We start from the raw sequence: 130,559 nt of genomic DNA, 5'->3' as shown, positions 1-130,559 counted from the left end.
CCCTGCAGTCAGGCCTCCAGGAAGCCACCTTCAATGTCGCCCTCAAGGAGGGATGACTGGGGGCTGTGCGGGTGGGAGCGGGGCCCTGGGCTGGAGAAGCTTGCCCAGGCTGGCTTCTGCCCGGCAACCTTGGGACCCACAGTAGCTCAGGATGGATATTCAAGGGAGCAGCTCCTTGGCCTCCCAGGGTGGCCAAATTCCTCCTTTCTTTTAAGGTTCTCATCTTTTTAAAAACTGGAACCAGCATCACCCCCACCCCATCCCGGGAAGACTCATGGAGCCCAGCTCCCGAGTCCTGGGGCTAGCTCTATGCCTGTGCCAACTCTAGATTTTGGAGAATCGTCCCCAGTCCTGCCCTCTGTTTGGCCTTGGTCTTGGGGGGTAGGGGGAAGGGTATGAAAAGCCACAATCAAATGTCTCCACTTAGAGAGTGCCTCCCCATCCTCAAGCCCAGCTCAGTTTTCTCTGCCCATCACACCAGACCGACTCAGAGGCCCCTCACTCCTCACCCCAACCCTGTCTTGATGGCCTTGCACTCTGTCCTGCCCTTGCCAGACTGGACCCCTGCAAAGAAGGGCAGAGCTGGGCATAGAGCAGGTGGCAGAGGCTTGCTGAATGAGTGAATGGCTGAATGAATGATTATCACACAGGAGGTGTGACGGAGCAGCTTTGTCTCTTCAGCAGCTCCTCTCTGAGCCCCAGCTAGGTGCTAGGCACAGTTCTAGGCCCTGGGGTACAGCAGTGAACAAGACGAAGTCCTTACCCTCACAGAGCTTATACTGTAGTGGGCAAGTCAGAAAATACACAAAATGAATACATGAAATACATAGTACATCAGATATGATCAGCCTCTAGAGAAAAATAAAGCAGTGGAGACAGATGGACACTGAGGATGGTGGGGTCACTTTAAGTGAGGTAGTCAGGGACATGATGTGACTCAGACCCTAAAAGATCACCCTGGCTGTTGTGTAGTGACTAGACCGGGAGGGAGCATTGCTCATCCGTCTCCACACGCTCTAGGGCCAGAGGACTGATGCTTTCTCAGCAGATCCCTTAGTCCCTGATGCAAATGGCCCCTGACATCTGGGCCCCCTACCCAGCTGAGGGCCGAGACACTTCTCCCTCTGGTGAAGTGGAGCAGAGCCTGGGGCTCAAGCTGCCCCACTTTATCTCAGTCCCTCCCATCTATCTCTCATCTTCCACTCTCCCACACCATCCCCAGGGCACACATGGTCCCTTTCGTAAAATCTTTCTAGGAATCCCTCCATTGAGGGCAAAGACACGGACCATGATGCAGGTGTGAGAGGGGCCACAGAGGGATGGGGGATGCAGAGGCACATCTTCAGCAGAGACCCAGGAGACTTCCTGCAGAGAGCGGCTTTCAGGATACGCCTTAAAGGTGAGAATGGCCACCCACAAATTAAGATAGGGGGACACTTCCAGTGGGGGGGATCCAGCCTCCAATTCTGGTTGAACATCAAATTATAAATACATAGTTATGGAAGCAGAATGAGCCAGCCCACTGAGGCAGAAAAGCATACACCTGAAGGAAAGTTCTCCAGTGTTCCGGTGACCAGCGTATCCTCACCACCTCTACACCCATGAATTCCCTTGCTGCTCACCTCTAGCCTTGCAAGGTGGGCAGTGTCATCATGTTCCTCTGGCAGATGCAGAAGCAAGGACCAGAGAGGCTAACAGACTGGCCCAAGGTCACACAGCAGAAAGGAATAGAGCCCAAAAGCCAAGCCTGTGTCCATTCTCTAGATAGTCTGGAGCCTATGGCCACCCTGCTCCCAGTCTTTAGGGGCCTGGCAGTTCCCCTACACTCCAAACCTCTGGGTAAAACTAGGGAAGGGTTCTCCACTGCTTTCACTTCCAGGGCATAGAGCTGCACCCCCAAAGAAGAAAAAACACACAGACACTGACACACAATCACACACTCCTGTGTGTACACACTCAGACCCACAAACACCACAGACAGCCTCACACGTACACCCAAATAGAATTTTTATTAAACACACCTCACAGCAAGACACAAACTCACACAGATTCACACTCCCTCTCAAGTATACACAGCCACTTGAGTGTTATTAGGTTCACAGAAACACAAACACAAAAGCAAAAATACCCTCTCTCAAATGCACTCAAAAGGGAGAAAGACATAGTCAAGTCAAAGACAAGTCAAGAGGAAAAGGAACAAGAAAGAGGAGAAGGAAGATGGGAAAATCTAGGGGGAGAGAGAGAGGAAAGGGGCAGATCAGGGAGAGAGAGGGTTTAGAGCATCCAAGAGGAGAGAGATTTAGGGAGAAAGATAGGAGAGGAGAAGAGAAAGATGGGGAGAAAAGATAAGGAGACAAGAAGGCAGTAAGGGGACAGAGAATGAAGAAGGAAAGAGAGAGGGGGGGAGACTGTGATTGGAGCCTAACTTTAGCTGCAGCAGCGCAGATGACTCACGCTCGGGGGGAGCGTTGGGTTGGCTCCAGGTTTCTGTTTATATACCTCGATGAGCTAAATATACAGGCTAAGGGGTTCTTCTGTTCTGGTCCAGCAGCTCCTCTGCGTTCTTCCTCCGCCCTCGCCTCCCCTCCCCAGCACACACACACAGATACACACGCTCAGAGCCCCTGCCTCACACTCCTGCAGCCACCAGCACACATCCTGCCCTTGCTCTGGCTCTCCTTACCAGGATACTGGCTGTCAGGAGCTGACCATGGGGCTTGGCTCCAAGCTCAGAAATAACATAGTCCAAACCACCCCTTTCTGATGCCAGGAGGTCAGGTGGGAGGGGGTGACACTTGCCCAAGGTCACACAACATGCATACAGATGAGCCACACTAGAGCCTCCTGTGACTGCCAGGCCAGAAACTCCTGCATGAGACAGGAGTGAGGGCCTGAGTGGTGGCACTGAGTGCCCAGGGGCAGGCAGGCTGGGGACTGGAGAAGGGAAAGTGGAAGGTGTAGGGATAAAGAGCATGAACCAAGACCTGCCGAGCAAGGAAGAAATGAAACGGGCAGGTGAGGGTAGGGGGCAGTGACTGAGGGTCTTGGGAACAAAAGGAGAAAGAAAGTTCCATTGGCAAAATCACCTCTGGACTCATGGGGAGCTCCTCTGACATCATCAGCCCCTAACCCAGCTCCCTGCGCCCAGACCTCCTGAGCTGGCATTCAAGGCAACCCAAGCAGCAGTCATGAGCCTGCAGAATCATCTCCTATAGTTCCTGGCTTGTGTCTCTGTCCGTGGTGCTGAACCTCTCCATCGCCTCTCCCCAACCTGGACAGTGTCCATTCCCACCCAGACATCTCCCAGCAGTTCACTAGGGTTGAGGGAAGAGGTCATGGAGGGAAGGAAGGGGGAGAAGGAGACAGAGGACAGAGATTGTGAGAGAGGTGTCCCCAGCCAAAGATTTCCAGGGAGAGAGAGAGCAATTTCTCCCTTGACATCATTTTCAAATATCCACAGTGACCAAGAACACCACAGTGAATATGGCTGACAAGTCGAGGAACCAAAGCAGAGTGAGATGTCTGCAAATCTGGGCAACCGTTGACATGCATAAACGAATCCAGGCCGGAGGGCGGAAACTGGGCAGGCTGGGAGTAACGTCCTCAGCAGACTTGAACAAAAATGCTTCTAGTTTTCCTGTGTTTTTATTACCCATCTTGATGAAAAGGTTGTGAGTTTTCACACTGTCACAGAACAAACAGAGTCGCGACTTCCGTTTCCCAGGGTACGTGGCTGTTTCATGTACTTTTGACAGTTCTATCATATATCTGACAGTTTCGAAAATTTTTGTTTTCCTCTGAGAATGCAGAAGAGTGCTAACCTCCCCCCCCTTTCCCCATCACACACCAGGCCCAGGAGCCTCGTTCCCTGGCACACACCTGCCCCCCTCCATGCTCCAGTTACACTTGCCCCATCCCTACACTGTCTCATGCCGCCAGGCCTTTGCACATGCTGTGCCCCCCACCTGGAGTGCCTTCCTTCCCCCTTTTTCTCCTTCCAGGCCCAGCTTCTCTGTCTCCCCCACTGGACACTGCAGGGTAAGAAGTGTCACACTCATCTCAGTATCCCCAGCAGCCAGCACAGAACCTGTCATACCCATTCACTGAGTTTCCCTTCCTTTTAGATGAGTGAACTGAGCCAAAGAAATGCTTGACTAAATTCCCTAGGATTGGGGGGGGGGGTGGTGCAAAATGACTCCTCCAGCAAGGAGAGTGTTGCAGGTGTTCAAAGGGAAAGATCTCCAAGTTCTTAGATAAAAACTTACTTCCTAAAGCAACCTTAAAAGCTGTTTAATACAGTCCTCCCTCCTTGCTTTGCCTCATTTTGCAGATGAGAAATCAGGCTGAGAGAGAAAGGGCTTTGGTGCAAGCTTGTCCAAGGAGATAGTGGGCATCCCGACTATCTTGAGGCTGTAGGGAGGCCTTTCTGAGTGGGAGCAGATGGGGAGGGGGCCGGCTCTCTTTCCCAGGTCCCTGGGCCCCAGATTGGCCAAACACATGCCTCTCCCCCGGCAGAATGATGGCCCCGCCCCCTCTCCTCCACCACCCCACCTGCCAAAGAATCCCAGCCTTCGAATAATGAATGATACCTAATTTAATTACATCTTTAATTCATTCAGGTCTCTGCGGAGCTTTGAACTGGAGTCAGAGGAAATGCTCAGTAGTTCCCGAGAGGGAGGGAGGATTTCCTCTCCTATTTCAGGGAAAGGAGAGAGGCCATAGTTCCATTTTCCTTTGGGACTGTGTGTGCCCCCTACTTTCCCTGCAGGGAACCCCTCCACCAGACTTGAACTGTGGAAAAAGCAGGGTGCTGGCAGAGCGTGGGGAGGCAGCTGGGAGAGTAAGCAAGGGACATTAGGAACAGCCCCCCTCCCTGGTATTTTAAAAGACACAGCACTCACACACACGGCCAGGAAATTGTTGTGGATAACCTGCCCTGTGCCGGGCATCAGAATCACTGCGATCATTTCTTGAGGGTCTTCTCTTGCCAGGCATTGTATCTGACCTAACTTATACTTCACAATATTACCAGCAAAAGGTGAAACAGGCTCAAAAGAGAGGAGATGACTTGCCCAAGGCCATGAAGTAGGTAAGAGGAACGACCAGGACTCAAAAGTGTTCTTTCTGGTTTGAAGCCCCCACCCACAAGCTCCACCTCCACAGGGGTCTCTAACACACCCCCGCCACATCTCTGACAAGGAATCCCAGGGGATGTCTAATCCAAGGATGCTGACTCTCCAGAGATGAACCTCTTGGAAGTATATGGGAAATCTTGTGCCTATGTGTAAATGTTATCAACTAATAATAATGACAGACACTGATACAGTCTTTATTATGTGTTAGGCACTGTTCTAAGCACTTCCACACATTGCTTCATTTAACCTTCACATCAGCTCTAGGAGGTAGATGCTAAGATTGTCACTCCCATTTTATGGATGAGGAAACTGAGGCACTGAGAGGTGAGTAACCTAGCTAAAAGTCATGCAGCTGGAAAAGGAGTGGGTTTGTAAGAGTCCTGCAAAGTAAGGCTTATAATCCTCACTCTAAAGTTCAGGAAACAGGCTCAGACGGGAGAGGGCATCTCCCAAAGACACACAGGAAATGACCTAACTTAATCTCACACCCAGGTCTGACCCCCACTCCCGGTCCCAGCCTCTCCACTGCACTGAGTAGGTGGGAACCTCAATTTCCACGTTTGTCAAATAGTTCTGGCACTTATACCACAGATTAAGCATGACACCTATGTCACACAACATTAACTGGGAAAGTGCTCTGTAAATGGGTGGGCACCAAAAACACGATAGCTACGTCCATAAGGCACTTAGAACGTTTTCATTTCATCCTCACAACAAGCTACAGGATTGACAGTACTGTTAGGCACAATTTATGATGAGGAAACCAAAGCACAGAGACTGAGTTATCTGCCCAAGGTCACAAAGCCCATAGATGGTGGAGCTAGGATTTGAACCAGGCAGCCAGCTCCAGAGTCATGCCAGAGACAGTGACTCCCCTCATGTGGGGTGAAGGAAAAGGGGAGAGTGGCACCCGGATTTCTGTCTAGAGAGAGACAAAGGAGAGAAGAAGGTGTGGGTGAGTAAAGTAAGCTCCGTTTTGGGCAAGTTGAGGCTGGAGGTTTGTGCCACATCCAAGACTGAGGCCACGCCCAGGAGGCCACGGAGATGTGAGTCTGGGGCCCTGGAGAGAGGTCTGAGCTCGCGATGAACTGCGTGGCTTGGGGTGGCTCAGCCAAGGGCTGGTGGACTCACCAGCCTCCTTGTACCCGTTTCTCAGGAGAGGGGTTGAGTCGAGCTGCCAGGACCCTCTGGGGACCTCTCCTGCCAGTGTCCACCAAGTCAGGGCCTCAGCAAGGGGTGGTCATCCAGAACTCCCTCCTAGAGAGGGGTTACCAAGGTGCACCATCCTCAGACAGGGCTTTGCCTCCCCCTGGGCAATTCCAGAGACATGATCTCCAGCACAGAAGCTGACAGACACTGTGGACACCTGGGGCTGACTTTACCCCAGGTTCAGGGAGAACTTCCCAAGACTGAAGGCCATCCTGCCAGGGAATAGGCTGCCCACTAAGGGGTGAGCTCCCCATGACAGGTTACATCCACACAACTAACAAATGCTCCCTCCTCCCGACCAAGCCTTCCCCTGTATGTCCCCATCCTGGAGTCAGTGGACACCATCTGCATCCCACACACCCCTCCAGGCTTTACCATCTCACAGTCACACTGTCACCCTGCTCCCATCCTGCACTTCCTGCCTCAACCTCCCTCACACTGAATCCTCAGACAGCCCCTGGCACATAGTAGGTGCTCAGTACATATGTTTTACCTAATAAATGGCTTGACACTCATTAATTCATTCAACAAACATCTGCCAGGCACCATTCGGGGCTCTGCAGCTACAGCTAAGAACAAGATACAAAGCATTTCCCAGGCAAGCAAAAGCTGAAGGAGGTCATCACTACTAAGCCGACCTGACAAGAAATGTTAAAGGGATTCCTTTAAACAGAAAAGCCCATAACAAGAAATACAAAAATTATGAAAGAAAAAATCTCACAGTAAGGCATAGTAAAGGTAGTGAAGCAACTACCTACATAGTTTGTATGAAGGTTAAAAGAAAAAGCAGCGAAATTGTCTATATCTACAATAATGAGTTAAAGGATACACAAAATAAAAAGATGTAAAATATATGACGTCAAAAACATAAAATGGGGGGTGGTAAAAACGTAGCGCTCTTAGAACACACTCAAACTTGAGCGACCATCTCCTTAAAATAGACCATTATATACATAGGATGTCATATAAAAACCTCATGGCAACCACAAACCAAAACCTGATAACAGATACACAAAAAAATATAAAGAGAAAGGAAGACAAACAGAACACGAAAGTCATCAGATCACAAGGGAAGAGAGCAAGAGAAGGGGAAAAGGACCGAGAACAACAAAAACAACCAGAAACAATTAACAAAATGGCAGTAAGTGCACACCTATCAATAGTTAATTTAAATGTAAATAGACTAAAAGCTCCAATCAAAAGACACGGGGGAAAGAAGATAGATAGAAACCCTGCGGTCCTCAGGTCATGATGGAGAAGACAGACAACCAACAAGGATAAGAAGTGGAAGGAAAACACAAGGTGGTCAGAAAGCAGTTAAGTGCTGTGGTGTGAACAGCAGGCCGGGGCGCAGGCCGGGGAGCGGGGATGGCGGTCTTGTCATTTGGAGGCCCCAGGGTGGTCCACCTGCGGATCTTTACTGCCCCATCCCAAGGCTTCACAAGCTTTTGCTTCACAACCCTTGGAGGTGGGTGTTATTCTTTTTATTTTGCAGGTGAGTCAACCTAGGCACCGGCAGGGTGAGTCTCTGGCCCCTGGTTCCAGCCAGGACCTTAAGCAGGCGTCTGGTTTCTGTGCTGGGGTGAGGTGAGGTGTGGAGGGTGATGCCTTAGAAAAAGCCCAAGCTGAAAACCCTTCCAGGCAACCGGTGCCCTTGGACAGGGCAACGGCCCTGGGGTGCGACATGTGCAGTCACACAGGGCTTCCCTCCCCCACCACCTCACCCCCCCCCCGTCCCCGTGTTCACAAGGGCCTCATACTTGGTTTAATGCTCTGCTCTCAGCTCACCATCTCAACAGTTTTGGAACAAGGGGCCTTGAATTTTTATTTTGCACTGGGATCCAGATAGGTAGCCAGTCCTGCCCTCAGGGTAACAAGGCCTTGGACAGATGCTCCCTCCCTCCTGTCCCCTCCTCCTCAGTCAAGGGGCACTGCCACCCATCTTCCCCCCAAGACTCCTTGATGGTGGTGGGGACAGAGATTCTTCTCTGTGTCTCCAAAGCCTAGCACAGGGCGGGCAAAGGCAGACCCCTGGGGAGTTTTGGCTGGGTTGGACCTGTTGGGGTGGGATGGAATGGACTGTCCCCTTTTGGGGGTCCTGGGTGGAGTTATTGGTGCAAATCTCTAACTCCACTCCCTCCTGGGAGATCCTGCGATTCCCTTCCAGCCACATCCTGACTCTTGGTTCCAGGCTTCTCACTGGGAGGCAGCCTCTCCGGACACATCTAGTTAAGGATTCTGGGGTCCAGAGAAGTCCCTACCACCCGCCCAGCCCCTGTCCCCTGCACCCTCAGCTCCACCTGTGTGGGGTGAAGAGATTCAGACATTTCACACTTTCTCTTTTCACAGGTTGGCAAAGGAGGCCCAAGGGGGGCTGACTGTCCTGGGCTGCCAGCAAGGACGTGAGCAGGATGAGAACGCCAGCCTCTGACCCTTGTTCCTCTCTAAGTGCCCCCTCTAAGCCATCTCAGGGGTTTCCTTTTCTGTGGCTGAGAAAGCCCCTGGGGCCTGGCCGAAGTCTCAGTCCACCCATACCCCTCAAGTCCCAGCTCCAGGCTTCTTGGTCCTCTGCTTTCTTGAAGCTTGAGCCCTCAGGGGACCAGGGTTTACCACCGAGCAGACTCAGGACCCTGAAGCCATGACAAAGCCTGCTCTTCCTCGTTCTGCCTCTGTGCACAAACTTCACGTGACACAGGTCATCCCAGCCTGACCTCCTGGGGGACTGTCAGGAGGGTAACAGGGAGGTATATTAGTATAGGTATATTAGTCAGGAGGTGATAGACTATGCTGGGGCAACAAATATATCCTGCAATCTCAGAGCTATAAAAAATATAACAACAATATTTTATTGCTTAAATGCATCACAGTCCGACTGGACAGTCCTCTGCCATCCACAATATATTGTACCAAGGTCATGGTAGCAAGGAAAATGAGCTGGAGATTGCAAGGGATGCTTTCAAGAGCCAGGCCAGGCCCAGAGTGGCACCATCCGGTCCACCAACACTCCATCAGCCAGAACTCATTTTCTGACCCCGCCCAATTGCAAAGGAAGCAGCGGTAGAGGTAGGGAAGGTGGTGTAAACACCAACACTGTCTCGTCATGGTTGGTAAGGGAGTTAATGCACCTTCTCTGGCCTCTTCTAAGAACTGAGCTCCCGTCTTGTTCAATATCTGGCCCCTTCAAGACCAGCCCCTTGAGCCTCACTTGCGGGGATACAATCTTACTAGCTTAGCATTAGGAACTTAAAATCAATCATCAGACGCATTTACAGCCATCACTCCCCACAACTCCACCCTCCCTACCCCTCACCCTCCACCCTCCATCCCCCCACCCCATCCCCACCCCCGTCTTCCCCTTCTACCACTTAGCATAAGGCCACAATCACCAGGAAGTTTAGAGTCTGAAAGGTTGGCACAGAACAGTCCAAGCTCATTCTTTTTCTCTCTGTCATAATTGTTAATTTATAATTTATACTCTTAGCTATTTCTAAAGAGGATTTCTTAAAAAGTGAAATAAAAGATTAGAAGTCATTTAGGGAAAAGGAGTGAGCTAGATATACTTGAAAGCTGAAAGGGACACTTACTACAGTTGAATAATATAGTCATGTAATATAATAATGTAATCAGTTACAGTTATCACTGTAATACAATAATAATGCTATTCAATCTGAGCTTCCTAGAAGCAGAGGCAAAAAGGGAAACAACTTCTTCCTCCATATATTCATCCCTTCCTGCTCCTTTTGTCAGCTCTTTTCCTTATCGAAGTTCTTTCTCTTTATCCTCCCTGTTTTCAGATCACCTGGGGGCAAAAAGACCCCCCCCACCATTTTTTAGACATCCATATCCCCCTTGCAAGGAAAGAAGACCATAAAGTCAAATGGCTACAGTGTTAGTGTAAGGGAAGATTCAACCTGCAGGACTGAGACTACAAAGGATTTGAAGGTCCCTCTCATACCACCTTTTGGCTCTTAGCCCAGGGATGGAGCAGAGGCTAGAACTCCAAGGCAAGAGACACCTTGATTCCACATGGGGAGGGGTCCAGGCCATGGCTTCATCAAATACCTTGAAACTGCACCTGGAGGGCAGATCCCCCTTCCCTGATGTCCTGCACATTAATTCACTGAATCTCCAGGATAAACCTGCAAGAGAGGCCTATAAAAATTTTCCCCAATTCGCAGATGGAGAAATTGAGGCCAAGAAGGAAAATGATTTCAGCAAAGTTACCCAGCTGTCTTCCCCTGAAGACCCAGCCTCAGGGCAGGGGACCCCCAAGCTGTTGATGAGATGCTCGGAGTTCTGAGAAGGGGAGAAGGGAGGTTCCTAGGCAGGCCTCAGCGTGGTCAGGAAGGTTCAGGAGATGGAGACCAGCTCCCTTCTCCCCACCTCAGACTTCAGTTGCCATGACAACAGAGCCTCCATTCCGGGTGTTTGTTGGAAATTTGCATTTTAATGGAGATGTAATTAGAATTTAAAAGCTGAGGCTGGAAGGAACTGAACCCTCCCCTTCCCCTTGGGAGCCAGAAGCCCTCCCACTCCTCATCCTCTGCCCCTTGAGGAGCCCTATGCTGACACTTTCTCTACCTCCATAACCCTAGTGTCCATCCTCCCTGGCCAGATGGGGACCCTGAGGCCCCGACCAGAGAAGGGACTTACTCCAGATCTCACAGTGATTACGAGCCCCCCGAGTCTGCTCTGCCTAAGGACCCCCCATCTGACCCCACCACGTTGGTGAGTCTCAGAGTACGAGTTGGTTGGGAAGAGGTGTGCTAGCTTACTGAGAGCCCCCAAGCCCTCCCCTGGCTCTTCCAAGCTCACCTTTCCTCTCCCTGTAACCTCTTGACATCTCAGTGGCCCTGGGGGCCTGTCAGGGCTGGGGGACCCCTCCCATTTGACCCCAGGGGGAACTGAGGCCCAAGAGGGAAGGGATGTACCGAGGTCACACAGCAATTTAGGGCAGAGCTGTGTCTTTGGCTGGTCAGGGTGGAGCCATTAAAAAGACCCCACCTCTGACGCCTACCCAGAGTCACTATCTGACCCTAGATCACTGTGGAGAATTTGTAGTAGATTCTTCCTGTAACTTTATTAAGTTCTTAAAATCAGTCATGCCAACAATTTTATCTTTTCAAATCATTGAAAAGAAGCCACTCAGCCTCTGCCTGGACCTCTCCCTCCCAAGACGGGCTGCTGTCCCTGGGGCCTGTCTGTGGGTGCCACCCTGAACCCCACAAACCCTGGAGTCACAAACACAGGCCTTAAGAGCAAAAGAGGCTCACACTTGCTGAGAGTGTAACATGAATGTTTGAGCACCACCAGCCCTGGACGGAGCCCCTGGTTCACCCTGAATCCACCCTCCTGTACACAACATGGCTCCTAGTGTTTGCTGAGTGAACAGATGATTAAGTGCCAGGCCTGGTGCTGTGGACATTCTCTGCAACCTCCTACTGCACCCTCCTCCCATGACAGATCCCTAGGGGAGACACCGCCAGCCCCCACGAATCCCCTTACAAAGCTTAGAGAGGCCATATAACCTCCCCAGGTCCCTGCACTGGTAAGTGGCAAAGGCTGCATTTGAACACAGATCTGCTGGCTCCAGGCTCTTGAGCGTTACTCTCCCTGTGTGCTGATCACAAGAGCGGGGGTCCCAGCAGCTACATACACATGCAAGCTTACGCGCACAGATGCAGGCACAGGTCCCAAGAGCACACGGCTGGCCCACATGGCAATCATTTATTTGCAAACACACAGCGCTTATCCTGTGCCCAGCGTGCTATTCCAAGCACTTCACACTCAATCCTCACAGCCACCCTACGAGGTAGGGACCATTATTATAATCAACTTGCTGATGAGGAAACCAAGGCACAGAGAGGTTACGCAACTTGCCCAAGGTCACACAGCTAGTGAATAAAAAAGCCAGAATTGGAACCTATACAGCCTGGCTCCAGAACCTGTGCTTCCTCCAGACCTCAGGACCCAGGAGCCAGGAGCTCTGAGCCTCCACCAATCTCAGTCCTGGGAGGAGGGCGAGACAATATTTCTCAAAGCCCAATTCACAGAGGAGGAAACAGGTCCAGAGAAAGAAGGTGGCTTGTTTTTGGGCACACAGCTGTGTGAGCCTAGGCTTTGGAGCCCAGAGCATCTGTGTCAGCCCCAGTCCCCTGGGCTATTTTCCCTTCCCACCACCACCCCTCCACCCCACCCATCCCCCAACACCTCCCTCTGCTCCACGGCCCCCTTCCCCACCCAGGAGGAAATGAGGAGTGATTGCCTGGCGACAGCCTGGTCAGGAGGAAATAAGATGGAGACACGAGCATCACCTTTTAGAAAAGAAAGCTCCAGGGAGCCTGAGAGAGGAGGAGATGAGACCAGAGGCCTAAAGGAGCCCACTCCCCATCCATTTAGAACCAGACAGTGCAGAAATGGATTTTCTCTTGAGCGCTCTTGTGAACGCACTTCAAAGCCGCCGATGGCAGGAGTTGGAGGAGGGCAAGCAAGAGAGACCTCAGCAGTAATGCAGGGCCAGGCGGCGGAGGGAAGAGAGACATTGGACATAAAGAGACTCGCAATTGCCAGTGGGAAGAGGCAATTGGAAATTCCATCTAGATTTTCAGTTTGAAGGTGGAGAGAAGCCAGGAGCTTTGGGTGGTGGCGAGGGAGACAGGGGTGTTGATTGAGGAAGAGAAAGAGAGAGGACTCAGAGACAGAGAGAGGAGAGAGAAGGCAGAGACACGGAGAGACAACAGTCAGAGATAAGGATAAGATTAAGAGCCACAGAAAGATGGGGAGAGAAAAGAAAAAGCAAGTTACAAGACCCCAGATGCCCCCTCCAACACACAATTCAGAAAGGCCATGCACACACTCACGCTCACTCACACTCACCACACTCTTGCTCAGGACTCAGAGACCCAGGTTCTAGTCCTCACTCTGCTCTTGAAGTGCCATGTGACCTTGCAGAAGACCCCACTTCCCTCTGAGCCTCAGCCCTCCCCACCCCCACCCCCAAGGCCTGGTGAGGTTAATCTGGTTCCAGAAAGGCCAAGAAAGAGACATGGATGGGGCACGCGGGCAACAGAGATAGGGAGGAGTTAACCTCACCGTGATGCTGCTTCTGTGTGGCTGAGCAGGCACTGAGGGGCACTGAGGGGCACCGAGGGGAGTGCGGGAGCCCAGCACTTCCACCTGCAGATGAGGAAACAGGCTGAGATCAGTAAACAGCTCACCTAGACGTCAGGCAACCAGGACAGAAACCCGCTTGTGAGACTTTATAACCCCAGCCTCGCCCCAGAGACAGGGACAGAGCAGGAGGGAGCTGCCATCCCTGAGCCTGTCCCATCAGGAGTCCAGGGGAGGCCTGACATTTCTTAGGTGTCCAAATGTGAGCACCTCATTCTTGCTCTTGCTCAGAGTGGAGTGGACATGTCTGTAATATCGGCCATGAACAGTTGCTGGGTGCTGACCTACCCAGTTCCTTACCGGTATTAACTTACTGGCTCCTCATACACTCTTTATTAGGGAACTAAGCCCATTTAACAGATGGGGAAATTGAGGCACTGTCTGTTAAGGGGTTGCCGAGGGTCGCACAGCCTCCTAACAGTGAGTGACCAGCTGTCCTTTGCACACTTTTCCGGAAGAGGGCCTCCTCCCCTCCCCACCCGGATGCCCAGCCTGGTGACTCTGCCTCAACTTCACACACTCCTCCAGGTCAAGCCCAGGAAGACTGTCTAGCCCGGAAGGCTGCGGGGCAGGGGCAGCAGGAAGCCAGAGCCAGAGCAATGTTGGCCACCAAGAGCCGGCTGACGCCGAAGGACATCTTGATCCCACACTCCTACCCGGACCCCCAACTAGACTGCGGTGGACCGGGATGGTTGAGCCGCGCCCTGCGAGAAAGCTGTCCTGCGGCGCCACCTAGTGGCCATCTGGCCCTACCAGCGTCCGGAGAGCTGAAAACGAAGCCGGAATCCCCCTGCTTAGCTAGGATATTGGAATACATCCCAGATTCACAGAAAGGGGGTATGGTCGAGCTTGGTCCTTTGCCCTCCTGAGGGGCAGACTCACACATCCCACGACCACCTGGACATCTCTGCCTTCATCCGTCTGATTCGTGCATTTACAGAGTCCTTACTATATGCCAAGTACTGTTGGAGGCGCTAGAGATGTAACAGGGAACAAAGCAACGATCCCTGCCTTTGTAGAGTTTACAGGGGGGAGTGGGTAGGGAATAGTCAATAAAAAATAAACGATTATAATAAAAAGAAATCGAATAAAAGAAATAAGAAAGCAATCTGGCCATTTCAGAAGCAAGGAAAAAGAGCTGACTTCTCTGGGCTCCAGGCACCACACAGCCCTCAGGGCAATTCCATGGAGACTGCCGCCAGAGAAACTATCCTGTCCCCCTTGCTCCTCTGGGGTCACTCTTGTCCCCAAGGGATCTGCCCTCACTATGGAGTCCTCTTGCCTGGGACACTTTCTTCCCACCTTGGCCCAGCTGCTCTTCTCCTACAGGGGCCTCCTGACCTCCATGGCTTGACAGGCCCTACTCAGGGCCTCAGCAGTACTCTCCTGGGTGGCTGGCACAGGAGAGCAGTACATGGATGCTCAGGCAGGGCTGTCTGCCTCTATTCCCAGCTCTGACACCACCTGTGTACCTGGACAGGCTCCTTGGTCTCTCTGTGTCCCCGTTTCCTCATCCGTAAATCGGGAAGTTCATACGTCAGAGTCAGGGGCAGGGAGTGATATGTCTGTTAACAAATGTAAACCTTTAAAACAGCACTTTGACATTGTGTTTGTTATTATTAATGTCTGTTTAGGTGTTTATCTCCCTCCTGGACTAGCTGATGAAGATTAGTGAGGTTCATTCACAAAGGACCAAGTGAGTCATCTCCATATTCTACACTTTACAGTGTCAGATATACAGAAGGACCTTAGAACATGTTTGCCTGGAGAATTCAGTAGTTCCTCATCATTCACCACTCATTTATTGAGTGCCTTCCGCATGCCAGGTACCAGGCTAGGAGCTGCAGATGGGGCAGTGAACAAGACAGCATTCCTCTGTACCAGGGTACTAATATCCAGATCAGAAGTTCTCAAACTATTCGTTCTAAGAACCTCTTTACTCTTAGAAAATTCAGGATCCCAAAGAACTTCTGTCTGTGTAAATATCTAACGACAGTTACCGTTAGAAACTAAAACAGAGAATGTTTAAAAATATTTATTAATCCATTTTAAATAATAATAAGAAGCTCACATATTAACATTAGTGACATATTTTAATGAAAATAGTTGTATTTTCCAAAACAAAACAGACTAGTGGGACAACACTGATACTGTTTTGCATTTTTGCAAGTATCTTTAATGTCTGGCTTCATGGAAGACAGCTGGGTTTTCATGTCAAACTCGATCTGTGCGATACGTTGCTCTGATTGAAGAACATGAAAAAAATACTTCAAAAAATACATTCTCCTTTTTCGTAAAAATTGAGACTACTGACACTCCACCGTGCCCCCGGCCTCGCCCACCACCGAGCGGCCAGACCCTAGAGGCTTGACCTACGAAGCTGGACTAGTGGTGGACGGCTTCCGGGAGAAGGCGAGGGCTTGGCTCGCAAAGGGTTGGTTGGTTGGCTTGTGATTGGACGACAAATGCGACCTTCGGCGCGTTGGCCCCGCCTCCACATCCCGCCCCCTTTCCTCCCAGTGGTAAACCTAACACAGGCGTTCTAAGGAACGTGGGCACTTCCGCCCGCCGACGGCGGAACCTTTCATTTTCGCTCGGGTTTCCGCCGAGACAACAAGGGCGGCCAAGGCGGAAGTAGTTGAGGCGCGTGGGCGGGGCTAAACGCAGCAATGTCGGCGGCCTTGCTCCGGCGGGGTTTGGAGCTGCTGGGGATGCCCGAGGGTAAGGAGGCCCTGCCCAGGGACGTCCAACCCTGGAGGGAAGGTGGCAGGGCCGGGGACAGGAGTCAGGAGGGTGCGGAACGATCCAGGCCTGGCTTAGCCTTGGTGAGATGGGAACCCTGATAGCCCTCCAACCTGGTCCGATCCTCTCTCTTTTCCCCTACAGCCCCCGGGGTTGCGCCAAGCCAGACCAAGCCCAGCGCGGCTCCAATGAAGCGGACCCGGAAGGCGAAGGCGACCCAGGGCCAGAAACTAAGGAACTCGGCCAAGGGAAAGGTGCCCAAGTCGGCCCTAGGTGAGCTCGGGAAGGGGCTGGATGTGCTTGCTGCTCCGGGGGTTGAGGGCAGTGCCCTGGAGGAGGCAGCGCTTGAGTCAGGGTTTGAAACATTCGCCAGGCATTTCTAGAATACCTACTGTGCGACGGGCACGGAGCAGCGCCCTGGGAACACGGAGGTGAACGAATCACATCGTCCCGGCCTTCAAGGTCTACAGTCCTAGTGGGAAGAGAATCATCAAAGAGTTGAAATCAGCGTATAGTTGCGAAGTGTAATGAGGTCTATGCAGTAAAACTGTGATGTTCTTAGAGGGACCTAAAATAAAAAGCCAAATTAGGCTTCTCTGAGGAAGCAACACTTAAGCCCAGACCTGAAGGAAGTATAAGAGTGAGCTAGGGAAAGAGTACTCTAGAGAGAACGGCATATGCGGAGTCAGAAATTTTATTGCTTTTGAAAATTTGAAAGAAGCCTGGTAAAGGGGACATATAGTGAACAAGGGTCAGAGACAGAGCATTTAATAAAATTAATACTCCTTGTGCCTGGTACTGTTCTAAGCCTCATACAAATGTTCGTTCATTTAATTCCTCGCAGCAACCCTGGGAGGTCGGTACTATCATTACCCTCATTTTACAGATACAGAAGCGAGCAGATGGTACAGGTAGAAACCAGGCAGTGTGTCTCCAGAGCCCTGTTGTCACTTACTCTATTCAAGTAGGAGGTGCTGTGGCCTGGGCAGTGGTGATGGTGCAGAGATAAGAAGAGAATGGTGTGAGTGGAAGATGCGCTGAGGAGAGAGCATTGGTGGCTGTGAGGGTGAAGGAAGAGGGAGTCAGCGAGACTGGAGCCCAGTTTCTAACAGAGCATGTTGGGGGACATGGTGCCACTTGACAAGATGTATGGACTTGAAGGGGAGCAGCTGTGGGCAAAATGGTGGGATATTGACATGTGACAGGACTTGGTGAGCTCCCAGTGTGTCTTTGAATCCCCAGGGCCAGGTACATAAAAGGTGTTTGAGTATTTGTTAAAAGTCTGTGAATTCCAAGGAGGAAACAGCATGAGCAAAGTGTGGAGGCAGGAAAGTGGGACTTGGCTGAGCACCAGGGATGCTGGTGTGGAGCAGGAACATCTGATGCCAGGGGCCACCCCTCCATTCCAGCCGTCCTCCCACTGCCTGTCTTGGCACATTACTGATGAGTGCAAGGACTCTCGAGCTTAGGTGGCCAATCTAAGGACCACTTCTGTGGCTGCCGCCTTGGTCTGAGCTTCATCACCTCTTGCCTGGATTATTGCAGATGCCTCCTAACTGGCCCCCTATCTCCACCCCTGTAATCTTTTTCTCACCACTACAGCCAAAGTGACCTGTAAAATCCTAAGTCAGACCTGACTCTCCTCTACCCCAAATCCTTAGTGGCTCCCATCGGACTCGGTGAAAGCCTGAGTTCTGCATTCTTACGTTGCTTCACAAGGCCCCACATGATCTGCTCCCCTACCAGCTTTGTCTCCTAGGGCTGTCCCCTCCCCATCCCAGCCATTTTCTTTTCTTCAAGCACATTAATCACACTTCTGCTTCAGAGCCTTTGCACTGGCCATTCCCTCTATACAGAATGCTCTTCCCCAACCTGGGCACACTCTCTCCTTCCAGTCTTTGCTCAGAACTCAATTCAGCAAGGCCTTCTCAGGCCCTTCTATTTAGAATTGCAACCCTGCTCCCTAGCATTTCTCATTTCTGTTTACTAGTCTCTTTTTCTCCATAAAACCATTACCTTCTAAAATACAGTTTTTCTCGTTTACCATCCCTTTTCCTATGGAGTGTAACTTCCTTAAGGGCAGAAGTTTGTCTGTTCTGTTTCCGGCTGTGTGCTCTGGCATCAAGAACAGTGCCTCATACCGAATAAGTGCTCAGGATGTATGGGTTGAATAAATCACTTGAGCAACTGGAACCAAGGGAGACTTTGAGCAGGATCTTGTAGAGTGTGGTTTTGACAGAAGAGCCCGGGCTGTTGCAGTAATCTTCAGAAGGAACGATGGGGCTTCGATGGGGCCTTTGGAGGGTATGGGTGGAGTGGGGAAATGTCAGGATGGGACCTGGAAGGCTTCCAGGGGGTGAATCTGAAATGATGCCACCCTGCCTACCACCCACAGCTGAGTTCCAGAAGCGAGAGCGTCGGGGTTACCTTGACGTAAACCTGAGGTTTATGACCAGTGCAAGGAGCACAGTGGCTGAATCTGTCACCCAGCAGGTTTGTCAGGGGTTGAGCTGTGGGAAGGAACAGGGTTGGGAGGGGGCTGCTGAGGCTGTTCCTGGGACCTGTGGGAGTCTCAGTCCTGAGCAGAGGGTGGAAGCTGAGCCACCCTACAGGCTCCTAGGAGCTGGACTACACTGCTGGACTGTGAGAGGCTCTCCCGGGGGGGGCCGAGAGCAGAGCTGGGTCGAGCAGGGGCGGGGGGCGGGAAGGTGGGAGTCTGGGCCTGGCCTTACTCCCTTGTGGCCCCTGTGGGTACCTCCTGCTGGCCTCCTCTGTAAGTGGAAATGATGTGTCCTGCTGCCCAGGACAGTGTGAGAGGGCAGCACTTGGTCAGCTGTGCCAGGTGTGTGGCTCCAAGTGGCGGTCCCTCATGTGCTAGGAGTCACCACCCCAGGGCTCCTGACTCCCACATGCCCCCAGATTGTGCGCCAGAACCGGGGCCGCAAGGCCTGTGACCGGCCTGTGACCAAGACTAAGAAGAAGAAGAAGAAGGCCGAGGGCACCGTGTTCACCGAGGAGGACTTCCAGAAGTTCCAGCAGGAATACTTTGGCAGCTAGGCTTCCAGGAGGGCACAGCAGAAGGGGCCCTTGGGCCCAGCCTCCTGCTCTCAGCTCTGCTGGCCTCCGGAGCCTGCCCTGCATGGTGCAGCCAGCCTGGCTCAGGATGGCTCGGGAGTGCAGTCTGGGGGAGGCTGGGATGGAGCTGGCGAGCTGAAAGCCCAGGGGAGGATCTTCACTGACCGGCGCTGATACCTGCAGGCTCAGGGGGTGCCATCTACCTGCCGGAAAGGAACATTACTGACTGTTCTGTCTGCTTTGGCCCAAGTAGGCCCTCTGGGCTGTTAGCTGTGGAGGGGCCAGTTAGTGGGCCCTCAGGGATCTCACTTCTGATAGGAGGGCTGCTGGATTCTAATAAATGTGGCCTGGGAGCTGCGCGTGCTGCTCTGACTTACAGGGTGTTGCCCATCTCCTCTGGCACCAGGGATCCTTCCCTCCCTTCCCCCACCTCCTGAAGTGGATCTTAGAGCTCCGGGTCTGAAGTCTTCCTGTCCGGCCCCAGCGCAGGCGCCACCCAGAGAGCAGTTCGTCCACCTACCACCCAGGCCTCCTCCCCTGGGGGTGGCAGCCACAGCTGAGAAGGCAGCTCTTGAGGCAAAAATAGTGCCCGCAGCTGCTGGGGGCTTTGTTCCAGGGACACGGACACCAGGGTCTGAGGGAGGGGGTGCTGCTGCCTCAGCCCACTGCCCCAGGCTTGTGCCCTTGGGAGCAGGTGGGGCAGGGAGTCAAAGGCCACTTGTTTCTCCTCTCTCTGTCACATAAGGTGGGGGCTGGTGGGGCCATTCTGGAGGTGACCTCAAGGAACAGGGTTTCATGCTCAGGTCTGTGCGGAGCAGGAGGTGGTGCCAGGGCTGGAGCTGCACCAGTGTGAAAAGGCAGAGGCTGGACCGCGCCCAGCGGGCCCAGTGCCAGACCCACTGAACAAATGCACGAGCCAGTGAGTGGTGCTGCCCAGGTTGGTCTTCAGGGCGGGGTTGACAACAAGGCCTCAAAGCCCAGGAAGCCCTTCTGTGGAGGGTGGGGCCCCAGATGCCTTCAGGCAGCTCCGCCTGGCTCTCCTAGCACCCTCACAGGGCTCCTCAGGACGTGGCGTTGTCTGGTGAGGACTTTGGCGTCTCTGGCAGGGAGTGAGTGCCCACACCCGCATGGGCTCTTTTGTGCAAAAGGAAAGAGTTTTAGCCAACATGCACCCAGACCCGGGAAGAGGGAGTCTGTTCCTAGTCATTAACCAGCTTTCCACCTTGAACGGGGACAGGAGGGGACCACTGCCTGAGGCTGTTGGAGCCAGTCCTGTCTGCAGGTGGCCTCCATCTGAGAGTAGGAAGCAGACCAGCCATCCAGGAGGTGAAGGTGGGCAGGAGAGGAGGTGCCACGGCTCCAAACCAGTATTGACCCACCTTCCTCAGATGGGCTTGTTCCGGAGATGGGAGAGGCTGGTGTTCTTACGTCCCCCTCCCGCCTGCTGAGACCGCAGTGGGGAGGGAGACACTTGCACCCTGGGAGACTCGCTCCCCTCATCTCTTAAGCAGCTTAGCAAGGAGCAGGCTCAGCTGCTCACTCTTGCTCACCAGGATTTTGCTTCTCTGAAGAACAGGCTGACCAGGGCCCTTGGTTCCTGCCCCTCCCTGGGAGTGGAATGCCAGGGCCTCCCTCCTGGGGGAGAGTGCAAGCAGGGGTTCAGTACTTCTCTGCTTGTGGGTTTTCTGGTCTTATGTTACATTTGTGCCAAGTAGCACTAGTGGGGTTACGTGTCCAGGCTCCCTTTGCATGACTAACGATAGTATTCACCCCGAGAGTCTGGTCCATGGGTCGTGGTAGGACTCAGTAACCTGTATTTAACAGTCACTCTGGACAGTTCGGGTGCAGGCGGTGAGAAGGCGGCAGGGGGCCCGGCGCTGGTGCCAGAGGAGGAATGATGTGCCACCATGGGGGGTGGTGCAGGAGTCACGGATGAGGGCGCTGACCCTGAGCCCCAGGACCTGGTGATAGATCTGTTGAGAAAGTAAGGGACAGGAACCAAATAAGAGGGCACTGGGTTGCTGCATTCAGGCCAGGACTGAAAAGGCCAGAAGGAAAAGATCTTCCTCGAGTGAGTGGATGTAAAGCACTGGGAGCATTTGTGTCTCGTGGGTTTGGGGCAGCTGACATGTGCACTGGACTGAGTGAAGCTTGAAGATCCCACATGGGGACCAACAGGAGAGGCTTCTATGGGGGTGGTCTGCTCACACCATCTGCGCTCCCTGGTCTCCATGAGTCTGGAGGGGTTGGCTGAGGCCAAGCAGGAGAGGGCAGGACTGCCGTGTGGGACCTCACTGGGGCCCAGGTCCAGGTTTGTTCAGAGATTGTGTGGACAAGAGGCTTAACTCAAGTTCACGCAGGAGCTAGGCGGGTCCCCATCAGGTGACTTCTAGCAGCGCTGAGGCCGGGGCCCTCGTGGAGAGGCAGCTAGGACTGTGTGCCTGTCTATTCCTTTGCCTGGGTTGGCTTTCTTCGGGTGCTCTCCCCATTCTCTACCTCCATGACTTTCCCCACCCTTCGCAGCCCAGCTCAGGCGCCCTTTCCTCTGTTTCCTGCCTGCTGTGACCTCCCACCCAGGAAGTTCCTAGGCAGAGGGAACAGCCAGTGCAAAGGCCCTGAGGCAGGAATGAGGTTGGCGGAGAGGTGCAGGAAAGCCATCGTGGCTGGAACAAGGTGAAAAGGAGCTGAGGACAGGGAGGACCTTTGCTGCGTGCACATCCCCTCACTGCCTTTTGGGTCTCGGGGGGCCTTAGCTGCAAGCACCTGGTAAAGGGCCCAACGCGGTATCCTGGCTTCAGGGCTCCAGCCTACACTGCCCCTCAGAGCACCCCAGAAGTGGTGTTTCCCATCTGCTAAATCACCATCTCCAAGGGCTGCCCAGACTGGCACTGGATGACTGCTGTGGCCCGCATCAAGGTCACTTCTAGGGCTGCCCTCAACACTCAACCTCCCCATCGCCCCATGCCACATGCCCTGGGCTTGGGTTGAGCAAAGCAGACACACTGTTGGGGGTGGACAGAGAGCAGCAGCATTTGGAGATGTTTTCTTTGTATCTTACATAAAAAAAAAAAAAAATCCAATTGCAAAACTGAGGCACAAAGCAAAGTTTAAAGATGGCAGCTGTGCTTACAGCTGACCTTAGGCTCCCCACTCTCTTCCAGTCCTTCCCAAAGCCACCAGTCATGATGCATATGAACTATCTTGAGAAATTGTACACATCTGATCAAAACCACGAAATCTCAGCAACCACACGTGCCCTCTGTATCCCCAGTTTAAGAGTGTCCAGGGCTGCCCTTCCAATCCTGCCTGTAAGGAACTTTGGGAGCCACACAGATTTGTGTGCATCCTGCAGTCAGACAGCCTGGGCTTGACTCTGCCACCGGCTAGCAGGGCAAGTTACTCAACCTTTCTGGGCCTCAATTTCCTCATCTGTAAAATGGGAAGATAATCATTTAAGTTTTTGGCACAGAACTGTTTTTATAGTATTAGTTAACAATCTTTATTAAACCAATAAATCCTTGTGTATTTAGCAGGTAGCTGCTTAGATGAGGTGACAAGGGTTAACTTCTCTGACAGTTGTAACACATGGATGGGTGGCTTGGAGAAGGGAATTCTACAAACCAAGGCCAATGAGACCTTGAAGATCTCAAGTCTAAGGTCCAAGTGACACCTGCCCCACTGGTGCCTTGGGGAAAGGCTCCCATTTGATCATCGGCTACATTGGGTTCAGCAGTGACCTGGCTCTCCCACATTACTCTGGCAGGTGCCAGGAAGCAAGTCAGGGAGTACTCACCTTACCACTGGGGGTAAGACAGGCACAAACCCAGACTGAAAACCCTGGAGTGACAGCGGGCTTTATGGCTCGGTATCCTCTGCATACCCCTTCCCACAGGACTTGTGCTGGTGCCACCTTGGTGGCTGCCTCACCAGTTGTCATGGGGAGTGGGTCAAGTGCTCGGAATGGAACCTAGAGCCACATTAACATCACCCTTGTCCCAACCTCTCACAAATCCACTTTATTTGTTCCAGCAAAAACAGCTTTCTCTAAATAGACCCTACTGGGAAGCAGCCTCTACAGAATTGCAGCAGCTTATTAGCGAAGCCTAATCTCCTTGTGTGCCCAGCTCAAGGGCTGTGGGGCCTTATCTGGGAACTTGATAGATGCTGGCACAAAGCCACATCATGAGCAAATGGGTGGAACCCAGGCTGTTCCTTTAACCTAAATCTCACCAGCTTCAACCATACCTAAAGGCTCTCATGTCAAGCACAACAGTTCTTGGTTCTGGGGAAACACCTAGCCACAGACTGGGGGGGGGGGGGATCTAGCCCAATACCCCGTCTCAGGTTCAAGTGACATCACCAGTGGCCCTGACCTACTGTCCAGCAGTGTTGGGGGAAACAAACTCTGGGCTCAAGTTACAAGTCCCGACAACCAACCCCACAGCAAGTGAAAAAACTGACTCCAGGGGAACAAGACACCAGACAGCAGTCTACAGAAGTACTTTCACTACAAAATAATTTATTAAAACACAGCTTCAGCACTAGCCTCCTATGTACAAGCACATACTCCTGACTACCCTAACTAGGGGACCTTTTTCTTCCCCCTTGCCTTGCGAACCTCTTCTATCAGATCTTTCAGATACTGGATCTCCTTGGTCAAGGAATCTGCCTTCTCTTTCAGAGCCTCATTCTTCTTTTCTAGCTCTTTACATTCACCAGTGAGGGCCTCCTGCTCTGCCCTCTTCTTCTGGCGGTACCTTGTGGCTGCCGTCTTGTTCTGCTCCATTTTCTTCAGCTTCTTATCTAGTTTCTCACCCTTGACTTTTGCTGCTACCATCTTCTCTCGAGGAGGGTCATAGGGTTTGGGGCGGGCAGAGCCACAAGGGGCACCTGGAGATAGCAGGCTCCTATTTGGAGAGCCCCTGGTGGTAGAGGGGCTATGCTGGGGAGAGCCCGGATAGGAGTCAGGGCTCATACAGATGCCACTATCATTATCTGAAGGGCCATCCTCTTCCTTTATGCACGGAACACTAATGTAAGCAGTAGAGTCTGGCTTCCTATCTCCTTCAGAGATATCCACTTCACTGCCTAGTTCTAAACTAAAGGAATGATCTGGAGTGGAGGACAGGGCCCCTGGGGAAAGGGGAAGAGGCTGCAAGAAGATGAAAGGGGCAACCTGGTCAGTTGCTGGTAAACTTTCTGGGAGATGGCCAATTGGGTTCACTATCTGGGGGGGCTCCTTATTAGTTTCCTGGAATAGGGGGTCAAAGAGATCACATGTGTCATCCAACGTGGCCAAAAGCTCATCTGGCATGGTTTCCAGGTCATCTATACCCAACAGGGCATCAAAGTCGAACTCCTTCAGGTCCATTTTCTCCACCATCCAATCTGTCCCGGAGAAAGCATCCTCTGCAAAACATTAAAGAGGAATAAACTAATCGAATCAGCTGCACACAGCAACAAGGCCCTATTATCAGACCCCACACGCAGATTAAAAAAAAAAGCCCACTCACCCTTGCCGTTGTCTGAGGCACTGACCAACCCATCCACAGCCAGCCATTCGGAGGAGCCCGCCTTAGCTTTGTCGCTGGAGAACCCATGAGGTTTGAAGTGCTTGGCCACCTCCAGGTAGTCGTCTAAGAGACCTAGGCTCTCTTCAGCCCCCAAACCCGACTGGTCGAAGGGGGACATCAAGCCCCCCACCAACACCTCGCTGCTCAGGAAGCTCATCTCGGCCATGTTGCGGAGTTTTGACGAAATCGAGGAACGCGCTTAATTCGAAGGTGTCTTTGTCGGTTACAGCAACGCTGCTGCTGAATGCCGTGAAAAGCCTGAATAGAAATCAGAAGCCACGTCCCATTAGCGATCAGCTGGTCTGAGAGTTTCATCTTTTCACCCAGGAGGCAGGATGGCCACATCAAAACTCTATTTGGCTGTTGAGAATCGGGAACATGTGGCCCCAGAGCCATTGAGCCAACCTTGGCCGCTCCCAGGTCAGGCTGCACAAGATGGACGCCCGGCCGGCCAGAAGAGGAAGGAACTCCATCCTCTCATCCGAGTCCGGCCCCGCCCACGCTGCCCGTGACTCACGCCCCGACCGCCGCCCTGCCGCCATCTTGGTTACTGCCACGTTTCGCGGGGCGCCAGGCCGGACCCCGGCGGGTTCCGGGGGTGGGCCCGGGGCCGCCGACCGCCTCACCCCTCCGCACGGCTTTGAGATCTGCCGACCCAGGGGCGCTGGCGTCTCGGGGACACCCAATCAAAGGCCACGCGTCCCGGACGCTCGTAAAACTGCTTCCCCCCGACGCCGACGCCCAGTCGCCGGCCGCGCCCAAGCAGGTGGAAACCTCTCGCCAAGTCGGGACGCAAGGCCAAGGCGGGCAGGGCCAGTACTTACGCCATGGCTTAAGCCGGTGAGGGGTGCCGCTGCAGAGCCTGGTGCTGCTGCCGCCGCTGCAAAGGCCAATGCTGCCGCTGGCACTGCTGCCTCTAATACGCCATGGTGGCTGCGGACCCTGCGGGAGCGGAGAAGGAAAGGCGCGCACTCGCGAGGAGGAACTACATCTACATGGGAGAGGAGAAGAAATGGCGGCCGCCCGCCGAGCGCAGGTCCTTTATAGACTCTGCCTCTGTGAGGACGCATCACAGAGCACATCCTTCCGCCGAGGTCACGTGACCCGCGCCTTTTTTTCTCTCTCTCTCTCTCTCTCTCTCTCTCCTCCCACCCCCCAGCCCCCGCGTTGTCATATGTCCGACGCTCTTACCGTTTCCAGTCTCCGGCTTTTATGTCCAGGGCGTAGCTGTGGAGAGAAAATGAGTTCTTTTTATTTATGGCCCCAAGAAAAAGGCGCACTACTTTACTAGGCTTTTAAGATCAAAGAGTCACTTCCTTCTGCCGCCAAGGAGAGCGGAGGGATTCTTCACACTCTCACTTCCGGTGTTAGTCCGAGGGCGGAGAGAGGAGTCTTTCATCCCAAGAAAGGGTTTTTTTTCTGTGGAGTACGAGGTCGCCTGGTTATCGCGCGAGATGCTAGCGGAGAGCGAGCATCGAAATAATTGGTCAGGCATGATGAGTCTTAATATATCTCGAGTTTCTTACTGGCTCAGGCCTCGAGGTGGGCGGGTAGTTCAGTGAGGGAGTCCCTGATCTGCGCAGGGACGGGCGGATCGCCTAGTGCACTTCCCGCCGCTTGGCTCTTGTTTCTACCAGCTCTTCTCGTGACTCTGTTCTGCAGTGGCTTCCCCAGCTCGGCCACCCTTAGCTGGTCAAGACTACCATGGTTCCTGCCCCAGGCAGCCTTACCCCAGTGCGTCTCAAATAGTGGCGTTAGGCCGCGACCCCTGCAGTGCTTTCCTTGCCGCGGTCAGGGCAACTCCCAACTAGCGACCGTGTTCAGGCCGAAGATGAAGCTAAGCAAAAGGAAATGTCATTTCATGTGCGTTTTCATCTGCAAACATTTGCAATATACTGAGGACGTGCAACCCTTCAGGAGCTGAAAGGCGGGACTGAGGACCTCAGTCGAGATCACCCAGTCTATGCTCACTTATCATCAAAGGCCAGCACTGCGTCCTTACTAAGTGTAAAGTCGAGTCGGGGAGATGCAGAATCCTGTAGTCTAATCTATAATATTTTTTACATATCCATTCTGCTAAAATATAAGTTTGATGTTCTTTTAAAGAATGCAGCCTATCACAGGGGAACGTCTTTCGGTTTCGGTAGATTCAGTTCCCCTAAAAACAAGGAGACATTTTTTTCGGCTGGTATCTCTCATTCTAGTGTAGTTTCAGGTTATCTTCCAACTCTGTAACTCCCAGGCATAACAGCGTCCTAGCAGATCCCACTAAAGCCCGTGAGGAGAAACTTGAGAACCCATGCCCAACTAAGGGAGTTTGTGTTTGGAGCCTGCAGCCCAGGTCAGGGCCAGCAACTTGCTCTCTCTACTGGGGAACTGTTCAGAGGGCTTAGAAAGCTCTCCACCATTCTCCAGTCCTCTCCATTGCAGGCCCTGTAGGGGCAGAAACCTTGAGTTTCTGCTTCCTTTTACTTCAGTGAGCCAGAAAACTATTTCTATGAGGGCTGTGATGTCAAAAATTTGGGAAGCACTGTCCTACATAACTACTGACCAGTCATTGACTTGATCCAATCAGGCCATCAATTTTACAATGATAAACTGAGGACTAAAGAGATGAAGTGTCTTGCCCAGAGAAGGCAGAATGAGGTAGGGGTTATAAAATAGATTTTAGGGGCACCCCCCCCCCAAATCTTGGCTGTTCCATTTATTAGCAGAAACATTTTGCTTAAGTGACTTTTCCTTGCTGAGTCTGTTTCCTGATCTGTAAAATGAAGCTAATAATGAACATACCTATCCTTACAATGAAGTAAGATAATATATGCAAAGCACTGAGCCAGGGGCCTGGTACCTGTTAAGTGTTGGATAAATGGTTGCTATTACTATTATTAGAACTTGGATCTTCTGACCCACCTCCCAATCTCCATTACATCATTGTTTCCTCAGAGGACTATCATTTACTGAGCTGACCCAACAACTATAAACTGGTAGAAGCAAATCATACTGGATGCTGGGTGTGGTTTTTCTTTCCCCTTGGGGAAATCATAAGTATCTAGATATGCATAAGGCATCTAGTCTTTTGGTGCAAAGGCAGGAAGAATCCCTGAGCCACTACCCAGGTCTTCTGAAGGTGTAACTAAGGACCTAGGGGGTATGTCCTCCTTTTGCTGTACGTTGGGACATGTCAGTGCCTCTTGATGGATGACCACACAGATGGTTCAGAATGAGAGTAACACTGCCCCAGTTGGACACCGTAGAGAGGTGGAAGAATGACTCCGGTGGCAGCTTGCCCCACCCATTCTATTATGGAGACCTGGGTCAAGCACTTCAAAGTTTCCCCTAGCTGCAAATGGAGAACCGGTACCACTCCTGTAAGAAAACGTTTTATACCATACACAAAAGTCAAAACTTTTGGAAAGGAGTTGGAAAGGAGACTTTTATTTTCTTCTAGCCATGCTGTGGAAGGACAACATGTTCCCCAGCTTTATTTCCTCCCTCAAGGAGAAAAAGGACAGTAGTTTTCTAGGTCTCAGGACTAAGCTGCTTCTAAGTGGACCTAGCCAAGACAGGACAGAAAGACTGGAGACTGATTCCAAATCTGTCAGCTAAACACATCAACTGCTCATTGACGGGCAGGCAAGTGACAAAGGCAGGTTGTGGACTTGGCCTCAGCAACCAAGAATATAGGGTATGAGGTGATCAAAATGAAGAGGTAAATAACACACTGTATGCAGTTAACCCAGAACCCATCTGTGGTATTTTGGCCACTTAGGATGAGAAGTATCTAAAAAGGCTACAGCCTCACAGCTCTAGTCCTAAGTGTCTCTTGCCATTCTCTTTGGCCTTGAGCTTCAGCACAAAGGGCAGATTTCTAACAAATCCTGTGAGAGCAGAGGTTCTCAGCCAGGGTCATAGTCTCAGAGAAGATGTAGCTGGCAGAGATTCTGGACACATGCAGGGATCCCTACTCACACAACCCTCCTGGGGCCTCTCCAGGGCCTTTAGATCCCAAAGCTGATTCCACATCAAAACCATTTGAGGTCTCAACTTGAGTGGAGTACTAGGGAGCAAAAGTCAGCTAATCTGGAGTGTGACCAGGAGAACCACCAGGGGTTGAGCCCAGGAGGAAAGGTAATAGGCCTCACAACACAGGTTTTCCAAACATGAGTTTCGATTATTTATTTGAAAAAAAAAAAAGTCACAACCAAGTGTATAAAGAAAAATACTGCTGTCCTGAACTCATGTTTTACGAAGGGGCAACAGGGAAAACCAAAATACACTTAAGATGATGAGCATTTATGTAAGCATTAAGCTAACTATGTGGTTTGCTAACCTAGATGGTGCAAAAAAAATTTCCAGATGGAAAAGCAGGAGCAGATACTCTTACTTCACGCAAAAGTGGGAGTTACTGAAAAGGCAGGCTGAAAGGCGGGGAAAGGCCCTACATCTTTCTCCAGAGACTAAAATCAGGCAGGCGATGTTCCTTCCTCTATACAAGAATCTCAAAGCACTTAACTGTTGTCTAAGTTTTGATGAGACTCACCCCGTCTCACTCAGCAAACCCTGGTGAGCAAAATCACCAGGACCAGGGCCAAGAATTCCCACTGCTTTTAGTTCTGAGGACTTCTAAGAGATTCTTGCTTATGGAAATGGTGAAGTTAGGGTTTTTGGTTTTGTGAAACATAGGTAAGAGACAGAGCTGCCCTTAGAAAGATGCTCTTTAGAAAAAGAGGAGATAAACTCAAATCACAATTACACTTGGCTTTGATAATTTGGGATTTGGTCTTTAAAATCTTTTCTTTTTTGAGCTCTCCTTCTTATGTTTTATATGGAATTTTGTCTGATATCAGCTTGGGGAAATTATAGGTTTTATAATATTTACACTGGGAAAACCAAATTTTTTATCAGTGAAGAATAACTCATGCTTTTGCAACTTTCAGCCCCCCCTGATCCCTTCCTTCTAATAGACATCAGATGGGTGCATCAGAACCAGCAATGCCAGGCCCCGCCCCATACCCTCTACATCACCCACCCAGGGCAGCACTCGGGCATAGGGATGGTTTTAAACTCCACTGTGATTCTGATGAACAGCCAGGATGGAGAAGCTCTCTCAGGGTTCTGGGCTTTATATTTTTCATCCTCCTGCAATGTCTTTATACAAATGAAACAACTGAACCATTTTAGGGAAACTCTGCATGTACATGAGAGAAGAGGCAGGAAGATTTCCAAATATAACCAAGGTTACCCCTGGTTCTCAACCTCCTAAACCGTAACAAAAGAGGGGACAGGAATCTCTACCCTAAATCCAAAGGGTAGCTGAGGTTTCAATGCTATTTAAAGAGTCATTTCATGTCACTCTCACTGGGAAGGAATGAGACAGCTGCAGAGAGCTTCACCAGAATCTCGATGATGGAGAGGTAGTAAGAATAAAAGTAGTTAAGACTTGACGGGAGAACAAAATACTGGATGGGCGGATCAGAAACAGAATTATCATCAGCCTCTTGCCACAAACAGGAAAAAACCACAAAACAAGAAGGTGCACTGACATTTGTATTAAATATTCCTCCCCACGCTCAGGATACTTTTTACATTGCAATAAATAGTGCAATTTTAGCAGCGGGAAACAAGGAAGGTAGGAAGTACCCACCTCCCTCTCGTCTGTGTTTTATCCACGTGTTCTCTTCCTAGGTAGCACCGGTCTCCCCAGGTGCTGGGTGAGAGACAGGACAGTGGGAAGAGGTCTGTGTGTGTCTGCCTGCCTCTGGCCTCTGGCCTCTGGCCTCTGGAGGTGCCTAGAGAGTTCAGTGAGCGCCCCCTCACGTTCCTGTGGCAGACACTGGGGAATGAAGGGCTGGCTATTGGGCCTATTCCTGCTCTAAGGCAACATCCTAGAAAGGCAGGGCCTGATGGGGGAGAAACACGGTCACTGGGCCCCAACTTGTGACTGGATCTTCCTGCTGACATTCAGCTGCCTGTCAACCTCTAGCACTACTAAGACTGTCCCTGAAGGCCTTGTCCTAATTGGCAATAAGGCAAGGAAGGGGGTCAACAACAGCCTCGTCCCTCCCCGTCCCCGTCTGACTCCTGCACACAGTGGTGCTGGTCTAGACCAGCCATGGATGAGGTGCACACACCAGGCACACAGACCCTCTCCACCACTTCCGGTTTCCCCTACCCTGCACTCTTACTGATGGCCACTAAGAAACACAATCTCTGCAAAACTCTGCATCCAATTTATCTCGAGTCCTCCCTCCTGTGTGGGTCAAGGACGTGTTCCCACGAGAGACCTCAGCACTTACGGATGTAAGTCGGTCAAGAGGTGGGGGGAATGGGCTTCTTCTCCAGGAACCTGGGTCAAAGGCCAGCTTTTCCACCAGCTTTACCCCCAGAAACCCTAAATACTGTCTGAGTACTCTTTGCAGAGTTCAGTTTGAGACATGCAATCATAACTTCAGTGACATTCAACTAAAAGGCAACATCTCGATCAGGCAGATGTGCTCCAGGGAAAAGAGCAAAACTGAAGGGATGAACAGGAGGAAAAGACGGAGAAGACGTGGACAAGGGGCAGGCCACGGGGCAGGCCACAGGGCAGGGCAGACGCAGCACACCTGGGCCAGAATGCAAACACCAAGTGGTCTCAACAGCTCAGGCCAGTGCTCCACCTTCTCAATTCATTCAAGAAAAATTGGCCTGGAGCTGGGGGAGGGGAGGAGTAGGGAGCACAGTGTTTGGTAACAAAAATAGAAAGGGTTAGTGAGAAAAGAGGAGACAGAGGTGTCATTCTAATCAGCATGAAGTGACCAGGGCAATAACCAGCAAGGCAGGAGGCACCTAGGGACCCTGTGAGGCACCAACTATGTAGCCAAGTGTTTCTAACAGAGAATCCAGGGCCTGACCACTGGACACCTACTTTGGCCTTCACCTGCCCTACGTCTGCAGCAGCACCTCCGGCTCAGACAGTGAGCAATAGAGAGTGTATCCCAATTCGTCTATTTCTTCAGGGGTGAGCTCTGCAAATAAGTTCACCTTGGGGTTCAGGGCACTAGGCAGAACTCCAGCCTCTAAGTAGCTGATGAGGCCCCTCAAGGCCTGCAGGAACCGGTCGGCCAGCACATCTGGAGACCAGTCGGCCTCCTCCTGGGCCAAGTGGAGGATGACGTTGGTGAGCTGGCTGGCAGTGAGGTGGCCCAGAGCCGGAGTGGACTTGCATATGGCCTTGAGGATCTTGAGGCACAGAGAGCGGCAGCCCAAGTCGGCCTGGTCCAAAGCCCGCAGGCGTGCCGTCTCAGCAGGACGCAGGCTCAGCCGCCACAGGTTGTCATACTGGGCTAGCCGGTGGGGTCTGGCCACCAAGACAGTGTCACCAAGGGTCACTGATGGCAGGAAGTCAATGATGAGATGCTTGTCACGCTCATACTGCACTTCCAGAGTCAGAGCCTCTGGGGGTGGTGCCGGTCGGATCACATAGTCCAAGAGGGACCCTATGGCCGGCCAATTGATGGAGCCAGCCACTACCTTCTCAAACGTGTCTGCCACTATCTTCGGGGAGAGGTAGCCCCCCACGACACAGCGGTCCCAGTAACTGCTACCACGAGGAAAATACTCTGGGTTCTCACGGCGAACTAGGAAGAAACCAGGGACATTCATGATGGTGTCCTCCCCAGGGATACATGACCACAGGTTCTGCTCCAGCACAAGGGGCACAATGAGTTGGATGTGGTCAGCTGTCACCACCTGTTGAGAGCAGAATTTAAAAGGTTTAAAAATTTTAAAAGGGATTTAATCTGCTCAAGAGACAAGCTTCCCCAAACACAGGTCCCACCATCTTATATTCCCCCAACAATAAAGGAAACTAAGAATCCTTTCCTGTCACCGTATCAGTCCACAGAGGGAAGATTTACACCCAGGTCTGCGGACACTAGAGCCCGTGTTCATTCCACAGCCATACTGTCTCTGGACACACAAGTACACATGACACCCCCATGCCCTGAAGACCCCAGAAGAGGGAAAACCAGAAAGGAGAGATGGGGACAAGAAAACAGGAAGGTGGCCTCTTACGGCTTCCTAGAAGCTGTATGACTAAAAAACAAGAAAGGGTTAAAGAAGACTCAAGGCAGGGATCTCCCAATGCTACCCCAGTGTGCAAAACTCAGGAGCACTGAGACTACTCTTTCTGGCAAGTGTGGAACCTGATCTTCTGAACCAGTAGCACTATTGAGAAGCATCCTGGTCGGTACCCACCCCCACCCTTCCTGAGAACCCCCTTGTTACCTGCAGGTCATCACAGAGGCTACCACTCAGGTACATGTCCCGAAGTGGCATGTCAGGCAACTTGGCCCGCAGGAAGCTCCGGAGCTCGGCACATATGTCCACAGCAGCTTGCTTGGCCCGAGCCTGCTCGCCAGCGGGGATGGCTGCCCGGTTCCGGTAGTAAGTAAGAAGTTTCTCCTGCAGGGACATGCGGAGTCGTGACTTCTTCAAGTCTACCTGGCCCTTCCTGGCCAATGGCTTGGGCCGGGGTGGGCAGAATGTATCTGCCAAGGCAAGAGAGAGAGGCACATGAGCTCTTCCCGGGCTTGCTCAGTCCACAGAGCCGCAGCCCCAGCGAGGGGCGGGGCTGGGCACAAAAGGCAAGTGCCCACGCAGTGCCTGGCACTCATATCCTTGAGAAATGCTGAATACAGGAGTAGCACAGAGAGCCTGGAGGAAGTCCCAGAAGGGGCATGAGCCTTCCTTACCTGTGTCAAAGGCCGTGGGGTCTGTGGGAAGGGTCTGTAGGGACCTGCTCAGGCCTGTCTTCATGTCCTTGTTGAGTAACCGTGGGGAGCCCATCCAGTTTGGTTCTTCCCAGCTCCTTTTCCCTGCGTGGCTCAGGCGGGTGGGGCTGGTCGGGGCGCTGATGGCCCTGTCGTACATCTGAAACAGCAGGCACCACCCAGCACATGTACCTTCTTTCCTGTTTCCCTCCTTCCCACAGCTTAGCCTTAATGAGTTCAACTACTATTTTTCAGTAATTTTGTTTTATTCTAGATTATGGAATACTTAGCTCTACACAATCTCAGGAAATATTAAATGATATAAATAATTAAGAAACAGATTTATCCGTAATGTCACAACCCAGAGAAACTATTAATATTTTGGTATATTTCTTTCTGGAAATATGTTTATACAACTAGGATTCTCCTCTAATATATAATTTTGAAAACTGATTTTTTTCATTAATCATCTTTATCACCCTCCCACATCACTAAAAATGAATCGGTGTAGAACATTATGGTACAATTTCTGATTATACAACATTGTACCTTATGAATGTGCCATATGTTGAACACTGATTCCTTTACTTAACAAATACATAACTGAATGGCTACTATGTGCCAGGCATTGTTCTAAGTGAACAGAATAAAGTAGTAAACCAAAGAGACCCAATCCCTGCCCCCATGGAATTTTCAGTCTACCTGAGGGATACAGGCAACACGCAATAAACAAGTTAAAGTTTGCAGATAGAGACGTTAAGAAAAGTAAGAAAGGGAAACAGGAAGTATACGTGTGATGGGGGTGTTGCTAGTTTTTTTTCATTATATAATATATATATTTATTTTTAATTGAAGTATAGTCAGTTACAATGTGTCAACTTCTGGTGCACGGCATAATGTTCCACACATGCAAATATATATAGATATATTTGTTTTCATATTCATTTTCATTAAAGGTTATTACAAGATATTGAATATAGTTCCCTGTGTTATACAGAAGATATTTGTTTTTTATCTACTTTTATATATAATGGTTAACCTTTAGATATTTTAAATAAGGTAGTCAAGGAAGAATATTTTGGTTATTTGCCATTTTTCACTTGCTGGGATAAACACCTTTATTTGTATCGCCAACAATTTCTTTAGGGCAGAGCCCTAGAAGTAGATTTACTGAATTCTCTTAAGGTCTCATCTAATAATGCCAGATTACCAAGTTACATTCCCATTAGCAATGTCAGTCTTATTCTTGGTCAGCTCCACCTAGCAGCCTTACTACCTCTCCAACCCCTGGCCCTGGCTGAGGGCACTTACCCGCTTAACCGCCAGCGTGGCGATGCCCAGCATGGCCGCCCCGCCCACCCCCAGCACCAGCCGGGCATTGGAGAGCACAAAGTCAATGGCTGTGCCGATGCCGTTGTCATCCTTCTTGCTTTTGCGCTCACCAGCGCCTGCCATTGCTCACCTGGGGGTGAAGGCAGAACACAGCCATCAGCACCTGGGACCTCAAGAACCATCCCTCCTCGTCTCTCCCCCATCAGGCCAGTCCCCAACAAGTTCAGGGTACTCTGTGAGTTCCAGTAACCCAAATCCTCCTGCCCTTAACACTCACTCCATGCTCTAGGGTCGGGGGAGGTACCGTGTTGCTTGATGTATCTGGATTCAAGGGGGAGAACCAATCCTGCTACTTATGGGAAACCTCCCCACCAATCTATTGAGATTACAGAGAGCATTAAGCTCATTGTCAGCCCCTTCTTGGATTAGAGTGAAGTACCCCCCACACAACATAACCCTCTGTACCCCTTCCCAACCTCACAGTGCAGATCAGGTTTTGATCCTTTGGCCATTGCTTGCACAAAGTTAGATCTGGGAAGGTCTAATTTAATTACAGGAGGATCACCTACTCCGACCCCATCCTTTCACACACAGGGAGGTGACTGCCAGAGGTTCCGGAGAAAAGGAATGACGGAGCCATCTGCGAAACTCAGGACTCCCAACTCCCAGTATGCTTTTTCTACTGCATCATGTTTGCCCTTACCAGATCAAACTCCCCATTCTATCTACTTTCTGCAAAAAATAAATAAATAAGTAAATAATAATAACAACAACAAATACTCTGCACATGGAGACGTAACTACAAGTCCATGTGTGAGAAAGGTCCAAAGGAGAAAAGAACTCTCTGCTGATGGTCCCATTTGACAAATGCTGCTTCTTGGAGAAAGTGTGCAGGAAACTACAAGAAACTCAGGTGAGGCTGGGACTATGAGACAGAATAAACACAGCGGTCACTGCAGACTCAGCTGTTAACTGGAAAACAAAAAGTCCACCTGCTCAAGTGCACTTGAAAATGAACTAAAAATGTATTCCTCTAAAAGGAGTCCATGGGCACAAGGCAGAAGAGGCTGGCCTCCCGTCCTGTGCTCAAGGGAGGCAAGCATACACTTGCTCCCCAGCAACAGTGGAGACATCCTGACTGAAATTCCCCGAGTCCCCAAGTAAGCCCATTTCCCAGGGAGCTAGAACCCTGGGCCCGACCCAGATGAAGGATGGCAGAGTGGCTCAGATCTGAACACTGCTCGTAACACTGTGACTCTCCTCCACCTCCCATGTCCTGTACACCAGGCACTACACAGGGAGATACACAGCTGTTTCCCACTCACCAGCAGACCCAGCACTTCCGGAAGGGGAGGAAAGAAAGAGACAAGATCACTGTGCATCTTCCAGTGTGAAGTAATGTGCTCTGTAACACCCTTACAATTGGGTATTGCTAGTTTCTTATCTCGTGCCCCTTGCGTATTCCTCCCCTCTCAACAAGAAAGAAAGAAATATTTTGGGGGGGAATGGGGATTAGGTTTGTTTGTTTACTTTCATTTGAGGTACCGGGAATTGAACCCAGGACCTCGTGCACGCTAAGCATGTGCTCTACCACTGAGCTACACCCTCCCCGCCAAAGAAAGAACTACTTCTGACTACTTATTCCAGCAATTGAGTTAATTAAGAGTCACTGTCAAGTCCCAAATTATTTTTTCCATACCTAAAGTTCACAACCATGGTGGCACTTTTCTTTTCTCCATCTTTTACAGTTAATAGGAGCTTCAGGTTTAGGGACATAACTTGGCCACATTAAATATACCCACACTTCAAATGCACAGAGCAAGCAAGGCCATGGAGAAGAGTTAAACTTTGTGTTGGCAGGTGGAGACAGGCAAGAACTCCCTCCAGTGGCCACCGAGACAGAGACCAGATATAAACTCACCGGAGGCAGTGATTCAATCAGGACAAAGTTGAACGTTACACAGTTCCCCACACATAGCAAGGAAACAAAAGAACTTTTACAGATGTATTTACAACAGGGAGAACCACTGGATGGGGGTGGAAGAACCACCCTCTAAATGATCCTTGGATGTGATTCTGCAGAACATCCTCCCTCCAAGCAGAAGCCAGAAGGAGACTCTCTGGGCCATTTAGTCCTTGGCCCATCTGCTGACTGGTGAGAATGAGACGGTGAGGTGGCGTAAAAGAAAAGAGCCTGGGTTTTAGAGTTGGAAACCTTGAGACGGAGTACTTGCCTTTCAGCCCTGACTAATTAGCTGGGTGACCTCAAATGGGTTACTTAACCCCTCAGCTAAAGGGGATAATGATGCCTACATGGCCTAAATCATAGGGCTGTAGTGAGGAAAACTCATCTACTGAAATACTGTATGTGAACACTTTATAAACTGTAAAAGGACTCTACAAATGTGGGCTATCATTAAGTCTTTTAAGATTTCCATCCACAGGACAAAAGGTCAACTTCCAGAAGGCAGCCAGCAATCCAGATTGTCCTGTGAGTTACACTTTATCTTCTGAGACGGAGCCAGGAATGGCCTCTGAAACTCCCACTGATGCTCTCCTGGGCTTGAGACCAAAACTATTAAGTTGAGTGGGCTTGGGAAAAGGCTTTTCCTACTTTTGTGCAATATACTGCCCACCCAACCAAGGACCAGGTTTGACCAGATGTCAAAGACCTGGTGACCTGGAAGAGGAGTATCCACAAGCTCCCACGGGGAGACTGAAGTTCATGTTCTAGAGCGGAACTCAGTTGGTCCCAGGTGAAACTACTTATCCACAGTGTCTCCTCCATGCAGCCTCTGCTGCACTAGCCCAGAGCCTACTGGAGACAGGACTCCACCAGGCAAGGAGAGGGGCCCGGCTCCTCAGTGCAGTTAAGGAGGAGCCCCGTTGTTTACTGGGTGTAGTATCAATTTCACAAGATGAAAAAGTTCTGAAGATCTGTTACACAATGCTACGCTACACAATGTTACACAATGCTTACATACTACTGAACTGTACACTTACAAATGGGTAAAATATTAAAAAAAAAAAAAAAAAAAGAAAGAGGGGCAGGAGGAACACAAACCGGCTGGGCAGGGCTGAGGATGGAGAATGTGAACTCTGCTAACATTTCAGACAAGTTATTTAACCTGTCTCCCTGGTTACAGAAACGGGAGTAGAAATACTCATCACCCAATATAGTGGGGATGATGAGTGATGGAGGCCCTGCAGCTTCCTAGGATGACAACACAGAATTAGGGAAATTCCAAGTGGTTTCACTTGAAAAAGTCATACGACTTAAACATTATCTGGCTTGAGTACACACGAGAAGAGCTAACACATACTGAGTGCGTACCACGCGCCTGGCCCTTTTCTCCCAAAGGCCAGTCTGCCAATCAACCCGAGTCGCTGAGGAGAACCAAAAGCCATTATTACCTAAGGCTCCTCCTCCTGCTTTCCCTATTAAAAACAGCACCCTCCGCCCAGCTGGCAACTTCAGCCCTCACAGTAACCCTTCATTCTTCCCTCTCCAACTCCTGCCTCAGTTAGCTTCCACTCAAGTCCCACCGCTGTACACAGTGCACTGACGCGCAGCCTCCAACCACCTCAGTCCCTCCATCTCATCTGGTCAGATTCGCGGCCTCCAGTATCTCTCACCAATTTATTCTCCCTGCTGCCATGATTCCTCATCCACGCCTTTCCCCCGCTTACAGAGCTGTGATGGTCCCCTGCCATCAGGTATCACAACCTCCTCAACAGGGGATTCACTGTCCTTCTAGACCTGGACAAGACTCAGCTCCAGCCACTTGCCTCACAGGTGCACCACTTGAGTCACTCCAGACTCAAGTTTCCTGACCACAAAATGTGGTTTTCACCTCCACACTTGCTTATTCTTACCCATCTGCCTGGCAAGCTTCTATTTCTCATTTGAGGTAGACCTCAAATGTCCTCTTTTCCATAGCCACCTGTGATGCCTCCATCACCATCCCTCCCCCAGGGAAGCGTTATGTCCTCATCTCCAAGCTCTTTACTCACCCTCTAGTACAGAGCCACTCGCTGGCATTACTTCCCGATGACCTCTACGTTAGCCCGAGGCTCCTGATGGACCACATCACTCATCTCTATCTCAGAGCCTACCAGAACGCCAGGGCCACAGGCGGCCCTCTGGGAAAAGTTGCTGAATTAAATACAACCATTAGCTTATGGTGGGACTTCTTGATAACAGTGGCATAGGAAGTAGTAAAAAGAGCTGACGTATCACTTGCCAAGAACCGTTCCAAGTACTCTGTGTGCACCATCTCATTAAATTCTTGAAATAAGCTGAAGAGGTAGTACTATTATCATTTTACAAATGAGGAAACAGAGACCCAGGCAGGTTTAGTGATCTGCCCTAGATCCCACACTTGCTGGGAGCAGTGCCAGGACGTGAACCCAGGCACCGCCCTCGGAGGTCTGTGCACTGTGCTTGCTTTATAGACTTTCCTAACAGAATCTAGTTAGGTTTAGGGGAACATGATCTCACCCACAAGATAAATGACTCCATGGAAGAATAAGCCAGCCTGAAACTGAGCTCTATTAGTTCTAACCAATGTCTTTTCTAGCATATTCATACGTAAAATGTTCTAAGAAACAAAATGGTATCCTGATGGGGCTTGAAACTCAGTGCCTATTTTTTCTCAATAAGGGAACATACTTCTGTTAATATGTTTGTATCACCTCTATTGATTTATGACTAAAGGACTTCGGTCACTAAAATGAAAGGTTCTCCTTCTCCTGGCCCCCTGCATTAGAAAAAAATGAAACCTACAGGAACAAGAGCCTACGTACCTGAGGCTTCTTACTGCATCTGTGAGGTGGAGGTGGGAGAGAGGCAGGCGTGTCTATGGAAGGCACCTTTGTCCTCTCTCCCTTGGAATTAGGATGGCAGGGGGAAAGGAGAGGATCCTAAATAATCCCTCCCAGTTTGCTGCGGAGGAAGACCAGGCCCTTTTCCAGCTGCCTCTCCCGGGCCTCAGGATCCTCTAGCTTCTGATACTTCCGGAACTCACGGCGGATGGAGGCAAGGTAGAAGTCTCGATCAGTGTAGCGAAGCTCTCGGCCCTGGCGCAGCAGAGCCCGGTAGAGACTCAGCACCGCCTCTCGGCTCCATGAGGCCATGGGGGACTGACAGAGGTTTGGCGTCAAGCTATAAGCAGAAGGGAAGAAACAGAAGCCTAGGATCAGAATTAATGATAGAAGGGCCTATAGAAACTATTTAATTCCATAGTTAGTAATTTAGGTCTCAGAGACCCCCAAGGTCGCACTATAACTTAGTGGCAGGGCCGGGACTAGACACCAGACTACTGACTCCTGCTTCTGGGAAACTGCAGGTTATGCTAAAAGTCCAGGGCCTGGAAGCTGGACTGATGAGCTTGAATTTTGGCTCTGCCAGTTACTTGCCATATGACTCCGGCCAAAGTACATAACCTCTCTTGAGCATCAGCGTCTTCAGCTGTAAAATATAGATAAGGCTACTGACATTTATATATCGCTATATACTATATGCTAATAGCACTTACGATATACGGTTATTCTGAGAATTGTGTGTGATAATACACGTAAGGCACCTGTGACAGAACCTCACCACAAGGGGTGGTCTAAAGTGGCTGAAGACAAGGACTCTCAGTCATACTTGAATCCTGGCACCACCACTTATGAGCTGATCACCGTGGGCAAGTTTCTTAACCTCTCTGTGCTCACCTCAGTTGCTCATTTATAAAATGAGAATTGAAATTTTATTTTCCCATATGACTGGTATGAAGATTAACTGAGTTAATGTATGTAAACAATTAGAAAAGCACTTGGAATTTACTAAGAAGGCTATCAGGGACAGCTATTGTTAATGCTACCTACCCTCGTTTTTAAGTGCTCAGTAAGTATTAGATTTAGTTACACATAAACTGTCATCATCTTCCTTCAGTAACAATAAACCCTTACACAACCACACAGTGTTACTATTTGTAAAGTGCTTTGTCATCCATTATCACATTCAAGTGAAAGAACTAATGAAGTGGTCAGGGTTCATAACACTTATTGCATGTTTCCTGTACACCACGCGTGGGCTAATCAGGTCCCACGTGACAACTCATCTCACTCTATCAACAGTCCTAGGGTCATCGGTATTCCCACTTTAAGTGGAGGAAACTGATGCTCCCAGAGAGAAGTAACTTGCCCATGGGCACACAGCTGTAAAGGGGGGTGCACTCCTGACCCCAATTCGGACTGCCTCTGTAATGATAGCTACCATTTGCCAGGGCCTTACCATGTGTAGAGCACTTCTAGGTGCTTTCCAAACTTTCCCCAGCCCAGCACCTGGCACACAACAGGGGCTTAAAATATTAAGTTGAAGGAAAGAGGGAATCCTCACAATGTCCCTGTAGAAAAAATAATCACCTGTTTCTGAAATAAAGAAATGAGACTGAGTAGGGGAGGTATCTGACTGGTAATAAGGTTTGAACTTTGGACCCAAAGTCGGCTAGCGTCAGCCTCTGGCCTTGCTAACTTGCTGCGCGAGCTTAAGTAAGCCACCGTTCCTGTCCCTTTTCCTCAACAGTGTAAGAGTCCCACTCGCCCCTAAGGGCCTACCGGAGTGGGAGAGATGAATCCTGAAATCAACAGAAGTGCTTTATGAGGTAGGAAGCGACTGTCACGCGAGGTCTGTTACTACAAGGTCGACTGGCAAGTGGGCGGCTGGGCCCCGGCGAATCCCCAACTCCTCCCCGGACCATGAGGGTATCGCACGGAGCCAGGGTGGGGAGACCTCGAGGCTGGTGCAGGCCGGCTCGGGGGAACCGGGAGGACTCCGGAGGTTGGGGCGGGGTCACGGACGTGCCTTTAGGAGAAAGCCCAGAGCGGGGTGGGGCGAGACCCCTGGCAGCCAAGCCGGTAGCTCGGGCGCGGGCCAGGTAGGGGGTGCTGGGGCGGCCCTGAGAGGAGGAGCGGCGAGCCCCCGACCCCAGCCCTCCCCACTCCCCTCACTCACCCGCGAACCGCGCGCGCTACCACTTCTCGAGATTCGCCTCTCTCCCGGTACCTCTCCTAGGGTCACCCACCAACATGGCCCCTTCACTTCCGGGACACGACCTCGCGCACGGAGCTGAGGGGAGGGGCCGAACGGAGCCTGGAGGCGGGCGGAGGCGGGAGGACTTCCGGTCTTCCCCTCCTAGGCCTCTCTAGGGGCGGGGCCAGGAGGCGAGTCAGGCCACGCCCCCTCACGCGGCTCCGCCCCGAAGCCCTGAGTCACGCCTCCGTATGCGACGTAACCTAGGGACCAGCCCGCCGAGGCCACATGGGGCCCTCCGGCCAGATAGTTCCCTTAACCTGCTGCCAAACCCGTAGCCTGTCAGGAGGTCGGGTCACTGCACTGTCTGCTGATCTCGGGCTGGAGCCATGGAGGGGGGTGTCCCTGGGGGAATTTTAACACCAATAATATTCCCTATCGTGGCTTTCAGAGCTCTTCCATTTTCTCAGATTGCTTTCTTTTCATCTTTTCATGCTCTTCCCTCTCCCCAAGCCTCCTGGCAAAGACCTACCTTTCAAGGTCCACCTCAAATGTCCCCTCTAGAAGTCTTTTCCACCCCTTTTCCCCCTCCTCATCCAACACACTCAGGTGTCTCCTTTGGGCCCCACAGAAATGTCTGCACACTGTCGTTAGGGCTTCACTTGTTCAACAGCAAAACATGTTTATTGGTACCTGTTATCTGCTAGACACTCTGGTTTTTTGGGGGGGATAATTAGGTTTATTTATTTTTATTTTTATTTTTTAATAGAGGTACTGAGGATTGAACCCAGGACCTCATGCATGCTAAATATGCACTCTACCACTAAACTATATCCTCACCCCAGGCACTGCTTTTTAATTTATCCGTTAGTTTCTGCCGCTCAGCAGATTTGAGTGCAGAGCCATGTTCTTATGGAATCCGTAGCCCCCTCCCCTCAGTGCCCAGCCCAGAGTCAAGCTGAGGAATGTTAGTCTCTCCCAGAAGGGGACAGACAGGCTTTGGAATCAGGCCCAGCTGGCTCCAGTTCCAGCTCCACCACTTGAGGACAGCTGCCTGCCCTCTGGCAAGTTTCCTAACCCCTCTCAGCCAGAGTTTTTGTGAGGATTAAAAGGCATCTAGCAGGAAGGGGTGGGCACTTACAGAGCAGTTGCCCACCCATCCATTTATTCATGCACAAATCCTTGTGTTGGGTCTCTAATGTGCAAAGCACTGCCACAGGCATTGCAGAGAACAGAAGAATCGAGTCCTCATCTTCTAACGGGGGCTGGTATAAGAGGAAGTCATAAGAACTGGGAGGAAAATTACTGTGGTAAGGGGACATGGAGAGGACCTGCGGAAAAGTCATTCCAGGTGTTGGCCCTCAGGTGGGCTCTTAGGCACAGCTGTCCTAGGAGCTGCAGGAGGCGGCCAGGGCAAGGGGAACAGAGTAAGCAAGAGCTGGGGAAGAGGCAGGACAGAGGGTCCTTATCAGGGACAGAGGAGGGGAGACCTGCGTGGGACAGGAGCCAACCAGAGGGTTTGGAGACAAGGAGTGATGGGACCTGATTTCCATTTGTTTGTTAGTTGGTTTGTTTATGATGAAATAATTTATATTTAGAATTAGCCAGCTGGATTCAGTTTAGATGATCCCAGTTTTGTTGACACCACCCAAAGCATCATAGTCAGGGCCAGTTGAACATAATAAGCCTTCTCCTCTCCATCAGACCCCATGATGTCAGAAAAGCATCTTCCCAGCCTGTCTGATACAGTGTTGATGGCCTTGACCTTTACGATGAACACATGTGTGTTGCTGTCTTCTATCTTCTTCATGGCACACTCGGTAGCCTGGGGAACTTGATGTTGGAATAGTGGTCAAGCTTGCTTCTCCTGGGGGTGCTCTTCCAAGGGTATCTGGGCTGCCTTCAGAGCCACAGCGTCTTGGTCCTCAGGAAGGTAGGTGATGTGTGGACCTTCTTTTGTGTGTGTGTCTGTGGATGCATGTCAGCATTGCCTTTTTGGCCTTCAAAGCCTTTGCTTTGGCTTCAACTTTGGGAGGACAGGGGCTTTCTTCATGTTCAGTGCCATCTTCAAGAGAAGGGTCCTCGACTTCCATTTTCACAGGATCATTCTGGCTTGAGAATAATGGAAGGGTGCAAGGCCTAAAGCAGGGAGACTGACCTGCTGCAAAGCCCCAGGGGAGAAAGAATAGGGGCTCAGATGAGGCAGGTGGCAGTGAGGAGAGGAGTGGTCAGATACAGGAAGTATTTGGAGGTAGAGCCATAGAACTTACTGACATGTGGGTGAGAGAGAAAAGGGTCCACCATGGCTTCAAGGTCCTACCTGAGCAATTGCCCTGCTACTTCCCTGCTCCAGCCCATTCAAGAGCATCTCCCAGGCTTTCCAAATTGCTAAAAGAAGCAGTTTGCCAGGGACCTAAGGTCTCCACTCAGGTTCAGGAAGACTTCCCATGACAGGGAGCCCCATCAATACTGGGGAGACCATGAGCCCCTGGAACCTCTAGGAAAGGGAGAGGCCCAGATGGGGGTCTTGAGGAGGCTTAAGATTTAGGAGCAATAGTGCATGTGGCATCTGGGATATTAGGCATTATTCCCCCAGGGCTGGCTTGGTGTGGGAGAAACACTCACTCTGAGACAGCCCCGGCACCTACAGCTGCCTTTATTAAGCACCTGTTGTATGCCAGACCCTGGGCTGACTAATTTACAGATGTTGTATTATGTCTAATCCCAGCATCCCTGTTTGGTCGGCGTGATTATCCTGACGATGAAAACCGAGACAGAGAAAGGTTCAGGCATTTCTCTGAGACACTCAGCCAGGCAGCAGAGAAGCCCACTGTGGAACCCAGGTCTGTCTCACTCAAAAATGTGTGTTCTTGCCATTCTTCCAGGCTGTCCTACTTTGCTCTTTAAAGAAATAATTTTGTGACCCAAATAAATCTAATTGGTGACATTTCCAACTGGAAGACCAGGGGACCTGTTATATCTCTCCTGACCCTCTTGTTCTACAGAACATTATTTTTAGAAAGGAAGGAAGGAGATCCCTTGGGGGTCTACCCTTCAGATCAGCTTCCTTGAACTCTTCTTGCTCTTCAGAGGCCTCTCTTTTCTTCCAGACTCACAGGGCTCCTCTCTGCCTCCCAGGCTCCCACAGCAAGGGAGGTGGGGCAGGGAGGCCGGCGTCTGGCCCCCACTTGCATCCATGGTGCTGAAATCTCAGGTATCAATTCAAAAGCAATCTGTGCCTCTTCTTTTTTGGCCAGAGAATGGAAGAGCATCAGAACAGCAGACTCCCAAGAGGAGGAGTCATTTCTCCACAGTATTTGGGTTGCCCTCATAATTTAATCATACCGATACCCAAAACTGTAAATGGAATGCATTGTGAGACAGTGATTGGCACCTAGAGTCACTTATTATTTTGTCAAGTATTTGACATGCCGGTCAATTGCATGAGCAATGTATGCTTGCTTGAAATTGATCATGAAACACCTCATGTTAAGCTTCCTCTATCTGGTTTGGTGGGCTGGGCAGGCTGAGACCTGCAGGAGACCAGTCCCCAGAGGGCTATCCCTCAAGGGAGTCACCAGTGGACAGTAAGAATGAACAGTTACTGAGGTTTCCCTGTGTGCCAGCCCCCACCCTCCGTCAGCGTCCTGCGAGGATGAGACTGTCATTGTCCCAGTTACACCCAAGGAGATGGGATCTTGAAGAGCCAGAAAAAGCTGGACTAGGATCTGAACTCAAGTCTGGAGCTCCAAACCATCCACAAGCTAGATAAAGTCATCCGGACAAGCGTGGAGGAAAAGGACAAGGAGGGGGAGCCCTGGGGACTCCAACATCAAAGGCTGAGGAAGCAGAGGATGCTGGAGAAGACCAGTCAGAAGACAGGAATGACCCAGAGGCTTGCGGGGAGGAGGGTGTGGTCACAGAGGCCAGTGCTCCAGAAAGTCCACATCATCCCTCTCAGATTAGGAGCTGCTCTCTGCTGGCTGGTTCAGTGAGAGGTGGGGGCAGAGGTCCAGGGGCTAAAGAGTAAATGGAAATAGAGAGACAGTGATTTTGCTGAGAAAGGACAGAGCAAGATAAGAGGACAGTTAGGGGGCAATGAAAGCAGATTGGGTTGGGTTGGGTTGGGCTGGGTTGGGCTGGGCTGGGCTAGGCTGGGTTGGGGGCTGGCTAGTACTTGTTCTAGCCTCAAGGAGGGGAGGGAAGGAGCCAGTAGAGGAAAGAAGTTGAAAATGCCAGCGAGAGTAAGCCTTTGGTGCAGTGATGTCACAGAGCGGACTGCAGGGAGAGTGAGTCTGTGGGCCAGGTGCCTCTTTACCTGTGGGAGGAGCAGCACAGGGTGGCCCCAGGCTTCCTGAAGAAGGCAGAGAGTGAGAACCCTAAGGCCTGAGTCTTTCCAGCCATTCCCTTACATTGCCTGGTAAGATGCCTCATAAAATTAGACCCTCTGTAAATGCTTGTTGCTCTGAATTGGAGGGAAATTGCTACTGGATGATAAGACAGAGGGCTCAGTCCAGCCCACCAACCCTCTGCACCCCTCCCAGGGGGACCCAGGGTGGAGTGAAGGTGCAGACGCTCTGATTCCCTGGGCTGATGGAGGAGTTGGCTGTAACAGAACACGGGGTGTGAGCGGCCAGGGACCTGGAAGTCACTCTCAGAGAGCCAACTCCCTCCTAATGGGGTTTGCTGTCTTCAGATATCATTGATCCTGTGTTCACCAGACTAAAACCTGATATCCCTGGACAGGAGTGAGCTTCCCCTAATGTCCTGAGAAGTCTTTGCTGCCCACGTTGTGCCAGATGGTGCTGAAATGGGTGAAGGAACGTAAGCTTGTTCACTGAATACTTCTCTTTGGCAGACAGCAGGAGTAGGGGGCTGGGGTCCCCGAGATGTGTGGGCTCAGAGCCCAGACCCCAGCTCCTCCACTTCCCACCTGTGCACCTCTGAGAGTTGTAGGACTTAGGAGAAGACCAGAAGACTGAGTCCAGTGTCCTGCCCAGAGCAGTCGCTCATGAATGGGAGGAACCCTTTCCAAATACGGCTCATGATGGGAAAGCCATTCTCACGCCGTCCTCACATCAGATAGTCAGAAGGAAATGTCTACCGGCCAGAAGAGCAGACAACAGGAAGCAGGCAGGAGGCCCCTCTTATCGGATCAGTGAGGCAAAACCCAGAACTGTCCCCAGACTGTGCTCAGTGACTTCTAAGGTGCTGGTGACACCGCTGGCAAAGCCTCCTGTTGACACAGCAGCAGGTGGGCCTCCATCCTCAGTGAGGTGGAGGGGGGTGGGCGAGCCCCGACCAAGCAGGGCAGCTGCCCTGATCTGCCAGGGTGCAGGGGTCCTTGGGGCCCGACTGTTTGGGGCCACAGCGGTGGGGCAGATATCAACGCCTACTATTACTATTACTCACACAGGTTAGAGGCCTGGCAGACCAGGGCCCAAGGAAGGGTGAGTTACTATGTCAGCCTGGTGTCAGGACAATTCAGCGAGGATGTCGTGACCGCTGCCAGGCCCCGGGCAGAGTGCTGGTGGGGCTCAGCCCCACCATGTAGACAAGACAGATGCTCCAGAGGTGTCCTCCACAGTGTTCCTCCTCAGAGCTCCAGCACCTCCTGTGCAAGTTCCGGAAACTTCACTTCCTCTATAAAAGGGGAGAAGGGGACACAGTCCTTCCCTCTGATGCCTTCAGCACTTGGACATTCCCCCAGCATCACCTGCATCATTTTGTGTTATTTCCTAGGACTGGTTTTCTTTTATATTTATAGTTTTCCACGATTCTAATTTTTAGACATTTGCTTTTCCATTTTGTGGCCTCTGTAGAATCTGCCTCATATCCTGGGTGGCGTCCAGGGAGAAGGAAGAAAGAGGAAGGAAAGAAGGGAAGCCGGCCCTGCGAGTTCATGGACATGCCTCCTGCTCCCACCAGGGGGCAGTGCAGCACCATGAGCAGGCTGGTGGAGCCTGGGTCCTAAATCTCAGCTGGGAGCTGCGTGCTTTTGAGCAATTTATACCCTTAATCTCCCTAAATCCTAGGCTCCCCACCTCTGATCTCACAGGCTGGAAAGTGGGAGGAGCACACCTCACCCCCCAAATAGCATTCAGATTCCAGGAGGATATATGCAAATTGCCTGGCATGTACGCAGCAGATGCTCAAAGGTTGTGTCTGGTGGTCCTTAACCTGGGACATTTCACAATGTCTGGAAACACGTTTGGCTGTCACACCTCAGGGAGTGGATTCTTGGATAGAGGCCAGGGATGCTGCTAAACCCCCTGCAGTGCACAGGACAACCCTCCACAAAGAATCATCGGGCTCACAATGTCGGGAGTGCTGAGGTCTGGAAGACTTGGTCTACTCCCAGTTAACTTTGAGCTCCTAGAAGGCAGAAAATGTGTCTTGTCCATTTCTGTATCTTCCTCAAGGCCTGTCACACAGTGGTCAGTCAGTAATTGAGTGGAGGACTGAAATGAGAGGCAAGTAGTGGGATGGACTTGGTGGTGGGACCAGCCAGTGTCAGACCAGAGGACGAGATGTCATGGAGTGGGGTCGCGAACCTGACTGCATTAGCAGAGGTGCTTCCTGAGAGCTGCATGAGATTTGCAAAAACGAGACTGCCTCCTAAGCGTGCTAGTCAGGTTGCTTTCAGTGCTAGAGATCGGGGAGGACTCTTTTATAGAATTAAGCACCCCTCTGGGAGCCTTCTGCCTCAGGAAGTGGTCACATTGCAACAGCTGAATTAGGACATTTTCTGCCTCCTACAAATCTCAAGAGTGTCGTGTCTTCTTCCTCCCATTGCCAACCTGTGCCCTAGGCCTTGATCAGCTTTTGTAGAACCAAATGGTGGGAAGTCTAGAAGTCCCTTTACTGGAAGGACAAGGGACTCAAGGGCAGGGCAGATCAAGGAACAGAGATGCCTGTTATTTTTGTCTCCTTGGTGGACAGTCACGTGGGTGAGGGCCTGGCTTTGTCCCGTGTGATCCTCTAGAAGGCAGAGCATCCTAACAGGGGCCTGGTGTGAAGCATGCTGGGTCTTCAGAAAGGCAGCCTGGCAGGATGGGCCGGAGGTCCTAATTACACCATGGAGACTGATCCAGTGTGACAGTCAGAAGAAGTGGCGAGTCTGGGCAGGCTGGGTGGATGACTGGGGGGCAGCCGGTCTTGTGGGTGAGGCCCTATGGAGGAGGACGTTTGGACCATAGAATACCTACCGCCCTCAGGTGGGCAGGTGGGTTGTATGAGACAGAACCCTGGCCCTTGGGATGGCAGAGTGGTGTGACCAGGGAGCAGGGTGTCAGGGAAGTAGCATGTTAGACAGCCCCGGGTTCAAATCCTGACACCTCCACTTTGGAGTGATGTTCTGTTGTTTAGTCATTCATTCCACAGACAGCAATTGAGTTGTGCCAGGGACTTTTCGGAGACAAACGCAAAAGCAGACAACTCGAAGACCACTTGGAAAGGGCAACGCTGGAGACATTCAGCTGTAATGGGAGCCCAGAGGATCAGCTCCTCACCCAGGTGTGGAGAACCTGACAATGGAGTGGAGCCTGAAAGAGTGAGCAAGTTAGGTGCAAAATGGCAGCAGAAGGTTCTGGGCGGAGAGATCATGCATACAAACTCACAGAGGGAAGTTCCCATTAGATGAGTCAGAATGCTTTTGGTTGTGCATTGCTATTAGGGAGAGTTCAAGGATGACTCCTGGATTTCCAGCTGTTGAGGCTGGGAAGATGAAATGTCATCAATGGATGGAAATTACAGAGCAGGGGAAGCTGAGTTCTGTTTGGCTCCTTGGTGACCTTGATACCTTAGGGGCTCATCTAACAAACAGTGGGGTCTAGGGGCCGGGCGCTCAGGAGAGAGGACTCCCTGGAGGGACTAAGCCAACCCTACCTCGGCAAGAGTCATGACTACACGCAGAGCAGTGGGCCCGGGACTAAGCCCTGGGGAGTCCCCTGAATGAAGCAGTGCGGGGTAAAAGGAGCCCGGAAGGCAACCAAGAAGGAGTGTCAGGGTGGAGGAGGAGGAAGTCACAGATGCTAAGAGAAGGTAAGTTGAGAAGGGATGCATGATCCACTTGTCAAATACACCAGGTGAGGAAACGGAAGGGAGAACATAGTTGTGATGATGACAGTAGCTCACACTTACGAAGCTCTCATAATGCTCCAGGCTCTTTCGAAGCTCTGAGCATCCTCACAGCCACTCTGGAAGTCTGTCCTATGAAAATCCTCATTTCACAGATGAAGATCCAGGAGAGGGAGTTGACCAACGGCTGGTAAAAGGCCTGATGGAGGCAGCTGAGGTTGTACCAATGGTGACATCTGTGACCCCCATTTTGGGGGCAACCCCCCCTTTTCAGCCAATATAGAATGGCTCTGGTTGATCTAAGCCAATCGGTATATTCCAACCTATCCTCTCTCCAGTCTTATTGGTCAAGGGATGATCACATGACCTCACCCAAGTCAATGAGATCCAGGCCCAGGACTCTGAGAGAGAGAAACTCTATTTCTTCTGTGCTGAGTATCCAAGATGAGATGGTGTGAGGCTAAGAGTTGCCACAGCCACCTTGCAGGCAAGAGGGGTAAACCTGTCTGAGAATAAAGACAACACAAGTTGGGATGTGGAGCTGAGCTGAGCCATAGAGAAAGCTAGATGACAGTGTGACACTGAGCCCTGCCTCATGCTGTACCTGAAGGCTTTATCATTACTGAACTTTACTGCTATCAAGCCAATAAATTCCTTTCTTGCTTTACTAGTTTGGGTTGGCTTTTTTCTCATGAACTGAAAGCAAACTGTATCAGTTACCTATGGTCACAACTAGGCTGTGTAACAAATCATCTTCAGCTTAGTGGCTACAGCAGTTCAGCAGCATAAAAGCAATAAAGCAACTCATGAGACTGGGTTGATGTGTAGGTTGACTGGGAAGTTCTTCTAGCCTTGACCAGCTGGGATGTTGGGGAAAGCCAGGCTACATGTTGAGGCCACAGTGGTAATGATTTGTGTCACTGTTGACGTTTTGTCTCTGGAAGCTTTCAGCAGTGTAGGATAGGTGCTTGAAGGATGGTCTGTGATACTGATGCGGGGTTGAGCTTTTCATACACATGCTGCAGAACAGAGGTGCAAGAAACAAGGGCGGCATATGAGAGGCCAGGTTTTTTGTTTTGTTTTGTTTTTGCAGATTGTTACTCAGTTTGGGTTTGTGTGGGACTTCCTTGGATCATAGTCAGGCAGTGCCTTTTTTGCAGCAGACCTCCTAGGTGATGTGGGGTCCTTCTCAGAACCTCTCCTCAGGGGGTCTATGAGGCTGGGGGGGGTCCTGCCTGTGTGAGGTCACTCCCTCTTATCCGGAGTGTGATAGCTGACTGACTGATAGGCTAATTCTTTTGCGTGTTATGCCTTCCTTTGTCACCAACAGTGCAGGTCAGGGCTGAGCAGGTGGGCGGGTCACTGCAGCAGCTGCCCACCTGCTACTGGGTAGAACCGTTCAGCTGAGCCCAGTCCAAATTGTAGAACTATGAGCAAATAAATTGTTGTTTTAGTTACTAAATTTCAGGGTGGTAGAAATAGACTCATGGACACAGAAAACAAACTATGGTTACCAGGGTGGAAAGTGTAGGAGACGGATAGATTAGGAGCTTGGGATTAACAGATACATGTTACTATATACAAAACAGATAAACAACAAGGACCTACTGTATAGCACAGGGAACTATATTCAATTTCTTGTAATGAGCTGTAATGGAAAAGAAACTGAAAAAAAAAGTATGTATGTGTACATCTGAGTTGCTTTGCTATACACCTGAAACTAACATTGTAAGTTGACTACACTTCAGTAAAAAATAAGAATTAAAAAAAATTCCAAGGTGGTTTATGTTACAGCAATAAATAAGCAATAGAGTAAAAAAAAAAAACCTATTAAAAGACTATATTAATTTGAAAGAGTTAGTTTCCTGCTATAGCTGAGTCTTTGGGAATTCACTGGAACAGCAGGTGAGGGGCCAAGGATGCTGGCCAGAAGGCTGGCCCTAGGCAAGGCCTTTCACTCCTTTGAGCTTTAATCAGAGATTTGTAGATGTTTCATGATTTCGGGGTGCATGGGTGGGAACTTCCAATGAGCTCCAGGATGACAGGCCTTTCGATTTGGTGGTTTTGTCTGCACACAGCTAAAGCCCAACCTACAAAGCGAACTGGGGGTTCTTAACGATAGGTGTTGCCTGCAGTCATCACTACTGCTTATGTCTCTCCCATCCTGACGGAGCTTAACAGGTTGCAAAGCATTTCCTTTTGTTTCATTTTATCCTCTGTGTGCAGTAAAGCTTTGAGTCATTTTTATAGAGAGGAGACTGAGTTTGAAAGAAACTCTGCATTCCGCATCCCCCTCCACAAGATCACAGAGCCTGACAGCGCCCCCCACTCCTTCCTGGACGGCCAGTTGAGGGAGTGTTGCACCTGCTGCTCACAGATGGAGCACAACACCAATTTCCTGGGCTCTGAGAACTTCGTGCCAGTCCTCACCTCGCCATTCTGAGGTTGTGCTTACTGCCTGTGTTCCCCACTGACTGTGATCCTCCCTCCTGAGAACAGGGACTGTCCTGTCTCTTGGTGTCCCATGACCCAGCATGGTGCCTGGCTCAGCTAGGAGCCAGACGATGTTTGAACATTAGCACCGGCATCACCACCATCCTCTGCACCTCATCTGCTTCCTCACCTCTTCCCCTACCTTCCTTCTCCCCCTAGTGATGCTGATGGACTACAGTTTGGCAGTTAAGAGCTCAGATTCTGGTCTCAGGCAAACTCTGCCCCTGCGATTCGCTGCCTTATTCAATGTGTCCAAGCCTCACTTTCCACATCTATAAAATGGGAGTGATGGGGAGGCAACTGTTTTAGCCCAGAGTTTGGCACAAAATAGGCATTTAATAAATAATGTCTGAAATGTTTATAGTGGTGATGATGATTCACTCTTGGACATGATTTAAGGGTTGAAAGACTGATTTCAAGTGGCAAGTGGGTCACTGTCTCCCCCTACCAGATAAACGCGGCATCTGGTCTCCTCCACTCACTTAACCCTGCACCTGCAGGCACCTTCCTGGGCTTGGGGTGGTGTGGCCAGGAGTCCAGGCGTCTGAGTGAGGCATGTCAAGTGCTTGGCATTTTGTGGGCGCGCAGGAGGCATTAGCCGTTGCTCCAGTCCCCAGCGTCGCCACCACTCTTCTTCCCCATCCCTAGCCTCCATTTCCCAATCTAACACAGAGGCTTCACAGCCACCCCCCAAGGGACCAAGGCCCAGTTCAAAGTGTGTCTGCTCCCACCATCTTGGAGACTGTCCTTAGAAGAAAATTCTCAGAGGCTCCCTTCCCCAGGACAACACCAGGGTCCACAGTGCCTGGGGGAAGCCCCCCCACATTCCACGGCCCAGGTGTCATCACAGCACAAGTCCAGGTTAACTCCCTGGGGGAGACAACTGGTCCTGGAGGCTGCCGCCCTCACCTGCCCCAGCAGGCTGGTGATAGGACCAGTGCTGGGAATTCAGATCTGACCCTGTTCTGCCACCAAGTGGCTCTGTGGCCTTAGGAGCCCTGACAGGCGTAGAGAGGAAGACCACTGAGAGCACAACGGTGGGAGAATCGCTCCCCTCTCACTAGAGGCACCAAAGTCTTCATCTAGATCCCCAAAGGGGTCCCCGCCCTCCTCAGGAGGCCCAGTGTTGCCAGGCCCAGGCCCGCTTCTCCTTCCTTCTGTGCAGAACTGTCCAGCACCCTCCTTTTCTGGCCCGTTTCCACCAGTGGGAGGGACAGATGCTCCCTAAAAGATCCCAAAATGTCCCCCCTTCTCCTCACTGGCTGTCCAGTCCCCAGGAAGACTCACACCCCACTGACTCAGAAAGACCAAAGCCACCCACTTGCACCCCTCTTGCCCTTGAGCACCCCCAAATCAGCCATGCACACATATCCTTCAGACTTTGTAGCTGTTTTTATTATTAATATTATCTTCTCCTTTAAGCATCCCTTTAAGGGTGAAATGAAATCCAACCATTTACAGAGAAAATGATTTCAGAATGTACATATTGATTTTCCCATACAAAAAAAAATAATACTATTATTATTATTGGTGTCCTTAAATTATACATTTTCCAGGGCCCTGCCTGCTGCTTGGGCAAGTCCTGTCTCCCCACCCTGACTGTCACCTTTGCCCCCAAAGCTCTCCCACGCCTGCCTGTGGGAACCAACATGACCCGAGGGTGGGCTGGGCCTCCTTGAGTTTGGAGGTCATAGGGCCAATGGTTCCCAGGGAAAGAAAGCTGGCTATGGTGCCGGCCAGCAGTGCACTGGTGCTCACATTCACAGCTTGGTCTCCCTTCATCCTGGGGGAGTGGCCTGGGGCTTCCCTGCCCCTGATATTCCCAGTGTATGATGTGATTATAAGTGAAACTCTTCAACCCCATGCCTTGCCCTGCCGCGCAGCTGTCCTCTCCACTACATGGCCAGGCCTCCACTTGGCAATAACCATAAACATGCCTGGCCCTCCTGGGTCTGAGAGGGAAGGTGGGGCCTGGCAGATCTGAGCTCCTACCCTCTTCCTTCCCCCGCCCCTGAGCTGGTGAACTGGAAGGCAGCCTGAAACCCTTGCCAGCCTGGAAGGGGGCATCCGTGCAGCGGCTGAGGGTGCCAGGGGCATGGGGTGAGGAAGCTGACAAGGAGGCACGAGTCAGGAGCCCCCAGAGACTGCCCGCCCAGGGGGTGAGCAGAGGTGGCTGGGGAGGGCAGGCCCTGGCCTGGGCTGACCCAGAGCCACAGGGACACCCTGACCTCTTGAGCCACTTTCCGGCCCCAAGAGGGACCAGAGAGGGGTTGCTGCTGTAATTCCAAGGGAGGGGTTCCCTCGGGACACCCCTTATACAGGAGGGGGAGTGGGGGCAATAGAGCCCCCCAGCCTGCTTCATGCCTTCCCTCTAGAGGCTGCTCTGCGGCCAGCGCCCCACACCATACCCATGCCGGGCATTTCCCCAGACAGCTGTGGCGAAGGAGACACCCTCCTCTCCCGGCCCATCAGGAAACCCCCAATAAAACACCCGAGAAAGTCCCAGCTGGAGGCTGGGGGCCTGAAGTGGAAGGAAGGGGCTGGGAGGGAGAGGGGTCTCAGCTGTACAGCCCTCGGGTCAGGAGGATTCTCATTCCTTGGACCGAAAGACAGAGAGACAGATGGACCCTGCATCCCCATTAGCCTTGCTTTCCAGGCTCCCCAAGTTGCTTCCCCAAGTTCCAAGTCATTTGGGGAGTTGCAGGAGGTGTGGCCACAGGCTCCAGGCCCCGGGGACGGGGCGGCCTGGGCCCTGTTCCCACACCCGCACGCAGGCATATATGTACAGGGACACACTGACACAGACACGTACAAGCCCACGGCAAGCATGCACCCATGCCCATAAATACACACACACGCACGAACATGTACCACTCCACAGGCGGGCTCTGCGTCCTGGCATCACAGGTAAACATCTGAGGGGGCTTCCGGGAGGGGGCATCCCACCCTGCCCACAGCTGCAGGCTCTCACCGCACCCTGGCCCTGGGCTGGCAGTGTGGGGGGCAGCAGCAGGCTGTTTCAGGGACTCTGAACACGAGAGCAGGATCCTATGACTGCAACAGTCATTTCTACCCTCTCTCCCCCTCCCCCTGTGCCAGAGATGCTCCTTGTCCCCATATCCATCCCCTTCCCCTCCTCCTTCCTTTAATAAAAGAATGGGGCAGCCCAGATGAAAACTACTTTTTCCAGCTTCCCTTGCAGCTACTTGTGGCCATGTGACTAAGTCCTGGCCAGTGAGATGCGATCAGAAGTGACTGTGCCATCTCTGGCTTATGCTCTTAACAGAAAGGGTGTGTGCTTCCCATGCCTTTTTCTGTTTCCCCAGGACATGGAGCCACATGTGATGGTGGGAGCTGGAGCAACCACTCTATCCAGAATGGGAAGCTGTGATGAAAGAAGGCAGAGCTGCCCTATGAGATCCAGACCATCTCCCTCTAAAGAGTTAAGTTAGAAACAAACTTTTGCCTTGCTTAAACCACTGTACTCTGGGGTCTCTAGTTACAGCAGCTTAGAATCTACTCTGAAAAATACATCCCCTGCCCCTGTGAGGCAAACTAAGGAATGAGATGACATACAACTGGCTTTAATGTCCCCCTTGGGTCCAGGGCATCCTAGTGGCCCTTTCCTGGCCCCTAACCAGCCCCAAGGAGGGGCACATGGGTGACTCCACCTGAGACAGTGGGAAGCTGGGGCTGTGGGTTCCAGTGGGAAGGGGTGATGGGGAGCCTCCTCCCCAGAGGTCTCATCTACTAAGCTGGCTGATGGTCCCATCCCGCCCTGAGAACTGAACTCCTGGCCTTACAAAGATTGGGTGGGCAGCCGACAAGACAGTGAGATATAAAGTAAGAAGGAATGTCAAGGCCAGGTTTGGAACCAAAGGCTTCCCCAGGCCCCACACCTGTGTCAGCTTGGGAGGGGCTAGGGAGCACAGGTACCATCCCACACAGTGTGTATGTGGGGCAGGTGGGTGGCGTTCCTGCTCCCTCTGGCCCAGAACTCCTGAGGACACTAGAGAGCACCCATCAGCTGGATGCCACTTTTCATGCCCTCCCACCTGGGTGTCCCCTCTTCTTCCTGGACCCAAATGCATCTATTTACAGAGCCCTGGGATCTCCTGGCATCCACCCTTTCCCACTACGGGTCCAAAGCCCCAGGAGGCCAAATGGTAGGCTTCTCCTCAACGGGAACGCAGCTCTGCTCAGCTGCCCCGGCAGTTCCTGCAGGCTCCCTTCCCCACCCTGCCCGCCCTCCCCTGCTCCCCAGTAACCATCATGCACTCTCTGTTGGCCCCTCCTGGCCACAGCACTCTTAGTGAGTGGAAGGGCCTGCTCTCCTCTCCTGACAAGGATGTTTTCTGAGCCCACAGGCTTGACCCTGGATTCGCAAGGGCCGGAGGAGGGAAGACTCCCCTGCCCATCCATGCAGGGTCCTCACAAGAAACACCCAGACTGCAGAAGGAGGCAGAAAGGTAACAAGAGCGGCAGCCGTAACCCTGACTCTGCTGCTGGCCCTGTAAGATCATGCACCTTAGCCTTCAACCACGTCCAATTTGCCCCTGGCCAGTGGCCTTCCCTCAGGACCCTTGCTCCTCCGCCCACCTGCCGCTGTGCTCTTGGGTTCCTGGTAGGGGTTGTCCAGCAGGTAGCGGAACTGGTCATAGTTCTTGAGCAGGTACTTAGGGGCGTACATGTGTTCGCTGGGGTTGGCCGGCGGGTACTCCTGCTGTGTGCCGTCGAACCAGCCCCCCGTGCGGATCAAGCTCCGGATGTAATTGAGGTCCCGCTTGTCCTCGTAGTCACCCCAACGGGGGAAGTCGCCGTTCTGGGCGGACACGAGCTTGAAGTAGATGCCCTCGGGCGTGAAGCACCAGGAGCAGTGCCAGCCGGCGAAGTGCAGGGGGCTGCCCAGAGACCACTGCACCAGGATGTGGCCCGTGCGGTTCTCGTACTGGCGGAAGTTGGGCATCGTGTAATACTGACGGCGGCGCAGGCGGATGCCGTCCAGCCCGTACACCGTCTGCAGCATGTCCACCGTGCAGCCCGACACCACCTCCAGGGTGCCCGGCTGCTTCCAGAAGAAGCCGTATAGCGACTTGCGCATGTGGAAGGCGAAGGGCTCCGTCCAGCCGTCGTAGAGCTTGAGGAAGAGCACGCCGTCGCGCGCGGGGATCTCGTCGGCGTCGTCGATGATGAAGACGTCGTCGGGCCGCAGGTTGCGCAGCCGCGACACGCCGTCCTGCGTCAGGAAGGTGCGCAGGTAGTCGTCAGCGATCCAGCCGTCCTGCCGCCCGCCCAGCGGGAAGTGGTCCAGGAAGACGTAGAGCACCTTGTGCCGGATGTACTCGAAGGTGCCGTTGGTCAGCATCTCGCGGAACTTGAGCGGCCGCGGCTCCCCGTAGGCGGTGAAGTTGGACTCGCACACCACGAAGGCGTCCACCACGTCGCCCAGCTCGTGGAAGCGCACGTCCAACAGGTCGAACTCGTGGTTGATGTTGATGGCGTTGATGACCCGCCGCGGCACCTCCCTGGGCACCAGGCGCTCCTTGGTGGGCAGGTTGGAGTACTGCACCACGGTGGGCACACCGCAGCTCGGCCCGTGCCAGCCCGGCAGGCACACGCACTCCACCCACTTGCGCCGCCCACCGCGGCCTCCCGACCGCTCCCGGGTGCTCAGCAGGTGCCGGGCCGGGCCCCGCGCCGACGAGCCTTCGCCCGCTTCTGCCTTCTCCTCTGGCCGCCCCGATGGGGGCTTCTCCAGCATCTTAGTACCTGGCTTGAAGCAGACGCCTCCCGCTTTGGTGCGGACGAAATACTCGGTGGTGTCCTCGGGTAGCACAAAGTTCATCCGGTGGAGTTCCTCGGCGGCCTTGCTTGGTGACAATGGCTGGAGCAGGGGCGAGTGGGAATAGAGTGGGGTTCGCAGCAGGTCGGGGCTACCTGGCTCCGGGCTGGACTGCGGTGTGACCGGGGCATTGTTCCAGAAGAAACTGGAAACCAGATTAGGGCTGAGTGAGGCCAGTTCTCGGGGAAAGGTGACATAGGACAGGGTCTTAAAGAAGTGCAGAAAGGAGATGAGGCACAGGCCGGCCATACAGAACATGAGAAAGAGCTTGTAGCGTCTCATCTTCATCCTGCAGGAGAGAGGGAGAGAGCAGACGGGTCACGGGTCTGCAGACCCGGGCAAGGGGAGCCTGACGCTCTTCTCCTAAGGAACGGGCTGGGGAGGCCTTTGCTGCCCCCATGCTTGGGAATGTCGTGGCCAGTGCCTGGGGCCCCTGCATGAAGTCACCTCTAGGTGACTCCTCCAGGAGCCAAGCCTGTGAGTCTAACTCACTGTACCAAGTACCCCCGGAAGGCCCAGCATCTAGGAAGCCCCTCCTGACTCAGGACCCCTCCTGCTCCCACAACACTTCCCCTCCCAGACCACCAGGTCACCACACATCCCCCTCTGCAACCTGCTCCTCCACCTGGCCCACCCAACCCTGACAGTACCAACTGCATTGTTAGGCTTTGCTCCAAGAACAAAATGCATCCTGGGAAAGCTCAACCCTGCAGTGAAGAATCTGCCCCAGGGGCCTTACAGGCCCCAAGAGAGGGAGGGAGCGGCTGCAGGCTGCTGATGACATGGGGTCCCTTCCCTGTACTGCCTGGGGTGCTTTCCTGTTCTATCTGTCCATCTATCTGTCTGTTTAGCTATCTTTTTTGTGGCTATATTAACAAATCTTTTACATACCTTTTTCACTGAAAAAAATTCACAGGTTTCAAGTGAACATTTTTAAGTCTAACATATTTATAGAACAAAATTAAGTAAGCATTCCCCTTCATTACCCCACGCCAGGCACTAGACTGATACCCAGGAGTAAGTAGTTCATTTGTTTGAGGTATTGCCATGGTTTTACATGCTATATTTTTGTTCTCAGTTTAATATTTTTCATGAATACTATCATATTGGACACTATGTCCAATCAAGTTGTTTTCCTCAATCAATGACAGATTAAAGAGATTTTCGTATCAGTAGAAATAAATATACCATTTCCTTTTAAATCTCACATAATATTCCATGGTCATTTGGAATGAATCACTATTTATGAGGGATCCATAAATATAACCATTCTCTATTCACTTACAGTTTAATTTATTAATTAGTTTATGGCTGTGGAATGGAGAGCCTTGTATATTGTTTATAATTTTAATAAACTTTCCATGTTAGAATATTTATAGTTTATCAGGAAAACTTGCAAAGATAGTACAAAGGGTTCCCTTACACGCCTCATCCAGTCTTCCCTAGTGTGAACACTTTACTGCCCATGGTACGAGGTCACTAGAAGGGAAAGGGCACATTACTATTAACTAAACTCCATACTATCAACTAAACTCTCTGTGCAGCAAAAGAGCACTTCTGACTCTAACGATACAGCCCAGGAAGGTGGGCAGGCAGGCCAGGAGGTTACACCCATTTGGCCAAGTCAGACCAGTGACTTGGTTGGGGTGACCTACTGAGTCACAGGAGGGGCTGGGACAGAAACTGACCTTCGGCATCCAGTGTTTTCATTTCCCCTTCTGGTAGATCCCTGTGAGCAGGACACTGTCCTTCTTTCCCTCAATATGTTCCTTTCTGTGGCTTCTTACATCTCTGCTTCTTTCTCTGGGTCATTTGGGTGCCTTCCTGCCATACTCTCCCCTTCATTTCCTAACTTAAGCGAGGCTCCTCACCATTCTGAACCTGTTTCTACATCTGTGAAATGGGTACAGAGTGCCTGGTATGCAGCCAGTGCCCAATAAACTTTCGTTTCTTTCAAAGCTTGGGGCTGGGGGAGTCCAAAATAATTTTCTCTAAGCTGCATGGTCATAAGCGTGGAATCATGAAATGTTTGATTTAGAACAAATTTTAAGGATCATCTCCTCCAACCCTTTCATGTTGTAGAGGAGGACCGCCGTTCCCGGCCTCACCTTGGGGAGGAGTCCTGAGTGAGCTAGTGAGGAACAGTGGAGCTGCCAATCCCGCCAGCCAGGGTGGTACTTGTGCCATCAGATCCCAGATGTCCCACCTCCTCCAGTTTAAATGTTGACCCCCTGGAGGGGATGGCACAGCTGACTGCAGGCAGGCTGGACAATCAAGAGTGGGGGCCTGATCCCTGCTAAATGTCAGCGGTCCCAGGGCAGTGATAAGGCTGGTCTCCACTGGTTTTTAGGAAGGCTGGAGGCAAGGCTGCTCCTTGGCAACACTTTGAAGTGGATCTTCCAGGCTCCTCTCCCCACATGGGGTTCCAGCCCTGCTCTGGCAAAGTGAGACCAGGCAGACCAGGCCAGCAAGGTGAGTGGAGGTGCAAAGGGCCAAGGCCCAGCAGGAGCCGGCAAACAGGAGCTCTTGCTGGGGCAAGGACCAGGCATAAGGCAACACTGCAAACTGAGGTCAGCACAGCAGAAGCCTCCAGAGTGAACTGCCCGAGGGCTTTCAGGACCCAGCAAGGCAGCTCTGATCCTTCTGGTGTATTATTTTTCCCCACTTGGAGCCTCTCTTTGTGGGGCACCCCATTCTCAGCCCTTGTTGGACTGAACTGGCTATGAGCTGTAAAGGGCATGCCCAGGGCAGCCACTCAGACTGAATCCCCCAGCAGCAATGAACAAAGGCCTCAGGAAGGTATGAGAAACTCAGGGAGGAAAGTGAATACCCTGCTTAGAGTAAAGGGCCCCTATGGCCCTGAAGAGGTCACAATGACCCAGCTGCTCCCTGTCTAGGCTGGCCTTCGGGATTTGGTTACACCTGGCCACCTGTACCCTTTGGAGGACAGACTCACCAGCGTCTGGATCCCCCTCTTAATCACTGGGGCCTTCAGGATGAGGCCAAATGGTGAGGCCCCAGCATAGCTTGCTGCCAAGGATCATGGAACTGAGTGTGTCTCCCTCATCACTTAGGCTGCTAGGAGGCTCAAATACTCATGGTGGTTGGCCCAGAGCAAGTCAGTGCCTCACAGCCATGTGTTCTGGGACACCTTCACTCACCGCTGCCTGTGGTTTTTCAACTCCTACTGTTCTTGGCCCGATCCCTTTTTATCTTACCTTCAAGTATTTTGATAAGTGCTTCAAATACATTTTTTTAGACTGAGTGGCACATAAAGAAGAAACTGAATAAATAAAATAAGCACCAGCACCCAGGGTCTCCTGTAAGTCTCATCCACACTAGGAGAATGAGGATTATGATCGCCCTATTTTTACAGATGTGGAAATCGAGATTCAGAAAGATGACGAGACTTTCCCCAAAGGACATTAAGAAGGTGGCCGAGCCAGGGCCTGAACATACATTCTGTGCCCAAGCCAGCCTCTCCCTCCTTACAGCTGAGACCACAGCCCTGCCTGGTACAGGTGGCCCGGCTGTGGGCTAAAGCCATGGAACGAAATTAGGCCCCAGCTCCAGCATTTTGACCTGTTATAAAGCATCATTGGGAACAATAAAGCTGATAGTCGCTGACACTTAACAGGCCAGCTACTGTCCTGGGCACATTACATGCACGTTCTCACTGAATGCTCCCAACACAAAGCAGGTACCACTGTCATCCCCATTTTATGGATGAGGAGGGTGCGGCCAGAGAGATGACACAACTTGCTCAGTGACACACAATTAGTTATTAAGGGTCAGACTCAATTCTGTGGGATCAATAGTCAAATTTCACCCAGTGGTAAAGCTGTCCTGGGCCCCTTCCATCTCCAAGTTCAATTCAAGTGGGGTGATAGGGGCCCCATAGAGAATCCACCGGGGACCAGTGAAGACAGCCAGTGGATGGAACAGCCATCAGTGCATTTGACCCACACAACCCCCCATAGGGTGTCTCCCAGTTTGTCTCCCCCATTCTCTCAGCCACTATTTACTGAGAGTTTGCTGGGTACCAGGCACCGCGCTGGCCCCAGGAGCCGTGAAACAAGGCCAATGAGAACCCCCGCCCTGTGGGGCAGGCATGGGGTTGGTGGGGCAACTAAAATTAAACGAGTCCAATCATATCATACTTAGAAAGAGTCGTCCTCTGGAGAAAAATAAAACAGGGTAAAGGATAGGAGGCGGCAGATTTGGGGACAATTGGGTGATCAGGGCAGGCCTCACTGAGAAGAGTGAGACCAGAAGACAAGGGTGCAGGGGCAGCAGATTCTGGGCAGAAGAACAGCCAGTACCCAGGAGAGCATCTGCCATGAGTGAGGAGGGCAGAGTGAGGGAGATGGATGGACCGGATCACACAGGGCCTGGAGCTGTGGCTGGAAGCACGGCTTTTGCAGGGGGATTCTGAGCAGAGCCTCCGGTTTGAACAGGCTCACCTGGGCTGTTCTGCAGAGAACAGACTGTCACTTAAAGAGCACAACAGGGAGAGCATCGAGGAGGCCACTGCCCTGCCTGGGCCAGAGGCGGGAGTGCAGGAAGCGGTGGGATTCTGCAAGATTTGTCAATGACTTGGATGTGAAATGTGAGCGAGGAGTCAAATTTAGTGTCTCTAGGACCTGAAAGGTGGACCAGCCTTTGACTGGGGTGGAGTCCACCCCTCAACAGCCTCCATGGAGATGGTAAATGGCAGAGCTGGGCTTCAAGGCAGCTCTGTGTCTGCAGGGTCCTCTAGGTGCTGCCCTGCCCACTTTAAATGTGACACCGGATTGGAGAGACCAAAACACAGCACCAGCCTGTCCCCATGCTCGCCATGCTGAGCCCGTCTCCCCAGAAGTCTGTCTCTCCCGCTGGACAGACAGCTGGAACAGCAGGTTATCAACAAGAGCACCTGCGTCATCCTGGGCCACCTCCACATGTTCACTGTCACTTGCATGTACACTGACTTTAGAACCTAACCAAACAGTTCAAATCCTGGCTCTGCCATTTCCTATCTGTGTGGCTTTGGGCAGGTTAATGATCTTCCTCCTTTTTCCCATCTATAAAATGAGGGTTCAATAATAATCCACGTCAAGTGCCTAGCACAGAGTAAGTGCCCAATAATCTTTAGCTCTTCTTGTTGCTACTGTCACTTCCCCACCTGGAAGAAAAGTAGTGAGAGCCTTCAGGTTGGAGTGCAGCTGGAGCAAAGGCTCAGAGGTGGGGCCCTGGCAGGTGCTGTCTTGTTTAAGAGCAGCAAGGGGTGGAGGGAGGGTCTTCAAGTGGAGCAAGTGGAACCGGGACAGAGCCTGAGCCTGACGCGGGCTGGGCTGGGAAATGGTACCCTACTTCCTGGTGCTTCAGGGAAGAACCATGAGGCTCGCTGGGAGGCTCCCTAGAATGACGCCCGCCCACCACTGCCCACTCCACACATACTCTGTGAGTTGCACCCAACCCCAGGGACCCGGGGTCTCCTGTGTGGAGGTTGGGGGTGGGATGAGCTGGGTGCTTCCTGGTAGTCAGATAATCATGGATGCAGGAGGCTGACTCTGAGCCAGGATGGTGGCAGGGCCAGCCCACCCTGGGCCTCCTGTTCCTGTGGCCATGCCCAGAAGGTTCCAGCTGGGCAGATTTTCTTCTTTCTCTCCCTCTTCCCACTTCTCCCTTCTTGTGACCTCTTTCCTTGGGCTCTGCTTGATAAGCTTATGAGATGAGAGATAAGGAAGCAAATGAGCCCAAACCCCACGACCCAGCCATGACCTTGGGGTCTGGGCTCAGGCTGAGTCCAGTGGGGTCTCCTGGCCAGAGAGAAGACAGATGCTCCCTGGAGGCTACGGGCTGTAATTCTGGGGCTGGCCAGATGGGCAGCAGCCTCCCAGGTGCAGGCACACCCTGACAGCTGTCACCAGGGTGACAGGAGGCTCCCGTGGAGCTCTCCGTGGTCCTGAGCTCACGTGCGCTGACCAGGGTCCTAGCTCAGGCCTGGGGTGTCCTTGGCCCTTGGTCCTGGCACCTGCCAGCCTCCTCTGTGATTCAACAGCTCCTGTCCTAAAGGCTACTTCTCCTATCTGCCACCCTCAGGCCCCCTTCCCCACCTGCCTCACAAGACCTGATCCCTCGTGTCCTCAGCTCTGCGACAGCCACAGAGCACTCCTCTGACTGGGAGAAGGGGCCAGCTGTGGTCTCTGTCCAACAGCGAACAGCTCCAACACCTACTAGGTGCTCGGAGCACCCTTGGATATCCATGGGAGAAACCTTAGAGGTTGCACAGCCCACCCTGTCTCCACTCCTGGCAGGAAATGGCCCATCTACAACCCCAACCCAAGAGTACCTTCATATGGACCCACACCATCTCTCCCTCTGCTTCAAAGGGCATCTTGACTTTGAACTGAAGTCTGCTTTCCACTCCATCCCGGTCCTGCCTCATGTTACTCCAGGACTCTGCCTGGCTTTGTGAGGAGGAGGGGGCGGGGGGCAAGGCACCTTTGCAGCAAATTCTGTTGTGCTCAGCAGCTCTAAACACACAGTGGAGGCCAGTGGTTATGATGTCAGATCTGAACACTGCCTCTGACCTTGGCAAGTTACTCCACAATGCCTCAGTTCCCCTTCTCCATAAAATGAAGGTATAACAGTTCCTATCTCATAAAGTTGCTGTGAGAATCAAATGAGTTGATCCATGCAAAAGACTAGTAATTGTGCCTAAGCATACAGCTGGCGCTCAGTGAGCACTGGCCTCCATTGCTACTGGAAGTCAGGAGGATTTGGTTTGAATCCTAGTGCTGTAACTTACTAGCTGTGGGATCTTAGGCAAGTTACTTAGCCTCTCTGAGCCTTGGTCTTCACAGATATAGAAGGAAGATAGACTCTCCCTGCAGTCCTGTGGGAGACCTGGATGAACCATGGTACCAAAGCATCTTGTATTGGAGCCTGGCATTTTGTAGATGCTCTAAAAATGCCTGTTTCCTTCCATTTGGGTTTCCTTGCCAGATGACCAAATGCGGATGACCTCTCTAAATGTGGTAGGCCTTGCTCCTGGCCAGCTTTGTTAAAGAACTGGGCCAACTGGGGGGCTGCTTACTACTGACTGGCACCCATCACCTTGTAGGGCATTCTCAGTGACTCATTTGGCTTGCAGAACCAAGGCCAGACCTGAGAAATCTGGAGCCCCATGGAAGTTTGAAGAACTCATCCAAACCTTCACCCCAGGCCAGTGCCCCTGCCAATTGCCCACCTGGCCTTTGCTTGTCCAGTTGTTAGTGACACCCATTCCATTTGGGCTGCTAGAAATTCTTCTTCCTATTGGCCTAAATCAGCCTTCTGCTACTGCTTCCAGTTTCTTCCTTGGGGTTAATTAAGCAGAGCCGATCAGCATCTCAGGCATCACAAGAAAGCAACTACCTCCCCACCAATTCCGAGACTAAATAAGGGTCCTTCCAAAGTGAGGTTCTATAACCTCACATGGAGAGATGGGCAGAGGAGGTGGCTACCGAATATGATAGATTTCAGAGTTCTGGTAAGAACTCTGAAAACTCTGAAACAGCAAGAAACAGCTGACGCTGTGTTTATTCCTTCACCTCTCATTGTTTTATTCATTCCTTTGGTTCATATCCATCAGGCAGGCTCCACAAGGGACAAGCCTACAAGCAGGGGTCACTCTACAGCCAGCACATCATCCAGGCTGCTAGCGGACGTTTACTCAGGACCTGCCATGAGCCAGGAGCTGCCGATGCATGGGCTGGAGAGAAATTAGGGGCCAATTCATGGGGCCAATACTGGAGGAAGGTATGTGTGTCTCCATTTTGCAGATGAGGAAATAGAGGCTTCAAGAGGTTAAGCTACTCACTCAGCCATCCAGAGCTTGTGGGAATGAAGCAGATGGAAATCGAGATTTCCCAAGCATCCTGCACCTGCTGACAGGCAAACCTGGGGTCCAGTGGGGCTGCAGACTTGGGAGTCCTGCCCCAGGCTGAACACAAATGGCTTGGCCGAAGGAGGGTCTGGTGTACCATGACCCTCAGTTCCCAGGAATTCTAGGCCCAGGCTGTCCAACACACCAGCTACTAGCCACACGTGGCTACTGAGCACTTGTAATTGACAGGAAATTGTAACTAATTAATAATTCAAATTTTAGTTTTAATAGCCACGTGTGCTGGTGGTAACTGCATTGGACTGCACAGGTTTAGACTGAACATGGAGAACAGAGGCAAGGAGCTGGGTCTGCTGCACCAGCCCCGTGGGAGCAGTGGAGGAGGCAGCGGGAGGAGCTGAGGGGAGGATGTACATCAGGACAGCAGGGGTGCTGGAGTGAGGAGGCAGCCTGGCGTGTCCAGCCTGGCACACAGGGCCTTGGTGAGGGATGGTGGTGAGCTATTACCGAGGCACTTGCTAAATACTGGTTGATGGAGGGAGGAGGGACACAGCTCTGAGGGGCCGCCTGACATCCCGGGGCCAAGAGCTGGGCCTGAAGGTGGGACCCAGGGAAAGTCTGTGAAGGAGGAAGAGCAGAAACAGAGTCGTGAAGGACAAGCTGGTGCAGGTGGTCCGTGTGAGGCCAGGACATATACTGACCCAAGCCTGGGGCTGGGGCCTGGACTTTGTTCTGCACAGAGGCCACCTGAGACAGTTTTCAGACCCTGCAGCCAGATGGCAGGGGTTCTCCATTTCCCTGGGCCTCAGCTTCCTCATCAGTGAAATGGGGATGTGAGGGTGTCCACGTCACAGGACTGTGGGGAGGAGTTCACATATCTAAAGGGCGCGGAACAAGGAGGTCTGAGTCAAACATCTGGTGAGGGGCACGTGGTGAACGCTGTCACAGGAGGGAGACCAAGGCATCCGAGGTGGAAGCAGAGACTCTGGAGTGGTCTGGGGAGAGGGGCTCGATGCAGAGACATACAAACATCCCCCAGAAAGGGCTCTGTGGGCACAGGGAACAGGTGCTCCCAAATCAGGAACCCCTCAAGGTACCCCAACCCTGATCCCAACCCTAAACCCCTGCCTGAGTGTGACTGAGGGTCACCAGACTGAGGGTCCTGTCTCCTCCAACCCCTGCTTCTGCCCTGTCACAGCAAACTTCAGGTGCTATTGGCCATGTCCCCTGCCTTGCCCACTTCCATCCCACACTGTGAGTTCTCCAAGCCTGTGCTCCCTGCGTCCAACCTGGGGCCCAGCCAACAGATGTTCAGTGAATGTCTGGGGCACTCCAGACAGACAAGCTCTAGGGTGGAATTTCAGGCACAGGGATCTGGCTGTGTCTCCAGCAGAGCCACACAGTCGTGGACTTGACCCTGTGGGCACTGGGCCAGGGTGGAGGGAAGGCACCCAGGGGCTGTGAGCAGGTCTTGGGGAAACGTAAGGACTGCGGTTGGGCTGCTGGTGCCTCTGCCCTGTCCTGGGGTGGGTGGAGAGAGCAGTTCAGCCCTGGGTGTGGAGCTGAAGGAGCCGCAGGGAGCAAGATGGGGAGATGAGGTCCTCACAGAGCTCAGTCTAGTGGAGGGACAGAGGACAAATGAGAAAACCAACCAACAGAGGATGCCAGGTATCAGGGAGGACCTCCCGAGGCAAGGACATTTCAGCTGAGACCCAAGGTCGAGAAGGAGCCACCTCGCAGAGTGGAGACGGTATGCCAGGCATCAGGTGAAGGGCACAAAAGCCTGTGTGTCAGGAACAACCAGTGCCATGGCAGCAAAACAGGGCCCAGAGTCTGTTGAGGGGCATGGGGGGCCTCGAGGAGAGGGCGGCAAGGATACTCCCCAGACTTCAGGGGCTGCTTGGGCAGAAGCCTGAGACCCCCATCTGGGTTGGTGCCCTCTTGGGTTAGCAATCCCAAGGCAGGGAGACAAAACTTAAGGACTAAGAAACTTGATTTTCTGATTTGTAGAAAACTGATAGTTTTGGGATTTTCTCAGGTGATGGGGGGTTGATGAGAAGTTGTCTCATATCAACCTTGGAAATTTTGCCAGAGGCACCCGAATGGATGACCCAGGTTGGGTTGGTCTCACAAAGTGGGCTGAGCTGAGCTGAGCTTTGTTTGCACGGCTGGGCTGATTCATTCTGCTCAAGAACTTCCCAACGCTGGTCTCCGTTTGTTTCTGATGTTAACAGACTCTCACGGAACTCTGCCCTCTACATTCCCGGCCTGCAAATACCACCGGCCTCTAACCCTCCGCAGACCCGCCTGGCCCTTGCTACAGTTTGCGATTCCTCATCTCTCTGAGCCTGACTCAGTTTACTTCCTTATTGAGGTCAAGACAGCCACACCTTCTAGCTGGGCAGGGCTAGGCAGAGCGGGAGAGCCGTGGGCCTGGAACATTCCTCCCAGGAGGTGGCGCCTCCATCATGACAGTCCTCTTGGCAGCTGGCACTTAACTGAGTGCCTTTGGGTGCCAGGTGCTGTGGCGCTCACCTTACTCCATTATCCTAACGGCGACTGGGCGGTGAGGCGATGGGCACAGGGGCTGAGGACCAGCCTGAGATTCAACTGGCAGCACCAGGACTCACACCTGCCCACCACCTCTGTGGGTCCTCACTCAGGAGTTCAGGAACAAAGTCTAAGCTGCTGCCTTGAGCCTTGCCCAGGGCAAAGGCCCCCTCACTTCTGCTCTGGCCCCCAGCAGGAGCCCCTAGGCCTGCGTTTGTGGGTCACATGCCTCCCTGGCTCTGGCACATGCCCAGACCAGCCACCAGAGCACTGTGCCCAAGAGAGCTGCACCTTCCCAGATCCCCTCTGCCCATGCCACCCCCACCTGTAACCGTGTGAGCCCCGCTGCCCACCCCCCACAATCCTCTAGGCGCAAGGCTGGGCTGCAGTGACTTAAAACCGCATTTCACAAAACCCAAGGTTCCCAGAAAGGCCAAGGGAGCCCCAGAGCCTCTTCCACCCCCCACCCAACTCCAATGGAAACAGATCACCTGGACAAGGTCCCGTGTTGGGGTTTCCAGTAGCTTGAAGGGGGTCTTGTGCTCTAAAAAGCTGGAAAACCTCTGAGGCCAGGCCTGGACTTCAGGAGCTCTGAGGGCTAGAAGCCCCTTAGAGGACCTGGCTCCTGCAGACCCTGCCCATGTGCACGGCCCTCCTTCCGCATTATTTTTTTCCCAGCCCCGCTGGCCCAGAACTCAGAGACAGTGAGGGAGGGTCTCACAGCGATTGCGCCCATCACTCAGGGGTTTCCATTTACTGTTTGCCAGCAGTGTTTCTCCTCACGTTAGCCCCCATCGCTATCACAGATGAGGAAGGGGGTTCACAGTCTGGGTGACCAGCCTGGTTCACCCTCTAAGAGCAGCAAAGTGTCCAACCCAGACCCTGGGGCCTCTCGTTCCCCACCACCCGACCCTGCCTTGGCCTCTGCCTGCCTCTCCCTGGGTCCCCCCAGGCCCACCCTCCCCTCACCTGACCCGGTACCTGCCTCGGCGAGGCAGTGTCCCGGCATCACTGCTGCATTGTGCCTCCCGATCCCATGCCTGGCCTTCATGGCTTGGCGGCAGCTCTTTCCTCCCTGGAGGCTATCCCCCAACCCCCAGGCTGAGCTCAGGTGGCAGGGAGCTACATGGGGACCCAACCTTGGCCTGGCTTGGTGCCAGCTCTGCCCTTCACCCGAGCTGGTTTCCTGGCTCCACCTCTTCCCAACTGGGTGGCCTCACCTCTCTTGGCCTCAGTCTCCTCAACTACCAGATACAAACAGGTAACCAAGTGGCAGGGCGAGGCAGCCCCAGCCTGCAGAAGCCAATCCGCAGAGCTGAGGTGGGAGCATCGCGGTTTCCATCTTACAGGTGAGGAGCCCGTCTGTGCTCTGAGCTCAGTGAACTGCATCCCCAACTCCTCTCAGAGCCTTGTCCTACTCCCTCTCTGGGCGGAAGTTCACTGTGAACTGTGCCCTGGCTCCTGGGCACTGTCAAATGGGACATGGAGGTACACGCAAAAGAGCCCGGAAGTAAACTCTCCACTGGTAGGACCCAGTGCCTCAAACAAAGTGAGTCTGGGGGTGGGGCAAGGAGCTGGGAGACCTAGGTCTGATTCCAACAATGCCCATCAGAGAACCTGGGCCATTCACCTGCACATGGGCCCAGCGCTCCACCCTGTTGGGGTGCGAGTAGGCCAGGGAGAGGGGCTCTCTGGGAGTGGGAGCAAGGCTGGCCACAGGTGAGAAATCAGCAGGCTCAGAAGAGACCCCCTAACAGCTACTGTACTGCCTGGCTCCACGTTCAAGTCCACCACTGGCAAAGCACTCGTTCTTTGTGTTAGGAATGACCCTCTCCAGGGTCCTCCTGAGAGAATGAAGACATAAGTCAGACCCTGGTGCAGAAGACAGTTGGCTGGTGGAGCTGCGCTCATGCGTGCTGCTGAGGGGATGGATGCATCGGGGGCCTTTAACTGCCTCACTCCTGGGATTCCTTCTCCCCCCTCACGCCCCACCTGAGCCCTTGCCTCCCTGAGGGGCGGAGTACCATCAACCCCAGCCTACTTAGGAGCCCCCATCAGCCTGAAGAGAAACTTCCTGTTGGCCTGTCTGCCTGCCCCATGGCCCCACTGTGCCTCAGTGTCTCCATCTGTCAGACAGGATGAGCCCCACCCAGGAGGGTGGCTGAAGGCCAGAACGAGGAGAGTTGAGAGGACACCCTGCATGGGGGACATCCCAACGGCCCAGAGGCCCAGTCATCCCTGCAGGGGGAGGGCTGAGAGAGGCAGGGCAGTGTGCAGTGCTGGAAGGGAGAAGGAAGAAGAGAGCAGAGGCCAGGGTCCAGCCAGGGTGGGGCCAAGGTAGCAGGAGTGGAGCACAAGCCTGCAATAACTAATTGGGCAGATTATTAATCATTAATAGAGCTTCTGATCAGAGGATAGAGAACCCAGCTTCTTCCAGTTCATGAACAGGAACACGCTGCCAGTCCTTCAACGAATGTAGACTGAGCGCCACCTCACACAGGCCTGTTGTTCACATCCGTACAGAGCCCACTGAGGTCAGTGCGGAGAGAATCCCCCCAGGGGGCCCCGCACCTTGGGCTTGCAACTCCTGGCCCACCTCTCAGCCACTCGGCCTTCCAGACCCAAATGACCCACCCTGCCCCGTCTGGACAAGAGAGGGCAGCCAGAGCAGACAAGCCTAGTGGACGGGGTTCAGGGCCCGAGACCAGCTCTGCCCTGCCTCAGTTTCCACATCTGTGGAATGGAGATGAGAACGCCCACACCTCCAGGTTCACGGTGAGGGAAAACAAGGCCGGGTAGGCCAGGGCTGAGTGCTTTCTGCCTCTACAAGAGCGGAAACGCATTTCTGGGCCCCGGCGCTATGTGAGATGCCCCTCAGCCCCATCTCTCTAGAGACAGCGGGGGCAAGGCACTGCAGTGGGGCCTTAGATTGGGGCACTGCAATGGGGCCTGGAATCTGGCTTCAAGGGGAACTGGATTCAAATCTGGCTCCCGGCCCTTCTTGACCCCCTGTGTGATCCTGGGCAGGTCACTTAATATTCCTGGGCCTCAGAGTCCCCATCTGCAATGAGGGACCTTCCCAGGCCCTCATCCCATGAGGATTAAACATGGTAATATCCAAAGAGCCTTGACAGAGACCAGATCTCTGAGCTCCTGAGCGGAGGTTCATGCTCGCCCTCCACACGGCCTCACCACGTGGCTGGATGGCCTGGCTATGAGGCCTGTTGGCACCTCCCTCCAAAATGCCCCTAGGACCGAGCCCCACTCATCCTCTTCAGTGGCCTCCCTCCTGCCTTTTTTTTTCCTGTCTTGAAATTCATAATTTTTGAACAAAGGGCCCACATTTTCATTTGGCACCGAGCCCCACAGATTCTGTCACTGCAAAGTCCCCATTAGGACACTACCCCAACCCCACTCAAACCCCTTAACATACTGAGAATAAAATCCAGGCTCCTCACAGTGCCCGGAGGCCCTGCCAGTCTGGTCCCTGAGGCTTTGCTGACCTCACCTCCCTCATCCTCTCGGCTCAGTCCCCACCTTTCTGCCCCTCCCACACCCCAGGCTCACCTGTCTCAGGGTCCTCGCACTGGCTGTTCCCTCTGCCTGAATGCCCTTCCCTCAGATCTCCATTTGCTGGCTGCCTGCTCAGAGGGGCCTTCCTGACCAGCCAGCTAAAGCGGCTGTTCCCTCCCCAGGTCATCGGCTTCACAACACTCCTCCCTGCGGAAGCTATCTGTCTCATTGTTTATGTGTTAGTGGTCTGTCTCCCCCACCCACACCCTGCTCATTTGGAATGTCAACAAGAGGAGAGCAGGGTCACCATGGGCTTCAGTCACCGGTCACTGCTGCTCCCCACCCCCTAGGACAAAGCCTGGCCTGGAGCAGGAGCTCCACAAACAGTTGATGATGGAACTCTTATGAGAAGTGATGATCAACTCCCAGTGGCAAGTATCTGGTTTGGGGGTGCCTGGGGCAGCAGGCCCGCCGGTGCATACCCACACCTAGCAGAGTGCTCTCCACAGCACCAGTGGCCCAGAGAAAGCCCCCTATCCCCCGAGCCCTGCTGAGATCAGCGCCACCCAGCCCAGGCATCCCGGGCAGTGCCAGCCCCTCCCGCCAGGCTTGCCCATCCTCCAGGGACAATGTACAAAGGGCCACTTCAGTGCTGAGCCTCAGCTCTATCTCCAGCCCAGAAAGCCTGAGTGTGGGGGAAGGGAGGGAAGGGCACACCCCACCCCTCCTCTGTCCTCACGGGGTTTCTCTAGCACAGGCAGGGCAGGCAACAGAACCAAGCTTCAACAGGATCAAGCCACAGCTGGAGAGACTTCGTTCCATGTGCTGCACCCTGGAGGCTGGGGGAGTAGGGGAGTGCCAATGCAGGGGGGTGCCCATGTCCAGGGTGGGGATGCCCACACGCAGGGTGGAGGCAAAGGTTGGTCCTTGTGTTCCTAGGCAGCAGGAGTGGAAGGTGTCCTAGGGGAATCTCCCCATGCGTACAGGATGGCAGGTGGTAGGTATTGGTACACTTGAGAAGCCCAAGTGCCAGTAGTGAGAAGGGAGAGAGAGGAGCAGAGCCAGTGGGATCTGGGCCAGGCCTCAGGGAGGGCAGGGCCTGGGCTTTAGAATCAGTTCCCATCCTGCCTGGGATCCTCCACTACAAAATAAGACACAAAGAACTCACTCAAACAGTTGTTCCAACAACCTGAGCTGATAAACTGTGACCTGAGCCTGGCACGCAGGGACACTTGGATAACTTTGGGCATTACGAACTTTCCTCCTTCTGGGCCCTGTCAGTGATGTAACCATCCACCTAGCCGCCCACCCTTAGGAGCACAGGACCCCCCCTAAGTCCTCACTCTCACTGATCCCACACACCTTTCACCAAGGCTTGTCTATTTCATGCCCCATACTTCTCAATTCCCACCCCTTTCCCTGTGTCACTATCCCGTGCTGGTTCTGCCACCACCAATGCTCACCTGGATGGCAGCAGTGGCCTTCCTAAGGAGCTCCCAGCCTGGTCCCCATGAGCCAAGCAAAAGCTACATCTGACGCTGCCCTTCCTAGCTGGGAACCGTTGGCCTCAGGATAAAGTCCAGATCTTCTAGGAGGCTTGAAGTTTCTGTGTAATCTTACACTCCCCATCCCCATGCCGGTCTCGGGAGGGTTTGGCTGAACTGGACTTCCTCCAGGCCTCCCTGACCCCAGGCTGTGGAAAGAGCCGAGCTGCCTCTTCAGGGCCCCCAGCTCCAGCATAGAGCCTGACACCGAGGTGTGTTGAATGAATAAAAGACCCTCTCCCCAAATCCACACACCTGCACTTTTCAGTCAATGCCGCTGGGCTCTCAGGCCTGGTCTGGAGCTTAGAAAAGTGGCTACAGGTCCTAGTCCTGCCTGCCACGCAACCTTGAGCTCAGCCCACCCCAATGAAGCGTCTCATCTGTGTTGAATTCTAATGGGACAGCGGTGATGAAAGGAGACACAGGAAATGACTCTATCCTTCAAGCACTCTGAGCAACGTGACGGCTGATTTTGGGAGGAGGTCCGGGAAGGAAGAAGGTGGAAAATGAAGCAACGGCTTCGAGCAGGTTAGGACCCTCCCCACCACAGCTCACCGCTGGGTGCTCAGGGCCCAGCACCGTGCCTGACACACAACAGGTGCTCAACAAGCCACTGCTGAGTGAGCAAATGGGTGTGAACCCAGCTCTGCTACCCACAGCTCTGGGGCCCTCAGCAAAACTCCCACCCTCTCCAGGCCTGTCTGTTGAGGCATAAAAGGGAGGCTGGTGACACCGGCCTGCAGGGTCCTTGCAGGGACTCAGGGCTGCACCTGGCCCAGGGCCTGCAGCTTCTGCAAATCTTCTGGGAATCTGAGCACCACAATTAGCCTCCTGCTGGGAGTGGTCGTGATGGAGCAGGTGCACAGCTGGTTGGCTCTGCGGCTCTGGGCACCTGGTGAGCCTCCATGAGGCTGAACAATGAGGGTTTTCTCTTTTCCCCTCCTGATTACTCTCTGTCCACCCCTGCCTGCCAGGGGGCATAGCCCCCTTGGGTCAGGACCTAACTGTCCCCACCAAGGACTCTCAGTAAGCCCTCACCAAACAGCAGGGGACATCATGCAGGGCTGTAGGCGCTGGGCTCCTGCTCCTCTATTTCATGGGAGTCACCAATCTGTTCTTGCTCTGTTAATTACTTAGTCCTTCCCACCTGCTGGATCCGAGTGTTCTGAAATAGACCCGCCAGTGCTCAAACTTCTCACTGACTGTGGGGCAGGAGAGAGGGAACAGCAGCGACAGAAAAGTTGAGACGATCATTCCAGGAGTGAGGTGGCCAGGGTCCTGGCCTCTGCAATGCCACCCTGGGCACCAAGAGCAGCGCCTCCTTCCCAAGTGATATGCTCCACCTCATCTCATCTTCATGGATGAGGGAACCAGGACTTGGAGAGGGGACAGGACTTGCCCAAGGTCAGGTACCAGCAAGCTGTGGGAAGGGCCTGGCTCAGCAGAGACCATATGCATGCCCACTGCCGCTTACCAAGGCACAGGACCTCCCCATCCTCTCTGGACCTCAGTTTCCCCACTGACCCCTGGGGGCACGGACTTGATCTCCCAGCTCCAGCTGACATCAGTGTTTCATGTCCCAGAAGGCCGGCATTCTAGGTTTGCTGCTCCATTTCTCCCCTTCAAGTTCCATATTCCAGCTTCCCTGGTCTGAATCGAGGGGTCCTACTTTCTAAGTGCTGTTCTGGGGTCTGGTCCTGAGGTTCTCCTCTCACAGAAAGTTCTGTACCACGAGTTCTCCAGCCAACACTCTTCCTCCTCAGGGCTCCATATTCTCCTCCCAGCACCAGCAACGGGGCTTACAGTCCCTGACTCCGTGCTCCAGCCCCGTCAGCCTTCAGGGGCACTTTAGAGCAGTGAAACCAGCAAGGAGGGCCAGCCTGGGGTCCCAGGGCTATGGGAGTTTCGCAAAGCATACCCACAGCCATGCAGGAATGCCCTTCCCCACCCCTGTCCCAGTCTCCCCACAGTGCCATCTGACCACTGCCACCCCTGCTGGCCTCTGTCCCCGCCAGTCTGCACTGCAATGGCCCCACAAGATGGCTACTATCCAAGGGCAGAGAGCCTGGGACATTAATCTTCAGGGTCAGGGCCCAGCACCTCATTGGTGGGTGCTCAGTGAACACTTGCTGAATGAATTAGCTAGGCATGCCCAAGGTACTGGCAAAATTACACATGGGCACAGCCTAAGGGACACAGTCATACATGACAGAGGTGCTTATGCTGTGTGCACATGCATGTGACTCCCACAAAACATATGTGTAAAAACACAGACAAGATCACCCTGCAGTCAGTAGATCTGTGCCCTGGCACCTAGACCAGCCCCTGGCACACAGCTGGCATCCATTCAATAAGTGCTGAATGAATGAATGAATGAATGAATGAATGAATGCTCTGGACCAGGTACAGAGCCAGGGGCCGTGGGGGAGACAGGAATTGAGTCCCTACCCACAATCAGGGCTCAGCTGTGGTGAGGAATACTATTACCACAGGGTAGAACTTGACCACGCTGCAGGAGGACTGCTGGAAAGGCACTTCCAGGCAGCAGTCAGTGGGAAAGACAGTAAACAGACGCACACCCACTGGGCATCAGGGAGGGGCAGGTGTGAAGCTAACAGCCCTGGGGCCACCTCTGGCCAGAAGGGGCAGGAATGGCTTCCTGGCTGGATGGCAGCACCTGGGGTGGAGTGGGTTGGCTTTCCAGGCTGAGGGCCCAACACTGCAGTGTCCCCAAGGCTGAAACTTGGGGGTCAGGGGGAAGAGGGGTGAAGGCCAGACTGCCGCCATAGGAAAGAGGTCAGAGGTTTGGACTGAACTCTCGGGGTGCTGCATCCCAGTAGGCCCAGGCCTGGGCTCTCACTGACCCAATTTCCAGGAATGAGAGAAACACAAGCTGTCTGCTTCCACAGGCGCACCTGTTCTGGGGGATGCCCAGGGCTGGGCAACTCCCTTCCTGAGACCCCACAGCCAGCCCCTCTGGAGGCTGCCCACAAGCAGTGTTCGACAAGAATCAAACAAATGAGGATCTGGCTGTTCTTACGGAAACTTTTCTTACCTCTCTCCTTTAGAATACAACTTCATCTTTCTAGTTATTAAGGGTTTCTTGTACATTCTAGGAAATCTAGAAATCACAGCAAAAGAAACAGGACCATGTCACCCACCACCTCACCACCCGCTGAGCTAACAGTCTGGCCTAAGTTGTTACAGACTTTTTCTCCTGTGCACCTTTTTGCTGGGATGAACCATCAACGTGGATTTCCTGCCAGCTTTGGGACAATACGCATATTTTCTAAGGAGCTTTGTCTCCCACACCGGAGGACCAGAGGGCAGACCTGAGCCCTGGGGACCCTGCTCTCTGTGCCTCCTTCTCATCCACCCCTAGACCTGACCTGGACCCCATCGAGAAATACTCCAGCTTGGGACAGGAGTTGGGGAGGGGTGCAGCCCCATAGCCCTGGGCTCCCCTCCTACAGACCACAAAAAGGACCCTCGTCCACACTCCGTGGCGCCCTGGGTCAGTGCCAAGCGCCCCAGGACTCAGTGTTCCCTCTGTGAAATGGGCGGGATCAGCTGGCCATGTGGCTCCCCAATCTGGCCCCCTCTCTGCGCTGAGGTGACAGTCCACTGGCAGAGCTGCACCTTACAGTTGCCTCCAGGAGCCACACCAGAAAGCCCCTTGGTCTTTCTCATAATTCCCTCCCTTTCCCACCCAGACACAAGGAACAGCAGAGCAGCCCCACTGCTGGCCCTGGTGACCTCCACCGGAGTCCCGCTGACAGAGTCCTCCCCATTCACTCCACTGGCATCCCCACCAGGCCCTCAACAGACCTGCCCTGCACAAGGTTCTTATCCCATGGGGATGGACAGATATAAATCTCTGCAAGGAGCATCAGTAGGGCAGGGGTGAGGCATGGCTTCCTGGAGGAGTCTTAAAGGATGAGTCAGGGGGAGAAGGGAAGGGTGTTCCAGACAAAGGGACAGCACCAGTAGAGGCCTGAGCTGGCACCTGGATTTCTAGTCTGGTTGGGGGGGGTAGGGGCATCGCCTCTGTGATACTGAAACGAAATCACGCAAGAAAGCACCAGTGTCTCGTTCCCATTTGTGCTATAAACACTATAAATATGACTTACGACCATTAACATTTACAGTCCTGGGTGACTGTTGGGAAGGCACTTTCTCAATCTTTCACCTAATCCAGCCAATGTCTGGAAGTAGCCTTGTGTCTGGAAGTAGCCCTCACTTTCCACTCTCAAAATTACCACTCAACAGATACTTAAGAAATATTTCTCCAGTGCCTTCCCTGTGTCAGGCCTGGTGCCAGCCCCTAGAGAGTGCCTGTGTGCCCAGCCCGGAAGCCACTCCCCCCCCCCCGACCATCATGGGCAGCTCTCCCTGGTCCCCCTTCCCGCCACCACGATTCACCCACACTGTGTGTCCAGCTCCCAGTAACCAGGGAAGGGCAGCCACAAGGGATTTGTCCAGAGTACTTAGCAAGCTCTGGGGGGTTCACCCTAGACAGGTGTCCCATCAAGCTTTGGGGTCCTTCAGGCTGGATATGATCCCAGCCCTGCCACTTCCTGGCCCTGGGCCCCAGACCACCTCAAACTGCCAAGTGGGATAATAAGAGCACCTACTTCGAGGGAAGTTAGGCAGTGTCTCTGGGATGACGCAAAATGCTTGGCCCAGTGCCCAGCACATAGTAAGTGCTCGATAAATAGCTGCAAATTACTATGACTTGGAGGTCAAGGCTGGGGAGAAGAGCCGGAAAGTCCTCCATCATGAGTCCCTGCAACCAGAATCTCCAGAGACTGCCTCTGGTCACCCTCCCTCGCTCAGACCCTGTCTGGCCTGTCCTTTCTGGGAAGTTCCTGGCCTGCCTAGGGAGGGCAGCCAAAGGGCGGACCCTCACGAGGCCCCAGTATGAGCACAGACTCCTCCTACCTTCTGTCCTGGCCTTCACCCTGCACCCTACCCCACTCCCAGGATTCCTGCTGCAGTGGGAACCAAAGTGTTTGGCCAAATAAGCTCTAAATTCATAAACAACAGAGTAATTAGGTGTGTGAATGATTCCTATTGTTCCAGTTTTATTTTTATAGAGAAGATGAAAGGAAGTGAGCCAACAGGGAAATTTCAGCAGCACAAGGAAAAGTATTTGGGGACCCCATTAACTTCCTGGTTTATGGACAAGGCCTTGGGTCCCCTTGCCAGCCCATTCTAGACCACAGAGGGTGGTCCACTACCCTTCTGCCCACCAGGCCTGCTTCCAGCCCTTGGGAAGTTCCCACCTGCTCTTGAAGCCTCACTTTTCCCTTCTGGGAAATGGAGACAAGCAGCGTCCTGATGACTGTCCTGCTGCAAGTGAGGCTGCCCTCTGGAGGGCCAGTCTCCTCCACCAGGGATGGAGAAGAGGGAAGAACAGGTGGAAGAGCCAGGCTGTTCTCTTGGGCTGAGAAACATTCATTTACTCAGTCACTCGTTCATTCTTTTGAGCTCCTGCAGGCCCATAGAGCTGACTGTCTCTCAGGAACATGTAATAACAAACACACTGTGGGCCCCCAGCAAGGAGACCAGGATGCACATGCTCAAACTGAGATATAAAGGGCGGGTTAGTGCTGACAAGACACTGGGCCTCAACTTCCCCACACACAGGTTACTGTAGAGACTCAATAAGTGTTAGCCACTAATATTTTTATGAGCAGACAGTATGCATGTGTGAAGGGCTCTCAGGCCGGGGGTCAGCAGGAGGAGGAGGGTCTGTGTGATTTGGGATGGAGGGCTGGCATCATGGAGGAGGCGGTACGTGAGGAGGCTTTTGATGAGTGACAGAGCTTCAGAGGACAGAGGGAGAGGTGGGTGGAACAGACATTCAGGTAAAGAGAACAGCATAAGCAAAGGAACAGAATCTGTTCGGTTAAAGCTTGGGGTCCAGCAGGGCCATTCTGTGCTAAGGCCAGACCAAGGTCAAGGGAGAAAGGGCAAGAGAGGGGTGAGGCAGGGCCAGAGGCGTGGAGGAAAGGAAGACATCGCCGTTCCCGCTGCCCTTCGTCCCTGCAGGTACTTATTCACGGTGGTCTCCCGCCCTGCCCTCAGCCCGTCCAGCACCTCCCCCTACAAGCCCTCCTCAGCTACTGCATCAAGTGGCAGCTCCCCAAGTCCATCTGACCGACAGTCTCTGGGGCCTTTCCTCCTTGTTCTACCGTCATTTATTAAGCACCTGCTGAATGCTTGGGTGCTGCACTGGCTCCCATTTTGAGACTGTTAAGCTGTCGGTAACTGGAAATCAGCCCTGCTGGGACCACAGAAATTGGTCACCACTTGCCAACAGAACTGCCCCCTGCCAAGGCAATGGGTACAGAAAGGCAGGCCCTGCCCACAGGGACCACAGACAGAAGGAGAAGACAACAGGGAAGTGAACAACACATCTACTGGGGCAGTCAGTGTAGTCGCTGAGGAGGCAGAGGCCAATAGGGAGACATTCTGGAAGGGGGGCTGCGAATGCCACCAGAAACTGATCCAAGCTGTTCAAACAGCAATGGTGTGCATCATCCTCATTTTAGAGAGAAAGAAACTGAGACACAGAGAGACAGACACATAATCAAAAGTGACAGGACTGGGACTCAAACCTGGGCGACTGGATCTGGAATCCTTGCTGTTTAACTCCTGCACTTGACTGCCTCATGGTGCAATTATTGCGACACTCTCCCTGCTTGCAAGCAGCCAGCATGGGGCTAGGCACCTGCTGCCCAACTAGATTCTAATCTCTGGAGGGCAAGGTCTGTATCCTCTCCACCTGGCTGCCAGGCACCATGCTCCTCACAGGAGGGCATCATGTTTGTTGGCCTGAATATCTGAAGAAACTTCTAGAAGGGAGCACTGGTCTCCATGTAGTGGGCTAGATTAGAGCTGGCTGAGGGGTAGGGGTGTACCATGCAGTATGAGGAGCAAAGAGGCTTTGGCCTTGGGGAACACAGCAGAGTCCCATGATTGCCATCGCTGGGGGCTGAGAGTGGTGGGTGCCCACGGGGATGACAGGAGGCTGTCTGTGCAGATTACCCTGCCCCCAGCCACTCCTCACTGCTACACTCATCTTCTCCTAGAAAGAGGACGTGGACATGCAGTTTCCCCAGGCCTCAGCTGCCTTCTGGTCACATCCAGCCCTCACGTGATCCTCACCACCACCCATGAAGTGGACAAGGCCTGCAGCTGGTATCAATGTCCCCATTTAACAGGTAAAAATACCGATGCAGCAGCAAACCCCTTCCTGAGTACTTCTCAGTGGCCGGGCACTTGTGCAGCATCTCCTGCAGTCCTCACCACAATTCTGTTGCAGATTCTCCCCATTTGACAGACGTCGAAACTGAGGTCCAGAAAGCTGACTAGCCCGAGGTGGTCCAGCTAGCACAGTAAAAGGGGTCACAAATGTGGGTCAAGCAGCCCTGACCACATCCAGGGCACTGGGCAGACCCTCAGAAGGGGCAGCTGAGCCAGACGGCGCCACTCCCAGCCCCATCAGCTCCTCACAGTGCTGTCCCTGTGCCAGCTCCCTGGGGCAGCCCACCACCTCGCCTCCAACTGGCCCTCCTTCCCTTCAGCCTTGGCTCCCGTCTCTTCTGGCTTCTCATTTTGGTCCCCAGCAGTGTCTCACCTCCATCTCTCAGCACATACTGAGCACTCACAGCTCTAAGCCTTTGCTGGTGCCATTCCTCTGCCCAGAACGTCCTTCCCACTTTCTCTACCAAGCAAACTCTCCCAGCTTCCTTTTATGTCTTCCAGCAAGTTCTCTCTCCACCTTGGGCTGGCAGCCCCCTTTTCAAACTTTCCTAGGACCCTGTGCCTGTCTCCTCCGCTCCATAACCCCATAAAATTGCCAGCTCCCCCAGGTGGGGGTGGGGAAGCCCTTGTCTTGCTCTTCCTTCCATCTCCAGACTTGGCCCATTGCCTGGATTTTTAGTAACTGCCCGGGAGGTGACACAGTGGTACTCATACCTCCTCCATCAAGGCAGATCTAGACTGGTGTCCCAGGATGAGGAGTGCTATGGGGATGGGGAGAGTACCAGTCCTGGGGGACCACGGAGAGATCTCACGGGAGTAGTGTACCTGCCCACTCCCCTTCTAGGGCGTCTTCCAGAGCTAGGAGAGTCTCCTGATCTCAGGTCACCAGGACTGGCTGAGACCCGTCTCTGTTTCTCTGGCACCCCAGCTCAGGCACCCTCCCTCAACACACACCCAGGTGCATTCCCCTCACCATCCCCAGTTCCAGAACTCACTATTTGCAGATATTTATAGCTCCCTCCCCGAGCCAGGTTCCCTCCCCCGCCCCCTCCCCGCCCTGGGCAGTGCAGTGGAAAGAGCGGGAGCCCCCCCTCAACAGGACTGGGGTTCTTTCTCCACTCCTCTCTGCCTGGTCTCGGCCCCCGCACCCGTCCAGCACCCCGACAGCGCCTGGGCCTCCGCCGCTGCAGGCCGGGGTCGCGGGTGGGAGAAGGCGGGAGCTGAGGCCTCCCACCCCCAGCCCCGCGCCGCGCGGGAGGTTTGTCGCGGGGTGCAGCGCACAAAGCGTCTGGCTCTAGCCCCGCGCCTTGGGGACGCCCCCCGCCCAGGCAGGGGATGGTGGGTAGAGAGGATGAGGCTTTGCCCTCCCGGGCCATGGAAAGCTCCGCCGAGCAGCCGGGTTGGGGGAGGGGGCGCCAGAGCTGTGTAGCCTCTCTTGCATCCGCCCCTCATCCCGGCCCCCAACCCCAACCCCTCAGCCGAGTGCTCCAGCCCCCACCCCCAAAGGTCACGCTTAGGGAGGGGGGCTCTAAGAGCCGTGACTCGGGGCGCAGCGAGCGCGGAGGAGGCGCGGAGATGGAGGCGAAGGGCCGAGAGTGCGGGGATGGAGAGGCTGCGGCGCGGGCCCCCAGGACGCCAGGGTCAACTCACCCATCGCCCGCCGGGTCTTAGCAGCGGCGGCAGCAGCGGCGGCGGCGACTCCGCGGCCCCCGGGGCCCCCGGCGGGGAGATGCTGGCGTCCGCCGCAGCCTCTCGCCCCATCCCGGGGTCCGGCGGCGGCGGCTGCGGCGGGCGCCCGGCATCGCAGGCGGCGCGGCCCCGGCCCGGCCCCGATCCCCGCCCCCCGCCCCCACCTCCACCCCGTCCCGCGGGCGCGGCGCTGCCGCCTGCCTGCACCCCGGGGCCGCGGCTGGGGCCGGGCGAGCGGACGGGCGCCGGAGAGGGCCCCACGAGAGGCGCACGGCGGGTGCGGAGGCGAGGCCCGAGCGCGGAGCGCAGAGGTGCCCGCTCCTGCCGGGCTCGGGCGGCTCCGGCCCCTGCCCCGCCCCCACCGGCGCCCCCTACCCTCCGCCGCCAGCGAGGCTCCGCTCTCTGCGCCGGGCCGGGGCGCCTTGGACCGCAGTCTCGGGCAGCCGCCGCTCTGTGCCTCCCGCGTGTGCGACCAAATGTATGTGTGCGTGTGTGTGTGTGTGTGTGTGTGTGTGTGTGTGTGTGTTCGCGCGCGCGTGCGCGCGCCCCTGCCTGTGACCGTGCGTCCTGTGCGGTTGTGTGTGTGCGACGGGAGGCGGGGCGGGTCAGAGAGTGTGTGTGTCTGGCATGTGCATGGGTCTGCGTGTCCGGTTGTATGTGTGCGTGTTATGTGTATGTCTGTGTTTTGCAGTGTTCAAGGGTCTCTGTGACCTGCAGCGTGCACCCAGGTCTGTTCCTGTTTGGCATGGGAGTGGATCCGGGAAGCCGTGCCTGGACCGTGTTGTGCGCACATTATCTGTGACCGGGTGCACAGAGGCCTCTAGGTCCTGTATTGTGTACATTCCTGGGGCTGGGAGGCTGTGATGATGTGCACACTCATCTGTGACCGTGTGCAGAGACCTGGTCTTGTATTGTGGTGCGCGCATAGAGCTGGGCTTGTTACGGCGTCTACACGGGTCTGTATGTCTGTACGGATGGCCAATGTACACCAGCCTGTGGTCTTTGGGCCTTGGCCTACCTGCATACTTCTGACCGCCTCCATCCATGCATATGACCAAAGCAACTGAGTGCTCCCTCTCTCCCAGGCCTGGCCCCCTGACTCCAGGCGGAAACCTCCCTTCCCTCCCCCTCCTCCTTCGTGGGCCCTCGAAGCCCACGGACCCTGCCCACCTCTTGAGCCTCCTCTCCTGCCACTCGGCCAGCAGCGGTTCTCCAAGCGCCTACCATTTCACACCCTGGTTCCTCATGCTCTTGCTGTGGGCTCCAAGGCGGGCTCCGAGGCGGGCTCCGCGCGCTTCCCGCCCTTACGGGGGCTCCTTCCGCTCTGGGGGTCCAGTCAAGCGATCATTTCCGCCCGCGTGCGCAGGGCATCCTGGGTATGCAGAGCAGCACTGTGTGCCACCAGCGAAGGTGTGCAGGGAAGGGCACGGAGACGCCTCAAGTCTAGGTCCCAGCAAATGTCCTCAAGGACAGTCCCATGGGCCTTTGGAGCCTCCTCCAGCAGGCCTTCCTGTTCCAGGTAACCCCAGCCCCCCTTAATCCATTCTTGCTTAGCAGCCAGAGTGACCGTTCTCCAGCTTTCGTTTGAGCAGGTCACTCTCCTCCCTGAACTTTCCATGTCTCCCGCTTGCTCTCAGCTTAAGCTCGGTGCTTGGGCAGGGAAGAAGGAGGCCCTGGTTACCTGGACCTGTCCCCTTGTCAAACATCACGCCTACTGTTCTCTGCCTGCAAGTTGCCCGTAAGTTAAAGGTGGGCGAACTATTGTGTATAAGGTCCAGATAGTAAATATTTTAGGCTCTGCTGCGCATAGGGTCTCTCTCAACTACTCTGCCGCTGTAGCATAAAGTCAATTGTAGATATTATGTAAAGGAATGAGCATGGCTGTGTTTCAGTAAAACTTTATTTGTGGACACTAAAAGGGAACCATTTCTCTTTTGATTTTTTCTCAAACACTTGAAAGTGTAAGAACCATTCCTAGCCGGCACTACTCTAAGCACATCCCTGTGCCTTTTGTAGCATCCCCATGACTCACCTGCTTCAGGTATTCTGTCACTCCCCCCAGATCCCATCTACTCCACCCCTAAAATGTCAGCCTCCTCTTCTTCTGCACCTGCCTCTCTAGGAGACTCTCTGCCCTTATCTTTCCACCCCCATGGAACCCTCACTACTGCTCACACACACTCACCGACTCCCCTCTCCGTGCCCCTCCCTGTGCCTCTACCTGGGGATTCCTGCCATCTGGAAAGGGTCCTCTCAGAGATATTTTCCTTGCTCCCCGGCATCCCCAGGGGAATCTGCTCTCCTCCCTTGGCCTCCTCCAACAATTAGGGCATCCCTTGGCCTGTAAGAGAAGCATGGTCTCAGTCCTGGCTTCCCCAACAGGCTCGTTCTGGGCATGTCAGAAACCTGGACACTGGCCGAGCACCCAGCTGGGCACAAAATATCATATCCCTCAGTTTTCACAGCTCCCAGCAAAGGGGAGGAGGTGAGATGACATGCCTGAGGCTCCAACCCAGGTTTGTGGGGCTTTCTCAGCCTTCACTCTCCTTGCCAGGATGCTCATGGTGGGTGGTCCATAGCATTCATCTGTCACCTAGTATGTGCTCTTTCTGCCCCTGACAAGCTCCAGCTCCCCCCAAGACTGTGAGCCCCGCAGGTCCTGATCAAGGCCTGAGCTATAAATACGCCTTTTTGTCCTTTGACGTCTTTTAATTGATTTGGGTAAATAGATAATAGCTGTGCACAGTGCAAATTTGAAAATTATTGAAGGGTGGCCAGTGGAAAGTAAGCTTCCCAGCCCCAGCCTGGGCCACCCAGATTTCCTCTATGTGAGGACTTCACCCTCGTGACTTTTATTTATTTATTTATTTTTTGATGTAGCTCCTTTGATGTGAAGCCACTTTGTTGTGACCTAAAAACCAATCCATTACACTTATAGCCTGACTCTCTTTTGGATTTTTTAATAAGGTGCAAAACAGACGTGGTTGCCTGTCTTTGAGCTCCCAGGCCGTACCCATGGGGCAGAGTGAGAGGTAAGGCTTCTGGGGAGGTCACATTGCATACTGGTAACCAGGTTCAGGAGCCAGAGAGATCTGGCTTCGGTCTGGGTTTTTGTGCAAGTGGCTCAACCCTCAGTTTCCTTGTCTGTGAAATGGGAATAAGGAAGGCTCCCTCCCTCATCAGGCTGCTCAGAGGGAAAAATGGGTCCCTGTACATGAAGCCCCCCTCAGAGCCTACCACCTGGTCTGTCTTAGCTGCAGGGCTGCCTTCTCCTGAGCCCTGAGTGTGGGGCTGGGCAAACAGGAGGCATTCAATAAATATTTGCAGGGGAGGAAAAAAAAAAGAATGAATTCATGCTGTGTGCACATTACTTGTCATTAAACAAAAGAGTGATGGACAATTTTGACTGTCTGAAAATGGCTACTTGGGAAAGCTGTGTCCCCAAGGCCCTGCTGCTTCAGTGAGTTACACCCTGCCTCCCTCACTAGTGAACCCCTCCCCTCTTGTGAGTGCTTTTAGGCCCATGCAGGGGGGAAGAACCTAAAGGCAGGCACCTCCAGGGCAGCTGTGTGGAGGAACAAGAGCGGGGGTTGCCCTGCCTAGACCCCGGGGGCCTGCTCACGCATGCTTCATGCTCTCTCCATTCGGGTCCTCATTCTCCTGACCTTTCCAGATTCCCAAGCTTCTTGGGAGGCCCAGAGGAGTCAGTCTTGGTTGGGGCCATAGCAAAGTCGGCCTCCATCTGCTCAGTGTTCTCTTGCAGTATGTTGGGGGCTGCCTGTAGCAAGTGCCTGCAACCCACCCTAGCAGGGACAACAGGTGACTTGCCCAGTCACACACAACCTGCCCCTGGTGAAGCTGGAAACACCAGGCCCGACCTCTCCAGCCTCCCAGTACTGGCCCTGCAGCACCAGGAACCTACTTCTGAGAGAGCTGGCCAGGGAGGAAACAGCCCCTGATTCCGTCCCCCTACAGGCTTCTCTCTCTGTCACTCCCCCTCCAGCATTTATAGAAGCCTGACACACAGTAGGTGGAGAAGCTGTTATCATGATTAAGACCTGGGTTCTAATCCAGCTCCACTGTGTGTTCCAGTCATTTCAGTGCCCTAAGCCTCTGTTTCCTCATCTGGAAAATGGGGATAATTGCTGCCCAGTCATCACTGGGAATCTGGATGTCTCCATCCTCTCCCTGCCCTTTGCTCACTTCCTGTCCTGTCTCCATGCCGTCAAAAGTGGGTAGGCAGAGAGGCTCGTTAGGTGGTCCTTCCTCTCCACCCCCTCCTCTGGGTCAGGCTGCTGGACAAGGAGGCTTTGGGAGCCTGGAGCTGAGAGAAGCCCCGATACAAGATTAGCCAGCCCAAGGCGGGTGTTGCCTTACAGATCTGCTGTCCCCTTTCACCTGGGGCGGATTTGGCTCTGGGAACAATTGCTGGGTCTGTTATCCCTTTTGGCAGCCACTGCCTGGCCTATGGGAGCTATATTCCACCCTCCCTGGGTCATCTCATGCCTGGCTCTGGGTCTCCAGGTGAGGAGGCCCCCGACCTGTGACAAGGGCCCTGCGCCAGCACTGCCAAGGCTCCTCGGGGGCAGAGTGAGTAAGCTGGCTCAAAGCTTCGGCTTCTTCATCTGCAGAAGGGCATGTGTGTGGGCTGGCAGCAGAATAATGTGATAAATGTTAGTCCTCTTCCTTCCTCATCACTGGCTGGATGAAGTCACCAGGCATCCTCTCCTACCCTCCCCCACATGCACTCCATTCATTCGTTCATTCATCCATTGCTTTATTACTGAGCCCCTCCCCCAAACCACACTTGAGTAAGCAGCCCTCTGAAACACTTGCAGTTTCTCCAGCATTTCTTATCTCGGCCCCTTGGCACGTATTAGTCCTGCCCAGAAAGTCTTTCTGGAAAAACTCCTACTCATCCTTCAAGACCCACACCCCTGACGGCCACTCTGGCTCCTGTTTCCCAGAGGCCATACTCATGGCCAGTTTGGAGAGTTCCCACCTCAAGACTGTTGCTGCTTCTGGACTCTGCCTGCAAGGGCTTCCCAGCTTCATCTCTAAGTATTTATTCCACCCGTCCCAGCCTCCAAGGCACAGCTCCAAATACCTCCTCCCCACAGAATTTCCTCTGACTTCCTCCTCTTGAATTTCATCTTCACAGCCCATTACAGGTATCTGGGGCCCTCTTAGGACCCTGAGCACTTCCTGTCTGCTGTCCTGGCCTCCCTGATTGGCTGCTCTGTGAGTTCTTTGGGCACAAGGATGAGAGGGGGTTTCCTCTGCTGCCCCACTCAGTGCAGGGGGACAGAGAGCCCTAAGGCAGCGGTCTCCTGATGTTCCAGGCTTGTCTGGGCCAAGACCTGTTCATCAGGCCCTCTCTGCCTGGGTGTCTTTGGACAAGTCCTTTTCTCTCTGCAAGCCTCAGTCAGGTGGAAGGGATGGATTAGACAGGAGTCCATTACCTGGGGGGTCAGGGGGTCCAGGAATTTCCTAAAATTCCCCATGGCATGGTGGGTGTGTTTGTGAGTATGCGTGAGTGTGCACGTACATGCGTAAACTGGGTGTGGGTATATGCACATGTGGATGTGATTATGTGCTTGTGTATGTGAATGTGTGTGAGAGCATGTGTGCGTGTGGACATGTGCAAGCGCACCTGAACGTTTTTCAGGGAGAGGGTCCACGGCTGTTACTGGATTCTCAAAGGGTTGCAAACCCAGCTAAGGGACTCCTGGGCTTTCCTGCTTTTTCAGAGAGGCCCCTCCCCCAATTCTTCCATGTTCTTCCCACAGTAGGGGATCCTAATTGCCCTCTCACCGTTCCATGGCTCTCATCTGCATTCTTTATTTTTTTATTGAAGTATAGCTGGTTTACAATGCTGTGTTAGTTTCGGGTAAAAAGCAAAGTCATTCAATTATACATATATATATTCTTTTTCAGATTCTTTTCCATTATAGGTTATTACAAGATATTGAATACAGTTTCCTGTGGTATACAGTAGGCCCTTGTTGTTGATCTGTTTTATACATAGTAGTGTGTATCTGTTAATCCCAAACTCCTAATTTATCCCTCCCCCCCAACTTTTTTCTCCTTTGGTAACCATGTTTGTTTTCAATGTCTGTCTCACCTGCAGACTTGCCATAGCTTTTCCACTGGCGTTCCTGCTCCTGCCCCGTAGAGCAGTCAGTGGGATTCTGGAAAGCACAAGTCAGATCCCCTCCCTCCTCTGCTCAAATCTTGCTGTGGCTCCCATCACCCAGAGTGAGACCAGAGTCCTTCAGGAACCACAAGGCCTGGCCTGCTGCCTCCCTGCCCCATCCCTCTTTGTGCTCCCAGAGCTCAACTACCTCCTTCAGGCTGGCTGTTCCCTCATCTGGAATGTTCTTCCCCCAGGTACCACGTGGGCCTCCCCAACCTCCCCACTTAGGTGCACGTTTCCTGACCCCTCTGCCTGCTCTCCTTTCTTTCTTAGCACTTTTCACCCTCGAGCATACTAGGTAGGTAATTTTCTGTTTCTTGTTCTTTCGCTTATCTCCTCCACTAGAACATAACCCCCACAGGGGAAGGAATCTTGGTCTTTCCCAAGCCTGCTCTTGTCTCCCCAACACCCACAAACCCGGCGCATAGCAGCTGCTCAGTGCACAACGTTACATAGGAAGGAAGTCTCCACGACCCCATGTGTTGGCCCCCGTGGGTGTGTTTGGGGGACAGCCCTCATCCATAAGTGTCTTCTGTGTGGGGCTTGAGGGCTGATGGGGGCCTGGAGAGAGAAGTGCCAGCCTTCCAGGTGAGGAAAGACTGGAATAGTCATCCCATCAGGGCCAGGGCTGCTGTGTGGTTGCAAATGTATGTGACCCCGGAAGCCAGTCGCCTTTTCTACCATGAACTGCACACTTAGCTGGGCCCTGGCAACCTCTCCTGGAAACTCGGGAGCCTGCCCCTTCTCCACCCACTCTGCCTTCCCCAGAGCTCCCGTGAGCCTCACCTGTGAGATTCCCAGGTGAGCAAACTGATTCACGGAGCCCACCTGATAGCTGAGGGCAGAGCCAGGACTCGGGCTCCAGGGCCAGAGCTCCAGCCACACGAGGCCAGGTCCCCTCCCAGTCCTCTCATCCACAGCGTCTGAGAGCATGTGGTGGGGCGAGATTTTATCTATTTATCAATTGAATACCGACTGTATGCCAGGCCCTGGGCTGCAGGCTGTAGCAGGGTGAACCAGACTCAACCTCGCCCCCAGGAGAACCTGGGCCAGTGAGGCGCAGGGAGCAAGACAGAAAGACAGCAGGAGGTAACCACATGGGCCCTCTATGGGGCTGGGAAGATGGAGGCAGCATCTTAGCCAGGCCTCGAAGGTTGGGGCTGATTTGGAAACTAGCAAAAGTGGGGAACAGGGCCTCCAGGCTGAGGATGGACAGGGAATGGACTAGTCACAGCCAGAAAGTGTGCGGGGGATGCAGAGGGGGTGATTCAGCCCGAGGACCCCCACAAGCTCCAAAGACACCACGGACGCTGAGAGCTGGACTGAGTCACCAGCTCAACAAGTGACACCCACTGCAGCAGATGCCAGCCAGGAGGGTCTGGAGTGAAGCTCGGGGGCTGGATCCTGAAAGGATCGTGGGGTGACATGATCACACCGGTGGTCACGCCAGCAGAGAGAAGCACGCACCCACACCTGCGTGCGTATGTTGGCACATGCGTGTGCACCCACGGGGAGACTCCTCATCCTAGTGTCGCACACACACACACACACTCTCTCATACGCACACGTACACACAAAGCCTTGTACACGAGACCCACAGACACACCCCATGTGCTCACACACAGGATACATAGCCTGCTGGACACTCCCCACAGTCACACCACAGCATTCCTTGGGGCCGCCATCGGGAGGGCAGGACCGAGCCCGGTCCACCCAGCACCCCCTCCCACCTGCAGCCCCAGCTCTTATCCACACCGCCAGCACCTGCTTTGGCAAAAGTGCCTTGAAATGCCCTAAACAGAGGTGCGGGCACAAGCCCGCGATGCTGACTCACGGCCTGGGCCCCCGACGGCAGCGTCTGCTCCTGGGGCTCATCAGGCTCCGTCCTCACAGTTGCTGGGCCCTTCTCCACAGCCCCACGGCCACATCTCCCAGGCGTGGGAGGCGACCATCGGAACATCCAGATTGTTTTCGCTTGTCTGAGCCTGAAATCCTCGGACCCTGAGGTGGTCGTCTAGGGTCTTGGAGGTCCTTTGGGTCAGCACGTTCTCCGGTCCTTTTGATGACCAAAAATGTAAGCCCCGGGGTGCTGCGGGGAGCCCTGGCTGTCCAGCTGGAGCCAGGCTGGTGGGTGGGGATGGAAGAGAGAAATTTACTCACGAAATTTGCTCTGTGGGCCGGGCCACAGAAAAAGGCCCCAGATGGGGCTAGCTCTCCCCGGGGGGCTCAGCTGCTCACGTCTAACCCATGCACAGCCTGAGGCTGCTGGGGCTGCCTGATGTGGCTTGACTGAGCCTCACACCTCAAGGTCATCTCCTTGGCCCGGCCCAGGCAGCTCTGCTCACATGCCTCGCGTGATGTGGCGCTCACCCTCTCCCACGGCAGCTCTTTATTGTGGGACAGCTTTGGCTGTTAGAAATCCTAGATCCCGCTGCCCGGAACTGGTCAGAACAGGTCAGCTTCTTCACTGATGCTGGTCTCTCAGGAATTTGGTGAGAGTCCCTGTACCACTTCCCCCGCCAGGTTCTTTAGCGGCTCCTTCTATGACAGGGTTTCCAGATCTTTCCATCCCAGCCACTCTGGCACTTGCCCCTGCCCTTCCTCATACACAGGGAAGGCCCCCCACCCCACCGACTGGCCTACCCGCCGTTTCACGCTGCCAGCTTTGCGGTCAGGTTTCCAGCCTCTATTGTGCACTTCCTGCCAGCTGCTACCTGAAGTCCCGGGACTTGGCACCTGGAAAGCCTCAGGTGCTCACTAAAGCCGTGGTTTGGGAAAAACCTCAGCCACCTTATGGTATAGGATTATGGGTTAGGGCATGGATTAATAAGGCAGGGTTTGAACTTTGCTATCGTTGTGGCTTTGGGCTAGTCATTTAACCTCTCTGTGCCTCAGTTTCCTCTTTTGTAGAATGGGAACAAGAATTGTACCCGCTGGGTAGGGTTGTTGTAAGGATTAAATGCATTTATACATGTTGAATTCTTAGAACGTAACAAGCACTGGTGTTACTAGTACTCAAAGGTGGTCATGGACCAGAAACTCCAGCCACTCAAAGTCCCCCTCAGTGACTTCTCTTCCCTTTCTGGAAATTTAGGGTCATGGAATCTTCTAGTTGGGAGGGTCTTTAAAGGCTACTGAATTCCAGCCTACCCCCACTACACTAGCAAGGAGACAAGGCTCAGACAGAGGCTGGGCCTGCCTAGGGCCACGTGAAACTGCTAGAATAAGACCCCATAACCACGGCCTTCAGCCTATGGCAGTGCCTGTGGCCCTGAGGCCCTGAGGCCCTGAGTCCCAGACTCTGGGCTCTGTGCTGCCACCTCCAGAAAGTTTGTCCCCTACCCCCAGCCTGGGACCAGGGCTTTCAATGAGTCCAGCTGACCGCACACTTCCTGGGAGGATGCTGGCCCCCTGGCAGGGTGTGGAGAGAGCCGGGGTGGGAGCCAGGAGCCAGGGTTCTAGAAGAGCCACACCCCTTGACTCACTAAGAGTTACTTGCACGGTGAGGGGCTTGGCCTTGGGAATTCCTCAGAGGAGCTTGACATCGCCCAGGTCACAAAGTCAATTCTCAGGACTTGTCTCCACAAGTGGGAGGAGGTAATGAGGCTAGGAAGGAGGGTGACAAGTAGGGGGATTGTGGAGGTCCTACAGAAGGGCAGGGTGGGGCCTGGCTAAGCAGGGCCCCTCCTGCCCCAGGGTCTGACTGTCCCAGGCCTTAAGCCTGCCAGTGTCCCCCATGTGGGCCCTCTCAGTCCCTCTGCCCCGGGGCAGCCTGGCCTGGCAAAGCAGGGTCAGGAAAGGTCATTTTGGGATGCTGGGATGTTGACAGGCCTTCCAGGATTGCCTGCCCCACATACCCCTCACTCAGGAGCTGCTGGGCAATCTCTGCCAGCTTCTTATGTGGCCCTGCTGGGCACCCACAAGGGATGCCAGCGTTCCATGGGCTTGGCATCAAACTGGGTGCAGGAAGGAATAAGGAACCCCTGTGCTTTGCTGGTGGGAATGTAAAACAGTGCAGCTGCTATGCAAAACAGTACAGCGGATCCTCAAAAAATTAAACATAAAATTACCAGCTGATCCAGCAATGTTACTTCTGGGTCTAGACCCCAAGGCACAAACTTGAACAGATGTTCTGCAATCATGTTCACAGCCTCTTTAATCACAGTAGCCAAAGGTAGAAGCAACCCAAGTGTCCACTGACAGATGAATGGATTAGCATTCATCGTGAATGTACAATGGAATATTATTCAGCCTTAAAAAGGAGATTCTGACAGATGCCACAACATGGGTGAAACTTGAAGGCATTATATTAAGTGAAATAAGCAAGTCATAAAAGGACAATCACTGGGTGATTCCAGTTACAGGAGGCACCTTGAGGAGCCGAGTTCACAGAAACAGAATAGTGGTTGCCAGGAAATGAGGAGTTACTGTTTAATGGATAGTTTCAGTTTAGGAAGATGCAAAATGTTCTGGAGATGGATGGTGGTGACAGTAGCACAACAATGTGAGTGTGCTGAATGCCCCAAAATTGCACATCTTAACTTTTATATTATGTATATGTTACCGTAATGAAAAAAGAAGGAATTAGGAGATGGGGAGCAGGCACTAGGGGAGTAGATGGAGCCTAACTGTGTGACTCCAGGCTAGTTACTTGACCTCTCTGTGCTTTTATCTCATCTGTAAAGTAAGACAAATAACAGAGCTTCCCAAGCCCCTCTTCCCACGTAGGGAGAATTAAATGAGCTGCTAGATGTAAAGGGCCTGCACAGAGTGAGCACTTTTGCCCTTTCTTCTCCCCATTTTTCAGATGAGAAAACTGAGGCACAGAGAGGTGAGTAATTTTCCCAAGATCATACAGCTCATGAGTTGCAGAGCCAGGACTGAATTCAGCGCCTGTGCTCAGGGGCCACAGTGCAGTTCCTGAAGTCTTTGGGGGCTGGCGGTGAGGGGAGGATTCCATGATCTCTTCCCCACCGACCCCCGTGAACATCACTATCTGGGGACAACATTTTCTCTAACCTGTGAGGTTGGGTGGGGCTGAGGCAGAACTGCTGCAAGTTTCTCACCATCAGGGAGGCCCAGGGCAGGTCAGGGCAGGGCAGGTGGAGGGCAAAGCCACAGCATTGTTCACTGCCAGCGAGGCATCCCCAGGAAAGCCGAGGCAGGGCCGACGGAGTGTTGTCACCAACAGGATGAGCAGGCCTGGCCTCATTCCCCACTGGGGCTCAGCCATCTCACTTCTTAGGGGACAGGGAGAAGGGCCACTGGGGCTTAGGGGAGAGAAAGACCCAGAAGCCTGAAGAGAGAGGGCTTGGATCTGGCCAGAGCTGGCCTAGCCTTCTCATCTCACTGCAACTGGGCCTCTGAGTTTTCTGGGCCCTCCCTTCTCCAAGTTCTCCTGAGTGGCCAACAACTCTCTCACCCCTTGTCACACAGGAGTCTGTTAGCAGGCAGCAGTCACTCTAAGGCCAGGATCCTTGGGTGGATCTGCCAGCAATTCCTCCCAACCCTGTAACCCAGGCCACTGTCTCCTCTCCCCTGGAGTCTGGGTGGCTGTGTGCAACTTGCTTTGACTACTAGAATTAGAGTCCAGGCCTAGGCCTTAAGAGGCCTTGCAGCATCCATTTTCTCTGGCTCGGAAGCCAGAGGCCATATAAGGAAATTGGATTACTTTGCTAGAGAGGGGCCACTCTGCACTAAGGAGAAGCCCTAAAGGCATGAGGGAGGGGAGAGGCCCAGCCTGCGCCCCCAAACTTCAACTGTCGAGCCACTCCCACTTTAACACCAGACTTGTGAGGGAGGCTGGAGCGGTCCCTGTCCAGCCCTGCCAAACTGCAGAGTTGTGAGTAAATCCACACTGGTGGTTGCTTTGAAGCACTAGGTTTAGGGGTTGTTTGTTACTCAGCAATAGGTAACCAATACATTTCAAGTCATGAATCTTAAGGTCCTGAAATCTCAAGACCACAGCAACATGACAGTCAGATCAGGTTCTTATTCTGCTTCCACTGGTGGCCTGAGTGAGTAGCATCACCTCTCTGGGACTTGGTTTCCCCCAAAACAGGGGTAACAACAGCACCACATGGCCTGGCATGAGGGTGCAGAGTGAGGCTGGCCCAGAAGTTGTGTTCCAGAAACATGAGCAAGGTGTGGAGTCCCAGCTGCTCTGGTTCCCTGGGGGGTCCCTGAACCAACAACCCTGATGGTCACTCCCCGCCTTTTCCAGACAGCATGGTGGCTAGGACTGCTGCTTGCACCCAACCTGCTGAGCTGGCTGGAGCCGGGGGCAAAAAGGGTCATTGTCCTCCCCCATCCCAGGTAAATCATCAGGCTTCTGGAATTTAGCTCTTTTGAATTAAAAAATTCTCCGGGACTGAATCAGGCAGACCCCACCCGAGCTGGCTAAAGACTTCAGGGACCTGGAAACACCAGGATGCCAGGGACATCCCAAGCACTATGTCTGCGCAGGAGGGCCATCACTTCTGAGCCTCTGACCATCCTGTGAGGTGGACAAGGTAGCTCCAAGTGACAGAAGAAGAGCTTGAGGCCGAAAACCAAAGGGACTTCCCCCACACCACCCAGCCCTGCGGCTCCACGCCTGTCCTCCTTCACCCCCACCCCCATCCCTTCCAGCTCTGGGAAAGACAGAAACAAGCCAGCGGCCACCAGCTGAGGCGACTTCGGTAGGCAGCACATGGCCATGCACCGCCACACCTCTGCCAGTCCCACCAAGCCCCTGCAGCCCGCACTTCCCGCCTGGGGTCACTCTTGTGGGGTCAGGGGTGGAGGGGCTGAGCTGAAACGGCCCTCGGAGGGCCTCGAGTCCACAGGCCACACAGCAAGAGCAGAGGCCCAGCCCATGCACTCCCCCAGGATGCTGCATTCTTCCCCTCGCCCACCAGCTCATTTCTAGCTCTCCTGTTTGAGAAACACGGATGCTCAGCCCACCCCAGAGGGATGGTACAAGGGGGATGTGGAGGAAGGGGTGCGTCTTAAGCTGCTCTCTACAGCAAGCACATCTACTTGGGGCTGATGGAGATTGGGGGTTGCCAAGACCACCCTGGGATCACTGCAACTGCTGTCCACAGGGGGTCTATCCCCCAGCCTGGTCCCCACCAACCCCCGTGCCCAGCTTTGCCTTCTCCGTCTCCCACTCCTCCTTCCTGTTGGCCTGGACACACACACAGCTCACTGCCTGCTGTCTCCTGAAAGCTCTGTCCCCACACTCCGGCCATTTATCTTGTGGGTCATCTCTGTGCAAGAAGGAGCCTGGGCGGGTGCCATGGCCGCCTGAGCAGATCTTCAATCGAGCCAGGCAGCGGGGAGTGGGGAGAGGGCATCCAAAGCAGCTGGGTCCTGGGGCTGGCCCCTGGGGGGCTGTCCTGAGCTGTCTTCAAGATCATTCCCTCTAAAGGAACCAGAGGTCCAGGTCAGGGGAGTGACCTGCCCCCCACCACACAGCGGGAAAGAGATGGAGCTGAGCCTGGAATTGCATCCAGCACCCCCCACCCCACCCCCGCTGCTTCCCCGTTACATTCGCAGCGGCTCACAGGAAATGGTTCCTCCAGGGCTGAAGGCTGAAGGGAGGACTGAGGTGGCCCCAGCACCCTCCTCAGCCCCACCACTCCTCTGCTGCCATCAAAATGATCACTAACTGAAAAATGGCTTGTTCCCAGTAGTTTACCTCTCAGGAGTACACCCTCCCCTCCCCAGCTGTGCAACCTTGGGCAAGTCGCCTCCCTGAGCCCCTCTTTCCCGAGGCAACACCAAGTCAGTTTTCTCACCAGGTGGTTATGACGCAGGAAAACGGAAGTGGGGCGTGAGGAGGGTTGTGTCCCAGGCCTCGGCGGAGCCCCTGGGATGTGCCCCGCCAGGTGTGAGTCCTTGGCTTCATGCAGGAAAGATTTCAAGTTGAGTAAAGGTAGGTTTATTTAGAGAGATACACACTGCATAGATCGTAAGGCAAGAGAAAGACAAGGAAAGAAGTGTGGGAATTAGGTGCTCAGGTTAAAGTAGGTACACACTCTGTAGACAGAGTGCAGGCCATCTTCAAGGAGGAGGGAGCGAAAAAGGACAGCCAGGTATGGTGTTGCCAGTTTTTATGGGCTCAGTAGCTTCACATCCCTACTGGTGGGACCATTACAACCGCCCTGGGGAAGGGGCTGGGATTCCCAGGAATTGGGCAACCACCTATTCTTTGGCCTTTTGCGGTTAGCCTCGGGGCTGTCATGGTGACTGCGGGCATGTTATTCATCACACTGTTACAATGAGCACATAATGAAGCTCAAGGTCTGCTAGAAGTCAAACGCCCACCGACTTAATCCTCAAGGCCAACTGGGAGTTGAATCTTCCACCATTCTGGTGTTAAATTGCTGTCATTCCTTGAATGGCTGTGCCCTGCCGCCTTCCATCCTGTCTCAATTGGACACTCACTGGGGCTGCCAGGCTAGATGCGGACTCCAGCTCACAGCAGGCCTGACCAAACCCTCTAGGAACGGGGGCTGGGTCACGGCAGGCATCCCCCAGGGGCCTGGGGTGGTGGACCCAATCTGAGGGCTGAGAGAAACTATCACAGGACCCCTCTCCCGATTCCTTTTGTTTTCCTCCTGGCACTTGTGGCCCCTTGCTGTCATATGATACAGTTACCATTTCCTTGTTTGTTGTCTGTCTCCCACTGGGCAAGGCCTTTGCTTTGTTCCTAATCAGTGCTACTCTGATAGTGTTTACTGAGTGAATGAGTTAATGCCTGCTGGACTGAATAGGTCAGGTAGGGCCAGACTGGCAGGGGAAGCCTGTCAAAGGAGTAGTGATGTAGGGCAGAGGTGATGGCGGCTGGGCCAGGTGAAGTGGGGCTGGAGAGGGTGAGACAGGAAGGAAGAGGACAAGGTACAACCATTAAAAGAATGACACAGCACTTAGCACTGAGATGGTGGAAGATTCACCTCCCAGTAGACCTTGAGCTTCCTCATTTGCTCATTATCGTATATTAGCTGCTAAATGGCAGTCCCACAGGCACCATGACAGTTTGAGGCTGACCATAAAAGGTCAAAAAGTGGGTGATGGCCCAATTCCTGGGAATCCCAGCCCCTTTCCCAAAGTAGTTGGAATAATCTTCCCACTTGTTAGCATATGAAATAATTGAGCTCATAAAAACCAACCACCCCCACACCTCGTGACTGCTCTCTCCTCTGAGTGAGTCGGACAGCACTCTGTCTACGGAGTGTGTATCTACTTTTAAACTAAACACCCACCCCCACACCTCATGGTCTCTCGCTCCCTAGCCTTCCAAGATGGCCCTCACTGTGTTTGTGGAGTGTGTATCTTTTACTTTAAATTAAACACCCAACCGCACCCCTCGTGGCCTTTCTCTTGCCTTCTGAGACAGCCTGCATTGTCTATGGAGAATGTATGTCTCTCAAATAAATCTACTTTTGATGTAGGAAAACAGATGTAGGGCATGAGGAGGGCCACGTCCCAGGTCTCGGTTGAGCCCCTGGGACGTGCCCCGCCAGGTGTGGGTCCTTGGCTTCTCGCAGGAAAGAATTCAAGAGCGAGCCACAGTTGAGAAAAGGTAGATTTATTTAGAGAGATACATACTGTATAGAGTGTAGGCTGTTTCAAAAGGCAAGAGAAAGGCCACGAGGTGTGGGGTTGGGTGCTCAGGTTAAAGTAAAAGTAGGTACACACCCCATAGACAGAGTGCAGGTAGTCTCTCCAGAGAGAACAGAGCGAGAGAGGCGGCCACGAGGCGCGGTGTTGCCAGTTTTATGGGCTCAGTAGCTTCACGCCTACAAGTGGGAGGACTATTCCAGCCACCCTGGGGAAAGGGCTGGGAGTCCCAGGAATTTGGCCACTGCCCACTCTTTGACTTTCTGTGGTCAGCCTTGGGACTGTCATGGAGCCTGTGGATATGTTATTTATCATGCTAATATGTTACCATGAGCATATAATGAAGTTCAACGTCTACTAGAAGTCAAATCTCGGCCATCTCAATCCTCAAGACCTACTGGGAGTTGAATCTTCTGCCATTTTGGTGTTAATTGCTGTCACTCCTTGAATGGCTGTGCCCTGCCTGCTTCCCTCCTGTCTCACCCACCCCCATTTCCTACTCCTCAACCTCCCCTTTCAGGGCCCAGGATGCACCCCCAATGCCAGCCTTCTCAGAGTCTCCTGCTGCCCCGCCCCACCCACCCCCTCAATGAATTCCTCCTTCCTCTACCCTTGCATTCATTTATTCACTTACTCACTCATTCATTCACTCACTCACTCACTCACTCAGGAAAGAATTCTGATACTGGCACTGGGTGCTGGCCCTGTGGGGACCCAGAGATGACCATGCTTCAAGGGAAACAGACCCAGAAGCCAAACCACAGCATTACCCCTTCCTGAGCCACAACACGTGAATGCTCTCATAAAGAAGAAAGTTCTCGTGGACCCTGAGGTTGTCTTCAGTCATTTTTATTATAGTGTTTCTTATCTATTCACAGACACAGAGCCAGGTAAACCTTTTGTGCTTATGTTTGCCTCCAACATTAAAACCAAAGCGAATTTACAAACAAATATAAAGAATATTAGCAGAACCAATAAAATTCAAATTGACAACAGGAAGGGACCTTGTCAGCTCTCACCACAGATGGCTGGGGGTTTAGAGGGCTCAAAGAAGAGCTGGTTCTCTGGGACTGGGGTCAGAGGCGGAGGGCCTTGGCCACAGTGAAGGGGTCTCCCTGCACCACCTCTGTTCCCCCACCTGCCTTGTGAGGCCCAGCAGGGATGGTGCCCGGCAGCACATGGCCATGCTGGGCAGCCAGGCTTCGGCTGGGCACAAGTCTCCCCCTATTTTTTGTCATTAACTGCCAGTGACTATAACCTCTCAACTGTCCTGGTCAACACAAACCCAAGCACACTGGGTGGCAGGACTTTTTTTTTTTTTAAATTGCAGTAAAATATATGTAACATAAAATTTACCATTTAGGCCATTTGAAGTACATTCACACTGTTGTACGACCACCACCACCATCCACCATCCTGAACTTCACCTTCCCAGACTGAAACTCTGTCCGCGTTAAACACGGACTCCCCTTCCCCTGCCAGCCCCCAGCATTCTAATCATTCTACTTTCTGTCTCGATGAATTTGACTCCTCTAGGTACCAAGCTTGAGTGAATCATACAGTATTTGTCTTTTTGTGACTGGCTTATTTCTCTTAGTATAAGTGTCCTCAAGTTCCTCATGTTGTCGTATGTGTCAGCATTTCAGTGTTTTACAGCTGAATAATAGCCCATTGTAAGGATACAATACATTTTGCTTATCCATTCATCCGCTGGTGGGCATTTCATCCATCTGTGGGTTGTTTTCACCTTTTTGCTACTGTGAATAATGCTGCTGTGAACATCAGTGTATAAATATACGAATCCCTGGTTCCTATTCTCTTGGACATATACCCAGAAATGAATTGCTGGATCATATGGTAATTCTATGTTTAATTTAGGACTTATTTTTAGGCGATTGTTCAGATGATCCTAAATAAGATTACAGCCAATTTGTTTTTAATTCATAGGCTCAAAACTCACTAAATTTTAAAACTCTCATACTCTGCAGATTGTGTTTTGAGACTCTCTAGAGCTACACTGTCCTGTGAGGTGACCAGGTGCCACGAGGGGCCACAAAGGGCAGGAGTATGGCCAGCCTGCCTGGCAATGCTCTGAGCAGGTAAAAGACACCCATGTTTCAAAGACTTAGTATGAAAGAGCAATCTTATTAGTGATTTTTATATTGATCACATGTTGAAGTGATAATATTTGGGCTATATTGGGTTAAAGAAAGTAGAGCATTAAAATTAATTTCCCTTGTATCTTTTCACTTCTTGAGTGGGACCACTAGGGAATCTAGCTAGCACTGTGTTTGTGGTTTGAATTCTCTATTGGAAACATAACCCTCACAGGTTAATCCAGGTGCTTTCAAAGTGTAGAGGAGCTTCCTGGAGCTCGGAAGCCTTGGCTGGTTCTCCTCTTTGTTTATTTTTAATTGAGGTAAAGTTCACATTAACATACATTAACCATTTTAAAGTGTACAATTCCAAGTGGCACGTGGTGTATTCATAGCCTTGTGAAACCACCACCTCTCTCTAGTTTCAGACTTTCTTATCACCCCAGAAAAACGCTCCATATCCACTAAGTAATTGCTCCTTATTCTCTCTTCCCCCAGCCCCTGGCAACCACTAATCTGCTTTCTGTCTCTATGGATCTGCTTATCCCGGACATTTCATATAAATGGAATTATACAACATGTGATCTACTGTCTTTCTTCCTTTGCTGGGCATAATGTTTTCAAGGTTCATCCGTTTTATAGAATATATCAGTCCTTTGTTCCTTTTTATGGCTAAATAATATTCCATCGTACGCATAGACCACCATCATTTATCAATCCATCCACCAAGGGACATGTGAATTGTTCTCACCTTTTGGCTATTGTGAGTAATGCTGCTACGGAAAACTTGTGTATAAATTCTGCATGGACATATGTTTTCATTTCCTGGGAGTGGAATTGCTGGGTTCTACGGTAATGGCTGGTTCTCTTTGTCTTTTTAACATTCATCTTGTTTACCAAAGTTCTAGATACCCATTGTCGAAGAGTCAGTTGCTTCCCAGGGTGTTAGGACAGACACTGGAGCCCACTGAAGGGAGGTTTGGGAACACTTGCTAGGGACACCCCTCCCCCAATGTCAGTATTTTTAGGACTTTGTTCTTGGGAGGATTCAGTTCTTCAGAGAGGACCCTTCAGTGTCCTGCCTGGAGGGTAAAGGCCTGGCTGCCACTGGGAGCAGGACAGGGGACAAGGCAGAGACCCCAGATTCAGAAGCCCCAGACTCTCGGCTCCCTGTTTTTGGTACAATGCTCCTATCTCCAGGCCAGGGACCCGGGGTTTCCTGTTGCCAGAGAATGACTCTGGTTTTCTGCTGGGGTTGGGAAAGGTGACTACCTAGCAATCCTGGGAGGGGAGTTGGGGGTCTGACTGCTCCTTATTTCACTGCCCCCCACGACTCCCACTTGGGGGCTGCCAGCTTGGACTGAGCCCTTGGCGGTTCTGTGGGGTAAATCACACTGGGGCCCAGCAGCCACCCTGCTCGCATGGCATGTGGCTTTTCTGAGTCTCTAAGTCGGCTGCCACTTTACTATTCAGCTTCAAAGGTGCACTGAGTTGTCTCCTATCCTGCTTGCACTATCCTTGTGGATTTATACCTTTAAAAAAAGAAAAAGAAAAGGAATTCCTTTCTGTCGTCTTCACATGGTTGCAGGAGGGGAAGAAATGTGGCGCATGTATTCAATCTGCCATCTTTAGCAAAGTTGTCAGGACACGGCTAGCCTGGAAGTCCCGAGAAGCCCAGAGCCTTCAGAAGTATTCCAGCCCCCACTCTGGGAAGCTTCCAAACCCCCAGCTGGAAGGGGTCTCCCCCTCAGCCTGGGTCTCAGGGCCAGGTCTGGCTGGACCTCCAGGCGCTGCTGGTTTATCTTCCCCTCCAAGGCGAGTCTTAACTGAGTCATCGGACCCCTTCCTCTCTCTGCACCCTCCCACTCACAGCCCCCAGCGCAGGCTGCACGCGGCCAGGTGCTCAGCATGCTTTGCTCCTAGACAGGAAGGGCACGCCGGGGAGAAGACACGGCCGGCAGAGGCTTGGAGACGATGAGCGCCAAGAGCCAGGGGACGTCGCTCTGCTTTCATCCCTGGGTCGCCTCCTACCTGCTTTTGAACTCTTCTCAGATCCTATTCCTGGGTCTCAGACCCCAGGAGTGCTGGGAAGTTCAGGAAGTCTTGGACTGGGAACTCAACTGTAGGCCACCCCACTAAAGGGTACTGAAGCCCTGCTGGTCCCCACGTGGCAGGACCGACCTCATTAGGTACAACAGAGCCTCAGGGGTTGGGACCTCCTGGGGAGGAGGCACCAGCACCCCCCCTACCACCCCCACCACTGCCTAACTTTCCTCCCAGCCCCACTCTCTGCTAAGAAGGTTCTCCTACACCAGGGAGTCAGGATGTCCTTGGAGGCTAAACTAATGTTGAGCGATTGCTGTCAATTCCCACCTCTGAGGCCTAGAAGGGCCTTTGCAAATCATGAGGAAACATGGTGGGGCACAGAGAAAAGTCCTAAGTTCAAACTCCTGCTCCTTCCTGTGTGATCTTGGGCACCAGGCTTATCTCTGAGTCTTTGTTTCCTAATCTTTATAGTGGGGGTCACTGACATTTGTTCCTTGCTGAGCTGTTAACTGTTACATGAGATCTCACGTCAGGTACGTGCCTGGTACATAATTTCAACTCATTAAATGAAAGTTGTTTTGCTTTTGGAAATGAGACAGGGATCAGAGAGCTTTTGGGCCTCATCCAAGACCCGTTGGGCACACAGAGGTAGGACTCACAGAAGCACCAAACCACGGAAGGCCACATGGAGGGGACAGGAAGGCAGAAGCCATTCAACTCGGCCTTTAGTCAAGAACTCCAGCAGCACCTGGCGTTGCGAGATTCCTCTCTGGGGCCTCTCTGGAGGTTTTGATTTGTGAGTCCAGCGTGCAGCCAAGGAATCTGCATTTTTGACAACTACCCTCTCTTCATTGCCACGTCTCTGAAGTGCACCCAGGCTGGGGCCTGCAGCTCAGTCCTTCCCACTCCATCTGATGTCAAGGGGAGCAGCCTCTGCTCACACATGGTAATGACGGGACACTCCCACCATCCATAGGGAGCCCTTTCCAACATTCAATAACTCATGTGCTATGAGAAAGTTCTTTTTGATCCCGAGAAGAAATCTGTCTCCTGGGGGTCTGGGAGGGCGATGAGTATAGCTCAGTGGTAAAGCACATGCTTAGCATGCACAAGGTCCTGGGTTCAATCCCCAGCATCTCCATTTAGATAGACAGATAAATAAATTTTTAAAAAAAGAAAGAAGGGAAAAGAAGTCTGTCTCCTGATCATTCTGCCCAAACCCCTTCACTTGTCTGTAATTTATTTCTTCATCTTTAAAGTGGGGACTAACTACCGGACCCAGTGAACACAAATCCCTGACTGGTTGCACTGGGCGGGGTGGGCAGCGGCCACCATGTGGAGTTAACCCCAGGAGTTAACATCTTACAAGTTCCCAACTAGCACACAGCAGCTCGTCAGCAAGTTATTTCCCAGGGTCACCTGGGCCCCTCAGCCTGGGACCTGCTAGGTTCCCTGCGATGTGCTGAGGTTTACATACCTACAGGACTGACAATGGAGCACTTCCTGAAGCATCAATTTACTTGATAATAAGTCATTTAAAATGTTATTTTTGGAAAAAAAAATTGCTTGCCTACTAAAATGAATGAGGTATTACGGATTTGACAGCAGAATTCACCTAAATATTCAAAATAAGTTATGAAGCATCTCATTTCTTACAAATGCCCAAACTCTTAAGGGTACTGGGTGGGAGTAGTTTTCTGTTGGGTTAAGATGTTTCCTGTAGGAAAGTTCCAGAAGCTCTTCTCTGGGCAGTTGGCCTACTGTCTGTTCACGTTCATCTGAAGTTTCTTAAACCCTGCCCAGAGGCTGGGCTACTGAGATGACTGGAGGAGAGGGTCTAGGGAAGAACGAGCAAGCACACAAACGACTCCAACTGCAGGTGCCAGGAGGCAGGAGGCTGGAGCTGCGGAAGGATCTTAAGGTCAGCACTTCGCTGAAGTGACAAGTGCAGGAGCTTGATCAGGAAGGGTGTGGAGACAGGCAGGGGCTCTGGCCTTGAGGTGATGGGTGGGGCTCTGAGGCCCATCCTGGCCACTGTGTGACCTGGGAGAACAGGGGGAGAAGGGGCTGGACAAGACAGCTGGTCCACGCAGCCTGAAGGCAGGGGGTCTCGGAAGCAGGAACGGAGCCCATGAACTGGTGTCAATACTCCTCAAAGCCACTGCCAGACACTGTCTTCCTTGAGGAAGCCGCCCAGGCTCATGGAAATGCCCATCTTTGCTCTGGGCTGACATCACCTCTGCATGGGAACAAAGCGCGTGCTCATGCCGAGCCCGTCGGGATTGGCAGGAATCTATGTCCTTTGGTTTCAAAGCAGAGGACCCAGAAAGAAGAGTCATGAAAGATGCCCTTGTTGGAAGAAATGTTCGGGACCCTGGCTGACAGCCTCCATCTGGACTTCGCTGAGAAGAGGCAGGAACCACCCCCACACCCCAACGTCTGGGCTCCTAGGGGAAGTGGCAAACAGCACCTGCTATGGACGAGGCTCCAGGGGAGCCTTCATTATACATGACTCTGTAGTGTTAGAGGGATGAGCTCTTAAGTCCTATGAAGCAGTTCACTTTGTGAAATAGTATTCATGGCATGTCCTCCATGCAAACAAAACCAAAATGAAGCCAAGGATCCTTTTCAACATCCACTAACCAGGGAGAGTGTGAGAACTATGTCTTGATGACCCGAAGCCACACCACTACTCACATGCCAGAACCTGGGCTCAGTCAGGAAGAGTAGGGGCTGCACCACAGCCCAGCCACTGCCCACGGGCCTGGAGGACCTGGCCCACAGCAGGAGGGAACTGCCACCCTCTCCAGATGCATAGGGACCTGGAAGGATGCCAGACAAGCCAGTGCTCTCCCCTCGGGCTGGGAGACGGCAGCACTGGGTCTAGTCAGGAGGCCAGGGTGCACGCCCCGCTGCGCCGCTCCCTGGCCTGGTGGGCTGGTACTTCCTGCTGCTGAGCAGGACAGGAGGAGGCATCCACCTCCCAGGGCTGTCGTGAGAGTTACACGAGACAGGAGTAAAAGCACTGTTAACATCACGACGTATTAATACCACCATTTATTCTTTCTTTACGATGGTAAAAAAGTAATTCTATTTCTGGAGACCAAACAGCATCACAGAGACATTCTTGGAAGAGAATTCCCTTTGTTCCCAATCCCAAGCCTCTGTGACTGACTTTAGATCTGCTCACCTGTACAATGGAGATGGCTTTGTAGCAGAGGGGGAGCAGGGCCCTCTGCTAAGATCTGCTTTTCCTCTGCTTGTGCCTCGGCTCCCCTCAGAGCCCGGCCTCTCCCTGGCACAGCACTGGGAAAACATATTCCTGGACCACAGAGTGACCAGGGACCTTAGAACTGGCCTTTGACTTTTCAGAGTCCAAACACACTGGAGGCTGCACACAACGGCCAGTCCCTGGTGAGCTGTGTCTGGGGCATCATCCTGGGGCAGGAGGCTGGGGGCTGGGGACTGGGGCTTGGGGGTGGTAAGAATCCAGGAGGGCCTCAGAGAGTGACAAAATGTTTGAGTTCTATTCCACCACTGTGTGACTTGGGGAAGTTCTGAGTCTCCTGGACCTGCTTCCTCCTCTGAAAATAGGAAGGGCAATTCCAGCCGACAGCGCTGGCAGCGCCCCTCCCCACTGAAGGCAGAGAACACACGTGAAGTGGGCTAACTCAAGGCCTGGGCTGGCCTGATCCCGCCCCTAACCGTCTGTAAAAACAGTGCACATCTCCAAAGCACATCGGCCACCAGAGCAGCTGGTCTCCAAGAACCTCTTCCCTTTTGGAATCATTTCCCTCTGTTCTCTGTTTACAACAAGCTCCCAGGCCTGACCTAAGACCTGTTTGTTACCCTGAGGTCAGCAGAGACTGAGTCTCTAAGGACTGCAATCTTAGTGGCTCCCCAGTCTGGGGCCTTCCCCAGCTCCAGTACAAAGCAAGGCAGAGCCAGCTCGCCCCGACTCAGGGCCTCCCCGCTCCTGGAGGAGCCTGACCAGAGCAGCCCCTGTCCCGACATGTCCCCTCCACCCGACTCTGGGGAAGCCCAGCACTGTCTGGCCTACCCCTGGGGTAGGCTCCAGGACCACTGCCCCTCGGGGACTGGTTCCCTCCAGTTTCTCTCCACCTGACTCCCCCTCTGCAGCCATCCCAGTCCCCCTAAACCCAGGCAGGCCCAGGCCCGGGCCCAGGGAAGGGTGCAGGTTTCAAAGGTGCAGGGGCCAACTGGGGTTCCACTCTCAAGGACGGAGAAGAAAGGAAGAAACCACTAGCCAGTGCTGAGGAGGGCACTAGCCGTGGCCACAGGCTCTTCCAGGGGAGGTGGTAGTGGGAAGTGGGAGGCCTTGAGAAAGCAGTGGCTGTGGGCCTGTCGCACGCAGGGACACAGGAGAACGTCTTCATGTTCAGCCCCACTGGGTGGGCTCAAGGGCCAGTGTGCTTGTGCCCCTCATTCTGAGAACCGGTGATGGTCCTGGCTGAGGCTGCCTGGGGGGTGCCTCTGGCCCCCTGTGCAGTTGCAGTGACGAGGGACCGGGTCTGCATCGGCGCTGAGAGAACGTTCCCCACAGCACCGAGGGCTGTGGGGTGAGAGTACCATGCAGACGGAGGCCTGGGCCCCCACCGGCCCCCGTGGCATAGGCAGACGGCACAAAGCCTATCCTAAGGAGCCGGCCCCCGCCCCCAGGCAAGGCCTTGCTTGGGCTGCGCCCCTGGCCACCTAGGGCGCCGTCACCGCGCTCTGCTCGCCGTGGTCCACGCTCCAGAGGCGGTAGAACTCAGCAAAGTCCACGTAGGGCTCGACCCGGCCGTCCTCGCCGGGTGGGAGTGAGTGGGCGGGCCGGGATCGGAAGAGGCCCCCATCCGAGCTGGAGCTGCTGCTCTGCGTGTGCGTGTTGGTGGACTGCAGGGTCAGGGTCGGGCTCTGGCTGTGGGCACAACAGGGCAAGTCAGTCACAGGCCTTGGCGTCTGGCCTGGGGACATAGAGGCGCCTGCCTCAGCCAGCCCCTCAGGCTACCGGCCTCTCTGATAAAGGGGACCACGAGAGCCAGCCCAGCCAGATGTTCTTAGGGGCAGATGAAAAGTCAAATGTATTTTGAAGCCCTGGCTATATGTGACTATTTAAATTAACTAGAATTAACTAAAATGGACTGCTCGCTTCAGTGCTCTATAATCATGTGTGGCTAGCGGCCACTGTGTAGGACACAGATGTGCCACCAGCACTGAGCTGGACGTCATCCATCCTAGCCTCTCCGAATCCATCCTAGTCCAAACCCCACTCATCCCAGGCAGGAAAGGGCTCTTCTCCCAGAAAACCTCCTTCCGCCCTCCTCCTCTTTCTCCTCTTACCGGCTATGTGGGGACAGGCCCCCAGTGTTCTCAGAGCTCCCTGGGCACCCACCTTCTACCACAGAGCATGTAACATCCAGGAATTACCTGTTAGCCCACCGTCCTGCAAACTCCCCGCACTGTCCAGCCCTTAGCACCGGTCCAGCCCAGGGTGGGGGTGGGGGAGCAAATAAGGCTCAGATGTGGGGTGGAGGGAAGGGACTATTTAGGGACCCAGGGAGTTAGAGGCACAGAAGGATGGCAGGTTCTCCTGCCTGGTCTGGGACAGTCGCTCTCATACCCTGCCTTTGTGGACATAGCTGGTGGCTCCCCTGGGCAGCCCTGCAGGGGTGTGGAGAGGCCACCCCTACTGCGCTCAGGATGCCCATTGCCCAGCCGCCCGGCAGGCCCCTCCAGCCCACAGTGCTGGTTGCAGCAGCAGCCTGGGGGCAGGGAGAAGGAAAGCCAGCCACCCCCTTCCCGCACCAGCAGCCAGTACTACTCCTTTCCTGGTGACCCTTCCAATTGGCCACATCCTGAGTGGGCTGGGTGTGGCATTTCTATTATTCTGTGCAGAGCTGGAATGTGGAAACCAGATCCGGGTCCCCTGATGTGATGGGGTGGAGGGGGGTATACATTCCACAGAAGTGGAGGGGGTGGGGTGGACATCAGACCTGTCAGACAGGTCTGCCGAGAGGAAGGGGCAGGCCTGTCCCACCCCCAGGCTCCAGACCCCCTGCCCCCCTCCACAAGCCCCGCCTGAAACTAGAGAACTCACTTCAAAGCTAAAATCGGACACTTTAGTCAGAGAGCACTGCCTCTCACAAGTCAGTACAGGCCAAACAATGTCCCACAAGCACGGATGCGTCAGGAGGCCACCCAAATCACACACTCCAAGACAGGAGGAGAGAAAAGAACAAGAGGAGAACCTTCCCATTAAATGAAAACAAGTAAGTGGGACCTGCAAGAAAAAAATGAGCAGCAGGCTGTCTCCTCCAGGCCACTCTGTCCACACCGCCCCAGCCACGCCCCCAGCCTCCAGCCCTCCCCGGTCAGCTTCAGGGAGCTGCTGGAACCTGCGCTGCCTCTTCCTGTCCCTGCGTCTAGGGAGGCAAGCCCCGTCCTTCCCGGAATGGAGTTGGGGAATTTGAGAGGAATAAGACCTCAGGGCATCTCATTCAAGATTACTCAGCTATAGAATGTGGCCTCGTGGCCACTCCTGTCCAAGTACCAAGGGCTGTCCCCAGGAAGCAGGCCTGAGAAAGGCTGGGGGAGGGAGTGAGCGCTTACTTGGTGAGGGTGGGAGTGGCTTCATCCAGGGTGGAAGCACTGTGGGCCCCGTTGACCAGCTGGCCCTGGGAGGGCATGACGAGGGACAGGGTCACACTGGTCTTGCTGGTGCTCTGGGCACTCGAGTAAGGCACAGATACAGGGTACACACGTCCTCCTGCGGCTTTGGGAGGAAGAGAGTGGTGGGCCACAGGGAGCGGCTGAGAGGGGATCCCTGGGGTGGTGGGATCAAGGCCTGAGGAGGCAGGTGGCAGCCCGGCCTGGTTCTCCCTGCTTGGCCCTCTGCCCCTGGGGACAGCAAAAGAGTATCTGTGGCAGAGACTCTTCCAGGCCAGGCAGGGGCCTCCTCTAGGCAGCAAAGCACTGCCGGTGCTCAAAGCAGAAAGAGAAACAAGTGCTGAGTTGCCTCAGTGAAAGGGTTACTGCCTGGCTTCCAAAGATACTTCGATCCAAGGGGATAAGTATGCTTCTTGTTGAGGTTGGCCCAACACAAATATGGTTGCAATAACAAGCTAGAGAAGTCCAGTGACCCCAGTGTCCATGGGAGAACAAATCCATCCATGGATGCCTGACTGCTAGGGCTGGCTTATTTGAAAAAAGAGAAAGAAACACAGTCCCTGGAAAATGATGGTCTTGACACTAAGCAGCACTGGGAGGGAGAACGAAAGACAATCACCTCGCTTCCTGGGCAACATGACTTCAGAATTTAAAAGGTAGAAAGTGAAGAGTCTCTCCCCCACCCGCCACAAGCCCTGCCTTGGTCTCTTCCTCCAAGGGCCTCAGTTTCCCTTTCTGTAAAAGGGCTGTTAATGAGGACAAAAGGCAACAGGCGGGTAAGGTCCCTGGCGCACAGCAGCCACTGAGTCTGGGGCTGCCGTTGTCCCTACAATGTGGCTGTGGCCCTGCAAAGTGCTTCTCCTGCACTCAAGTCTTTCGGAGGCGGCCAGGACAGGGAGTATTGTCTTCATTTCACAGACAGAAAGAGGAAAATCAGTGCAGCTCAGAGAGCTTTTTTTTTTTTTTAAACAGAAATCTTTTTTTTCCCTTTGTTTTATTTGTTTTGTTGCGGGGGAGGTAATTAGCTTTATTCATTTATTTTCATTTTTGGAGGCGGTACTAGGGATTGAACCCAGGACCTCGTGCATGCTAAGCAAGCGCTCCACCACTTGAGCCATCCCCTCCCCCCCAGAGAGCTTTAAAGCCAGGGCCTGGACTGGAACTGCTCAAAGGCAGGCCTTCTGACTCCACTCCATCCCAGGGAGCAAGGCCCATGGCCCCAGCCGCTCAGCCCCCACCCCAGCCCTGGGCGCCATCCTCGGGTCCTGCCCAAGCTGCACACGTACCTGGGGCTGAGGCCGGTGCGGGCTGGCTCATCTCGCCCAGTGGGTAGCCAAAGTTCCTCACCAGTAGAGTCATGTCCTCGTGCCTTGGGCAGAACTTGGCACGCTCCCCGCCACTGGCGAAGGTGTCACTGTGGATACGCTTCACTCGGTCCACTACAGCCTGGGCCACCGCGTCCAGGGAAGTCTGCTTGGCGAACTCGGTGTCAATCATGGCGGCGATCTCCTGGGGGCAGGGGGAGCACAAACCTGGTGAGGAACGAGGGGGCCCAGGGACTGTAGGCCACAATGTCACAGCCTGATCAGGACACGTAGGGGTCACCAGCCAGGCAGATGGATGTCCCTACCAGCCAAGCCTGCAATCCGAACTTCTCCAGGTATTTAGGATAATTCTTCTGGAACTTTCTCATTAGAAAAGGTGTGACTTTGTGATCTCTGTCTGATTGTTGGCTTCCACACCAAAAAATGAGGGATAATATCCGTTTTACTGTGTTAGAATGAGGGTTAAATAACATAATGGATGTTCGGACACTTTGGAGACTATTAATTATTATTATTAAACTTTCTTTCCTGGAATGAACTTATTGCAGGGGATGATTTTGTCAGAAATTGAGGATACAGGATGAAGACAGGGACAGGTGACAGGAAGTGACCTGGGCCTCGTGCAGGGTGGGCTCAGCTCCATCACTGACCAGCTATGTCACCTCTGGCAAGACCCTGAACTCTCAGCCCCAAGGTCCCTAACAAGGTGGCAGTGAGCCCCTGCCTCTACTATGTTATAAGGCTACTGGAAGGAATGAGATAAAATAGGTGAAAAACCTTGAACACAGGTATTAGAAGACAGGCACATACGACGTTCCCTCATAATTTTTAATTAGGGCAGAGCAGAAAAGCTTACTTTCCTACCAGAATCACAGATGAAAGGAGAAATACAACCTGAACCATCTGACCAATCCAGCAGGTCAAGGTCAAGTAAAGGCAGCTTCCCCTCAAGATCATCCTTGAAGTGATTGCCTCGCAGTTCCGCTTTAGTGTCGGCTGTCCGACACATGTACTCTGAGGCGTGGGAAAAAGCAGCAGCTCCCACTGGCTGAGAACTTATGTCTATCATGCTTAGCCCTCACCACAACCCCACGAAGGCATCTGAGAGATGAGGAACAAACTGAATTATCCGTAGCTCAGACGGCGTTCACGTGAAGGAGGCAGTGGAGTGGGATCTGAACATGGCCGCACACTCCCTGACTCTGGGTACCAGGCTACACCCCTCTGGGCTTTCCTCCTTGGCCTGGGCCCTTCCTGGACAGTCTCCAGAGCTACACATGCCTGTGGAAGTTCACTTCCCTTACCTTCTTCCCTTAGACTTTGCTCAGGGTCCTGGGGACTGACACTGCTTCAAGCCCAGACAAGTAAAGCTTTTGGGTGCAATGGGTGTTCTTGGAGCTCTGGGCTTTTTCTTCCCGGCTTTGAATCCAGAGAAGATATCTGGTGAAGGCATTTGAGAATTGGACCTCTGGGTCCCTGAGCACTTTGCAGCTGAGCAGGAGGGCTGGCTGGGTCCCAGGGGAGCACGCCACCCTGCAGACTGGCCACCTGCGCTCTTCCCAGGCCCAGCTCACCTGGTTGGCCTGCCCAGGCCCGTGGGCTGCCTCCAGGGCCTTGTACAGCCCCTCGGACATCAGCACCAGGAAGCCAGTCACCCCATCCAGGGGCTGTGCACCATGGACTTCGGGCTCCGCGATGATTGGCTTGGACTTGGCAGCGCTGTGGGAAGAGTGGAGGGGAGAGCTGTGCTTGGAACGGCCCCCGGGGACATTTATTCTGGTGAGGAGACAAAGCTACACCCAGAATGTAAAATAAAACACACATCTGACAAGAGGAAAAGAAACAGAGGAAAGAGCAAACCAGATAAAGACCCGTCTTATAAGGGCAATAGCTCAGTGGGCCAGGAAAGCCAGTGGGCAGCTGGGGCCAGAATGGCAAAGGTCAAATGCCCAATCCTGGCCCCATTCTGCATCTCCTGTCCACAGAGCTGGGCGGTGGTTGGGGAGGTAGAGTGGGGCAGCAAGAGGGACAGGTTCTCTTTCAACAGCCCACTGCTCTTGGGCAACCCCAAGCTGACCCAGACCCCACACACACTCTCGGTGTGGAGGGATCATTACTGATGCACCATCAGGGCCAGTACACGTCAGGAGGCTCCAGCACGGGCACATGCACACAGGGCAAGGATAAGAGCACGCTTCTGGCAACAGGACTTAAGAGTCTGGAAACATCACAAGGGTCCATCAGTCAGGGCAGGTTAGGTGAGTGCTGACAGCTCACACTGGAATCCTAGCAGCTGTCCCCAAGGGCACGGCAGCCTCAATGGTAGGTGTGCAGGAATGCAGGAATCAGCACCTCTAATGCAAAAGGGAGCTGCAGACCCCTGGGCGCCATACACTAGCATCTGTGGGTGTTTTCAAAAGAAGCCTGCCCCTCCCCACCCCCACCAAACACACACACACACACACACACACACACACACACAGAGGTATGTGCACCTACACGTGGAAACTGCAGGGTACAATGCACAAGAAACCAGTAGCTTCTGAGGAAGCAGTCTGGGCTTGGGGCGGGAGGAAGTCACTTTTCACTGCGTATCCTTGGTGCTGTTTGAATTGCTTTAAATTACAGATGTACCTTCCCATAAAGCACATAGAACCCCCACAAATTAGAGACAAGAGGTTCCAAACTCAATTATTTAAATCTTGTGAGGGTAAGGAGTTCTAACACATGTTTTCTAAGATACAAGATGGGCATAGCTCTCACACACACGCACGTGTGCACACTCACACACACACACACTCACTCACTCTCTCTCTCTCTCTCGCCTATGTTCCCAATCGGTGTCCTCACATACACCTGTGGTTAAGGACTCGTGCTCTGAATTTAGGCTGCTGGAGTTCAAGTCTCGCCTCACCTCACTGTTAGTCTTGAGACCAGGCAGGCTACCTAATGTCTCCATGTGTCAATCATGAAAATACCTTTGGGGCAATAACAGTACCTACCTCACAGGGCTTGAGTGAGACTGAGTAAGACAGAGGGTATAAACAGCGGTGCACAGGCTTGAGTAAAGGCTCATAATTACTGTCATCACCTGTTTGCTATGAGCACCGGGTGGCACCCAGAAGGGATAATCCATCCTGACACCCCCACCCTGGCCCCAGCCATGAAAGCACTGACCAACAGGCCTTTGGTCTATGGGCTGTCCCATCCACACCAGGCAGCTCAGGCCAATTCTGGCCTCTCCAGCCAGGCCCTGTGGCTCCGGCTGCTGCCCTTGGCTCTGGCCTGGCTCCCCAACTTGATCTTTTGCCGCCTAGCTCTATAGGACCCCAACTCCTGGCCTGCTGGGCCCAGGGCCCACCCCATATCAACCTCTCTGGGAAGACGAGTCTCCTTGGGCTCTGAACTATCTCGACTGTACCTTCCATCCCCAGAGCCTAAAATCTGCATCTGCCCTCTGGCCCTACAAACGGGGGGCTGCCGGGCCAGCCTACCTACCTGAGTAGGTCGATGTCAGTGTAGCCGTACTTGACCTTGTAATCCCCGATGCGCCTGGTGCTCTCCTGCCCACAGATGACCCCCACCTGCTTGATCTTTCCTGCATCCAAACCTACCAAAGGGAGAACACCATGACACCCCAGACTTTGTTCATTAAGAAGAACAAAAAGAAGGGGACACAGACACATCCACAAAAAAACACGCAATGGGGTGCACTGAACAGGAAGTGAAGTCACACCAGGGCACCATGGAGGGCAGCTAACCCAGAGTCCCCCAGTGTCCTCAGTCCCTGTCCCCCTCAGAACACCCCTTGCTCAGAGTCCCTCCTCCAGCACCACCCAGCCCGGCTCCCTGTGCTGCCTGAGCTCACAGGGAAGGGAGCGAGGGGCTATGGCAGTGGCTGGAATCCCAGGACTTTGGGCTCTTGGGCTGCACCAATAACAGTGAGTAGCTCCATGTGCCAGGGACTTTTGGAAGCATTTTACACGTATTAACTCTTTTAATCCTCACAACACCCTGACTAAGTGTTACTATTTTTCTCATTAAACACATGGGGAAACTGAGGCACAGAAAACTTGAGTAAGTTCCAAAATCACCAACTAGTAAGCGACAGAGTTGGGATTCAACCCCAGGCAGGCTTGTCCCAAGCCCAAGGTCACAGCCTGTCCACTTCAGGCCTTTCACTGCATGGTCCCCAGAAAGGAGGCACAGGGTGAGCCACCAGGGTTGAACCCCACCCCTCCACGGACCCGTCAGCCCACTCACCCAGCTGTGAGAGCCGGAAGAGCTCATCCTCATTCTCTGTGGTGTGGTCCACGTTCAGCTGTGTCACCTGCAGGCCATCCACCGTGGATTTGCATAGAAGTGCACGGTTGGTACCTGCAGCAGAATTTGAGCAGCTGAGCAGACTGAGAGCGTAGGGAAAAACAGGACACGTTGAGAAAAGAGAGAAAGAAAAGGCAGGCATCTCACACGTGGAAATCCTTGAAACGGGCAAAGAAGACAAGCTCAAAACACTGAGCAAGTCACCAGTCAGGGAGAGCTAATGATATTGAGGAATTAGGTTAACCTTTTCCAGTGTCATCCGAGAATGATTGTGAGTGTGACTTAGACCTTTTCTCTGAGGAGACACAATGCAATATTTACAGATAATATTACACGGTGTCTGGGTTTGCTTCACAACAATGCGGGGACAAAGGGCTGAAGATGAAATGGGACTGGCCATGAGGAGTGATGTTGGGGCTGGGGGCTGGGCACGTGAGGGTTCATTAAATACTATTCACTCTATTTTTTTTTTTTAACATTTAAACATTTTTTTCCATAACATCTTAAAAAAAGGAGGAAGAGAAGAGGGACCTTATAAGGGGGGCCTCTCAGCACTCCTGCAGTCATCTGCACCCTGGGGGTACCGCCTTCTCGGCTTCCCACATGGCCCTCCTTCTTTGCCCACATCCAGCACTCTGTGCTGCCCTTCATGGGAGGCTGAGTGGGTCTTCCACAACCAGGCAACCTCTTCTAGAAGAGGAAGCTACTGAGGTGACCCAGGGAGGGGACACAATTTGTTCAAAGCCGCAAGCCAGTCCGGGGCAGAGTCAGGACTCAAGCTGGAACGTCTGCCTCCCAGCAGGTACTTCAATCACCTGGGGCTGGGACTGAGACGCTCTTGTGGAATAATGGGAGATGCTCCATGGCCTTAGGACGCTTGAGCTGGAGGTCTTCTGTGTCCGGGAAGCAGACTGTCCAAAGGACACACGGACCCCAAGGCTGACCTTCTCACCTGACTTCCTGCCCTGGGATGGGCAGGTGACTCACCGACATTGGCAACATAGAGCCTGTTGTTGAGAAGGACTGCCACGACAGCCATGGCTCCTCCTGCAATCTCCTTCTCCAATGTCTTGAGTCTTTCGAGGATCTTCTGATACTGAGGAGGCAGCTGGTGCTGAGGGACAGCCTAGAAGCCACCACTGAGGCTCAGGGCAGGCCAGGGCCTTGGAGACCACCCCACCGACCCCCTCCCTAAAGAGCAGGCATCTGAGGGCCCGGCCAGGAGGGAAGCTGGCTGCAGCTCCAGGGCAGGCTTCTTTCAGGAAAGCCAGACTTGACCTAGCTTGTCCCGTCAGCCCTGAAGGTGCTGGCAGGTGACATGAGCAGGTTGGTGACAAGGCTATGAACAGATTCAGGCTGAGGACTGACCTGGAAGGGCCTTCTTTCACAGCCCCTGCCCACCTCAGAGCACAGCTGCTTGGAGCCAGCTAGTGAGCACCCCCAGAGGGCAGACCCGTCACCACCTGCATCCCTAGTCAGGAACTGTTCCCCTCATGCCTGCTGCTCTGGACCAGCTGTGCCTATGGCCTGGGAGTGACATGGTAGATGAGTCCTTGCTCCTAGCAAAGCCAGGCCTTGACGTGCTTCTCGCAGAGCAGAGGCTGGGGAGAGTACCTCAGGGAGCTGGGACTGGAGGCTCGCCTTCTCAGCCAATGCATCATCGATGGACTCCAGGAAGCTCCTCTCCACCACATCGAAGGCCTGGGGGCAGAGGGCGAGGAGGCAAAGGCTGGTTCAAACACCACTGTCACCTGATGCTGAAACTTTTAACAGCAACAAGTTGTAGTAACTGAGGTCACCCTGTGATGCAGCTTCACATATGTCACCGCCAGGCAAGAGCACAGGCTTGGACCCAGGGTCCCAGCTCTGCTACTTGCTGGCTGGGCAGCCTCAGCCTCCTCATCTAGGGGTAAGCGCTGCTCTGAGGGCAACTGGGAGAGCCCACCCTGAGCACACGGCACCTGGCTCACAGTACCACCCAGCCCGGCTCCGTCAGTGACAGCTGGTGTCATCGCCACATCCTGCCAGCCCCTCAACACCAGTCACGCTGCCACCTTTCCCAGGGGCACCAGATGAGAATCACTGGCGCAGGCCCCTGAGGCCACGGACAGTGCTCACACCCTTGGGTGCTGAGGCAGGAACATGGCTGGGAACACTGTTCTCGAGGAACAGGAATCCACTCTTCTCATCTAAAACTAAGTAATTCTGGACTCGCTTCCAAAAGGAGATGCCAGGAAGAAACACTCCAAAACAACAGCAAGCAGAAACACAGAACTGGCAAAGGAGCACCAGCCAACCAGAAGTGACTAGGCAAGGCCTGGGGTGCCCACAGTGACTCAAGGGAGCTCCTGGGCCACGCAGAGGGGAAGGGGTCTGTTCCACCAGGGCTTGGCCCCTCCCACTACAGCCCTGGGTCCAAGGTGGCGTGCCTAGTTCCCCTTCCCCAGGAGTATTCCCTTCAGGGCCAACCCTGCCAGTCATGCGGAAGGACCACTGCTGGTTGCTCAGCCCTGCACCCTGGGAAGTGGGACGCCCCTGCTGCTGGGAGAGGCTCCCAGAGCTGGTTCCTCTGCAGAGACAAGGAGCCGGAGAGTCTTCACACCAACCCCAGGCTGACCCCACACTGTGAGTCCCAGGGAACTCAGCCACCATCAGCCAGGCCAAGCACCAGTACCTGCAGCAGCACACGCCGCACGTCGGCCTCTGTGTGCTCGGCGCTGAGCTGGCCCAGCAGGAGCTCTGCGGACAGCCGCTGGGCCACAAAGTTGGTCACCCGGTTGCCATCGTAGCCATTGAAGACCCCATACAGGAAGCAGTTGTTCTCACTCCTGACAGAGGGAGAGGGTAGGGGGCAGCCTGAGACCAGTGGCTCTCAGTAGAGTGATGCCAATTCCAGAGTGAGGAGGAGGAGGGAAAGGAATCAGGGAGACAAAAGATACAGTGGCTGTGGCTTCAGGTGCTCACCTGGGTCCTCCCAACAATTTGACCATCATTTCACTTTGGTCATGACCTTCTGGGATGCCCCCCACCACTCTGGAGCAGGTCCTCAACTGGTCTGAGGTCTAAATGTGGAAGGGACAGCAGCAGACACCACTTCCCCTCGGGCCACATCTCACCGGCAAGCCCCACACTAGACAGCTGCAAACCTGCCTTTCCTCGCTTGCAAACCAACTTTCGATGCCCAGGAGAGCATGCCGGCAGTCTCACCTGAACTTGAGCCAGTTGTCCTCCGGTGGGTGGCTCTCGGTGCTCTTGCCATCAGCAGAGTAGCTGCGGTTGGAGGCTGAGCCCACCCCGGAGAGGTGGCAGAGCGGCAGGTCGTCCGTCCAACTTGGCTGCTGCTCCTGGGAAGGACATCAGGAAACCAAGAGGCATTACCTTCTTGCCCAGGGCAGACCCCACCTCATCATCTTCTTCTTCCCCAACAAAAACCTAGCAGTTGTAGAGCCCCACCCAGAGGGTCCCACTTCCTTCTGGAAAACAATGACGTGTGTATGAACAAACACCTGCATGAGAGTTTGCATGGTTTTAAGGCTAGTCCACAAACTGTTCCCCAGGAAACCTGAAAAAGACCAGAGTTCCCAAACCCAAGGCTCAGCAGTGGTCTCCAGGAGTGCGCTACGCTGCAGAGCACAAGTGAAACACACATACACAAGGGAAGCAAACTCTTGGTATAAAACTTTGGTGGGCCCTCACCTCGTACTGCAGTAGCTCTGACTCCAATCCCCTGGGAACTGGTAAAAACCACAGATCTCCAGGCCCCACCCGCAGAATCAGAATGTCTGATCCTGTGGGGGTCAGGATACCTGCACTGTCGGCAGGGGACTAATTCAGGCTACCCAGGACCACCTCTTGAGAAACTGACTTACAAGGTAGCCTCAGTCACTCTTCCTGGCACTGGGGCCTCCACCTCCTGGTCCCACTCCACCTTGGTATCCTCTCCCACAACATCCTCTTCCACTAGTACCAAAGGCTCCCAGCGCCCCATCCATACCCCACTCTTCCCTCTGCGTGGAACACCCTCCTTATCCTTGTCTAGCAGTTCTCCATGTCCTTTGGGACTCTGGCTCAGAACTTACCTGAAGGAAGACCCTCTCCAGGAAGACCCTCCCCAGGCTTGGCTGCCAGCCCTCTCGTGTATTCCTACTACATCTGGCCCCCTACTGTTCAGTATAATTATGACGGAGCTATACACATACACACACACACACACACACACACACTCTCTCTCTCTCTCTCTCCCTCCCTCTCTCTCTCTCTCAGCACCTGCATTTTCTGAGCCCCAGGTGTGATCCATCGCCTTTTAGTGAAAGCCTCCCCTACACCAAGCCCCCACCTAAGACTTGTGTCTGGTGCACAAAGGCTCCCCAGGCTCCCCATGTTGAACTAGAGCAAAATAAAACTGGGAAAACTTTAGTTCAACTGCAATGAGAGTAAAATTTGGATTGAAAGCTTTACTGAAATAGTAAACAAGCACAAATACTGCGCCACAGCTTACAAGTTAGCAGTAAAAGGCTTCAAAAAAGGATGTGAAAACCACTTCAACAGGCTTTTGCAATCAGATATGTAAAAAGCCTGTGGTTAGCTTTTGTGGCAAACTTCATCTTCTGTTTATTTACATACTGACAGAGAATGACTTTATGGCTTTTTTCCCCCATTTTAATTGCTTTTGTGCTGCATTTATTCCAGAGCTTTAGTTTTGTGCTTCACACCCTGGAGCAATTTCGGCAGGGTGTGGGAGTTTATTTTCAAACTAACGTATAGTAACATTAACTTTGTGGTGTGCAGGCCTATGAATTTTGACACTTGGAGAGATCTGTGTAACTACCACCACAGTCAAGATACAGAAAAGCTCATCACCCCAAAGCAGGCCCTCACGTTGCCCCTTCGTAGCCACACCCTCCCCTAACTCCTGGCGACCACTGACCTGTGTTGCATCACTATACTGTCTTCTCAAGAATGCCATAAATGAAATTATGCAGTGCATAACCTTCCCCTGCCAACCTTTTTTTTTTAGTTCTAATTTCTAGCTTTAATATCTTCATCAAATCACCTGTTAGAAAGAAGACAGCACTAAGTAACATCTCAGTAGAAAACTTCAGAAAGAAAATATTTGTGATCCTAAAATATAACTATTTCAAATAATTCTCTTCAACAGTACTTACTAAATAACTTCAAAGGAATGGTATCTCTTGACTTTTTTTTTTCTTTTTAAAATTTTTTTCCCTTTTGATTGTGGTTAACACATATAAAATTTATCTTAAGCATTTTTAAGTGTACATTTTAATGGTATTAAATACAGTGTTCTGTGGCCTTCACTATCATCCATCCCTGTAACTCTTTTCATCTCGTAAAACTGAAACTCTATACCTATTAAACAATAACTCCCCATTCTCCCCTCCTTCCAGCCCCTGGCAACCACAACTACAGTCTAGGTCTTAAAGCACCTAACCTTTCGAGACCGGGCTTCTTTCACTCAGCATTACGCCTCTGAGATTCATCCAAGTTGGTACCTGCATCAACAGCTGGTCCCTTTTTATTGCAGAGCAGTATTCCACTGCATGGATGCAGTACAGTTTATCCATTCGTCCACTGAAGGCATTTGGGCTGTTTCCAGTTTTGGGTAATTATGAAGAAAGTTGTTATAAACACTCACGGGCAGGCTTCTGTGTGAATATAAGTTTTCGTATCTCTAGGATAAATACCTAGGACTGAGACTGCTTTTTAACTTTATAAGAAATTGCCGAACTATACTCCAAAGTGGTGTACCATCTGCAGTCCCACCAGTAACGCACAAGAGTTCCAGCTGCTCCACATTGTCACCTCTACATGGTATTTATTTTTTTAATTTAGATATTCTAAGTGTGTAGTGATATCTCATCACAGCTTTAATCTGCATTTCCTTAATGGCTAATAATGATGCTGAGCATCTTTTCATGTGCTTATTTGCCATCCACATATCCTCTCTGGTAGAGTGTTTAAGTGTCATGACCATGCTTTAACTGTGTTGTCTGTTTGCTTAACTGTTGAGTTTTGAGAGTTCTTTGTATATTTTGGATAAAATTCCTTTGTTGCATATGTGATTTGCAAATATTTTCCCCAGCTGTAGCTTACTATTTCATTCACTTACAGGTGGTTTTTGAAGAGCAAAAGTTTTTAGTTTTGATGAAATTCATTTAATCAATTTTTTTCTTTCATGGTTCATGCTTCTAATGTCATGTCTAAGAACTCTGCACAGCGCCAGGTCAAGAGATACTGTTTTCTTCTAAAAGTGTTATAGTTTTACACTTTACATTTAGACATGTGATCCATTTTGAGTTAATTTCTATACAAGGTAGGAGATTTACGTCATTTTTTTTTTTGCATGTGGATATCCAATTGTTTCAATACTATTTGTTGAAAAGATTATCCTTTCTCCATTCAATTACCTTTGCACCTTTGTCAAAAATTAACCAGCCATACCTGTGTGTGTCTATTTCTGGACTGTCCTCTAGTCCACAGACCTATGTGTCTATCCCCTCACCAGCTCCATCCTCCTGACTACCATAGCTTTATAAATCTGTACTTAAAATCTACATTATAAACTTGGTTAGTGTGATGCCTCTAACTTTATTCTTCTTCAAATTGTTTTGGCTATTCTAGTTCCTTTGCCTTTCCATGTAAATTTTACAATCAGCTTTCCTGTATTTACAAAAAAAATCTTGCTGGGATTTTGATTGGGATTGTTTTAAATCTGTAGATTCATTTGTAGATACTGACAGGCATATGTAGAATAGATAAACAAGACTATACTGTATAGCACAGGGAGATATATACAAGATCTTGTGGTATCTCACAGTGAAAAAGAATGCAACAATGAATATATGTATGTTCATGTATAACTGAAAAAATTGTGCTCTACACTGGAAATTGACACAACATTGTAAACTGACTATAATTTAATAAAAAAAACTATAGATCAATTTGAGGAGATGTGACATCTTTATTACATTGAATCTTGCAATCTATCCAATGGTATATCTTTAAATGTCCTTGTGTCTTCTTTATAGGACTTTTTTAAAAATTCACATAATTTTACCACAAAGGCTAAAAAGCTACCAATGCCTACTACTAGCCTTTGAAAACAGAAAATATGACTGAAACCTACTAATGGAAAAGGAACAGCAATAAGAGCTGAAATTCTGCTCAGCTCTTGGTGACACTGGGCATTGAATACTTTCAGGTCAAGCTACAGAGAAATAAAACAAACGAAGAAACTACTTCATAGTAACACAAAATCGTTTCTAGTTCTAAGCTTAACCTGTCTCATTTTAAAGGAACAGAAATGTCTCTCTTAACATAAGTGCGAACTTGAGTCTTGGAATCCACATACAACATTATGTGATTAGAGTATATTTGATTAACACATATTTTCACTCAACAAATATTTACTGAACATTTACAACAAGCTGGCATTACTCCAGGTGCTGCAGACACAGCGGAGAAAACTGAAGAGGGTCCTTGTTTGAAATTTCCTTTCTAGGGAGAGAGACTTCAAACATGTAATACAATAAATAAATGAAGCCCATTTAGACAGGGAAGTGTGCTATGAAGAAAATACATCAGGTAAGAGGACCGAGAGTGATGGGGAGGGCTCCTTTAGATAAGGTGGTCAGGAGAAGCCTCTCTGGGAAGATGACCTCTGAGACAGAACTGAAATGGCAATGGAGCGGTGGCTATTAAGAAAGTGGGAAAGGAGACTTCCAGGCAGAGGGACCAGCACATGCAAAGACCCTGAGGTAGAAAATAAAATGTGTTAGGTTTAAGGAAGCATGAGGCTGGTGTCGCCTCTGTAATGAGTAGCAGGGAAAGTGGCTTGCTACTGTGTTCACACACATGCATGCACATGTGTGCCTAGGTGGAGCAGTGTAAGGCCTTTTAGGCCAGAAAAAGGAGTTCATTGCCAAGGAGTTAATTATTTTTCAAGGAACAGATGTCATGAATCATCCCCTATGTCTTAGATCTGATTAATATATTTGCATCACCAAGGACCTCACAGAAGTCTCAGGCAACCTGGCAAGTAAATTTCCAAAATAAACTCCTTTTTCTAGAGTCTGTCTCTGCCTCCAATTGGGATGAAGTTAAGCATAAGATTAAACAGGAGCACAAAAGCATCTCCTCAATCAGGAGTGTTCCTTGTCCTCCTGAAAAGAAGGGCTAAGAAGCCAATATTCAGCATCCCGAAATGCCACCGTTGTTTTAAAGCATGGGAAGAGAAGACATCGATACTTTCTAGAATCCCATCTGTAATTAAGCTGAGGTTAAGAAGGATTGAACTCATTCTCTAATATGAGATGAACACCAATGTGTTGCCCACGACGCAAGGCCTGTCACTGATGCTGCAATCACAGTGCCTCCCCTGCCGTTATCCCACAAGGGGACAGAGACAGGCTTACAGGGATTTGAATCTTTTCAACAAATTCACACTTTCCAGAAAGAATAAATCTTAACCAAGCAACTTACAGGCCCACACAACAGTGAGAGATACACTATGAAAAAGACTAGTACGTTAATCTTTCACAAGGAAGGAAACAAACTCAAACGGATGACTGAGGAACTGCCACGTCAGGGTGTGGTGGCAGAGGAACAATTCACCTAACAGCACTTCACGATGGGAGCTCATGACGTGGTTCCCGGCAGTGGCTGATACTGCACTGACCGCTGCAGCCCTATCTGGCGGATGTGAGGACAGCAAGCTTCCCCAAACCAGCAAAACTGTGTCCGACAGTGGTCAATCTACATGACAAGCACCACATTCTTCAGAAAGTATTTACGGCTAATTCTGGATACTTCTACAACATTAAGTGCTTTTTATGAAATTTGATTTTCACACTGTTGAGCTAGTAATATTTTGGAAATGTATTATTTTATTAATTGACTGGCAATCAGTGTTCAGGTCAATGGATAACGATTCCAGGGCTATATTCATTTAAGGGCTTTCTTTGCCTATTCCTGATTGGAAAAAACAAACAAACAAAAAAACACTTAAGGAAACAGTAATTGATGGATATTTTCTTAATGTACCATTATATGTATACTTCAGTCAGTCCTAAAACCAGCATCTTCCTCAGTGGGGAAACAAGAGGCATTCGCATTAAGAATCAGGAATACAGCAAGGATACCTGCAATCTCCACTACTTAATGAACTGGAGGTGTTTGCCCATGCAATCAGACAAGAGAAAAGAAGGAACCTAAGAATTGGAAAAGAAGTACAGTTATCTCTATTTGCAGCTGATCTTATAGTACCTAGAAACCATAAATGATAAAACTAACTCAAATGAAGTAAATCAGTAAGGGGCAGGATAGAAAATCAACACAAAAAATCAATAGCCTTCATATACCTAAAGAAAAGACGGGCATCTAGTCTCCACGTGAAAATTCCGACATACTGTCAACTAAAATGACAAAGTCTTTTTCCTCTGAAGTTCACTTGAGTCAGTCCCCCACAAGCATACTCCTGTAGAGGCTTTTTTTAAACCTAAATTTGTATCAGTTGGATTATATCTTAATGCTTTCATCTCAGCCTCCCAGTCTGTTGACACAGTTTTGAATCTCACCCTTTGATAGATTAACAATCTCACTCAGCTGTCTATCTCGTACAGATAAGGCCTGCTATACAGTGTTCTCAAATCATTTCTAAAAAACTGTGACCAGAACAAAAAGTGTGGGAAGCTAACCCACTTCTGACAGGAGGTGTCCGTGCCAAACACAGGAGGGAAGTAACACCTCCGCCAAAGGTCCACTATACTTGAAAAGCTGTATGTATTTTTGGAGCCCTGAGTGAAGAGGCTACTGACCTTAGGGGCACAGTCACAGAAATAAGAACACATTTTAAAACAAACCAACTATTTGTATCCATGAACCTTGCTGAGCAAAGTTCTTATTTCACACTGGCACTCTTTAAACACTGAGTGCCTAGCCAATCTGACTTGGCTTGCTATTTAAATAAGGAAAGAAGAAATAAGAAAAATTACCCCAAAACCGTATTAAAAAGTACCCATGGTGAGGCAAGGCCTCCCCCTTCCTGTATTTCCAAATCCTATCTACCAGTAAAGGCCCTGCTCAAATCCAACTGGTGCCAGAGCCCCATGTCTCCCAAACCGTGCCAACCATCCACTCACCATCTTCAACAAGTTACCCACTTCATGCTTTTTCTTTCATCTGCCACTTTTTTCTTTCATTCAAATGATTTCATTTTGAATGTAAACTTTTCAGTACTGTAAGTGGAAAACCATTATTACCTGCAAAATCTTGAAGGTAATAAGGAAGGAAAACAAAACAAGGCTATTAAATTCTAGCTGAACCCATGGCCTGCTGCCCTCTGAACTGTTGAAAAAAGGTAGATTAGCAAGCATCAGAGAGGTGTTACGAACACACTAGGACCAAACCAAGTCTACATCAGAAAGTTCAAAAGATAACTAAAAAGCAAATAACCTCCACATATAACGATGAGGTTTACACAGGTACCCACCCACCACCTCACTGTATATGTCCCAGGCTCTGCAAAAATACTGCCCAAGGCCATGGAGTCCTTCCATGAGAAACCCATCCCCATGGCCTCACTGTGCACACTGGGCACCAGTTCCCTGGCCATTAACCATTTGGCCTTGTGGCAACTCTCAGGTGGCAGCCTGATATTAATTGGGTACTTTAGTTCACTGATTCAAAGATATGTATTTTCAACATTTTTAGTATCTCTGAAGTTGGTAAGTTACAAGTTAATTAGCAGTGCACTTTCTTTCTTAGTAGTATAGAAAATAGTGATGTGTCCTTGTAATCAATAGTGTCTTAAGTCCAATGACATACAAGCGACTTCTCATATACTCAGGAGCGCTCCTTCAGTGGCCGGACGGCCCAGGATGTTGTCCCCACAGCAGCTCAAACATTTAGTAACAAGCGGCCAGAGAATTCCAGGAGGTGCTACCCGTGTGGGAGAGCATCTGGTCCTCCCTGATTTCAGCGGGGGCCCCAAAGCCCTCTCACACTGCTGTGGGCAGGTGAGCTTCACCTGTATTCTCCCACTTCTCCCCACCTCCATCGGGGATTAGCCATAACAAGCATTCACTGCTCATTCTATTAAAACCCACCAGACTGCCAACCCTCTTGCCTCCTTCCTCCCCATTTCTGAGCAATTTTCGGAAAGGTCATGTATTTTCTATTCACAGAAACCACCCACCCCTCCACCCCTGCACATACTGATGCATCCTCTCTCCCTTGCCCACAGACGCCAGGCCCACAGCACCAGCAGCTTGAGCGCCCTGAACACGAGTCAGCCGGGAAGCTGAGAAGGGAGCGTCTCGCGCTCAGCACAGCCTCGTAACTACAGACAGCGGTGAGCACGGACCACTTTAACTCATTGATGGGTTACAAATTAATTCCTCACAAGAAATTTAACACAAAATACGGTAAAACAGAATCTGTTTCAAAAAGCCTAATTTTGACTTGATTGTGTGAGGGAGTTTCTGAAATTCATATTTTGGTATAAAGTTTCTCTGTGATTCAACTGTATTTAACCCATTAAGGGCATTACACCTTGTGCACATATACTTAAGCATTAGCACCTCATGTACATATGTGACCACATCACATAAAAATAGCCCATAAAAGTCCCCAGAGACTCATCTCAAACTCCTGGGCAGCAGAAGTGGACAAAAGCATGATTTCAAGTTCAGGCTACAGCTTGAATATCAAATTATAGTATGAAAAGGCTGAGTGTTTTTGTGCTGAAAGCACCCGGATTCCTCAAAGGCAAAAAGGCAGCTCAGAAAGGGAGAAAAATGCCCCCAGGAAGATGGCTCAGGGTGGGGGGCAGTTCTTTTTCTCCGGAAAGCTTAAAACACCCCAACACCTCCTGCCATCTCTGTCTTTCTGAATGACCCCCTTTTCCTTCCTTGCTTCTCTGGGACCAACTCCACTCCTGGCCCCCACCTCTTTCACTAGGGTTTCCATCAAAGGTTCTTTATGTTTTCATCACAAATATAGTCCTAATACATTCTTAAAGGGGCTACTAATAATTGTGGGGCACTGACTGTGCTAGAGCAGCTGGGCCACATCCTGATGGTGAATGAGATGGTTACAGGTGATGGTCTAAAGGAGGTTTTTATTTTAAGGGTATGTGTTTATTTTAATATACATCAGGAAAAAAATATATAGCTAGGACTTGTGACTTCATAGATGTAATTGCTTGGGAAAAATCTGATTTCAAGTTGACTTAAAAAAAAATAATTGAAAACAGTTTAGGCAAAATTAAATCTTGATTCTTCCTGCCCCCAGGGTGGTCCTCCCCCAGGGTTCCCCATCTCGGTAAATGGCACCACTGTGTTCCAACCAAACCCTGTAGTCCTTCTTGACTCTCCTGCTTCTGCCACACCCCCTACATCTGATCTGTAAGCAAATCATATCACTTCTTCCCCCAAAATACAACCAGGTACTTCTCACCACTCCTCTGCCATCACTCTGGCCAAGCCTCTGTCACCTCACACATGGACAACTGGCAGCACCACTCAGCAGGTCCCAAGCTTCCACTCTCACCACTCAAACTCCTCTCCAGTCACAAGTCAGAGCACTTCATGCCTCTACTCAAACCAACCTGAGAGTTTCACAGCACACTTAGAGAAGAATCCAAAGTTCGCATCAGGGTCCACCAGACTCTACTGGACCTTGGCTACTGCCACTGCCCCAATACCCTCCACTCCAGCCATGCTGCCTCCCTGATGCTCCCTGAACAGGCAAGACTTTGCATCTCTTTTCCCTTGAGCAGGAATATTCCCTTCCATATCGCATCAAATGTTAAAATGGTCTTCCCCTCTGTCTAAAACAGTCCCTCCACCATTCTGTCTGTTAATCCTGCCCAGTCCTCCTCACAGCACCATCTATGTTATATTCTAGATATTATTATATCATATATAACCCAGACTTACTCGTTGTTTACTGTCTCCCTTACTAGAACATAAGCTTCATGAGGGCAGGGTCCCCTGCACTTACACAGACTGAGTACTCAGTGACATTTGAGGCAGTGAACTGTAGGCACTCAACTACAGCAGAACTGAACTTCATGGCTGGAGAGTAACCACACCAGGCTAGAAGGGTAATGTATTCATTTAATACAACACTCCTGGGAGTCCTCTCAGTTGGGGAAACCAAGGTTCAGGGATGCTAAGTGACTAGCCCAAGGCCACATGAGACTTTATGAGCTGTTTCAGCAGGCTGTGAAGGACCCAAGTTCTTTTGAACCTACTTGAAAAGCTCATATTTTCTTCAAAAGACCTTTTAAGGTACTACACTGCCTGGGGACCAGAGGCGAAACTCCTCAGGATGACACTCCCCGAAGTGCTCCGCCACTTTGGCCCCGGCAATCCCTCCCAGCACCATGTCAGCAGATCCCAGCCCTTCCTACAAGCCTCCACCAACCTGGTCAAATTAGGCCACCTGTAGTCCCTCAAAACATTGACATCAGAGTGCCTTCCACATCGTATTAGTGATATATGGCTCCTTCTCCCAAGCAAGACTGCAAATGCCGTGAGGGTGGACACCAGCCTTGTTTACCTTTGTATCCCCAGGCCCAGTAATTACAAAACAGCAGCCCTCACAGTCCTGCTGAATGATGGTGTTTGAGCTACCCTCACCAGACTCAGGACAGTGGAGGGCAGGTCAGCAAGCCCAGTACATCACGTGGACACTTGGGACACCCTGTGAGCAGAGACATCTTGATCATCATTAGGGTGGAAGGGGCCTAGTGTGAACATCCCCGATGTCCCTTTGCCTTTTATCAAAATCCTATGTGCTTAAAGCTAACTGTTCAACTTTAAAAGATTCCACACCACCCAGGAACACATTCCGGAGCTAGCAAAGCTCACCTCCGTTTAACCCAAGTCCCTTGGGCTCCCTCACATCTAGAAGGGAGGGAAGCTGGTAGCCAAACTCCTCAGCAAGCCAAGTCAGCCTACAGCAGGTATTTGTACAAACAGCATTTACCACAATCCAGCCAGTATTTCTGGAATGCTTACCCCACTGAGGACATTAACACAGGGGCCCTGCCTCCTACAAAGCAGAGGACCAGGCCTACATAACCAACTCAATGATAAGGCCAGCCTGCCAGGCAGTAGTCAAATAAAGGGGCAGCCAAAAGCGTGGAGGGGAAGAGAGCTATCCTCACCCAGGAAACCTGAGAATTGCTGTCCTGGAAAAGCAACTTTAGAAGAAATCTACACAAAGCTTGTCATTAGTTTGAAGCACTGAAGGTCATCCCTTAGCCTGAAATTCTGATGCTTCAAGACCCCCAGGGACAAGAGGGCCAATGCCTGCTGCATCTCTGTAAGGCCAAGGCTGAGCACTGGACCTGGCTTGAATGCTTTACTCATTATTTTACAAACAATTAATTGAATGTCCGGCACCTAGTGGTGGTAGGTCTGGTGATACTTTTCACTGCAGATCACAGGTCCCTCTCTTCAAAGAGTTCACTTTTCAGTACAGGAGAGAGACAAGTCCACAGGAGTACCACTGACTGCCAGGTCTGAGGAGGTGACAGGGGACCAGTGACCTGCCCTGGCAGGCCAGAAAGGTCCATGGTGCCAACATGCGTGTGCACTGACGTGCACGTGTGTCAGAAGGATGCAGGGGATGGAAGACACCAGTGACAAACCCTTGAGGGTCCAGACTGGGGGTTGGGGTGCGTCTCAAGACAATCCTCCCCCTGCCTGCTTTTATCTAACCGATAAGGAAACTGAGGCCGATGGAGGGATAGTGAGTTAGAGCCAGGACCAGAACCCAGGCTGCCAAGACTCCAGTCATTCCTTCCGCATAGCCTAGAAATTAAGAGGGTTTCTGGAATCAAAATGCCTGATTTTAATCCTGCCTCTGCCACTTACCAGCTGTGTGGCCTTGGGCAAATGACCACCTCTCTGTGCCTCAGTTTCCTCATCTGTAAAACAGGAAGAATTACAGTACCTTTCTAACGGGGCTGTTACGAAAATTAAACTTACAAGCCTGGGGTAGAGTAAACAATACACAAGTGGCTGCTGCTGCGATGATTATTATCGAGCGACCACGGCCGGGGTTGGGCTCGCTACTTTGGCTCCCTCGGCTGCCGCGGGCCTTTGCCCCAGCCGGCTCCAGAACGCTCCCACCCTCCACGCGCCCTTGACCCTCGCGGTCGCTAGGACTGCAAATCCAAACCCTTGACGGACCAGCCGGCAGCGCGCACGCGCGGGCCTTGCAGGACCAAACGCGCCCGCGGTCGGGGGTGAATGGGGCCGGCCCAGGAGAGGGGAGGGCGGCAGCCACACCCCGCCAGGGACGGGGACCGGGAGGCGGCCCAAAGGCGGAGAGGGAGCTGCGCCTGAACCCGACACCCCCTACCCCTGCCCGGGGCTCCCGACCCCCAGCCCGGAGAGCGGCTCGG

General features: G+C 52.5%; 6 protein-coding genes and 1 long non-coding RNA gene across 10 annotated transcripts in view; 2 read left to right on the top strand and 5 right to left on the bottom strand.

Moving 5' to 3' along the window:
* The first annotated feature begins 16,080 nt into the window (after nt 1-16,080).
* On the top strand, nt 16,081-19,684 carry RPS19BP1 (ribosomal protein S19 binding protein 1). Its single transcript, XM_010960278.3, has 4 exons — nt 16,081-16,235; nt 16,401-16,529; nt 18,652-18,749; nt 19,176-19,684. Exons 1-4 carry the CDS (start codon nt 16,184-16,186, stop codon nt 19,311-19,313), a joined length of 417 nt encoding a protein of 138 aa, XP_010958580.2. The 5' UTR covers nt 16,081-16,183; the 3' UTR covers nt 19,314-19,684.
* A 4,146-nt stretch (nt 19,685-23,830) lies between these two features.
* On the bottom strand, nt 23,831-25,929 carry ATF4 (activating transcription factor 4). Its single transcript, XM_010960279.3, has 3 exons — nt 25,729-25,929; nt 24,845-25,162; nt 23,831-24,740 (listed from the first exon to the last, which is right to left on the bottom strand). The coding sequence occupies exons 2-3, from the start codon at nt 25,068-25,070 to the stop codon at nt 23,914-23,916; spliced, it is 1,053 nt and encodes a 350-aa protein (XP_010958581.1). The 5' UTR covers nt 25,071-25,162; nt 25,729-25,929; the 3' UTR covers nt 23,831-23,913.
* Nucleotides 25,930-29,065: 3,136 nt separating this feature from the next.
* MIEF1 (mitochondrial elongation factor 1) lies at nt 29,066-35,112 on the bottom strand. Its single transcript, XM_010960281.3, has 4 exons — nt 34,969-35,112; nt 33,640-33,817; nt 33,173-33,435; nt 29,066-32,635 (listed from the first exon to the last, which is right to left on the bottom strand). Exons 1-4 carry the CDS (start codon nt 35,110-35,112, stop codon nt 31,829-31,831), a joined length of 1,392 nt encoding a protein of 463 aa, XP_010958583.1. The 3' UTR covers nt 29,066-31,828.
* A 4,800-nt stretch (nt 35,113-39,912) lies between these two features.
* On the bottom strand, nt 39,913-42,141 carry MIURF (mitochondrial elongation factor 1 upstream open reading frame). Its single transcript, XM_074375582.1, has 2 exons — nt 41,990-42,141; nt 39,913-40,153 (listed from the first exon to the last, which is right to left on the bottom strand). Exon 2 carries the CDS (start codon nt 40,123-40,125, stop codon nt 39,913-39,915), a length of 213 nt encoding a protein of 70 aa, XP_074231683.1. The 5' UTR covers nt 40,126-40,153; nt 41,990-42,141.
* On the top strand, nt 41,483-62,580 carry LOC141579457 (uncharacterized). The gene is made up of 3 exons (XR_012510928.1): nt 41,483-41,639; nt 55,906-57,048; nt 57,376-62,580. It is a non-coding gene; the product is annotated as an uncharacterized LOC141579457 (long non-coding RNA).
* On the bottom strand, nt 53,953-83,012 carry MGAT3 (beta-1,4-mannosyl-glycoprotein 4-beta-N-acetylglucosaminyltransferase). Of its 4 annotated transcripts, none has more exons than XM_074375579.1 (2): nt 82,821-83,012; nt 53,953-58,710 (listed from the first exon to the last, which is right to left on the bottom strand). In XM_074375579.1, exon 2 carries the CDS (start codon nt 58,707-58,709, stop codon nt 57,108-57,110), a length of 1,602 nt encoding a protein of 533 aa, XP_074231680.1. In that variant the 5' UTR covers nt 58,710; nt 82,821-83,012; the 3' UTR covers nt 53,953-57,107. The 4 variants fall into 4 exon arrangements, with proteins under 4 accessions (XP_074231680.1, XP_074231681.1, XP_045376599.2 ...); XM_074375580.1 differs by lacking the exon at nt 82,821-83,012 and adding an exon at nt 73,818-75,826; XM_045520643.2 differs by lacking the exon at nt 82,821-83,012 and adding an exon at nt 62,885-65,983.
* Nucleotides 83,013-105,845: 22,833 nt separating this feature from the next.
* TAB1 (TGF-beta activated kinase 1 (MAP3K7) binding protein 1) overlaps nt 105,846-130,559 on the bottom strand; it is a 24,863-nt gene continuing 149 nt past the window's right edge. The window contains exons 2-11 of the mRNA XM_074375574.1: nt 118,328-118,464; nt 117,795-117,948; nt 116,735-116,821; nt 116,108-116,246; nt 115,061-115,174; nt 114,296-114,407; nt 112,372-112,516; nt 110,759-110,981; nt 109,416-109,578; nt 105,846-107,724 (exon numbers count right to left, since the gene is read on the bottom strand). Coding sequence (XP_074231675.1) covers nt 107,517-107,724; nt 109,416-109,578; nt 110,759-110,981; nt 112,372-112,516; nt 114,296-114,407; nt 115,061-115,174; nt 116,108-116,246; nt 116,735-116,821; nt 117,795-117,948; nt 118,328-118,464 — 1,482 coding nt within the window. The 3' untranslated portion in view covers nt 105,846-107,516. The remainder of the gene's footprint in view (nt 107,725-109,415; nt 109,579-110,758; nt 110,982-112,371; nt 112,517-114,295; nt 114,408-115,060; nt 115,175-116,107; nt 116,247-116,734; nt 116,822-117,794; nt 117,949-118,327; nt 118,465-130,559) is intronic.

The sequence above is a fragment of the Camelus bactrianus genome, chromosome 12, assembly GCF_048773025.1.
Source record: "Camelus bactrianus isolate YW-2024 breed Bactrian camel chromosome 12, ASM4877302v1, whole genome shotgun sequence".
NCBI classification, from domain to species: domain Eukaryota; kingdom Metazoa; phylum Chordata; class Mammalia; order Artiodactyla; family Camelidae; genus Camelus; species Camelus bactrianus.
This window is presented reverse-complemented; position numbering and strand designations above follow the sequence as displayed.

Bases quoted from the DNA above. Each gene is read 5' to 3' on its own strand.
- RPS19BP1 (XM_010960278.3), top strand. From the start codon at position 16,184: ATGTCGGCGGCCTTGCTCCGGCGGGGTTTGGAGCTGCTGGGGATGCCC. The intron at 16,236-16,400 runs GTAAGGAGGCCC...TTTCCCCTACAG, and splicing joins GCTGCTGGGGATGCCCGAGG to CCCCCGGGGTTGCGCCAAGC. The intron at 18,750-19,175 runs GTTTGTCAGGGG...ACATGCCCCCAG, and splicing joins CTGAATCTGTCACCCAGCAG to ATTGTGCGCCAGAACCGGGG.
- ATF4 (XM_010960279.3), bottom strand. From the start codon at position 25,070: ATGGCCGAGATGAGCTTCCTGAGCAGCGAGGTGTTGGTGGGGGGCTTG. The intron at 24,741-24,844 runs GTGAGTGGGCTT...AATGTTTTGCAG, and splicing joins TGCCTCAGACAACGGCAAGG to AGGATGCTTTCTCCGGGACA.
- MIEF1 (XM_010960281.3), bottom strand. From the start codon at position 35,112: ATGGCAGGCGCTGGTGAGCGCAAAAGCAAGAAGGATGACAACGGCATC. The intron at 33,818-34,968 runs GTAAGTGCCCTC...CTGCTGTTTCAG, and splicing joins CCACGCTGGCGGTTAAGCGG to ATGTACGACAGGGCCATCAG. The intron at 33,436-33,639 runs GTAAGGAAGGCT...TTGCCTTGGCAG, and splicing joins CCCCACGGCCTTTGACACAG to ATACATTCTGCCCACCCCGG.
- MIURF (XM_074375582.1), bottom strand. From the start codon at position 40,125: ATGGCCTCATGGAGCCGAGAGGCGGTGCTGAGTCTCTACCGGGCTCTG.
- MGAT3 (XM_045520643.2), bottom strand. From the start codon at position 62,940: ATGCTCTCCCTGTTGTGCTCTTTAAGTGACAGTCTGTTCTCTGCAGAA. The intron at 58,711-62,884 runs GTGAGCCTGTTC...TCTCTCCTGCAG, and splicing joins TTCTCTGCAGAACAGCCCAG to GATGAAGATGAGACGCTACA.